Raw genomic sequence first — 142,759 nt, 5'->3', positions numbered from 1 at the left:
TCTGCTGCTGATGTTCCAAACTTTTTACCTTCAGGCCAGTCCATGATCACCTCTAGGATCCCTGGAAGGCTGAGGTTCGCCATCTGAGCTCGTTGTGTAATCAGCACAATCCACTTGCTCCAGGTGGCATCAGTAGCACGATGGGTGGAGGGAACCTCTCCTTTGTACATCCAGTTCAGCACTGACAGTCGAGGTGCCAGAAGGAGCTGTGTTTCAGTACCAACTACTTCGGAAGCAGCCTGAATCCCCTCATACACAGCTAAGATCTCCTTCTCAGTTGGAGTGTAGCACTCTTCGGACTCCTTGTATGCTCAACTCCAAAATCCCAGGGGTCAGCCTCAGGTCTCTCCTGAGGCTCTTTGCCACAAACTTCGAGTGGGACCTTTCTCTCCAGCAGCAGTGTAGAGGATGTTCTTTACATCCTGTCCCATCCGTACTGGCCCCACGGCCACGGCACAGGGTACCTCTTGTTTAATCTGCTCAAAAGCCTTCTGCTGTTCAGGGCCCTATCCAAAACTAATCTTCTTCTGTGTTACCTGATAAAGGTGTAGGGCTGTAGTTTGGAAGGTGCATCCTCCAAAAGCCTACTACACCCAGGAAAGACTGTGTCTCATTCTTGCTAGTTGATGTAGACATGGCAGTGAGTTTTTCGATCACATCAGTTGGGATGTGACTATGTCCATCGTGCTACTTTATACCTAGGAACTGAATTTCCTGGGCAGGCCTTTTGCTTTGCTTAATAGCTTGTAAAAGAATTTGGATTATTTGCTCTCCTTTTGTGAAAACGTCATCAGCTGTATCGCCCCTCACAACAATGTCATTAATGTACTTCAGGTGTTCAGGAGCACCACCCTCTTCCAGTACAGTTTGGACCAACCTATGGCAAATGGTTGGGCTGTGTATGCACCCCTGGGGCAAACGGTTCCAAGTATACTGAATGCCCCTCCAGGTGAAGGCAAACTGTGGCCTACTGACGTATCTGCAAATTAACCTGACTTATCCCAGGACCTTGACTTTCCGGGGGAGAGACACAAACATGGATGCCATGATGTCTTCTCTCATTTTTTTGCTGCGTCACACTCCTTATATACCATCCTAAATCCTGTGCAGACACGTACACCCTCTACACAAAGCCCGATGCACGCGAGAGAGCCTCTACACACACCTAACTAAACCCCCCACCCACTAACTCTTAATCTGCAGGCCTTACTCAGCTATTCTAGAACACTCCATCTACTCAGAACTACTGTATGCACTCATAAATCCTTGCAAAGACAGCTTAGTTCCCCAACAGACGACATTCTGCAGCCAAAGGAATGGAGAAGAAGGCATTAGCAATGTCAATGGTGGCAATGGTGAGTGAGTTTTGCTGATCACTCCCTGATTCTCCAGCTGGCGAGTCAAATCATGAATGGGGAGCAAGGAATCCCTGTTAGTGTGGTACTGCTGTCTGTGCACTGTCTTTGTAGCAATTGGTACCTGCTGCTCTTTTACTTGTAGCAGCCCCACAACAGATGGGTCCTCTGACAGGTCAGGCAAAACAGACAGCTGCTTAATGTCCATATCTACAGCAGCTATTCCAAAGGCCCATCAATACCCCTTCGGAACCTTATATGCCCCCTTCTGAGGTAATCAATACCAAGTATACATGGAGTCCCCGGGCCAGTCACAATAGGATGCTTTTGCCAGTCATTTCCAGTGAGGCTTATTTCGGCCTCCAACACAGTCAGTTCTTGAGAGCCCCCAATCACTCCAGAAATATGGATTGATTCTGTCCCTTCATGACTCGAGGGCATTGGAGTGCACTGTGCACCAGTATCCACCAGTGCCTTATATTTCTGTGGTTCTGATGTGCCAGACCATTTAATCCACACAGTCCAATAAACTCTTACTATCCCTCTCCCCGCCAAGACTGAGGGCAGGGCTCTTCTATTGGTTACCTGTGATGAATGGAGCAACTCCACTGGTGGTTGGTCTGTTTTGTAGTTCTCTCACCCGTGCTCGTAGTACAGGAGTAGGCTGGTCGTGCCACTTCCTCGTGTCTTCTCTGTGGTCCCGTAGGTAGCACCACATGGATTGCACGCTGTGCAATCTTACTGTTGTTCCTTGCTCGAGCTGGAAAGCACACGCGTCTAATAGCTGAAACTTTTGATGATACAGGTGAGGAGTAGGATTGGAATATTTTGATCAGGTCCTTCACTAGACCTGGTGACCCGTATGGAGACTGACCTTCATCAGTCGTTTCTGATACTACTACTCGACCAACACAATTAGTCGATGGAAACAGTTTCTTGTGCATTTCATCTATCAGTCTTCTACTCGTGAGATGGCAGAAACTGTGGTGCGTACTGGGGGGAGCTGCTCTTCATAGTTTTGAAGTGTCATAATCAGTTCAAAAACTCGGGGTCTTCTCTCTTGTTCCTCAGATCTTCCAAATGTCGTTGCCAGTGTGTGTGCATATCTTTCTGGTGCTGTACTTGTGAGTTTCTGCCACATGCTAGGCTTGGTCCTCACTCTCTCAGGATCACGGTCTTGTGGATCAGGGTCATACAACATTTCCACCACGGTCATTTCCCTCAGGTACTGGATACCTTTTTCGATGGTATCCCACTTAATAGTCTGAGGCTTCAAAGCATCCTTGAAGGGTTACATTTCCCTCACGGCTGTTAACAGTCCAGAGGGTGCCAGCTCCATCCAAACATCTGCTAATCTCTCTGTCAATAGCTGGGTCTCTGGCAATGCTTCCTAGTTGGTGAGATTCATTACCAGCTAGAGACAGGCTGTTGGCCCCGTTGTCCCAGCAGCGAATCGATAAGGCAAGAGACCTTCATTTTGATGCCATGTAAACTCCTTTCTTGAGCCTTGGAATTCATCCATCTTCAGAGGTTGATGAATGGTAATAGAGATTTCCTCCTCATCACTCTCTTCTTCGTGCCTCTTAGTTTTTTTTTGTTTTGTTTTGTTTTGTTTTTTTGCATTTCTCAGTGCCAATCCAGACCCCCTACCTGGATCTTCTGCTGCCTCCTCCTCTGCTTCTCCTTCTTCTCATCCTAGACACAAGGACACCTGTTTCCATTTCTTCCTTCCACAGGGGCAACTGATATTGTTACTGGTGCCTTCTGTGACTGATCAGAGTTGACTTGGGGTTTATTTTTTTTTTGAGGCTTGAACCTCAGATAGGAAACACTCTCTCTCTTGGGTAGTATTATACAGAGTACAGTAAGCATAAACCAAACCCCAAGTATGGTTTACCTCCTTAGATCTCTGACTCAAATACTCAATTTCTCAGGGTCCCTCAGGTGTTCAAGAGTGAAATCCCATGACATTGCCGGTCCCCACGCTTCTAAGATTTTTCCTAAACCTTTCCATATTCCCTGCCAGTCAGCATTTTCTGGTTTTGGAGGGGACTTCCGCATAGAACGTGAACATGACGCATGATGTGAACATGAGTATGAACACGAGTATGAACACTAACTCGGTTTTCAAAAACTGTGCGGCAATCTGATAAGGCAGCCTAAACCGGATTGAACATCGTGGTGTTTGTAAAATTAGCTGCTGTGAAATTAGCAATTGTGAAATTAGTCATTGTAAAATTAACTATTTCATCTGGGATGCAAGTGTCAAAATTCACATCATACCACATTGCATAGAAGTAGCAGGCAGGTGTCTCCATCAATGCCCTTACTTGGTTGTATAATGCATATATTCTATAACAAGAAATCCAAAAATTAAGAAGGGGCCAATAAGTTCCAAAGAACATGATGGCTTTGAATCCCCTATGCAGTGCTCCTAAAATAAAGAGCAGACTCATAGCTGGCAGTAGCTGGCAGGTGCTGTAAAAGTCAGAGCTAGCTAGCTGTGCTCTGGGAGAGAAAGAAATCCCTTTGTTTTCTTTACAAAAGCAAGACAGCAATGCTCAGAGTTTACAGCTACTCCTGAATGTTGACAGTTTGCCTGGACTTTCAAGGTCACACTCTCAGTGAGCAGCTATGAAAAGATATCACTCCCCTAACAAAGCTCTCTGAGAGCAAAGAGAGATTTGTTCTAAAAGCTAAACAGCAGCAGCTTATGCCCGCCATCTCCACCAAAATCTGTCACAGGTTACCTAGATTTACCTTTGGTAATGACAGAGGGCTGCTGCCCCGTAGGGCCCCCAGCCCAAAAAAGAGAGCTCCAGCCTGGGAGCAAGATTATAAATATGTCCTCTGCGTGTGACTTATCTCTGGCCATGAAGTCCTCTGGGATATGTAGTTTTCTTCTGAGAGATGAGTATTCGGAACGTTGTTATTCCACAAAACAGGAGTATGAAGCTTCTAATGATCCACACTGCACATAATGTTATGATGTGGAATATTGACAGCAACATTACAAAACCATGACACAATGTTTTGCCCACTTTGTGTTAAAGCCAGAGTTACAGTTTTTAATCAGTCAATATCGTCGCACTCTTAGCTCCAGTTTTATTCAATTTCTTGCCAGAGTAACCTGGCAGGTACAAGAATTTCTGTATTCCTACTTGTTTTCTTAGCTTATATTTAATTAGTCCAAAAAAGGAAACCTTTTCTTGTTGGGCAATAACTTCTGAGAAGCATCAATATCCACCAGAAAATGAACCTCTTTATCCTGCTTTCCTCGATGCAATTTCCCATTGCAGTTTGCACACTGCTTTCCTTCCAGTGGGGAGGAGCCCACCCTGGGCTGTTCAAGACCCCATCCCCCCTCGCCTCTCCATGAGGGGATGTCTGGGTCCTACTGCCTTATTCTAACACCACAACAGTAAGAGCTGTTCTTATTCCCAGTTCCTTTTCTATATGTACGTCAATCAGTTTTGTTTTGGTTAGTTTTCATATCATTCACCACTCTTCCGTCCTGACATTCCTTTTATACCTTGCCAGTCCTTCTTTCTTCTGCCTGTGTCTGTCCCAAACTTTCTTATTTTCCAAACTCTCATCATTACATAAGCTACTAACATCCTATTTCACTTTCGCCTCCTTCTCTCCAGAGGTGTCCAGTGCTAACACTGGGATTTCAGGTTTCCTAGATCTCTGCACATGATGGCTATTCTCACTTCCATTGCCCCGTCCTCTCCACCTCCCCCTTCCCTGTTTACAGCAGCAGTCTCTTTCCCTGGCTCTCTCACACTTTAAAAGTTCCTGCTGGGGGAGGGAACAATGAAGGGGGATTACTCTCACAGAATCACAGAATTGTAGGTGTTGGAAGGGACCTCTAGAGATCATCGAGTCCAAACCCCCTGTCAAAGCAAGTTCCCTATACCATGTTGCACAGGTAGGCGCCCAGATGGGTCTTGAATATCTACAGAATCTCTCATACCAGCGCAGATAAACTCACTTTCTCCTTAACCCATTTTCCTTTGAACACTATTCCACTATTTGTACCCTCAGTTACAATTCCACATACCCTCAATTATACTTTTGTATAGGTATATCACGACTTATATATATATATATATATACATTGTGTTAGTTTATACAGTTATACAGTTAATTATTTTAACTTCTCCTCTTTGGATCCTTTATTACTCAGGTCTTGTTTGTCCAGCACCGAAAATCAGTAGTTCTATTTCAGATGGCTGGGCAGAAATGAGCTGCAGTCTTTGTACGTATGACTTTAATCTAATTTTTAATAACTACAAATTGCTTCACTTAGATGCTGAGAGCTTTAAACGAAATACTAGTATCTTGTTCTAAATGCAGAAACAACACTTGATTCCCACAAAATGTATGGCAGTCAGTTGGTATCTGTGGCAATTTGGAATGTATTGCACTGGGTACGTAGGGTCAACCCCAATACATTAGACTTTATCTTTTTACAGCGGGAGGGGGATGTGTACCGCACTTTGAGAGGAGTGCTGTGTATAAGCTGCCAAACTTGGGTTGTAAGAGAAACAGTGACCAAACTACGAGAGGGACTAGAAAAATGGAGAAAGGAGAGAGATGCAACAAAGCTGGTATGAATCAATGTTTGACTGTTCTCCCTGGCTGACTACCTTGCTGTCCACTTTAGCGGGACCTCTTATTTTATTAATCCTGAGACTAACTCTTGGACCATTTCTGTTCAATACACTTATTGCTATTGTTAAGGGTCGGTTAGAAACAGCCTATTTAATGTTAGTAAGAAAAGAATATGAACGTATCAGTAGCAAGGAAGAGGATGAATCTACCCTCCAAAGGGCTAAAGAAGCAGTAAAACGATTTAATGAACAAAATCAGGATTAAATAGAAAAAGGGAGATTGTGATAGGTAAGGGTTAAGTTTGTTAGTCAAATGAAACTCAGTGGTGCTTTCTCAGGAGTCCTGGAATGTAAACAGTGTTGTAAAATGTAAATCGTGTTGTAAAGCAGGGAAACTAAGAAGCAGCAAGCACTGCAAACTACATATTGCCAGGGCACATAAGCTGCTAGAAAATAACCAAAGAATAACGGAAAAGACTGCTGACTTTCACCCCCACAACACTCTACGACCGCAGCAATAACCTGCACAGCCACAAGAATGACTGGAATATATAAAAGAGATAACAACTGTACAAATGCAGAACCTTTGTTCAAATTGCCACCCTGGCGGAGTACAGACTCCCCTCAGCACCCAGCTCTGTTTTGCTCACTTTACCACCTTCCTTAATTGAATAAAGCTATCCCTTTATTTAAATCACAAGATTTGATGGTTTTGACACGGTTTTGACACGGGAATCTATAACAGACAACCATACAGACCAAAAACCCACACAGAACTCCATAGTATTGCTTCACAGAAGACTTATTAGGACCCTTAGACAAGGATCTGGGGATAGTCGTATTCTTACCGCAGCTTTTGGGTAAAGCTGCAACCCACAGCTCGGTTCCATTGCAAGAGTTGTGTTCAACATACAATGTCCTCTGGTGCTGTACCTGAGATTACATCTTGCTGGGACATACTCGTGGGGGTTAGGAGTAACAGGAACGCCAGGACAGCAAGGGAGGGATGCCTGACCACAAGGGTGTGCGAATGTCCCCACCGAAGGAAGCAAAGAGAGCCGGCAGAAAGCGATGCTTCATTAGCGTAACAAAACACAGCCCCCATTCCTCCCTTCCTCTCACCGTCCTCCCCTACACCCCTCCCCCGGATGCAGAACGAGCTCTGTAACTGCCGAGCGCCTGGCAGCCGGCTCGGGGCGTGCTCGCTGTGGGAATTCCTGCCTTCCTGAGCCTGTGCGGAAGAGGCGAGAGCCTGTCTGGAAGCCATCCGGGCAGCAACGCTGGGGCAGGAGGTGCACCAAGGCCGTCCTGCGGCCAGCTCCGGGCTGAGGGCATCCTCTGCTCTACGCGACTCCGAGGAGCCTGGCTACCTGCACCAGAGCTGGGAGCAGCCTGCTCCACACCCAAGGTAGGTGCCCTTCGTGGCTCGTGCAGAGGAGCGCACGCTTCCTGCCCCCTGCCAGCAGCACCGGGAGAGGAGCGGGGAGCGGCCCCGGACGGGGCGGAACCCGCACTGCCGTACCCCAGGCGGGACCCTGGTCCCGGCTCCAGCTCCCGCTCAGCGCAGCAGGTTTGCTGGCCCAGACGGGCTGCAACCAGGGCAGCAGTTCATGCAGCCCGGGCTGGGCTCCGAGGGGCACGGGAACGGGCTGGGAGCTGGGACAGTGAGGAAGGGAGCAGAGGAGGTCAGCGTGCTCTGCTGCCCGGTTGGATCTCTGTAACACAGCGCAGCTGGGGCTGCAGTTCTTCCTCTGGGCCACGGGAGACACGAGACGGCCTCGCTCTGCAGCTGTGCACGCGTGGATTGACGGAAGCTTTAAACCCCCCGATGCCTCCTTTGGAGTGCCTTAATGTGAAGCCTCCAAGTGGAAATTTGCACTCCCCCTGCTCCTCCTCCCCGGCAGTTCCCAGCTTCCCTTCGGGGACCCTGCGGGCAACACGTGCCTCTGGCGACCCTTGAAATGGCGTTACCTTTTGTTTGCTGAGCGCTTGCCTGATGGCTCAGCTGGGGTTGTGCAAAGCCCTGGCAAGGCTTTTGTTCAGGCTGTCCCGGCAGCTGCAGATGCCTTGAGCACACAGCTGCGGGCCCTGAGCACGTTCAGCATCTGCAGCAGCTCCGGCACTGGGCTCTGGAACAGACGATGAGAAGCTGGCAGCCTGTGGGCTGACTGGAGCACGCGCTGAGAACACGGCCGAGCAGCAGCAGGTCAGTAAAGCACAGCCCAGGTGCCTTCTGCAAAGGGCAGGCGCTGCTGAGAGCGTTCCCTGCTAATGAGCGCAGTCGGTGTACTGCAGTTTTATGGCCTTTCATCTGTTATTGCTGGAGTGTTTCCTGGTGTGTTGTGCATTGTCTTTGGCATCACAAAGAGGAATAAGTCCACGATGCCATAATTATTCTGTTTAGCACTGCTACTATTTGGTCAGTTGCCTTCCTGGTTCGGTTAAAATTCCCAGCACAGCATTGTCTGGTTGTGGTAGTGACCGTCACAGGCTGGTTTGGCTGCAGTGCTGTCAGATACTCTCTCTTTTCAGGAGTTTTTTGGATGTTTTATTGATTTGTTTCTGTGTTTAAGTAAGCCATCCCGTTTATTTGAGAAGTGTGTAAAATCCAGTTGACTCCTCGCCATTTTGCACTTCCTTACACAAGGAATGTGAGCCCTCATCACTTTTAGGTAACATCAGCAGCAGGTGGTTTTGAGAACTACATCATTTTCCTTCACAAAGTACTTTTCCCAACCCTTTTATGAGGGCTTGGTTGATTTCAGCAAGCCCAAGGCTACTTCCACTCCTGAGAGGATGTACAGACATCTGCCAGAGGATTTAATCCATTTGCCACCAGGTGTTCCTCTCACAGATCTGTAGAGGCGGTGCTCTAGCAGGCTGCTCTGCTGGCAGCTGCCATCTGCGCTGAGGCTTGCTGTGTTTGTGTGTTGGGGGCTGCATTCACAGTGTTCTTCCATGAACCAGGTGCTTTTCTGCACCTCCTGCTGGATGGTTGGATGGCTATACCATTTTCTAACAGTATTTTTGCAGCTCTTTCCTGGGTAGCTGTCCCATTTAGACGTGCTTGCAGTCAGTCAAAAGATCCCCCAGTCAGCACAGCCTGTCCTTGTTGTATGTCCTCAACTTTCTTCTCCACTCAGACCTCCAATAAAACTCCCCTTCTGAGGTGACTGGATACACTTGGTTATTTACTGCATAGAGGGTAGGGTTACACGCACAGCTACAGGAGGCCATCCCATTGAGTCACGAGGCTCAGAGTACTTCCCCTTTCTTTCTCATGTCTTCAGACCACAGAGGTAAGGAGCTAGGATGTGGCTGGATCCTCTCCTAGTCCCAAACTTGCTCAAGGCTTTGTGTGGAAGGAATCAAACGGTCCCACTAAGGCAGAGCCTTATAGAGCACATTAAAGCTCCAAAGTAACCACAGGTGCCTTAGAGAAGATCTGTACTGAGGAGGAGTCTTGACGTCAAGCTGCAAGGGATCTCTGTGCAGGTGTGAGCTGCAGAGAGCCCTGTTTGAAGGCAGGTCCTGTAGTGCAGCCTGCTGCTGTGCAGCAGAGCTGGAGGGGCACTTGTGCTGCTCCCTGTTTTGGGATAAGATGGCTGCCTCCTTGCCTTGCTTTTATCGTTAAGTCCCCAGCTCAGTCTCAGCTGTTGAACTAAGTGTCTGCTACCAGTTGCATCAGCCTCCCAGTATGAAACAGCTTTGTGGCAGTTTATCTCTTTGAGCTAGGCTGTTTCCTGTACTGCAGCTCATTGTCTTCCTCTGTAAGCCCAGGCAGCGCCCTGCAGAAGGGCTGAGCTGGGACTGGGACTGCTGCATTCCCTCACAGCTCCCCTGCCATTTCTCTTCTCCCTGCAGGCTCCAGTTCAACTTCTGCCTTCCAGCCGTGATCATCCCAGCCTGCAGGAGAGCAGCAAATGTCTGCAACACATCTAGCTGAGGTAGGGGCTGGGGAAGCAGGCAGGAGAGGCCAAAGGGCCAGGGATGTGAATGCAGGGGAAGAGGGAGGTGCTCTCAGCCAGCGTGTGTGTGCAGGGGACAGGGAAGAAGCTGAGATGGGAGGTTCTGTCCTGTGTGCACTGTTTGCCTGGGCCTTGGCTGTTCCCAGCAGGGAGCCTCTTTGCTTGCAGGAGCCCGTGAGCTTTGAGGAGGTGGCCGTGTATTTCAGCAGGGAGGAGTGGGCGCTGCTGGACCCTGCGCAGCGAGCGCTCTACCGGGACGTGATGCTGGAGACGTACCAGTGCGTGGCCTCGCTGGGTGAGAGCTTGTCTGCCTTTCCTCCTTGTTAGGGCACCTTTAACTGTGCAGAATGAGCCTCTGCAAGCTGGGCCTTGAATAATTGTCATGCAGCTACATATTGACTAACACCACAGTGCCAGCAAGAAAGGAGATACTGAGAAGCATGAGTTTCAGAAGGGATTAGTATGCACGGCACTGTGATCAAAGCTGCAGAGTCAGTGCTGGCAAGGAGGCATCAGCCAGGAGGTAGAAAACCAGCCCTTGTGTTGAGTGTTGCTTGGTGCCACCAGCTCCAGCTCACAGATGACTCCCTGAATACTGCTATGAAATTGAGGATTTTACATGCAATTGCCATCAACATTTTGATGCCTTGACCTCTGGTAGATTGTAAGAAAATAATCTGTTTTAAAGTTAATTTGAAAGAAAAAATATCCCTTCACAATGTTCAGAGATGTCAAAGCATTCTTTGCTCCAAGGGAAGCTGTAGGCGTGGTGTCATTCAGGCCCAAATGGTGGTTTCTCCTTGGGGAGGGACACAGTGGTGCTGATGACCTGTTGAACATATAAGAAAAATATCCCTTCATAATGTTCAGATGTCAAATCATTCTTTGCTCCAACATTCAGGCCCAAGGGGTGGTTTGTCCATGCGGAGGGAGACAGAGTGGAGCTGTTGAACAGGCAGTGTGCCAGCATGATGGAAATGCTCTCTTGTTCCCTGTTTCTCTCCCTGAAGCTCCATTTCCAGGCCCCAAGCCCGTGGTGATCTCCCTGCTTGAAAGTGGGGAAGACCCCTGGATCCCAGATGTGCGTAGCCCTGAGGCCATGCCAGGAGACCTCATCCCAGGTGAGATGGTGGAGGGAAGGGGAATGTTGGGGCTGTAAGAGCCTTCTCTGCCTGTGTTTTATGTTGGGCACCGTGTGCTATTGCTGCATTTTGTCTGTCATCCAGCAGCTGATGGGATCAAAAATGCAAAGGAGGTTCTGCAGAGAAGTTGTGTAGCAGATAGACAGTGGGGTCACATCTCTGCGGAAGAAATCAGAAGGGATGCCCATGAAGGCCTGCAGCATGGGCCGGGTGAGCACATCAAGAAGCCCCTGGGAAAGCGTCTGGGAATGACATTGAGGAACCCAGTGGACTTCACCATAGGTCCAAAGCAGCCTGAGGAAACCAGGAGCAAGGATGCGTGCCAGATGAAAAAGCAGAATCCGTGCACTGAGTGTGAGAAAAGCTTTAAAACAGATTCCAGCATCACTAACCACCAGTGCATGCACTCAGCAAAGAGGCATTACGAGTTCTGTGATTCTGCAGAGAGCATGAAAAGGAGAGTCCACCCCACTGGCCAGCAGTGCATGTACACAGGAGAGAGAGCCTCCGAGTGCTCTGATTGTGGAAAGAATTTCACGGACAGTGGGAGCCTCACTTCCCAGCAGTGTATCCACAGAAGAGAGAGAATGTACAAGTGCCCTGAGTGTGGGAAGAGCTTTAAATGTAGTTCTAAACTCAAAAGACACCAACGTGTCCACACAGGAGAGCGACCATATAAATGCCTTGAGTGTGGGAAGAGCTTCAAAAACAGTTCCAGCCTCATCTACCACTATCGCGTCCACACAGGAGAGAGACCATTTAAGTGTACTGAGTGTGGGAAGAGCTTTAGAAGCAGCTATGAATTGAAGATGCACCTGCGCATCCACACAGGAGAGAAACCATATAAGTGTTCTATGTGCGGGAAGAGCTTCAAAAGCAGTTCCAAGTTCTCCCAACACCATCGCATCCACACAGGAGAGAGACCATTTAAGTGCACTGAGTGTGGTAACAGCTTCAGGAGCAGCTCTGAATTGACGCTCCACCTGCGCACCCACACAGGAGTGAGACTATATAAGTGCTTTGAGTGTGGGAAGAGCTTCAAAATCAGTTCTGTTTTGAAGTGCCATCAACGCATCCACACAGGACTGAAACCCTTTCAGTGTCCTGAGTGTAGGAAGAGCTTCAAAAGCAGTTCTGTATTGAAATTGCACCAGAATGTCCACTCAGGAGACAAACCATTTAAGTGCCCTGAGTGTGGGAAAGGCTTCAAATGGAGTTCCAGCTTCTCTTCCCATCAGTGCGTCCACATGGGAGAGAGACCCTTTATATGTCCTAAGTGTGGGAAGAGTTTCAAAGGGAGTTATGATTTGAAGCGCCACCAGCGCATCCACACAGGAGTGAAACTGTCTAAGTGCACTGAGTGTGGGAAGAGCTTCGCCAGCAGTTCTTTTTTGAAGTGCCACCAGCGCATCCATACGGGAGAGAAACCCTATACGTGCCCTGAGTGTGGGAAGAGCTTCAAAAGCAATTCTGAACTGAAGTGCCACCAGCGCATCCATACAGGAGTAAAACCCTTTCAGTGCACTGAGTGTGGGAAGGCCTTCATAAGCAGTTCTAAATTGAAACTGCACCAGAATGTCCACTCGGGAGACAAACCCTTTAAATGTATTGAGTGTGGGAAAAGCTTCAAATGGAGTTCCAGCTTCTCTTCCCATCAGTTTATCCACATGGGAGAGAGACCATTTAAATGTACTGAGTGTGGGAATAGCTTCAAAAGGAGTTCTGATTTGAAGCGCCACCAGCACATCCACACAAAAGAAATACCCTGAAAGTGTCCTGAGTGTGGTAAGAGCTTCAAAGGGAGTTCTGAACTGATGCTGCATCAGAGCATCCACACAGGAGTGTGTCATTATGTTATCTAGATCAATCTATGTCCGTGACTGGGGTTAGCAGGCCTATGGGCTCCCCGCCCCCCAAAAATGGGAAGGAAAAAGGGGTAGGGAGACGGGAGCTGGGCTCAGGGAAACAAACAGAGCAGCAGCAACAATCTAAGGTGGAGACTTACCTTACTAACTATGATGTTGGGATGTAAGATTACACAATATAATACAGTCTTATTGAAACTGAGGTCCTCTGGGATGTGTAGTTCTTCTCTGTGCTCCACATGATGTTCTGATGTGGAATACTGTCACGGGTTACTTAGATTTACCTATGCCCGTGACAGGGGAAGCCACCCCACACCCCCCCCCGGGGCCCGGAAAGGAGGGGGAAAAGGGGAGTGGGATAAAACAGCGACAATCTAAGGAGGAAAAACTTATTTTACTAAATATGATATCGAAATACAAGATAACACAATATAATATAATTAAGGCTAACAAAATCGAACGAAACAGAGAGAGAGAGAGTCTCCGAAAACCGAGAGGCCTACTGTGAACTCTAGGCGACACGGCTGGAACGCTTCCCACTCTCCGAGAAGTTCGAGAGAAGAAGGAGGGCACTCCAGCCTGGGAACGAGATTATATAGAGTCCTGGTCCCGTGACTTATTGTTACTCCTGTTGTTCTCTGGGATATGTAGTCTTCTTCTGTGGACTGCACATTCAACAGAAGTATCCATACTTGACATGATGTTATGATGTGGAATACTGATAGCAAAATTACAAAATTACAAAACCATGACATTCCACCCCTTATTCTACATTATTACATCATGGTTAATATATACATATATATACATATATATACACGTATGTAAAATTATGATAGCTAAATAGTAGAATTGCATGTAACATAACTAAATGTACAACTATAATAACTAAAATACACTACACATGCAAACATATATATATATATATAGATACATAAAATTATTGACTGCACTCCCCCAGCATCAAATTCCCTTGTGGCACACATTGAACATCCCCATCCTTCTGCATTACCCACCAAGTGCACCCAGGTCCCTGGGCAAAGACAGTTCCACGGATAGGTTTGCCCTTTCCAGAAGCTGGAAGGACCCAAACAGCTTTTCCCAACATGTTCTTTACATGTATAACAGGGACCTTATCTCCTTCTACAGTGTGTAGGGGGCTAGATTGACTAGGACCATCACGATTGACAGATCCTCTAGTATTGACCAACCAAGTGGCTTCTGCCAGATTCTTCTCCCAGTGCTTAAATGTTCCACCACCCATTGCTTTCAACATAGTTTTCAACAACCCATTATATCGTTCAGTTTTACCAGAAGCTGGTGCATGGTAGGGAATATGATAAATCCACTCAATGCCATGATCTTTGGCCCAAGTATTTATAAGAGAATTTTTGAAATGTGTCCCATTATCAGATTCAATTCTTTCAGGGGTGCCATGTCGCCACAGGACTTGTTTCTCAAGACCTAATATGGTGTTTCGAGCAGTTGCATGGGGTACTGCGTATGTTTCAAGCCACCCAGTGGTTGCCTCTACCATAGTGAGTACATAACACTTACCACTGCGAGATCGTGGCAAGGTGATATAATCAACCTGCCACGCCTCCCCATATTTATACTTTTGCCATCGCCCTTCCTCCCAGAGAGGTTTCATCCTTCTGGCTTGTTTAATTATGGCACATGTTTCACAATCATGAATAATCTGCGCAATAGCGTCCATGGTTAAGTCCACCCCTCGGTCTCTGGCCCACTTATATGTTGCGTCTCTTCCTTGATGGCCTGAGGTCTCATGAGCCCATCGAGCTAGAAATAATTCGCCCTTATTCTGCCAATCCAAGTCGATTTGAGCCACCTCAATTCTAGCAGCTTTATCTACCTGATGGTTGTTTTGTTGTTCTTCAGTAGCCCGACTTTTGGGCACATGTGCATCCACATGACGCACCTTTACAACCATATTCTTTGTTCGGGAAGCAATGTCCTTCCATAGTTCAGCGGCCCAAACAGATTTTCCCCTCCGTTGCCAGTTATTTTGTTCCCACTGCTGTAACCACCCCCATAAGGCATTTGCCACCATCCATGAGTCAGCATAAAGATACAGCATTGGCCACCTCTCCCGTTCAGCAACATCTAAGGCCAGCTGGACAGCTTTTACCTCTGCAAACTGACTTGATTCTCCCTTACCTTCAGTGGCCTCTGCAACCTGTCGTGTGGGGCTCCACACAGCAGCTTTCCATTTGCGATGCTTCCCTACAATGCGACATGATCCGTCAGTGAATAGGGCATATTTCTTTTCATTTTCTGGTAATTCGTTGTATGGTGGGGCCTCTTTAGCACGTGATACCTCTTCTGCTGGTGATGTTCCAAACTTTTTATCTTCAGGCCAGTCCATGATTACCTCTAGGATTCCTGGACGATTGAGGTTTCGCATTCGCGCTCGCTGTGTAATCAGCGTAATCCACTTGCTCCAGGTGACATCGGTAGCATGATGGGTGGAGGGAACCTGTCCTTTGAACATCCAGTTCAACACTGGCAGTCGAGGTGCCAAAAGGAGCTGTGTTTCAGTCCCAACTACTTCGGAAGCAGCCCGAACCCCCTCATACGCGGCTAAGATCTCCTTCTCAGTTGGAGTGTAGCACTCTTCAGACCCCTTATATGATCGACTCCAGAATCCCAGGGGTCGGCCTCGGGTCTCTCCTGAGGCTCTTTGCCACAAACTCCAAGTGGGGCCTTTCTCTCCAGCAGCAGTGTAGAGGATGTTCTTTACATCCTGTCCAGTCCGTACTGGCCCCAGGGCTACAGCACGGGCTATCTCTTGTTTAATCTGTTCAAAAGCCTGCTGCTGCTCTGGGCCCCATGCAAAATCATTCTTCTTCCGCGTCACCTGATAAAGGGGGCTTACAATGAGGCTGTAGTTTGGAATGTGCATCCTCCAAAAGCCCACTGCACCCAGGAAAGATTGTGTCTCTTTCTTGCTAGTTGGTGGAGACATGGCAGTGATTTTGTCGATCACATCTGCTGGGATGTGACGACGTCCATCCTGCCACTTTATACCTAAGAACTGAATTTCCTGGGCAGGTCCTTTTACTTTGCTTCGCTTAATAGCAAAGCCAGCTTGTAGAAGAATCCGGATTATCTGCTCTCCTTTTGTGAAAACTTCTTCTGCTGTATCGCCCCACACAACAATGTCATCAATGTACTGGAGGTGTTCAGGAGCACCACCCTGTTCCAGTACAGTTTGGACCAACCCATGGCAAATGGTTGGGCTGTGTTTCCACCCCTGGGGCAAACGGTTCCAAGTATACTGAATGCCCCTCCAGGTGAAGGCAAACTGTGGCTTGCATTCTGCGGCCAAAGGAATAGAGAAGAAGGCATTGGCAATGTCAATGGTGGCATACCATTTGGCTGCTTTTGACTCCAGCTCGTACTGGAGTTCCAACATGTCCGGCACAGCAGCGCTCAATGGGGGTGTGACCTCATTCAGGCCACGGTAGTCTACTGTCAGCCTCCATTCTCCACTGGCTTTACGCACTGGCCATATGGGACTGTTAAAAGGTGAGTGAGTTTTACTGATCACTCCCTGATTCTCCAGCTGGCGAATCAAATCATGAATGGGGATCAAGGAATCCCTGTTGGTGCGATACTGCCGTCTGTGCACTGTCTTCGTAGCAATTGGTACCTGCTGCTCTTTTACTCGTAGCAGCCCCACAACAGACGGGTCCTCTGACAGGCCAGGCAAAACAGACAGCTGCTTAATGTTGTCCATGTCTACAGCAGCTATCCCAAAGGCCCATCGATACCCCTTAGGATCCTTGAAATGCCCCCTTCTGAGGTAATCAATACCCAGTATACATGGAGTCCCTGGGTCAGTCACAATAGGATGTTTTTGCCAGTCTTTGCCAGTGAGGCTTATTTCAGCCTCCAGCACAGTCAATTCTTGAGAGCCCCCAGTCACTCCAGAAATATGGATTGATTCTGTCCCTTCATTACTGGAGGGCATTAGGGTGCACTGTGCACCGGTATCCACCAGCGCCTTATATTCCTGTGGTTCTGATGTGCCAGGCCATCGAATCCACACAGTCCAATAAACTCCCTTTCCCTCCCCTGACTGAGGGCAGGGCCCCTCTATTGGTTACCTGTGATGACTGGAGCAACTCCACTGGTGGTTGGTATGTCTAGTAGTTCTTTCACCCGTGCTCGTAGTGCAGAAGTAGGCTGATCATGCCACTTCCTCATGTCCTCTCCACGGTCACGTAGGTAGCGCCACATGGAAACACGCGGTGCAATCGTACTGTTGTTCTTTGCTCGAGCTGGGAAGCGTGTGCGTTTAACAGCTGAGACTTTTGATGATGCAGGTGGGGAGTAGGACTGGACTAGTTTGATCAGATCCTTCATTAGACCTGGTGGCCCGTACGAGGATTGACCTTCATCAGTTGTTTCTGATACTATTACGGGATCATTACAATTAGTTGATGGAAACAATTTCTTGCACATTTCATCTACTCGGTTTTCTAGCCGTGAGATGGCAGAAACTGCGGCATGCAGTTGGGGGAGCTGCTGATCGGTGGTTTGAAGCATTATAATCAGCTCAACAACTCGGGGCCATCTGTCCACGAATCCTTTAGATCCTGATACCAATGACTGTGCAATTCTCTCTGGTTCCTTGTACTTGTGATTTTCTGCCACATGTCAGGATCGGCCCTCACTCTCTCAGGGTCAAGTTTGCTTGGATCAGGGCTGTACAACATTTTCGCCATGGCCAATTCCCTCAGGCGCTGAATACCTTTTTGGACGGTATTCCAACTATCAAATTTAGGCTTCAAAGCATCCTTATAGGGGTACCTTTCTCTCACGGCTTCTAACAGCCGCAAGCAGAGAGTGGCAGCTCCATCCGAACATCTGCTAATCCCTCTGTCGATACCTGCATCTTAGGCAATGCTTCCTAGTTGGCGAGCTTCATTACCATCTAGAGACAAGCTGTTGGCCCCGTTGTCCCAGCAGCAAAGCAACCAAGCAAGGATACCTTCATCTTGACGCTGTGTGAACTCCTTTCTTGAGCCTTGGATTTCAGTCAGCTTCAGAGGTCGACAATAGGTGATTTCCTCCTCATCATCAGTCTCTTCTTCATGCCTCTTGGTTTTTGCCTTTGCTTTTTTCGGTACTGCTCCATGCCCGGCACCTGGGTCTTCTGCTGCCCCCCCCTGTGCTTCTTCTTTTCGTTCTAGACGCATGGACACCCGTTTCCATTTCTTGCCTTCCACAGGGGCAACTGATATTGCTACTGATGCCTCCTGTGACTGATCAGAATTAACTTGGGCTTGAATCTCAGATCGGAAACTCTCTCTCTCCAGAATAGTATGATACAAAGCACGGTATGCATAAGCCAAACCCCACATAAGGTTTACCTCCTTAGATCTCTGACCCAAATACTCACTTAATTTCTTAGGGTCACTTAGGTGTTCAAGAGTGAAATCCCATGACACTGCGGGTCCCCATGCTTCTAAGACTTTTCCTAAACCTTTCCATATTCCCTGCCAGTCATCATTCTCTGGCTCTGGAGGAGACTTCCGCATAGAACGAATGCATAGGAACATATATGCATGCATTGATAGTGATAACATGAATGCAAGTATGAACCCTATCTCAGTTATTGAGAAGCGTGTGGAAATCTGAGAGTACAACCTAAATAAAAAGGGTTTTTTTAGCCTGTACAATGAATTAAACATGGTGGTGTTTGTAAAATTGCCTGTTCCATCTGGGATGCAAGTATTTGTAAAATTGCCTGTTCCATCTGGGATGCAAGTGTTTGTAAGATTCACAATTCCATCTGGGGTGTAGGTGCCAAAATTCTGACCATACCACATCTCGTAAAAGTACCAGGCAGGTGTCTCCATCAGTATCCACCTTATTAGGCTATATACCTGCACAATTCCACAACACCAAATTATGGTGTTAATAGTTGACCAATACTTTAAGAAGATCATAATTGCTTTCAATCCCTTAAACAGAGCAACTGGGATGAAGAGTGGATTCATAGCTGGCAGGCTCTGTAAAAGTCAGAGCTAGCTAGCTTTGCTCTAAGGGAGAAAGAAATCCCTTTGTTTTCTACACAAAAGTTAGATAGCAATGCTGAGAATGTACAGCAGCCCTTAATGTTGACAATTTGTCTGGTATTTCAAGGTCACGTTCTCCGTGAGCAGCTATGAAAAGATAACACTCCCCTAACGAAGCTCTTTAAGAGTAAAGAGAGAGTCGTTCTAAAAGCTAAAAAGCTCTATGCCCGCATTCTCCACCAAAAAATCTGTCACGGGTTACTTAGATTTACCTATGCTCGTGACAGGGGAAGCCACCCCGTGGGCCCCCCCCCGGGGCCCGGAAAGGAGGGGGAAAAAAGGGAGTGGGATAAAACAGCGACAATCTAAGGAGGAAAAACTTATTTTACTAAATATGATACCGAAATACAAGATAACACAATATAATATAATTGAGGCTAACAAAATCGAACGAAACAAAGAGAGAGAGTCCCCGAAAACCGAGAGGCCTACTGTGAACTCTAGGCGACACGGCTGGAACGCTTCCCACTCTCCGAGAAGTTCGAGAGAAGAAGGAGGGCACTCCAGCCTGAGAACGAGATTATACAGCGTCCTGGTCCCGTGACTTATTGTTACCCCTGTTGTTCTCTGGGATACGTAGTCTTCTTCTGTGGACTGCACATTCAACAGAAGTATCTTCTGTTAGTATTCTACTTGACATGATGTTATGATGTGGAATACTGATAGCAAAATTACAAAATTACAAAACCATGACAGATGATTAATTAATTATTAATTGATTATTAATTATTAGGCTAATTAACCCTAATTAGCTCTATCTTTTCTCTTTCCAGGTCCATATCGACGACGGAGCGACTTCCGCCCCCCCCTAATTAGTTAATTAATGATTAATTAATTAATGAGCTGCCATTAATTAATTAATCCATTAATCGAGGCCTCATTAGCACTTAATAACAGGGACCGGGAAAGGGGGCGGGGCTATGCAAATCAGACCAGTGGCTCATGAATATATAATCACATGCTAATGAGGTCTCAATGTTAGTTGGTTGGGCGTGGTGGGGTTTGACAAAGCCACGCCCCCTTCACTTGCATAATTAATTAATGCGCACACGTTAACAAAGCTGGTGCCCGATTGGTCGGCGTCTTGTTCTTCCTTCATTCCGATGGGGTTAATATGGGGGGGGGGGGGGGTTAATTAAGGCATTAATTAAGAGGTTAATTAAGGGGTTAATTATGGGGTTAACGAGGGTCGATGTGTTGCCGGGGGTGGGGGGGAGGGGGGAGATGATGGATGCGGTTGGATGAGAATAAAGATGGCGGAAGAGCGACAGGGTCTGGTGTTATTGCGGGGGATATGGGGTATATGGGGGGGATGGAGCCTATAAGACCCTATAGACCCCATAGGACCCCATAAAAATCAATAGGACCCCATAAGAATCACATAGGACTCCACAGAACTCATAAGTCCCTATAAGACCCCATAGGACCCCATAGACTCCATAGGACCCCACAGACCCCATAAGACCCTATAAGACCCCATAGGAACCAATAGGACCCCACAAGACCCCATAGGAATCAATAGGACCCCATAAAACCCCATAGAAACCAATAGGACCCCATAAGACCCCATAGAACCCCATAGGAACCAATACGACCCCATAGAATCCCATAGGAACCAATAAGACCCTATAAGACCCCATGATACCCCATAGAACCCATAAGTCCCTATAAGACCTCATAAGACCCCATAGAACCCCACAGAGACCCCATAGGACCCCATAGAACCTCATAAGTCCCCATAGAACCCCATAGGACCCTAAAAGACCCCATAGGAATGAATAGGATCCCATAAACCCCATAGAAACCATAAGTCCCTACAAGACCCCATAGGACCCCATAGGAAACAATAGGACCCCATAAGACCCCATAGGAATCAATAGGACCCCATAGAACCCAATAAGATCCCGTAGAACCCCATAAGACCCCATAAGTCCCTATAATACCCAAAGGACCCCATAGGATCCATAGGACCCCACAGACCCCATAAGACCCTATAAGACCCCATAGGAACAAATAGGACCCCATAAGACCCCATAGGAATCAATAGGACCCCATTAGAAGCCATAAGACCCCATAAGAACCAGTAAGACCTCATAAGACCCCATAGAAACCAATAGGACTCCATAGGAATCAAAAAGACCCTATAAGACTCCATTGACCCCATAAGACCCCATAAGATCCCATAGGACCCCAAAGGAATCAATAGGACCCCATAAGACACCAGAGACCCCATAGGAACCAATAGGACCCCATAGAACCCAATAGAACTCCATAAGACCCCATAGGACTCCATAAACCCCATAGAAATCAATAGGATAATTAGAAACCATAAGACCCCATAAGAACCAATAGGACCTCATAAGACCCCATAAGACCCCATAGAAACCCATAGGATCCCATAAGACCCCATAGGAATCAATAGGACCCCATAGAACCCCATAAGAGACCCCATAAGAGACCCCATAGGAACCCATAAGACCCCATAGGAACCAATAGGAATCCGTAGAACCCCATAGAACCCTATAAGACCCAATAGGAACCAATAAGACCCCATAAGACCCCATAGGACCCCATAGGATTCAAGAGGACCCCATAGGACCCCATAGAACCCCACAGGAACCAATAGGACCCCATAAGACCCCAACAGAACCCTATGGGATCCCATTAAACCCAATAGGATGCCATAAGACCCCATAGGACTCCATAGACCCCATAGGACCCCATAGGAATCAATAGGACCCCAAAAGACCCCATAAACCCCATAGGACACCATAGAACCCATAAGTCCCTATAAGACCCCATAGAACCCCATAAGATCCCATAGAACCTCATAAGTCCCCATACAACCCCATAGGACCCAATAAGACCCCATAGGAATGAATAGGACCCTATAAGACCCCATAGAACCCTATTAGACCCCATAGGACCCCATATAAACCCCATAGGACCCCATAGGACCCCATAAGACCCCATAGGACCCCATTAGACCGCATAAGCCCCATATGACCCCATAGGACCCCATAGACCCCATAGAGACCCCATAGGACCCCATAAGACCCCATAGGAACCAATAGGATCCTATAAGACCCCATAAGACCCCATAGACCCCATAAACCCCATAAGACCCCATAGAACCCCATAAGGGGAAGGAAGGAGCCCCAAATTCCCCCTATTAACCAATCAAACGAAGCTTTTCCTGGTCTTTCAACCAATCAGAGCTCTCCTCCAGCCCTCATTTGCATACGGCTGAGGCAATAGTTACACAGCACTAACGGCTTCATCCTATTGGAGGATATAGGGTGAGACTATGGGGTCTATGGGGTCTTATAGGGTTTTATGGGGTGTATGGGGTCTTATGGGGTCTTATGGGGTCTCTATGGGGTCTCTATGGGGTCTATGGGGTCTTATTGGGTCTTATGGGGTCCTATGGGGTCCTATGGGGTCTTATGGGGTCCTATGGGGTCTTATAGGGTCCTATGGGGTCCTATGGGGTCTATGGGGTCTTATGGGGTCTTATGGAGTTCTATGGGGTCCTATTGCTTCCTATTGATTCCTATGGGGTTTATGGGGTCCTATGGGGTCTTATGGGGTCCTATGGGGCTTATGGGGTCCTATAGGGTCCTATGGGGTATCTTCTTCCTTTCCTATGGGAAGGGGAAGGGGAGGGGGAAGAGGAAAAGGAATAAGCCCATTTCCTTTCCAGCCACAACGCTACCCTGGAGGTGAAATCCAATGGGCGATGTACTGGCTGGATCCCAAGCGTTATCCGGATCGAGAAGCTCGCATCTTCGCTCAAAGCCTCCACGAGCATCAAGCCATAATGAGCCTGGCTTTAATCAGGATCAAACCCGGAGCGCTCCGGGTTCCCCACTGGCATTTTAATGCCAACGTCCATGGCTACGTGGTGCAGGTAGGCCGCAGCCTTTGGTTTTGCTTCCACTTCCTCTTTCTCTCTTCCACCTTTAAGAATATCCTTCCTTTTCCTCTATGGCTTCATTTAACCCTTATTCCCCTACCTTGTAATCCATTTACCTCGCGGGTTTACCCTAAAACCCTATAGGATTTCCCCTATATTCTATAGGGCATGGCATGGACCTTCCATGGCATTACCCTTCCAGGACCTTAATAGACCCCATAAGACCCCATAGACCCCATAAGACCCCATTAGACCCCATTCTTCCCCTTCCAGGACCTTAATACCCCCATATAATCCCATATTCCCCTTCCAGGACCCTTCCTTTAACCTTCCAGGACCTTTCTATCCCCCTTAGGTTCCCCTCCGGCACCATTTAATGGCGGAGTTTTCCACTGGGCTCCGTATCGACCTGCCAGGACCTGGATGGAACCAATGAATCTCATTTACATCCAGTCGCTCCTTCAGGTAACGCCTTTAAGCTGCCAGGACCTTGGAGGGGTCGGTTGCCAAATAGTGAGCCAATGGAATGCATAGGTGCCAAATAAGGAGTCATTGGTTTTCATAGGGGCCCATTGTTGCCAAATAGTGAGCCAATAAAAGACATAGGAAACCAGCGTTGCCAAATAGTGATCCATTAGGTTACACTGGAAAGCGTAGTTGCCAAATAGTGATCCGTTGGATTACATTGAGCCCCATAGCTGCCAAATAGTGATCCATAGAGTCCCATAGGACCCCATAGCTGCCAAATAGTCATCCATATTCCCCCGTAGAGCCCCATAGAACCCCATAGAGCCCCATAGAACCCCATAGAGCCCCATAACCCCCCATAGGACCCCATAGAGTCCCATAGCCACCGCATAGGACCCTATAGACCCCCATAGAGCCCCATAGAGCCCCATAGGGATCCATTAGACCCCATAGCCCCCCCATAGGACCCCCATAGAGCCCCATAGCTGACAAATAGTGACCCATAGAGCCCCATAGGACCCCATAGACTCCCATAGCCACCCCATAGGACCCTATAGAGCCCCATAGGACCCCATAACCCTCCACTGGACCCCATAGAGCCCCATAGCTGCCAAATACAGACCCATTAGACCCCATAGAGGCCAATGGGCCCCATAGAGCCCCATAGACCCCATAACCCCCCATAGAACCCCATAGAGCCCCATAGCTGTCAAATAGCGATCCATTAGCCCCCATAGCTGCCAAATAGTGATCCATTGGACCCCATAGGACCCCTACGACCCTCATAGACCCCCCATAGGACCCCCATAGAGCCCCATAGAGCCCCATAGACCCCCATAGGACCCCATAGACCCCCATATAAACCTATATAACCCTATATGATCCTATATATAACTCATTGCAGCACCCCGATCCTCTCACCATAGCCACCCTAAGGATCTTCCCTAATGAACTTGGCCAACCCCATTATCATCTTAACGCTAACGAGCTGGCTTACATCCTCCAAGGCTGTGGCAAGGTAAGGCCCTATATTATATATAGGGGATATAGGGGGGTGGGATGCAAATGAGGCTTAATGAGCTCATGAATATGCGAATGCAGGCCGGCCTGGTGTTGGAGAATGGGGAGAGCCTGAGCTTCGAGGTGGAAGTGGGGGACGTCCTATTCTTCCCTATGGGGAGCCAGCATTACTTGAAGAGCGGGTGCCCCGACGGGATCCTATTGGTGCTGGGTTATAGCACTGGGAATATGGTGGGTCTATGGGGTATATATGGGGTTCTATGGGGGTCTATGGGGTCTATAGGGGTCTATGGGGCTCTATGGGTGGCTATGGGGTCTATATGGGGTCCTATTGGATCCAATTGGGTCCTATGGGGTTCTATGGGGTCCTATTGGGTTCTATGGGGCTCTATGGAGCCTTATGGGGTCTATGGGGGTCTATGGGGCTCTATGGGGTCCTATGGGGGTCTATGGGGCTCTATGGGGGGTCTATAGGGGTCTATGGGTCACTATTTGGCAGCTATGGGGTCTATGGGGGTCTATGGGGGTATATGGGGGTCTATGGGGCTCTATGGGTCTCTATGGGGCTCTATCGGGTCTATATGGGGCTCTATGGGGTCCTATGGGGGTCTGTGGGGGTTTATGGGGTGTCTATGGGGCTCTATGGCGTTCTATGGTGGTCTGTGGGGCTCTATGGGGTTCTATGGAGCTCTATGGAGCCTTATGGGGTCTATGGGGCTCTATGGGGTCCTATGGGGGTCTATGGGGGGCTATAGGGCTCTATGGGGTGCTATGGGGTCTCTATGGGGTTTATGGGGTCTCTATGGGGCTCTATGGGTTAACAATTTGGCATCCCTGGCCCTCCATTCATTCGAATGGATCCCTATTTGGCAACTATGGGCCTCCGTTCATTCCTATGGAGCTCCATTCATTCATATGGCTCACTATTTGGCAGCTATCTGGCCCACCATTCACCTTAATAGCTCCCTATTTGGCACCTATGGGCCTCCATTCATTCCCATGGCTCCCTGTTTGGCAGCTCAGAGCCTCCATTCATTTTAATGGCTCACTATTTGGCACCTATAGGAACTCCAAACCCAGCGCCTCAATCGCTACTTCCGGTCTCTCCCGGCCGCCATCTTGGCTCGCCTCTTCAGTACGGATCTAGAAAAGACCCGGATGTTGCTCCGGGATTAATTAAAGCTCATTAATTAACGCTTGTAACTCATTAAACAGATGGCAACGCATTGATTGTATTGAGACGGTCCTCCAGGGCCATAGAGTTGGACGGGCTAGAAGAGACTTCCGGGTTTAGAGAGGCATAAAGGGACTTCCGGGTTCCGAACGCTTCCGAACGCATCCGAAGGTTTCCGAAGCCCGAAGAAACCCGGAAGTCGAGCGGAGCGGCTCCGAACTTGACCCGAGCGGCTCCGAGCGCTTCCGAGTGCACCCGAGTGGTTCTGAAGTCGATCCGAGCGCTTCCGAAAGGTTCCGAACGGTTCCGAAGCGTGAAGGAACAAGGAAGTCGCTCGTAGCGATCCCGAATGTCTCCGAACTGGACCCGAGTGTTTCCGAGCGTCTCCAAAGTCGACCGGAGCGCTTCCGAACGGTTCCGAATGGTTCCGAAAGGGTCCGAAGCCCGAAGAGACACGGAAATTGCTCGTAGCGATCCCGAATGGCTCCGAAGTGGACCCGAAGGGCTCCGAGCGTTTCCGAGCTCCTCCGAAGTGAACCCGAGAGCTTCCGAAAGGATCCGAATGGTTCCAAAGCTTGAAGAAACCCGGAAGTCGCTCGTAGCGACCCCAAACGGCTCCGAACGGCTCCGAACTGGACCCGAAAGTTTCTGAATGTTTCCGAAGTTGACCCGAGCGCTTCCGAACGGAACCGAAGCGCGAAAAACCCGGAAATCGCTCGTAGCGATCCCGAAATAGACCCGAGCGTTTCCGAAAGGTTCCGAACAGCTCCGAACCCGACCGGAAGCCACCTGTAGCAACCCGGAAGTCAACCGGAAGTCGCTGGGAGCGGTTCCGAACCCGACCCGAGTGGTTCCGAAGAATTCCGAAGGCGAAATCGAAGGAACCCGGAAGTAAACCGGAACTCGCTCCGAAAAGACCCGAGCGCTTCCGAACGGAGACGAAGTGGATCTCGGAGCAACCCGGAAGTTAACCGGAAGTCGCTTCAGAACGACCCGAGCGCTTCCGAATACTTCCGAAGAGAGCCGAACCGGAACGGAAGTGGCCAGACCAACCCGGAAGTAAACCGGAAGGCCCTTCAGCAGGCTCCTCCGGCAGCCGAACCGGCTCCGAGCATCAGCCGAACTTCGGCTTTTTTCGGCTCTTTTCGGTTCCGGTACCGGGGATGGAGAAACAAGGGCGGGTGGATTGCCCGGCGTTACCGCCCGGGTGGAAGAAGGAAGAAGTGATACGGAAATCGGGGCTGAGCGCCGGGAAAAGCGACGTCTATTACTTCAGGTAACGGGGACCGGCCCACCGTTCCCTGGTGGCAAAGTCTCATCTTTTGTTGGCTCTGTGCTCCTCCCCTGGCTTTCTGCAAGGCTGCCATTTGCTGGAAGGCTGCTTCCATCAGCTTCTGACAGAAAGGAGACAAGAAATGCATGAAGAGCATCTCTTTGGAGGAGGATCTGAGCACAGCCAACCACAAGCTTCTGGTCAAGAGCAGTTTCTTCAGTTTACCGTTCCACTGCTACAGTGTTGTGCCACTTCTGCAGTGTCCTTTCCTCTCTCCTGCATCACACACCCTGCCCTTCCCTTCACGCGGCCCTATTTAGAGGCAGGTACCCACACCACAGCTCACAAGAGCTTCCTACCCACAGAGGCTTTCTCTTGCTTGGCCTCCACGCCTCACCTTGGCCTCAAGACTACTAAGTTGCAAGGCCTCTTGGCCAGGCTCTGGGCCTCCCTCCAGGCTGTTTTACCTTAAGGCCTCTAAGCCTCCTGGGCAACCTCTAAGCCTTTAGGCCTCCCCCTATGCCCCTAGGACAGCTTACAGGCATCTGTGCCTCCAGGTGTGTTCTCCATTACAGCTCTAAACCTTCCTTTGTGCCATGAATGCTCATGGACTCGTGGTCTCTTTTTTGGCCTCCCTCTGTGCATCAGGCCCTCAAAACCTCAGTGCTTCCAGTCCAGCCCTTTAGTACCTCGGCTCCAGGCCTACCCTTAAGCTTCAAGGACTTTAGGCTCTACAGGGCTGTTAAGGCCTCTAAGCCCCCTTTTTTTGGCTGTGTCCGATAGAACCACCACTGCCCTTGATGCTCTGTCCCATAACCCCCACAGCTTAGCCCCGTAAGCTATGCACCATAAGCTTCTGTTTGCCTACAAGCTATGGCCTCTAAGGTTCCCCATGGGGCTCTACACAACACGGCCAGGGACAGAAATGGGGCTGTTTCTGCCCTTCTTATCACCCGGTCCCTCCCACCGTCTGTCAGGGACAGGAACCCACAGGACCCATAGAGAACCAAAAGAACATCATAGAGAGTCATAGAGCCACATAAGAACAACAGGGAGCAATAGAGACCCACGGGGAGCCAAAGGGAACAAATACAGACTCATATGGGAGCTATACTGACACACTCACACATGTACCTGCAGGGACCCATAGAAGTGCATAGGGGAACATACTGTCCTGTAGCAACCAACTGTGCCCCACAGCCAGTTACGATGATGTTCAGTCACCATGGATCAAGGTTCACGGCACTGTGGGATGGCCTGAGTGGCCAACTCACACTCTTGGCCACCCTCCATCTCCCGTGGCTCCCACACCAACCCCACAGCACCACCCACACTAAGCCCTGTCCCACAAATGCAGCTGCTGCCGCTCAACAATTCTTATTGGCTGAAAGCAGGAGAGTTGAGAGATCCAAAGGGGTTGTGAGATCAGAGGTTGGGGCTGGAAGGCAGAGCATCTGCAGCTTTCGTTCCTCACTGAGTCCTTTCTATTGGGAAAGGAGATGGAGGGCAGGGATGTGGGGTAGGAACCCACCTTGATGATGATGTCACGGCTCCGTGCCTGCAGCTTGTTAACCTGGGACTCAGCCATGTCAGCACGTTCCTCTGCCTCATCCAGCATGTGCTGTGCCCTGGGGAACTTGGCCAAGTTGGCCTGCTTGTCCTGTGGCTTAGCCCCGGCCCCCACCCCAGTCTCCCCCCCAAACACCCACCCAACTCATCCCCGCAGCTCCTCCCTCCCCCCAACCAGCCTCGAGTCGGGCAGAAAGTTATCGACATCTCTTCATTGAATGATCAATCCCTAAATAAAACCCTCTGGTAGACATCAGAGTTTAGGGGTTTTTAGGGTTTATTAGGGTTTTTAATGGTTTTTAGGTTTTTTAGGGGGTTTTAGGGTTTATTAGGGTTTTTTAGGGGTTTTTAGGTGTTTTTAGGGGTTGCCGTGGATTTCCAATTGGTATACGCAGGTGTATTCCGCGTTCCCCCAGTTGCTGCGTACATCCATTTTAATCCTTTTGTAGGACTGAAGGGGCTTCTCCTGCCAATGCAAAGAGGAAAGGCTTCGTTATGGGCCGGAGGGGGACCAGTGCCCCATAGTGCCCCATAGTTCCCACTGTTCTCCCCATACATACCAAAGCATCCCATAGATCTCATAGTGCCCCACAGCTCCCACTGTTCGCCCCACAGTCAATGATTTCCTGGAATTCTGATCCATATTCAATAGTTGTTTAGCATGCAGACCCCTCTCTTGTTATCACCCATCTTATCAGTGTGGGAATCAAATGTTGTTTGTGCCTTTAGAACAAGAGAAGAATCTTTTCTTTCAAGGTTTCAGTATATAAGTGAAGTAGTTTTTTGTTATTTCAAGGTCTCAGTATACAAGTGAAGCAGTTTGTAGTTATTTCAAGGCCTTAGTATACAAGTGAAGCAGTAGCAGAGGAGAGGCTTTGTTATGGGCATGGGAAGCGCCATGGCACAAGTGCTTCCAAAGGCTTGCAAAAGGGACCCCACGGGAGTCGGCCATGTTGGAGAGCAGAGGGTGGGCAGGAAAGCTCTTTCTTCCCATGCCGTGCAGGCAGCCCAGCCTCCCCACTTGCACTTGCCATACCTGAACATGGAAGGTCTGGGCGATCTCTCCGTCCACATCGTAAACAAATGATCCCAGGAGAGTTTCCATTTCGTCCTTATCCACTCCCTCAAAGACAAGAGATGATGGCGGTCACACTTAGGCAGGCCGTGCCATAAAGAACACACTGAGGCCAAAGGTGGGAGCCCTTCCAACCCTCCCTGTGCTCTGGTAGGATTGGAGCACAACGGAGGGCGAACCTGAGTCAGGGCACGTGGAGCAATTGCTCCCAGCTGCTCGGCCACAAAGAGCAGCAGAGGCCTTTGGAGACATGGAACCAGCCGAGGGATTCGGTGCCCTCAGGCAGGATGCCGTGCTCTGCAGCAGCCCACCACTGAAATTTGGGAGCTCCCAACTGTATGGGGTCGTATGGGGCTCTGTTGAGTGTCTACCGTGTGGCTCTATGGTGCTCTATGAGCTCTTGTGTGGCTCTATGGGGTCTTACAGGGCTCTATGCGGCAGTTATGGGGCTCTGTTGGGTGTCTGTAGGGCCCTTATGGGGCCCTGTTGGGTGTCTGTCGGGCACCATGAGGCTCTTTGGTTCTCTATGAGCTTCTTGTGCAGCTCTATGGGGTTTTACGGAGCATTATGGGGCTCTATGGGGTGTCTGTGGGGCTCTATAGGGCTCTTCGGGGTGTCTGTGGGGGTGTGTGTGGGGGTCTATGGGGTCTTATGTTGCGGTTATTGTGTTCTGTTGGTTATCTCTGGGGCTCTATAGGGGTTCAATGGGCTCTTATGGGGCTCTATGGCAAAGCTTTTTCCTCGGGGGCCTCCAGAAGCAGCAGCAGGCAGAGACTTACCAAGATGGCAAAGTCTCTGGGGGCACTGCTGACATCCCCAGAGGGAGACACCGCCTTGGAGACATGCCACATGGTGAAAGCCGTGGGCCAGATGTTCTCCAGCAGCTAGATGACGGCGTGGCCCTGCGAACCTTGGAAAGCCCAGCAGTTGCCAACAGAAATATCAGGCTGAAATGAGAGAGATGCATCCATCAGCGGTGAGGCAAAGAGTCGCCAGAGCTGGATGCTGGGCAAGGAGCACAGAATTTGTCTTCTGTGTGGGCTGCCGTGCTCCCCGTAATGGAACGCTACTCAAGGGACAGGAGGGGAATATGCAAAGGTTTGGACAACAGCTCTGGAGTCAACCGCCTTTCTCTGCTTGCCCAGAGCCGGCGGGGCAGCCCTCCCCAGCATCTGTCAGCCCAGCACCCTCCCAACACTGGTGTCAGTGATGTGGGGAAGAGTGTGGGCTGAGCAGAGCAGCTGGGCCAAAGGAAATGGATGTGCAGCCAGAATGGGGTGAGGATGTGGGGGAGGGAGAATGGGAGGGAAGGGTTGGGGGTAGGAAAGACTGGGAGAAGGATGGGGGGTAGGATGGAGGGAGGAATGGGGAGGATGGGTGTGGGAATACAAGAAAAGCTGTTCAGAGCAGCAGCTGTGGAGCAAGATAAACAGCATGGGAACCAAGGACACCTCTGCAAGGAGAAGAAGAGTCTCACAGCTCTGATTGGTTATGTGCCTGCATGGACAGTTGAAAAGTGTTTTGTAGAATGCTTTGTTGACATGTAAGATGTTTGGGAAAGTTGTAAGGGCGGATGGGAAAGTTAGAAAATAACAACTTGTGAAGGTATATAAGGGATGTGAGAACTTGTAATAAACGATTTGGATCGTTCACATCTGAGTCCGTGCCGAGTCGCTGCATGAGGGCTCTTTTCCTAGGCAGGCGGGCAAAGGCAACTGAAATGCAAGTTTGCTGTCCCTCTTTGTTCTCGCGTCAGTAGGCCCTGGATATCTTCCCAGCACCTCTCTTAATCAGCCTGGAAATGTTTGCTAGCAGGAAGTAACCCCATCACATTGCCTGAGACTAATGATGCCTTTTTCCCCACTCACTGCAGGCAGCCTCTGTGATCATTTTAGACAAAAGTGCACGCTAATAGAACTAAATTTGATAGTTTATTCTGTTTTCCAAGCAGGTGTTCCACTTGGGCTCTGAATCACGTACTGGCCACGCAGATATGGTGTACAACTGGAAGAAATCCTTCAGACCCTGAATGCAGGAGAGAATCTGTGATGGGTGAGAGAGGAAATGTGCACCTTGAAGCAGGGGACGCCCTGCTGGCACTACCTGTTGCATCCAACACCAACATGGCTTGCTGTTTCTCAAGGGTCAGTAAGTAATAATGCCCCTAGTGATACTCTAGTACATTTGTCCTCTAAAATTGGTTCTATTTGACATGCTATTCCATTAAATTGCGCGATCATTAATCAATTATTAGCTCGGATAACTCAGTCAGTAGAGCATGGTTATGAGCATCTTAAAAGCATTTATTGCACAAATTTTAGTGGTCATTAAAAAATCAATGTATCAGAGTATATGAAAATTGAAGACTTTTCCAAATCAGGTACAGATTAACACAATGGGAACCTCACAGATTTATTTTCAGGTTGCAGAAACTTAGGCTGCAGTACAAACATATTTGTTTTTTTTAGTGGGTTTAACAGTAATGTTGTTATGTTGTATTTGACTTGTCTCTTTTTTCACTTTCAGAGTATTGTCAATCAAGGCCTTGATTGAGTTATCATAGTTATGTTATTAATATAAGTAGTGTTGTTATTCTATAGGCAGTATCTTGAAATTGTTGTAATACAAGAAGAATTTATGGAGCAGCAGCCATGGATCAAGATAAGGAGTTCACAGAGCAGCAGCTACGGAGCAGGATAAAACTACATGAGAACTAATTGAACAAATGAACTGAATTGCTTGTTAAATATGGTTAGTCGGTCGGTAAACTGAGCCTTTTCAGCCTAAAAGAAAACGAGGGAAATGTAGAGAGTGTTTTTTACAGCTAGTTAGCTGAGAAGGGTCGTAAACACGGTGCAGTTAATCAAGCAGCCATAACACCTGCAAGGACAGTGAGAACAACAGGATGCCCTGGGATGGTGAGAAACTAGCCATGGTTCTGGGAACTCAGCAAGGGAGTAGCTTTCAGGATGATAACAAGAAGCTGCAAAGATACTTGGGGATGGTATGTAATTGGGAACCAATGATGAGCTCCACTTTTGCAATATGTATGAGCTAATTATCCGTATTATAAATGTACACGCAGCCAAGGAATAAACGAGATTAGCTGATCATATGTCAATGACAGGTGTGATCGTTTGCTTTTCTCCCGCCGTTCTGCAACAGGTGCTGTTCTTTAGAAAGCTCTGCCTGATTATGCACATCTCTCTGCATAGAGTTGGGCTTCTTTTGACAGAGGGCCCTATTACAATCTTGAAAAAAAACACAGAACATGATAACTGGAAAACTCACATTGTAAAGCTAGATAACACCAATTTTTAACAAAGCTTGCAGCTGCACTTCCCCACAGAGAGCATGGCAAAGCTTTGATGACAGGGCTTAACAGACTTAGGAAAACTCACTGCAAGAGACTGAATGTGTCTCACTTTGTCCATTCTTCATAGGTGCCCTGCCCGCAGCAGGAGCAGAGCAAGAGGAAGACTGAATCTCCCCAGTACTCTGAGGTACTTTCTCTGAAGGATGTGCAGGGACCCCTGTTGGCTTGCTTACTTCTTGGCTTGCTTACTTCTAGGCTTGTCACCTCTGGACCCACCTCCCTCTGCTGCTGCCTCTGCCTTATGCTTCTGAACAATGAGACCTTGAAATACTTAAGCTCTAGGCCAGCTGTTCAAGGTACATAATGCTGCTAGCAGGCCTGGGTGCTTTTCACAAGCTGGAGGGGCAAAGCAGTGTGTTAGAAACAGCCTTCTAGTGGATACACAGAAACACTTTGCTCCCCCTGCAGGTTTCTGCACTGAAGCTGACATGAACCTAACAGTGGATGAGCAATGGGTATTTCTGAATTCTCCCCATCCCTGATTCTAGGAGGAGCCCAAGCTCCTGCCTTCAATGCCCAACTGTGAATTGGCCCTTTTGCTAAGCTTGTGCCACATGAAAGACTGCAGCCATATTGGGGATGTTTAATGTAAACAGGCACCAAATTACACGACAACACAAGCCATATACTCACATCAAAGCTCTGGACTCTGAGGTTTCTCCATGTCCGTCCTAAGTTTCCACGTAGTTCCCAGAGAGTGGTGCTCAGGTCTTTGCTGTAACAACCCAGAGTGGAGAGCTGATTCCTTCTCTGGGACATTTCTGTAGCTCAGGATGCTTCAGCGTGCACTCAGCTATGACAGTGACTGGGAAGGAATGGGGCTGCTGCATTCCGTGTCTGCTCCTATGAGCAGCTTAAGGTTACAGTGGGGGCATGAGCTCAGGTTGCTGTAGCACACTGAGCATCGTTTCAGCAGGGTAGATTCAGTGATATGAAAGTTGGTTGCCTTGTTTTACTAACCTGTAATTAGGAGGGCTGCCAATCAAGAAGTTGCTTTTTCCATGCTGGGAGAATTGTGTGCATGTTCCTTTCAAAAAGCTATTTTTTGAATTCTAATAGAAGGGAATGCAATGAAGTAACGTGAGTTTTTGAAAGTAGAAGTTGTCAGTTTCCCTCCATAAAGACTGCTCTTTCAGAAGTTGTGCTCTTGTGAATGTCCACAGCAAGGCCTGTCTCTCTTTCAGGCTCAAGGCTGGAAGTGACAGACTGGAAACCACAGCTCAGCAACAAAGCAAAACGAATGAAGCCCCTCAGGACAACCTTCAAGCCTTTGCTTCAGTAAGCTAGTTAAAAACCTCTGTGGGTTTTGCAAGCTCCTGAGACTAGTTAAGTAATTCTGTGAGGAAAATGCATGATGACATTTTCCTGGAGGGCCTAGGAGAGCTGAATTCCCAAGCTGTGCTGACCATAGGCTACTCTGAAAATCCTGCCATTTGTTATTTCCCCACGTTTGTGGTTTTGAGACTTGCCACGATGCTATGGCAAGCCATAGTTAACACTAGAGAAGGTAAGGGTTTACACTAACATGCTGGTGTAAGTATTTTCAGGTTTAGATCTGCTTTAGTTGTGGTATCGAAGACCTCAGGCTGCACGTTAGACATTCCTCCTGCATTAGAGGTATTTGCCAAGTTTGTAGAACTGCACAGCACTGCATTAAAGTGTCTCACTGTCCTTAACGTGGTTAGAGTTGTTATAAAATAGTATTTTCATCTGAGGCCTATGAGAAGCAAATGATTCATGGATTTGGTCTGGGGAGGTAGGGAGGTGACTGCAGGCCCTGTGCTGTACTGATACTGGCAAGAGTGGCAATAAGGTGTGAACTTCAGGAAGAAACACTGCATATACAAAATAACAAAACTTAATTTTTAGTCTTTATTATTAAAGCATGTAAAAAAGAGACCAAAAAACCCACAAAACTAGTGGGATATGTGATCTTGTTTCTGTGAAACAACCACATGAGGCTGCTTTAATGGCAGTGATTGCCATTCTCAGTGAGAACTCCAGGTTTTGATCACAGTTTTGATGAAATTTTACTCTTCCTGTGCTTCAGCCTTGAAAAACAGTCACTCACAAATGTATTTACTGCCAGAAGCGGTGACACAAGCAAGAAGGAGGATATTTCTCTCTGGTAAAATGAGACTTGTAGAGGTCTGGTAGAGAGACATGATCAAACTTTTAGTTGCAACTCCATATATTCCATTTGAAAATCTGCAAGTCATGTATTTATGTCAACTGAAAATGGAGTCATAAAGAAAGCAAATAAATGATATATTTTTTTTTTCAATCTTGAAACCTATTCTTAATTTTCATTGTTAAAATGGGAAGCATAGCTGCATCTTTTTCATTTAGAGTAAGCCAAAAGGAATTCTTTCAGCATTATCAATAGAAACTAGCTGTTAATCCAGCTGAGGATTAACAGACCATGTGCATGAGATACAGTGTGAGAGCTTCAGACTGGACCAGGAACAAGCAAAACTGTATTTAAGCATACACATTGGCTGCATAGGGAAGCAAGAGTGTAACATCAAAAGCACCACCTCAGCTCCAGCTCTCCAACCTAGACAGAGCTGGAGCTGCTATAGTCTCTACCTGCAACTGCCCAGTTCTCTTCAAAGCCCTGGAGCAAGCAATGCAGAAACATGCTATCTGCCCAGCCAGATTTCCCAGCTTGTAAACACATCAGCTGCAAATCAGGTGTAGTAAATCACCTGTGGATACTGATAGGACAAGGGGAATGGTTTGAAACTAAGGCAGGGGAGGTTTAGGTTAGATATTAGGAGGAAGTTTTTCACACAGAGGGTGGTAACTCACTGAAACAGGTTGCCCAAGGGGGTTGAGGATGCCCCATCCCTGGTGACATTCAAGGCCAGGCTGGATGTGGCTATATCCAGGGGGGTTGAAACTAGATGGTCATTGTGGGCCTTTTCAATCCAGGCCATTCCATTCTATGATTAAAAGATTCTATGACCAGACAACACGCAGCACACAAGCCTTTACTGCCATTGTTACTCTTCAATAAGCAAAATACACACAGTGATTTAATAGGGGAAAAATAAAGACTGCAGAAAGAGAGCTTCAGACTGCCATTTTGTACCTCAGAGCTGCAAGGATTGTGAGCTAAATTATCCAGCCGTATTGTTATGTCAAAGGAAAGGTGAGTCTTTAGCAGACTAACCCAAATGCCAATGCTTACGCAACACTTAAGCCACACTTAAGCCCTTACTTGAAAATCTTACTGTGCTACGTGGATCTAGTACTGGGTAAGAGAAGAGGAATCACCTCACGGAGACAGCAACAGGAATAGCAATTGCTCAATGGTTCTTAGAGAAAGCTCCAGATTATCAAAGAGAACACACTGAGAATATGAGGAACCGTGACAGGAAATAGCAATTTCTGAAGAAAAATAAAAATTAAATGGAACTATTTGTTTTTAACAGGAATGAATTAAAAATATTATTCAAAATCACCCATATTAAAGATTTAATAAACAGTATGAACAAAGGTGGAGGGGGGGAGGGGAAGATGGGAAAACTGAAGACAGAAAGCTGACAACTGGTTTAGTAACAGGTTAAAAACGCGTGCTTTGAGATCCCTATTAAATAATACCCACAAGTAGGGCAAGAAATAACCCTGCAGACGGTTATCCCCGTGACTATTCCAAAGGCAACGGCCCCAGGACACACCGTTGCCAACCGCTTTCTGAGGCAGCCGAGCCTACAGACGCGCACACTCCTGCTCTCCGCGGGTGTGTATCCTCTTGATATCGCTTACTATCGCTTCATATCGCTTAGTATCGCTTAATATCGCACGTATAACGCATACGTGGGGCTCCCGGCTCCGGCTGGGAGCCTGAGGCTGCCCTGCAGCCTGTGGGTTGGGCCGCGGCTTCCTGAGCGTGCGCTGTGTTTCCGCGTCCTGCTCGGGGCTCGGCCCGGCAGAGTTTTAAGACGACATGAAGAAGATACTCAGCTTCGTAAAGAAGAAAAAACGGGATCCGCCGCCCGGCAGCGCCGCCTCGGCGTGCTCCGCCGGTGCGTACGAGATCCGCCGGAAGGAGCTGACCAAGCTGCACCGGGGGGCCGCCGCCGGAGACCTGGCCCTGGTGCAGCAAGGACTGAAGAAGCACGACATCGACGAGCGCGACAAGGCGCAGCGGTAAGGGCGGCGGGCCGGGCCGGGATCCCCGCTGCATGACCTGGGCACAGAGGGCTGCTGTTAACGGGGGCCGCGCGTGGCTGGGACGGCCGGTAGAGGCCGCTCCGATGTGCCCTCCCGGCCTGGCTCCCTCGTAGGGCTGCTCGGCATTCCTCCGAGCTGAGAGCTCTGTTGGGGGCTGGTGAGAAAGGGCAGCGATAAGGCTGCTGGCTTCATGAAGGCTTTCTTGCTTGCGAAGCTGATGGTGGTTCCTTTAGGTTGTCATATTCCCCAGTGCTTGGTAACGGCTGCTTTTGGGTGAGGAGGGGCTCCTGCACAAAGTTGTGTTTGTTACAGTTAAATTACTCATTCGAGCTCTTTGCGGTACACTGTGCTAAGTAAATAATAAATACAGTGCTCAGATCAATATTGTCAGGCTTCTATTCGGAGGTGAAGGATCTTGTATACTTATTTGGGAATTTCTCAGTGGGGACAGTCACCCTCGAGTTGTTCCATGTCTGTGACAAGGCATGATGAGTTATTTGACGTTCTGCCTGTTATTTCGTCCTCATCTTCTCTGCCTTGGAGGAAGCTGGTCTTATGGAGGGTACTCATCAGCCTGCCTGTGATGGGAGCTGTTAGGACAAGAGGGAACAGCCTCAGCTTGCACCAGGGGAGGTTCACGTTGGATGCTAGGATAAGCCTCTCCAGAGAGTGGTTGTGCACTGGAATGGGCTGCCCAGGTTGGTGGTAAAGTCACCGTCCCTGGAGGTGTTCAAGAAACATGTAGATGTTGTACTAAGCGACATGGTTTGGTGCACGCTGGTAATGGAATAAGCTTGTTTTTATTTTATTTTGTTTATTTTGGGAGGTAATTGGGATAAAGAAATGCAATTTGCCCTGTTCATGTACCACAGAGTGAAAATATTTATTTAGCTGTCTGTTTCAATTTACACGTTTCACTTTTAGGACACCACTGCATCTTGCTTGTGCAAATGGACGTGAGGATGTCGTTACGTTTCTAGTAGAAAACAAGTGTAAGCTAAATCTTTTTGACAGTGATAACAGATCTCCACTGATGAAGGTAAGTAGAACATACTATGTTGCTGCAAGTAGGAATTATTGATTATGTATTAAATGATGTCTTTCCAGATTCTTTAAGTAAGTCTGTGTAGAAGCATGCATGCTGTAATCAGTGTGGCTTTGGCATGTGCTAGCTAATCTTGGCAGATGCTTTTATATTCCAGGAATGGGAAGTTGTAGTAGTAGTGACACAGTGAAATATGACTGCTGGAAATTTTACCTTTTTTTTTTTTTGTGTGTGTGTGTGTGTTGTTTCCAGGCAGTACAATGCCAGAAAGAAAGATGTGCAGTGATCCTGCTAGAGCATGGTGCTGATCCGAACCTGGCAGATGCTGGTGGCAACACTGCCCTTCACTTGGCTGCTGTAACTCCTAACACATTTCTAGCAGGGATGTTAATTGAGCACAGTGCCCGTATCAATGCTCAGAATAAGGTACATTTCGAGATTCAATAGAGAAGTTCAAAAAGTTGCATTGATATTTTTATTGTAGATTTTTTGTTTGTTTCTTTTGATTTTTAACTTGAATTATTTCTGTTCTTTCAGGACGGATGTACTCCTCTTACTCTTGCTATCTCTGAAAATCACAAAGAAATGGTAGAGCTCCTTCTTAAAAAAGGAGCTGATGTTCACACTCGAGATCCGTGTGAAAGGTGAGGAGATGGTCTAAACTCTGCAGGTCACCTTAGTTGTCTTCAGGTTGGACTGATGGGAGGGATGGGAATGAGCATTGAAGTAGAAAGACACAGAGAAAGAGCTCGTTGAGTGACTGGCGAAAGCAGGTCTCAGCTTGGCAGGTGGCATGCATTATTGCATGTTTTCTGCATTGAGAACTGCAAGAAAACATTGTTTCTGGTAGCCGCTGTGGCAGGAAAATTGCTATTGTGCCAGCAACATTGCTGTTATGCCAGAGAGAGTTTTTCAAATTGATGCCAAGTTTGTATGCAAGTGTTGTTAATATGGAAGCTTTTTTTTCTGTTCATAAAGTGATTTTCTTTGAGATTGAGCAAATGGGAATTAAAATAATTACAATGTCTGACTAAATTGTATGGTTTGTCTTGTATTTTGGATGCTGTAGAACCCCACTTATGACTGCAGCAGCCGGTGGGGAGCTTAAGTTGGTAGAAATACTTCTTCGCTATGGTGCTGAAATTTTCCATAAAGACGTTAATGGATGGACAGCTGAGGACTATGCTATTCTTCATGGAAATGCTAGATAAACTTTTAAATTTATTGCTAGGTTTTTAGTTATCAGTGTTGAGTTTGAACCTTTTTGGTAACAGCACCAAGTTTAACGGTGCTATTTTGAAGATGTGTTCATTGACATCTTCTCACATATACTGTTCATGTGTCTGGTGTTAATTTGAAAGTTGAGAAAAGGGCTTCTGCTCAAAATTCTCTGTAAGATTTCAAGTGTTTGTTTCTAAGCTGATGTCTGCCTGCTATACACTATTAAAATGTGTCTGTAGCCCACAGACGCAGAAGTTCAACTTGAAAAACTGAAATGTTTGTAAATTCTTCTCAAAACAGAACCCTTGTTATTACTGTCTTCAGTTCCACTGACCAGGAACCACCTGTTTTGTTTCAGAGGAGATCTAGCTGTTATTTCTTTTGTTAAATTACTAAGCAGTTTAACTCCTCCTACACATAAGTATTTTACCCATGGGTGTTCATTCATAAGAGTGGTTGTATTTGTAAAAACTGGACTGCAAAGGGTACCGAGCAGAAGTAAATAACTTCATAGATCTGGATGTGCATCTATAAAATAGATGTGTCCATTATATTTGAGTATGTTACGGTTTGCAAAAAGTAGAGTATGTTACACTTACTGAATATGAAAATTGTTTTGGCTATGGTTATGTTTAGGATGGATAGTATAAGGCTCTTATTATCCCATTAAGTGTTTATGTAGCTATGGGATTATTTTTCCCAAATGCATTTCCTTTTTTGCTCTCCATAGTCTTAGTAAAACACTGGCAGAATATGCAGACCATGAGAACGCAGGGGAAGCTTCTGCAGGTGCTAAAGGAGGCATCCCTGTGCCAGTGACTCCTCACCAGGCAAGAGCTGCTGGCTTTACGTTGGGTGCAGCTGCTTCGAGCAGAGGAGGTAGGATACTTAACTGTGGTAGAGCTAATGGGCAGAATCGTGGTGGCCCCTTCCTTAGGTCGGTTTGCATCTTTTAAATTCACCGTGCTCAGTGTGGACTTCAGTGGAAGCATCAGGTGGACTGTAATAAGAAGTGTTATGAATGTGTTTGCTTGCTGCTAGTTTACACTGCATCTCCACAGGCTGTGGGGACAGTTGTGATTTGTGTGCACTACATCCATCTGCTCATACAGTTGTCACTTTCAGCACATCAAGTTGCCCATTTATTTAAATTGTCCCTTTAGCAAGGGGGAGGAGGGAAGAGAAGAAACAAAATAGGTTAAAGTAGCCTTGTTTTATGGGTGTGCAATTTTTCTTAGAGATGCTCATTTAGATTGTTGTTCAGAAAATCCAATTGCAAAAGCTGTAGTTTCATCCCAAATAGTAGTTTTATCTTCTGTAGCAGCGAAGCAGCAGATGAATTGCAAGAAGATGCATCTTTTGTTGATTACCACTGGATTTCTGTCACTTTGTTTTAATTTTAATAGTTTCACCTGCATAAAGCTCCTTTTTTGGGAGACATAATTTCTCACCTTCAATTACAATTGCTTTTGTTTGTGTTGTGGAGACGTAACAAAAATTGTCTTGGAAAAATAACTTCATAAGCAACAACAGTACATTGTTTGTATATACCGTATCTTTTTGGACATGGTTTGATTTATAATCAAATAATGTTTTTTTCAATTACTTTTATTTAAAAAAGAAAAAAAAAAAAACAACTGAGAAAGACTTTGTGATCCAGAAAAACTGTTACATTTTCTCATTGCCTTGTAAATAAAAGAAATACATTCCTTCAATGAATTTGTAAAATCCAGGCAGCGTTTATAAGCTCAAATTGCCCTAAATGAATCTTAGAAAGTTGCTATTTTAGTATGAATGAGATTGCCTTGCAGTTTACGTTTCAAGCCCCAACGTACGAGGTTTTATTTGTTCCTTATTTTTAAGGGTTTTGTGAGAATCATGTGTCAGATGGGCAGCAGACTGTTCAAACACAAGTCATTACTTTTTTATTATAAAGACTGAGAAATATGATCAAAGAATACATGGCATATTTTTTCTTCCTGGACTTATCCCAGATGGAAGTATAGATTTTAGACCCAAGTGATGTTGCCTTTGACTTAGGAGCAGTTACTTTGAACTAGAGAGTGGTTGAAAAAGTTTCTTCGTAGCTTGGTTTTGAAGTTTTGTTTGCTTGTTTTTCAGTGGGGCTCGATACAGTTGGTTTGATCATTGAAATACTTTTTTTTATCCAAATCCACTCAGTTGCTACCTTCCATGCACATAGATAGTTGCTCTGGTACCCCATTGTAAGGACTAACAGGCCTGGGTTAATTTAAAATATGTGATTTGAGGGTTTCTTCTTCCAAGTAGAGGGTACATTTAGACTAGATATCAGGAAGAAATTCTTTACTGTGAGGGGGATGAGACACTGGAACAGGTTGCCCAGAGAGGTTGTAAATGCTCCCTCCCTGCAAGCATTCAAAGCCAAAGGTGCATGGGGCTTTGAGCAACCTGGTCTAGAGGGAGGTGTCCCTGCCTATAGCAGGGAGTTGGATTTAGATGATATTAAAGGTCTGTTCCAACTCAAACCATTCTGTGATTCTCCCTGTGCTCAGTCTCTTAAAGATTACACCAGCATGAGGAGTAGGAGGGAGCAGAGAGAAAGTTCAGTAGCGTAGTAGAAACAATATTGGAATTAATTCTGCAGTCTCTGATTGCATCCACACCCTGAATCATGAGAGTCCTTTTAATATGCCACAGTAACAGTCTTAAAAGTGTCCTTTAGAGAAGCCGGGATGTTGAGAGAGAGACCAGAGAAATACCCACTTTGGAATTCTTTTATTGTCTTTTGCTCTTCTGTTTTATTTTTCTGCTATCTAAAATTTTGACCTTATCCTTTCTGCTACTTTTGTACTTTCTAATTAGAAGAGGAGATTCTGAAGAATGTTGAACAGGTCAGCATTTTTCAACAAGTTTGCTCATGATTATTTGGATGTCAGAACATGAACCCTTTTATTAATCACGTACAGATTGGCTTCCAGAACATATTGAATGACCGATCTCTTAGATTTTAAGTAACAATTTATTTTTGAGGAAAACAGTAGTTGTGCTATTTCTGTTTCTAGTATGTTTGCAGTGACAGTATGTTTGGCCACTGCAGCACATACTAGTGTATTGTTCAGCGTTTCCCTGAGTCATTTGCAATTGGACTTGATAATCTTTTCCAACCTTAGTGTTTCTATGATTAGAGGAATTGTCTCAGCATTGTAAAACTCTTTACAAAAGTAAATTATCACTTCTGTGTGATTTTTATCTCCTGAGGTCAGATAAAACTTTTCCTGTATTCCCTCTTAAGGAAACAGAGAAAAGCCAGAAGGGATGAGAAATCATCTTGAGGTTCTTTTCAACCCAAGCCATCCTATGATTCTTTTAAACTTTCTCTTAAGTGTATGTTTCTGATAGTAGCTGTTTTTCCACAGCACTGCATGTGTATGTGATAAAATCCATGTAAGTAGGACAATCTTCTGCTCCAGAGAAAAGTAACAGATTTATTGTGAAAGAATTTGATGTCAAGGTAGTGTTCCACAGTTTCTCTTTTGACACACAGATGTACACATGCACACAAATGCATGTCATAGTCACAGCGCATTCTCCCAGTGCTGTAGCTTTGTGTGTGTGCTTTTTGTATTTTCCAAACTTGTGAGATTCTGCATTTATTCTGATGTCATTGTTGTCTGTCCTTTCCATGCCTTTCCCTTAATGGATATAGAAATGCAACGGTCCCCTGAGCAGACTCTGAGAACAGGAGAATCGAGTGAAGGTATTCATTCTGCACAGCAGTATTTTAAATACCACACATGTCTTGTGATACACAAATACTTATTCATCATAGGTGCTTATTATCTTGCAGATCTGTATCTTGATGATTTAAGATCTATGAGTTAGAGTGGATTTGGGGCAGCTTTTGTTTCTTTGCATGTTTTGCATGAGTCCCTTCTTACTGAATTCAGCATTTGCTTTTATCACTTGTGATAGTGTTGGTTTTGGGGTTGTTTGTTTTGTAATCTGTTCTCCTCTTGCTCAGAAATGGTGATATAGGCTTCAGTTAAAGTGGAAACGGGTCCCTGGAGACTAGATCTCATTTCTGTGTCAGTGCATCATGGCTGTGGTTTTGGTCTAGCTGAAAGCTATCTCATCAAATTCCTGTCTCGCCTTCTAAAGGATAGCAGGATCATTGGCAGTATTTATATGTTGAAAGCAAAAGTGTAGGTAATTTAATGAGCTGTTTTCCTTACTTCTAGTGGTACTCATTGAAGATGTAACTGAAGTCGTTTGTCCAGAGTTTAACTGTTCCACACAGCAGCAATTTTCTGTTCTGCGTGGAAAGTTAGCAGATAGAGTCATAGTACTGAGTTAGTTATTTAGCTTTACATACAGCAGGATTCCATTAGCATTTAAGAATATTCTGTGTTTTCTGTAGTGGAAAACATCAAAAATCAGATTGTTAGCATTTGAACCATTTAAGATGCCCTCAGATGGGAAGTTTCAGCCTCTAGCTTTTTTCTCCATGAGATTTCTTTGAACATTTATACTGTACTGCATCTCAGAAAGCTGTGTTCAGATCAGGGAATATTCTCGCATACTGTGTTTAGGAAAGGCAAAATTTGTACACTCATTTGTAGGTTGTTAGTAGTAACCCTTCTTTTTGTTATAATATTTAACAGTTCAGAAACTTCAGGAATTATGATTTCTATGTGGAGATCAGATATGTCTGTTTTCCCTTCTGTGCTGGGAATCAGAAAGTCCTTCTATTATGTTTTAGTTGTTAAGAGGTGTTAGCGCTTCAAAAATTGTGTTCCTAGACTGCAGTTTTCATTAGAACGGTGACCTGAAGGATTTACTGCAGGGCGCTCTCATCAGGGTTGCTAATGATCTGAAGTAAGAGCGATTGTTGGATATGCTTCAGCACAGAGCTGGCATTCAGAGGGACTTCAATGAGCCAGGGCAATAGACTGGCAGGCATCTTAAGAAATCCATCGGGGGCAAATACCAAGACCCATTTGGGGTGAAAAAGCCCCTTCCTACAAAACATGATGGGACTGCACGGCAGGGGAGCAGCTCTGCTGAGAAAGGACACAGACCTGTCAGAAGGCAAGCTGAGCATGAGGCAGCAGGGTGCTCTGGCAGCTAAGGGCTGCAGCTTGCACTGTGCTAAGAGTAGCAAAGCCAGGAGACTGAGAGAAGCGATTGTCAGCCCCTGTTTAGCACTCACTTGACTGTGCCTTGGCTGTAATTTTGAGTTCCTTCTACGTGAGAGGTCGATGGATCAATAGCAAGCTAATTCTCTAGGGAGCCATCATATTTGTGAAGGAGTATTTGCCCTGTGAGAGAGGGCTGAGAAAGTGGACTTACTCAGCCTGAAGAAGAGGCAGCTTTGAAGGGCCCTAACTGCAGCGTCCAATGCAGATGAGAAGACAAAGCCAGATGCTTCCCTGTGATACTTGACAGGAAGCGAAGATGGCAAGAGGTATAAATGGAAGCAAGATGGTTTCTAGCTGGAGATGAAAAGTGTTGCCATGATAAGGATGGCAAAATAGAGAAGTTGTGAACCTTCTCTTGGAGGTGTTCAAGACTAGACTGAATAAAACCCTGACCAACTTTTCCTGACCTCAAAGCTGAGCTGGCTTTAAGTAGTTGGTTGAGAGACTTCCAGAGATCCCTTTTGACCTGACCTATCCTATAGTCTTAGGTGTGAGTTACTACCTTCACTGAACTGATAAAAACTTGGGGGTGTAGTATAGCATGCCCTGCTAATGCTCCTTTTGTCTCAAGTATATCATTTTTTGATTCACTGTAGAGAAATGCTGGTGATTCTTCTAGCTAGGGATAACCTATAGCTCCTGAGTATGCTTTTTGATTTTCTTTGTATTTTTAAATATACTTTATTTATAATCCATAGCAAGGTACGGCAGCAAAAAATGGTAGATATTGTAGATATGTCTGATTTGTTTTTCAGTATAATTTGAAAAAGCATTTGTTTTGTAAATACTTTCCTTCATGCTGTTCTTATTGAATTGGCCACTTCAGCTTCTGTACTCTTATGAGCTGTTTTCATGTTAAATGTCTGTATTGGTTAATTTTTAGTATGCAAAATCTAATCTCAACATGTCGATTTATATTTGAACAGCAATGGATGACTTTTTCGAAGGATACTCAACAAGGTGAGTCTTATAAAAATACCAAATGCTTATTTGAGGAATTATTTGAGAGGACCAGTACTTACTTTTCGTTGTTTTTGAAGTTCTGAAAAAGAGGGCAGTAATGGCACCTGGAATAATTCTGAGGAAGAAGAACTGGATTTTACAGCCAAGGTATGGTGCCTTTATGGGAAAATAGTTGTGTAAAATAAGTGATTTGAAGGCAATTTCCTATGAGATAGAAGGAAACTCTTTTTCCAGCCAATTCTTTGTTTTTTGTTTTTTTTTTTTTTTTTTCCTCCTTAAGAAGAGTCTCTCATCTGCCAACCTTTCTTCTGCTGTAAGTTTTTCCTAAAAATTGTTGCTTTGGCAGAACATGCAGTAGATTTGTGGTTTGAGGCAAAAGAGTAGATATTAAGATAAACTACCACATTGTATTAGTTGTTCATTGAGTGAGATTTGCCAACCCTAGGAATTGATAAGTTAATAAATAACCTGTTCTGTTCTCTTTCAAACTTCACAATTGTTTCCCCTAATTTACATGATAGGATGATTAATGAAAAAGAACACGATAATGAAAAAGAACATTTATTTATCAAAATCTAGTGAAATTGTTCATCACCTGGTTCTCTTTCCTTCCTCACTAGGTTCCTCAAGTGTTCGATACTTGAGTTGCTCAAATAATTATTTTTTCTTTCTTTTTTCCTTCTGTGGGATGACATTCCGTGCTTGTATATAATCTCACGCTGCATGACTATCTTCATTTTTTGAATATTTGGACTTTTCTCTTTATAAGCTCCATGTGCTTATCCTGCTGTTTTTATGAATGTTCCAAAGGATTACCAGTTTTTTCAATGGCGTCTGGAGTATTTAGTCTGTTGCACTGGGATTCTGCAGTGATTAGGAACTTTAGTTTGTTAGTTCAGCACACTCTGTAATGCTGGAGATGTAAGCATGTGTACTTTAAAATTTTTTCTATTTTCTTACATTGATTTTAGGGGAAGTGATTCAAATTTCTAGCATTATTTTGAAATTTACAGATATTTCACTAAGTGGAGTTATATTAACTAATTTATTCTTCAAGCTTCAGGAACTTTAATTGATACTTGAGTTGTGCATACTTACAAGTAAGTAATCGCGAGTGTAATTGTATTTTACCAATGGATTAAAATACCTTTTTAGAATTGTTACGCATTTACAGATAGTTTTGAATAGTCACTGACTTGTACACAAGAGGAGAGGAATGTTTGTGTAATTAAAGTTGAAGGATCTAGCAAGTATCTGAGTCCTTTCAAAAGGGGACAGCCTGGTTGTATTTACTGTTCAAGATTTGATGTAAGTAAAGGATTTGCTTTAAAACAAAAAAGCAAACAAAAACAGATCAAATAATTCTTTTAAAATGTGTTTTTATTTGCAGAAGCCACAGAAGCCAAACTTGACATCGTTAATGAATGTTCCCCAAAAGTTCAGAAATAATGGTAAGTTATTTGGAAAGTACTTCATAATACAATGACATACAAAAGTAAACTTACTAAGTAATTTCATTTCTGTTTTTGTTGTTGTTGTTTTCACTTGGCTGTAGTAATTGAGGAAAGTAGTGTTATAAGAACAGAACAGATGGTCATGTCAGAATAAAATAAGTAAGATAATGGAAATGACCATACTGAGTCCCCTCCTAAGCCTTTGTGTCTGATGTGTCCTTCTCCCATCCTGCCCTTACCTGGCTTCTTTTCCATACAGTCCCAGATGACTACTTTCCTGTGTTTTTAATGGGTAAAATGCCTGCTGCTATTTATATAACCCATTTGATTCATATTCCTCTTTCCCTTTCTCATGCTTTAAGGTGGTGGTGATAGTTCTAGAATTGAAATTCCTAAGTCACAGAAGAAAAGCCTCAAACAAAAAAAACCAACAGGTGCAAATCTGAGCAGAGGAGAATGTGGAGAGTTGTTGAAACAAGATGTCTCAGATTCAAGCAACCTTGAGGAAGATGAATTGGTGGAAGAGGAAGAAGGGCAGTGCAAAGAGGTACATAATAAATTCCATGAAACACTAAAACAAGAAAGTGAAAACCTGGGCCTAAATAGATATGAGGAAAATCTATGGGCAGCATTTCCCTCAAGCACAAAAGTAAGTGTACAGGGATGATTCAATTGGAAGAGTTTGTTAAGGGTAATACAGGTAAGCGACAGTAAACTATTTTCCTGTTAATACTCAATCACGTATCTGTATTCAATCATTGTATTTTGATACTGAAAACATCTTGTTCATAGCCAAACTCAGACATTATTTTCAATATTTTTATTATGAGATTGGAGAGTTTTGGAAGGAGAAAGACAGGAAACTTCATTCTTTCTGGAATCTGTGCACTTTCTGTTATGTAAAACTGAGGGAATGGATAATATCCATTAGAAGTTGTAGCCATTTAGTAGAATTCATGAGGTAATGACTGGAAATGAAGAAACAAAAGGAAGTTTTGAATGAAATTGAGGGCAGGAAACTAGTGAAATTGTGAGATATGTAGGCAGAAAGAAGACTTTCTGAATAATATCAATGAAACTGCATTTAGATTGACACAAGGAAGTGCTTCTCAGAGGTTTTGCATAGCCAGAGATGAGGTTTACAACATGAGGCACTGCAGTTTAATTGCGCAGATTCCCACTAAAAATTGTAGGCCTTTAGAAACCATGTTGCACTTTGCTTCATTTAAGTCTTACCCAAGAAAACCGTTTTCCAAGTTGTTAATGGGTGGTGAAGTAGATATTGATTTCTGTGCTTTTCAGCTGTTTTGGTCAATCTGTTTTAGAAGGAGTCACCTAAATGGAAAGAAGAACAGGAGAAGGAAGATACTAGAAGGAAGCTGCAAACGACAGTTTTGGGGGATGTGAAACATTCTGTTTCTAGTAATAAACATCAAGTCCGTAAAGTTTCAGAAGACACAGCTTATGCGAGAAGTGAGTTTAAATATGATCCTGATTGCTCCTCTATAAGTATTAATGTTCAGTAAATAAAGTAAAATGATGATTATCCTCAAAGATGATAAACTTTCCTGTTACCTGTGAACCCTAGCCTGCTGTGGTAGAGAAGGTCTGCAGCTTTTGTTTTTTTTCGTTCTTACCTAACGGTCACAAATGGTGGTGCTGGTTTCCTAATGATTATGTATGATGCAAGTTTCTTTATTAATTTTGTTGCTGTGTTCTCCTTGATGCCGTCTGAACAAAACAAGAAGCTAATCTAATCTATCTTCTGTGTGACAATATTGTTTCCCTTTCCGATGCTACTATCTGATTGAAAAGCTGTGGTTTTTCAGGGCTTCAGCCAAAAGCAGACCTGAGTCAAACTCAGAGAAGACTCTTCCAGTACCTCGACTTGTTCAGTTGTAGAATGTAGGAGATCTCTCCTTTGCTAAACCTTTGTGGGCTTGAGAGCATGACCAGCTCAGAGAGAGTTGGGTAATTTGGCATAGACCCCAGGGTGTGAAAACAGAAGATACTATTTCCATTGTCTGACTCCAGAGCACTGCTTGTTGCAGTAGACTTCTTCAGAGCATGTGTAGCTATTGGTCAGATGCTGCACAGAACATTGTCCAAACATGGTGAACGTAGCCATGTCAGCTGTCCTGCTTGGGCATCTTCTGCTGGAAAACAGATGAAGAGGAGTGAAGAGAATACTGTGATGTGACTGGATGTAAAGTTACCCTTGAGTGGGACTCACTGTTTGGTTTGTTCTTTGCTGTAGAATTACTGCTCGTCTTTCAGATCCTTTATTTGACTGATGGGGTATAAAAGTGTAGTGCAGTATATTTCTCAGTGTCTGTATTTCTCCTTTTTTTTTGTAGAAGCCCAACCCACAGTAGGAGCAGAGAAAAAGGAAGCGTCTGATTCTCCTTGGGATTCTGAGGTACTTTCTGTGATATGTGCATCTCCCCGGTCTGTGGGAGAGCCAGATGAGAACTACGTGAGAGCTTGCCTTTGCGTTGAGCCCTGCCCCTGGTGAGGCTTATTTACCCCATATTGCTGCTGCTCTATGTCCTGTAACTGAGGGTCAACGAAATACTTGTAGTGTAGGTTCTGTGTGGAGATAGTACTGGGACAAAGTTAGGTTAAGCTTCTTGTATCGGCCCTTTGGTTGCAGGCTTTTGAGTTGATTTTCTAGCACAGTAGTGAAACAGAATAACTACTTCCCCTCTAGTCTTTGTTGTTGGGAAAAAAACTAATTCCCCACTCCTTTCTTAAAAATACGAGACTTTCTAGATAGCTTAATCGCTATCAGCTTTGCCTTTTTGGCCTTTAAGCAAATCAAATCTTGCTTTTGCAACGTAGTGATGCACTCACTCAACATTGTGGGACATGTGCCCCAGCAATGTAGGCTGATATTTGAATGCCAGGTGCAAATTTGATGCCAATGTTCAATCAACACAGAGCTGCAGCTTCTTGTTCACAATCAACATCTTGATTTCCTGTGTTAATTTCTTGTGTGGCTCTGTGATTTGCCAGCCTTAATCAACATTATGGAATAGTTTAGATGAATTGTGAGGATTTTTTTGCCCTTTTATTTAAAATGCAAAAGCCTTTGTTAGATTTTATTTTAAAAAAATTGTTTTGTACAAATTCTTACGCGTATGTACTGTATTGTACAGCCGTGTTCTGAAGGTTCGAGGAAAGCATCTCCTCCTGTGTTTCTCCCACCTGCAGTTGAACATGGAGTACGCTTGCAGAGTGTTTCAGGGGAGCACAACAAGGGTAACTATCTCATAGATTGGATTTGTCTGTGTTTACAGACAAGTGAACTTTTTCTTTTGTTTTCCTTGTTAGTCCTGTTGTTCAGTGAGTATGTGCTGTAGCAATGAAGTGCTTGGCTGATGTTAATTAACAGCAGTGAACACTGAACTTGCTGGCCTGCTTGATTAGTCCAGGCGGTTCTTGCGTTCATTATGTATACTTTTTGGATATGTGTTTGTTCGGGTGTTTTTCTTTGCTTTAGGTGGTTGCTTAAAGTGGTGGGAGTGGTATCTGGTTTAAGATTTAGCTGTGAACCCTAGCCTGCTGTGGTAGAGAAGGTCTGCAGCTTTTGTTGCTTTTCGTTCTTTCCTAAAGGTCACAAATGGTGGTGCTGGGTTCCTAATGATTATGTATGATGCAAGTTTCTTTATTAATTTTGTTGCTGTGTTCTCCTTGATCTGCACAAAACAAGTAGGTAGTCTAGTGTGCCTTGTGTGTGACACTATTGATTCCCTTTCTAATGGGTACTATCAGATTGAAAAGCTGTGGTTTTTCAGGGCTTCAGCCAAGAGCTGACCTGATTCAAAGTCAGAGAAGACTCTTCCAGTGCCTCACCTTGTTCAGTTGTAAAATGTAGGAGATGTCTCCTGTGCTACTCGTTTGTATGCTTGAGAGCATGACCTCAGAGAGAGGTGGGTGCTTAGGTACTCACCCCAGGGTCTCAGAGCAGAAGATAGTATGTCCGTCTCCAGAGGATATCTTGTTGCTGTAGATGTTTTCAGAGCTCGTGTAGCTATTGGTCAGTTGCTGCTCAGAAGGTGTGGAAGCAGCACTCACGGTGCATTCACTTTTCTCTTAGTGCATTTTATGTGCAAAGAGTTTATTTTGGAAAAGCGTGAATAGTCAGCACTCAGGCTGGAATCAGCAGTTATGGTTTTCCAGAGTGGACGCCATTGCTCCTGTCTGGCTCATTCCTGTAAATTTTCCTTGCGTTTCTGTGTGAGTCAATCCTGAGTTTGTTTTACATAATGGAGTAGCTTAGAAGAGAGAACTGACTGTGGTCTGCTCTAGATGGGAGTTTGGTGGTCAGAAGATACTAGACTTTGAAGTGATAAGATTTAAAATGCTTGCAGTGTTCTGGACTGTATTGGAGCTGTGAGCTTCTGTTTCATTCCTAAATGTCAGTTTCTTATGTATGTACCTGGTCAGAAGTTGCAGGATTATGAATCATGGTCAGGTGAGGTATCCCTTGATAGCACTAAGCAAGGAGCCGTGTGTGTTGGCAGCTTCCTCTTAGTGTGAGGTTGTTTTGTATCGTGCTTTTGTGGTATGTCCTGTAGAGTGGAATGTGATAGTAAGTGCCAGATGATGGAGGTGTAGGCAAGAGGGAAGATGACTCAGGGTGTCCATATGCTGAGACTGAAGCATGCTGGAGTTTCTTCCTTAACGTTGTCCCAACACGAGGGACATTGTCATGTCAGCCACCATTCTTATGCATCTTTTGCTGGAAAAGAAATGAAGAGGAGAAAACAGAATACTGTGATGTGACTGGGTGTAAAGCTACCGTTGAGTGTAACTCATTTCTTGGTTTGTCCTTTGCTGTAGTACTGTTACTCATCTTTCAGATCCTTTGTTTGACTGATGGGGTATAAAAGTGGAGTGCAGTAAATTCTCAGTGTCTCTCTTTGTCCATTTTTTTGTAGGTGCTCTGCCAGCAGTAGGAACAGAGAAAAAGGAAGAGTCTGATTCTCCCTGGGATTCTGAGGTACTTTCTGTGATATGTGCATCTCCCTGGTCTGTGGGAGAGCCAGATGAGAACTACGTGAGAGCTTGCCTTTGCGTTGAGCCCCACCCCTGGTGAGGCTTATTTACCCCATGTTGCTGCTGCTCGATGTCCTGTATCTGAGGGTCATTGAAATACCTGTAGCGTAGGTTCTCTGTTGAGATAGTACTGGGACAAAGTTATGTCAGACTACTTACGTTGGCCTCCTGGCTGCAGGCTTTGGAGTTGATTTTCTAGCACAGTTTTAATACAGCAGTTTATTGCTGCTTTTAAACTTATGAACTTCTCAGGCATATTTTTGTGAGGATTTTTTTTTTTCCTACTATTCAGATCTATTCTGCTGATCCAGTCAGAGTTTAACGGATGCCAATACACTGAGCAACCCAGACATTTAGATTTTTCTGTATAGAACCTCTGTCTTCTCTAGATAGACTTAATCCGATTTTGAAAATCATGTTCAGCAGACACCAAGTGTGCTGGCTGTGTTTATCCTTTCTGTCTGATAATTCTCAAGATGAGAGTGAGCAGGGTCTGTAGCTACTTCCCCTCTAGCCTTTGTTGTTGGGAAAAAAACTAATTCCCCACTCCTTTCTTAAAAATACAAGACTTTCTAGATAGCTTAATCGCTATCAGCTTTGCCTTTTTGGCCTTTAAGCAAATCAAATCTTTGCTTTTGCAACGTAGTGATGCACTCACTCAACATTGTGGGACATGTGCCCCAGCAATGTAGGCTGATATTTGAATGCCAGGTGCAAATTTGATGCCAATGTTCAATCAACACAGAGCTGCAGCTTCTTGTTCACAATCAACATCTTGATTTCCTGTGTTAATTTCTTGTGTGGCTCTGTGATTTGCCAGCCTTAATCAACATTATGGAATAGTTTAGATGAATTGTGAGGATTTTTTTGCCCTTTTATTTAAAATGCAAAAGCCTTTGTTAGATTTTATTTTAAAAAAATTGTTTTGTACAAATTCTTACGCGTATGTACTGTATTGTACAGCCGTGTTCTGAAGGTTCGAGGAAAGCATCTCCTCCTGTGTTTCTCCCACCTGCAGTTGAACATGGAGTACGCTTGCAGAGTGTTTCAGGGGAGCACAACAAGGGTAACTATCTCATAGATTGGATTTGTCTGTGTTTATAGACAAGTGAACTTTTTCTTTTGTTTTCCTTGTTAGTCCTGTTGTTCAGTGAGTATGTGCTGTAGCAATGAAGTGCTTGGCTGATGTTAATTAACAGCAGTGAACACTGAACTTGCTGGCCTGCTTGATTAGTCCAGGCGGTTCTTGCGTTCATTATGTATACTTTTTGGATATGTGTTTGTTCGGGTGTTTTTCTTTGCTTTAAGTGGTTGCTTAAAGTGGTGGGAGTGGTATCTGGTTTAAGATTTAGCTGTGAACCCTAGCCTGCTGTGGTAGAGAAGGTCTGCAGCTTTTGTTGCTTTTCGTTCTTTCCTAAAGGTCACAAATGGTGGTGCTGGGTTCCTAATGATTATGTATGATGCAAGTTTCTTTATTAATTTTGTTGCTGTGTTCTCCTTGATCTGCACAAAACAAGTAGGTAGTCTAGTGTGCCTTGTGTGTGACACTATTGATTCCCTTTCTAATGGGTACTATCAGATTGAAAAGCTGTGGTTTTTCAGGGCTTCAGCCAAGAGCTGACCTGATTCAAAGTCAGAGAAGACTCTTCCAGTGCCTCACCTTGTTCAGTTGTAAAATGTAGGAGATCTCTCCTGTGCTACTCGCTTGTATGCTTGAGAGCATGACCTCAGAGAGAGGTGGGTGCTTAGGTACTCTCCCCAGGGTCTCAGAGCAGAAGATAGTATGTCCGTCTCCAGAGGATATCTTGTTGCTGTAGATGTTTTCAGAGCTCGTGTAGCTATTGGTCAGTTGCTGCTCAGAAGGTGTGGAAGCAGCACTCACGGTGCATTCACTTTTCTCTTAGTGCATTTTATGTGCAAAGAGTTTATTTTGGAAAAGCGTGAATAGTCAGCACTCAGGCTGGAATCAGCAGTTATGGTTTTCCAGAGTGGACGCCATTGCTCCTGTCTGGCTCATTCCTGTAAATTTTCCTTGCGTTTCTGTGTGAGTCAATCCTGAGTTTGTTTTACATAATGGAGTAGCTTAGAAGAGAGAACTGACTGTGGTCTGCTCTAGATGGGAGTTTGGTGGTCAGAAGATACTAGACTTTGAAGTGATAAGATTTAAAATGCTTGCAGTGTTCTGGACTGTATTGGAGCTGTGAGCTTCTGTTTCATTCCTAAATGTCAGTTTCTTATGTATGTACCTGGTCAGAAGTTGCAGGATTATGAATCATGGTCAGGTGAGGTATCCCTTGATAGCACTAAGCAAGGAGCCGTGTGTGTTGGCAGCTTCCTCTTAGTGTGAGGTTGTTTTGTATCGTGCTTTTGTGGTATGTCCTGTAGAGTGGAATGTGATAGTAAGTGCCAGATGATGGAGGTGTAGGCAAGAGGGAAGATGACTCAGGGTGTCCATATGCTGAGACTGAAGCATGCTGGAGTTTCTTCCTTAACGTTGTCCCAACACGAGGGACATTGTCATGTCAGCCACCATTCTTATGCATCTTTTGCTGGAAAAGAAATGAAGAGGAGAAAACAGAATACTGTGATGTGACTGGGTGTAAAGCTACCGTTGAGTGTAACGCATTTCTTGGTTTGTCCTTTGCTGTAGTACTGTTACTCATCTTTCAGATCCTTTGTTTGACTGATGGGGTATAAAAGTGGAGTGCAGTAAATTCTCAGTGTCTCTCTTTGTCCATTTTTTTGTAGGTGCTCTGCCAGCAGTAGGAACAGAGAAAAAGGAAGAGTCTGATTCTCCCTGGGATTCTGAGGTACTTTCTGTGATATGTGCATCTCCCCGGTCTGTGGGAGAGCCAGATGAGAACTACGTGAGAGCTTGCCTTTGCGTTGAGCCCCGCCCCTGGTGAGGCTTATTTACCCCATGTTGCTGCTGCTGGATGTCCTGTATCTGAGGGTCATTGAAATACCTGTAGCGTAGGTTCTCTGTTGAGATAGTACTGGGACAAAGTTATGTCAGACTACTTACGTTGGCCTCCTGGCTGCAGGCTTTGGAGTTGATTTTCTAGCACAGTTTTAATACAGCAGTTTATTGCTGCTTTTAAACTTATGAACTTCTCAGGCATATTTTTGTGAGGATTTTTTTTTTTCCTACTATTCAGATCTATTCTGCTGATCCAGTCAGAGTTTAACGGATGCCAATACACTGAGCAACCCAGACATTTAGATTTTTCTGTATAGAACCTCTGTCTTCTCTAGATAGACTTAATCCGATTTTGAAAATCATGTTCAGCAGACACCAAGTGTGCTGGCTGTGTTTATCCTTTCTGTCTGATAATTCTCAAGATGAGAGTGAGCAGGGTCTGTAGCTACTTCCCCTCTAGCCTTTGTTGTTGGGAAAAAAACTAATTCCCCACTCCTTTCTTAAAAATACAAGACTTTCTAGATAGCTTAATCGCTATCAGCTTTGCCTTTTTGGCCTTTAAGCAAATCAAATCTTGCTTTTGCAACGTAGTGATGCACTCACTCAACATTGTGGGACATGTGCCCCAGCAATGTAGGCTGATATTTGAATGCCAGGTGCAAATTTGATGCCAATGTTCAATCAACACAGAGCTGCAGCTTCTTGTTCACAATCAACATCTTGATTTCCTGTGTTAATTTCTTGTGTGGCTCTGTGATTTGCCAGCCTTAATCAACATTATGGAATAGTTTAGATGAATTGTGAGGATTTTTTTGCCCTTTTATTTAAAATGCAAAAGCCTTTGTTAGATTTTATTTTAAAAAAATTGTTTTGTACAAATTCTTACGCGTATGTACTGTATTATACAGCCGTGTTCTGAAGGTTCGAGGAAAGCATCTCCTCCTGTGTTTCTCCCACCTGCAGTTGAACATGGAGTACGCTTGCAGAGTGTTTCAGGGGAGCACAACAAGGGTAACTATCTCATAGATTGGATTTGTCTGTGTTTATAGACAAGTGAACTTTTTCTTTTGTTTTCCTTGTTAGTCCTGTTGTTCAGTGAGTATGTGCTGTAGCAATGAAGTGCTTGGCTGATGTTAATTAACAGCAGTGAACACTGAACTTGCTGGCCTGCTTGATTAGTCCAGGCGGTTCTTGCGTTCATTATGTATACTTTTTGGATATGTATTTGTTCGGGTGTTTTTCTTTGCTTTAAGTGGTTGCTTAAAGTGGTGGGAGGTGTATCTGGTTTAAGATTTAGCTGTGAACCCTAGCCTGCTGTGGTAGAGAAGGTCTGCAGCTTTTGTTGCTTTTCGTTCTTTCCTAAAGGTCACAAATGGTGGTGCTGGTTCCTAATGATTATGTATGATGCAAGTTTCTTTATTAATTTTGTTGCTGTGTTCTCCTTGATCTGCACAAAACAAGTAGGTAGTCTAGTGTGCCTTGTGTGTGACACTATTGATTCCCTTTCTAATGGGTACTATCAGATTGAAAAGCTGTGGTTTTTCAGGGCTTCAGCTAAGAGCTGACCTGATTCAAAGTCAGAGAAGACTCTTCCAGTGCCTCACCTTGTTCAGTTGTAAAATGTAGGAGATCTCTCCTGTGCTACTCGTTTGTATGCTTGAGAGCATGACCTCAGAGAGAGGTGGGTGCTTAGGTACTCACCCCAGGGTCTCAGAGCAGAAGATAGTATGTCCGTCTCCAGAGGATATCTTGTTGCTGTAGATGTTTTCAGAGCTCGTGTAGCTATTGGTCAGTTGCTGCTCAGAAGGTGTGGAAGCAGCACTCACGGTGCATTCACTTTTCTCTTAGTGCATTTTATGTGCAAAGAGTTTATTTTGGAAAAGCATGAATAGTCAGCACTCAGGCTGGAATCAGCAGTTATGGTTTTCCAGAGTGGACGCCATTGCTCCTGTCTGGCTCATTCCTGTAAATTTTCCTTGCGTTTCTGTGTGAGTCAATCCTGAGTTTGTTTTACATAATGGAGTAGCTTAGAAGAGAGAACTGACTGTGGTCTGCTCTAGATGGGAGTTTGGTGGTCAGAAGATACTAGACTTTGAAGTGATAAGATTTAAAATGCTTGCAGTGTTTTGGACTGTATTGGAGCTGTGAGCTTCTGTTTCATTCCTAAATGTCAGTTTCTTATGTATGTACCTGGTCAGAAGTTGCAGGATTATGAATCATGGTCAGGTGAGGTATCCCTTGATAGCACTAAGCAAGGAGCCGTGTGTGTTGGCAGCTTCCTCTTAGTGTGAGGTTGTTTTGTATCGTGCTTTTGTGGTATGTCCTGTAGAGTGGAATGTGATAGTAAGTGCCAGATGATGGAGGTGTAGGCAAGAGGGAAGATGACTCAGGGTGTCCATATGCTGAGACTGAAGCATGCTGGAGTTTCTTCCTTAACGTTGTCCCAACACGAGGGACATTGTCATGTCAGCCACCATTCTTATGCATCTTTTGCTGGAAAAGAAATGAAGAGGAGAAAACAGAATACTGTGATGTGACTGGGTGTAAAGCTACCGTTGAGTGTAACGCATTTCTTGGTTTGTCCTTTGCTGTAGTACTGTTACTCATCTTTCAGATCCTTTGTTTGACTGATGGGGTATAAAAGTGGAGTGCAGTAAATTCTCAGTGTCTCTCTTTGTCCATTTTTTTGTAGGTGCTCTGCCAGCAGTAGGAACAGAGAAAAAGGAAGAGTCTGATTCTCCCTGGGATTCTGAGGTACTTTCTGTGATATGTGCATCTCCCCGGTCTGTGGGAGAGCCAGATGAGAACTACGTGAGAGCTTGCCTTTGCGTTGAGCCCCGCCCCTGGTGAGGCTTATTTACCCCATGTTGCTGCTGCTCGATGTCCTGTATCTGAGGGTCATTGAAATACCTGTAGCGTAGGTTCTCTGTTGAGATAGTACTGGGACAAAGTTATGTCAGACTACTTACGTTGGCCTCCTGGCTGCAGGCTTTGGAGTTGATTTTCTAGCACAGTTTTAATACAGCAGTTTTTTGCTGCTTTTAAACTTATGAACTTCTCAGGCATATTTTTGTGAGGATTTTTTTTTTTCCTACTATTCAGATCTATTCTGCTGATCCAGTCAGAGTTTAACGGATGCCAATACACTGAGCAACCCAGACATTTAGATTTTTCTGTATAGAACCTCTGTCTTCTCTAGATAGACTTAATCCGATTTTGAAAATCATGTTCAGCAGACACCAAGTGTGCTGGCTGTGTTTATCCTTTCTGTCTGATAATTCTCAAGATGAGAGTGAGCAGGGTCTGTAGCTACTTCCCCTCTAGCCTTTGTTGTTGGGAAAAAAACTAATTCCCCACTCCTTTCTTAAAAATACAAGACTTTCTAGATAGCTTAATCGCTATCAGCTTTGCCTTTTTGGCCTTTAAGCAAATCAAATCTTGCTTTTGCAACGTAGTGATGCACTCACTCAACATTGTGGGACATGTGCCCCAGCAATGTAGGCTGATATTTGAATGCCAGGTGCAAATTTGATGCCAATGTTCAATCAACACAGAGCTGCAGCTTCTTGTTCACAATCAACATCTTGATTTCCTGTGTTAATTTCTTGTGTGGCTCTGTGATTTGCCAGCCTTAATCAACATTATGGAATAGTTTAGATGAATTGTGAGGATTTTTTTGCCCTTTTATTTAAAATGCAAAAGCCTTTCTTAGATTTTATTTTAAAAAAATTGTTTTGTACAAATTCTTACGCGTATGTACTGTATTATACAGCCGTGTTCTGAAGGTTCGAGGAAAGCATCTCCTCCTGTGTTTCTCCCACCTGCAGTTGAACATGGAGTACGCTTGCAGAGTGTTTCAGGGGAGCACAACAAGGGTAACTATCTCATAGATTGGATTTGTCTGTGTTTATAGACAAGTGAACTTTTTCTTTTGTTTCCCTTGTTAGTCCTGTTGTTCAGTGAGTATGTGCTGTAGCAATGAAGTGCTTGGCTGATGTTAATTAACAGCAGTGAACACTGAACTTGCTGGCCTGCTTGATTAGTCCAGGCGGTTCTTGCATTCATTATGTATACTTTTTGGATATGTGTTTGTTCGGGTGTTTTTCTTTGCTTTAAGTGGTTGCTTAAAGTGGTGGGAGTGGTATCTGGTTTAAGATTTAGCTGTGAACCCTAGCCTGCTGTGGTAGAGAAGGTCTGCAGCTTTTGTTGCTTTTCGTTCTTTCCTAAAGGTCACAAATGGTGGTGCTGGGTTCCTAATGATTATGTATGATGCAAGTTTCTTTATTAATTTTGTTGCTGTGTTCTCCTTGATCTGCACAAAACAAGTAGGTAGTCTAGTGTGCCTTGTGTGTGACACTATTGATTCCCTTTCTAATGGGTACTATCAGATTGAAAAGCTGTGGTTTTTCAGGGCTTCAGCCAAGAGCTGACCTGATTCAAAGTCAGAGAAGACTCTTCCAGTGCCTCACCTTGTTCAGTTGTAAAATGTAGGAGATCTCTCCTGTGCTACTCGTTTGTATGCTTGAGAGCATGACCTCAGAGAGAGGTGGGTGCTTAGGTACTCACCCCAGGGTCTCAGAGCAGAAGATAGTATGTCCGTCTCCAGAGGATATCTTGTTGCTGTAGATGTTTTCAGAGCTCGTGTAGCTATTGGTCAGTTGCTGCTCAGAAGGTGTGGAAGCAGCACTCACGGTGCATTCACTTTTCTCTTAGTGCATTTTATGTGCAAAGAGTTTATTTTGGAAAAGCATGAATAGTCAGCACTCAGGCTGGAATCAGCAGTTACGGTTTTCCAGAGTGGACACCATTGCTCCTGTCTGGCTCATTCCTGTAAATTTTCCTTGCGTTTCTGTGTGAGTCAATCCTGAGTTTGTTTTACATAATGGAGTAGCTTAGAAGAGAGAACTGACTGTGGTCTGCTCTAGATGGGAGTTTGGTGGTCAGAAGATACTAGACTTTGAAGTGATAAGATTTAAAATGCTTGCAGTGTTCTGGACTGTATTGGAGCTGTGAGCTTCTGTTTCATTCCTAAATGTCAGTTTCTTATGTATGTACCTGGTCAGAAGTTGCAGGATTATGAATCATGGTCAGGTGAGGTATCCCTTGATAGCACTAAGCAAGGAGCCGTGTGTGTTGGCAGCTTCCTCTTAGTGTGAGGTTGTTTTGTATCGTGCTTTTGTGGTATGTCCTGTAGAGTGGAATGTGATAGTAAGTGCCAGATGATGGAGGTGTAGGCAAGAGGGAAGATGACTCAGGGTGTCCATATGCTGAGACTGAAGCATGCTGGAGTTTCTTCCTTAACGTTGTCCCAACACGAGGGACATTGTCATGTCAGCCACCATTCTTATGCATCTTTTGCTGGAAAAGAAATGAAGAGGAGAAAACAGAATACTGTGATGTGACTGGGTGTAAAGCTACCGTTGAGTGTAACTCATTTCTTGGTTTGTCCTTTGCTGTAGTACTGTTACTCATCTTTCAGATCCTTTGTTTGACTGATGGGGTATAAAAGTGGAGTGCAGTAAATTCTCAGTGTCTCTCTTTGTCCATTTTTTTGTAGGTGCTCTGCCAGCAGTAGGAACAGAGAAAAAGGAAGAGTCTGATTCTCCCTGGGATTCTGAGGTACTTTCTGTGATATGTGCATCTCCCCGGTCTGTGGGAGAGCCAGATGAGAACTACGTGAGAGCTTGCCTTTGCGTTGAGCCCCGCCCCTGGTGAGGCTTATTTACCCCATGTTGCTGCTGCTCGATGTCCTGTATCTGAGGGTCATTGAAATACCTGTAGCGTAGGTTCTCTGTTGAGATAGTACTGGGACAAAGTTATGTCAGACTACTTACGTTGGCCTCCTGGCTGCAGGCTTTGGAGTTGATTTTCTAGCACAGTTTTAATACAGCAGTTTATTGCTGCTTTTAAACTTATGAACTTCTCAGGCATATTTTTGTGAGGATTTTTTTTTTCCTACTATTCAGATCTATTCTGCTGATCCAGTCAGAGTTTAACGGATGCCAATACACTGAGCAACCCAGACATTTAGATTTTTCTGTATAGAACCTCTGTCTTCTCTAGATAGACTTAATCCGATTTTGAAAATCATGTTCAGCAGACACCAAGTGTGCTGGCTGTGTTTATCCTTTCTGTCTGATAATTCTCAAGATGAGAGTGAGCAGGGTCTGTAGCTACTTCCCCTCTAGCCTTTGTTGTTGGGAAAAAAACTAATTCCCCACTCCTTTCTTAAAAATACAAGACTTTCTAGATAGCTTAATCGCTATCAGCTTTGCCTTTTTGGCCTTTAAGCAAATCAAATCTTGCTTTTGCAACGTAGTGATGCACACACTCAACATTGTGGGACATGTGCCCCAGCAATGTAGGCTGATATTTGAATGCCAGGTGCAAATTTGATGCCAATGTTCAATCAACACAGAGCTGCAGCTTCTTGTTCACAATCAACATCTTGATTTCCTGTGTTAATTTCTTGTGTGGCTCTGTGATTTGCCAGCCTTAATCAACATTATGGAATAGTTTAGATGAATTGTGAGGATTTTTTTGCCCTTTTATTTAAAATGCAAAAGCCTTTGTTAGATTTTATTTTAAAAAAATTGTTTTGTACAAATTCTTACGCGTATGTACTGTATTATACAGCCGTGTTCTGAAGGTTCGAGGAAAGCATCTCCTCCTGTGTTTCTCCCACCTGCAGTTGAACATGGAGTACGCTTGCAGAGTGTTTCAGGGGAGCACAACAAGGGTAACTATCTCATAGATTGGATTTGTCTGTGTTTATAGACAAGTGAACTTTTTCTTTTGTTTTCCTTGTTAGTCCTGTTGTTCAGTGAGTATGTGCTGTAGCAATGAAGTGCTTGGCTGATGTTAATTAACAGCAGTGAACACTGAACTTGCTGGCCTGCTTGATTAGTCCAGGCGGTTCTTGCATTCATTATGTATACTTTTTGGATATGTGTTTGTTCGGGTGTTTTTCTTTGCTTTAAGTGGTTGCTTAAAGTGGTGAGAGTGGTATCTGGTTTAAGATTTATCTGTCTGAGGATTTGGATATTTCTGGATAATCAGCAGAAGAAAAATATCATTTGGTTGATCTTTTTGTTTGTTTATTTAATTTTTTTTAGTTTCCTGTTTTTCTTTAAAAACTAAAATATGTGGGCAAATTCTTGTTATGTTTCTGCGGGTTTCCACCTGCAGCTCATGGCATTTGCTTTATGACCATCCTGATTGATCATAAGTGTGCTGGAAAGTTTTGCTATTGGAATAAAGCTTTTATCTTTTTGAGAGTGCTTTGGCAATGTGGCTTATAATATGGATTCAATGACATAGCCTAAAAGGGAAGTCCAATTTTATTTTCGTAAGCAGACACCAAATCTTAGCAAGCTTCTGGAATCCATAAATCAACTTACCAGTTGTCTTTAATGTCTGCTTCATATGATTCTGCCAAGCTTGAAATCAGTGTGGGAGGGGGGAAGAGGTGACTGTGGTAGTCTTTCTAATGTATTTCCATGTTACTTGACCACCTAGTGTTCGAAAATCAAGTCTTGATGATTTGTTTTTAGTATTTATTTAAATCTAAAAATTATTTTGTGGAACAATTCGTAGAAGCATTTTGTATGCTTGTTTCATGAATGGAGTCGTAAAGTATAAGATGACTGCAGCACAGGGCAGTAGGTTGTGTGAGTTAGGAAATAAAATTTGACACTAAACTTGAAAAAGATTTGGAATAACGCACATGTTGTGCATTACAACCAAGCAATGTTTGTATCATTTATTTCCTTGCAAACTGATCCAGAGAGGTCAGTTGAGAACCAGATTGTTTTTACCTCATTGAATGATGTTTGTATGAGGTTGCTGTGTCTGTACCCTTGCTCTCCATAAGCTGTTAATGAGAAAGTAGCCTCAACATTATGCACTGCTAGAATAGAAGTAGTCATAGTTCTGCTGGGTTCTTTCTTGATTGGTCATTAAGAAGCCAAAGCTATCTGCTCTAATTAATTTTTCCAGAAAGCAGAATTCAGCTTCCAAAAGGAACAAAATATTTTAATCTTGTTCTCTTAATAGACATGACTTAATGCTTCACATGAATTGTTGTCATTCTGTGATTTGATTCTTTTTTTTTTTTAAATAAAAGTTGGATGATGGGAATTACTCTGTATTTCTTATATACTACTACAAGTTCTGTGTGATAAGATAATTGGATATTAGCTATTTCACTCTCAATGAAGTAATTTGTGCAAGAAACAATTACAGAGCCTACTAATGTTGTAAAGAATAAAAGATATCTTCAATTAAATAAAATAACGCTTTCATTTTTCATCTCCAGGCTTTTCAGAGAAACCCAGTAATTTGCAGGTAAATGCTTTTCATTGAAATCTACTTGTCCTGCTCATTAATGAATATGTGGTTACTTTGAATGTATGGGTGTTTATTTTTCATTGGTTTGTCTTTCATAGTTAAAGGTTTCTGCAGTTTTAGAGATGAATGAAACATCTTCAAAAACAGAAAAGCAAAAATCAGGTAATGATGTCTTTTATATTCTGATTTTAGCTTCAAAATCTTTCTGATAAGCATATTTAATTAAGCATTTGATTCATTTGTTTTGCAGATCCACAGGAGAAATTGAGTGTAGATGATATTGAAGGTATTTATAAATAGTTGTTGTTTTTTTTTTGTCATGTCCCTTTGTGGGCAGATACATTGTAGTTGTAAATTCTTCATATTAAATTAATGTTTTGCTAGCAAGATGTTATTTCAGCAGCAGATTTAATGAAATATGGCTCTATCTTTGGGTGTTTTCTCCACTACAGCTCCATTCAACATTTCTAAACATCCTTCTACAGTGTAAGGTTCCTCCGGCATACCTGCTATCATCACCCCTTGTCAGGCAGTCCACATTTACTCATTTCCTTCTCATTGCCAAATATACCAATCTGCAGAGGAGCAATAGGGTCATGTCCTGTGTCTGATTCCTGGCTAGGGTCTGCAGGTGGAGCTGTCCAGGAGCTGCAGGTGGGACAGAATGGGTGATTCACAGGCTTATGCTTCATTAGCATGATTGATTATTTACCTGGCTTTTTCTTTGCCTCTCTGGCAGTTGTATGAAAACATGTATTACATATGCTCTTCCAAAGCCATCCTCTCATGTTTTGTTTAAACTGGCCACTGAGTTTAGAGCTAGTGGAAGGACATGGGAAAGAGAGTGTAGGTGGGAGGTAGTGAGTGGAAGTATGTTGGCAGGTATTCCTTTTGGTTGGGAAAGATAAATAAAAGTGAAGCAGCTAGATCATTTGTTATACATGGGAGGGAGTATATCTAACCTCAGTGGGTTCTTAGTTTCTTAATTCTGATATATGTGAATTTAAGTATTTGTTAGCGAGATACAAAACAGTTCCCTATTAAGGTCTTAGAATTTCTACAACGAGCCCTGAAAATTAAAAATCAGGTGAAAACCTATATAAGCAAGCATATGAAGTAGATGATTAGATAAGAGTTCAGAAAACTATTGCAACTTCTAAGTATGGAATGGAAATTGCTCCAAGCTGTTTGACATCCATGTCTTGGGAAAAAAGGTACTGTTTCTTTTGATGACAATAGAGGTTAAACTTCTTTCTAGAAAAAAAATGTACGTGTGTTTGCATAAAGAAAAGGAGATTCTCTACTGCAGTGATATTGTTTCTGTAAGATGCACAAAAGGTGGTTAGAATCATTGAATTATAGAATTGGGCTGGAAAGGACCTTTAAAAATCACCTAATTGAAACTTCCCAGCTGTGGGTAACCTGTTGCAGTGCCTCATCACCCTCATCAAGAATTTATTCCTTATATCTAATCTGAACGATCTTTTAGTTTAAAACTGTTACCCTTTGCTCTGTCACTACAGGCCATAGTTAAAAGTCTTTCGTGTAAGCCCCCATTAATTATTGAAAGGCCATCATATGGTCTCTGCAAACTCTTATATTCCCCAACTCTGTCAGCTTTCCTCATAGGAAAAGTGTTCCAGTCCTCAAATTGTTTTTTGAGACCCTTCCCTGGACCTGCTCTAGCCAGAGATTTTTTGTGCTGGGGGCCCCGGAGATGAACTCAGTGCTCCTGGTAGGGTTTTGAAAGAGTGGAGTAGAAGGGGACACCACCTCTCTTGGCCTGCTGGCCATGCAGTGCTTCTTTTTTTGTGGCCCAGGGTGCAATTGGCTTTTTGGACTGCAAGCATGCATTCTCAGCTTATATGTAATTCTTCATCCAGCATTATCCCCAAGTCCTTTTCCACAGGACTGCTCTCAGTCTGTTCATTGTCCAGCCTGTGCTGAAGCTGATGACTTCCCAACCCAGGTGCAGGATCTTGCGCTTGGCCTTGCTGAACATCATAAGACCTGCTTCTGTAGGCTGTCAGTATCTGTCTGAATGCGATCTCTTTTCACTAACAGATCAGATACACCACTTGGCAGCACTTCCCTGTCTACCAAAGAATCCATCCATGATATTTCTCCAATTTAGAGAGATGAGCTCTCTAGGTAGCTAACATCAGTTGCTATTTCTTTATCCTCCACTCTAGTCACTCCATAATAGAAGGTTGTCTGGGCCTTGGAAAGTACCTCCTTTCTTAAACTCTTTAAAAACAAGTGTGATGTTTCCCTTTCTCCTGTCACTAAGGGTTTTACCTGACTGCCACAACTCTTTAAATATGGTGGATAGTGACTTAGCAACCTAATTTACCCATGATCTTGGAGGTCTTTTCCATCCTTTGTGTTTCTGTGATTCTGTGAGTTCTTGTTTTGTCTGTTTTATGTAGTCATGTGAAATGTAGTCCAGTGATGGTGTGGGACGTGGCAAAGTTAGATAGGAAAAACAGTCTTTTCATAGCTCATTTTATGTCATCATTTCATGTATTTTCTGTTCATCCTTCCTCGTGTCTGTTTTTTTTCTATAATCCATGTATTTGCTCAAAGATCAGGTATTAAGAAATATATGTGAAAGTTTGTCTCAAACTCCTATGTTTGGGTTTCAGCAAGCTGTATTTCTTCTGCAGAGTGTTATAATTCCTATGGTACAAGTATTTCTAACTCTAAAAGGGTTAAACGAGACCCTTTGTGGCACAAAACAAGGAGAAATGAAAGTAGCTAGAGGAATCTAGCCGATTGCTGTCTAGCATACAGTGTGTCATGTATGTATAAATATAGTTCTACATGTAAACCATTTGAGATTCTTAAAGGTGTATTTCTGACTGATTTTCATCAAATTTCCCTTAGGAATGAAAGGGAAAATGCCCTGAGAGGGATTAGTTCGCACAGAGGCATCTTCAAACTGTTTTGTAATATTATGTTCAAATCGTAAATAATCATACGCTTGAGAGGCTGTGTTAGTTTGTGCTATTTTCTCACAAATGCAATGATTCAGGATGTACTCTAGGTATAATTAATTTGTAATAAGTCATGTTCGTTATAAAGATGTAATTTTTTCACTGTAGGTGAGCGCTCAGAATCTACCGTTCATGTGTCGTCATCAGCTAAAAAAGAGATGGTCAAGGATGCCACTGAAAACTTTGGGAGGCAGGTATGTGAAACCAAATATTGTGTTTTTCCTTGCGTGCAATTCTGAGAAACAGTGCAGTCATGTGGTGGGTTTTTTGTTTTTTCCTATGCAAAATACATACTCATTTGGGAGCAAAATTTTATATCATGTGATTATTTCTTTGACAAAACACGCCAGATTTTCCTCTGTGTATTAGAAAGATTAAGTAAAAACCTGAAATATGATCTGTCAGTGCTTTCTCTGCCTCTGCAAAATATCTCCTTATCTGATCAAGTTAGTAAGTGTTCGAAAATATTTTTTGAAGGTCATTATGGAGGAATATAGGCTAGGCGTCCTGTTTGTATTGAGCATACAGGACTGGGTAGGGATCTTCATTGAGTGTCTGGAGTCCTCTGTAATACCTCAAGGGAAGTGGAGGAAGTAATATCATCATACATCCAAGGCACTGTGGAAGAGGGATGTGATTCATTTCAGCAGGTAGAGAGCGGAACTTAAGTATTGGAAGGTGGTAGCAGATGTGCAAAGTGAATGGAGCTTGGAAATGAAGTGGCTGAGACAGGTGGTGACTGAGATGCTCTCCATTGTGAAAGATTTTTGTGGAGTTACGATGTGGAAGGAGAAAAGGGCCTCTATAACCAGAGTAAGAAGGACAATAGTTGTGGTTCCTTGGGATGCCAAGGCTGCAGACCTTGTTCAGAAGGGAACACAAACCAAGGGCAACTTTGCAGGGACTGTGAAGTCAGAGATAGTGAGAAGGCTGGAGAGAGGAGCTGGTCAGTGAGCTTGAGGCATGGTACCGTTTGGATAGATGTCTCAGTTCTTGATTTTGGGCTGAGGGCAGGAATGAACAGGTATTCCTTGTAAATATTTGTCTTGGGAGCTTGGAATAGAATTTAATAATTCTGACTCTGAGGAGCATAAGTGATTGTAATGTAGCCAGTCCCTTGTTGTGGTTAGTAAAAAAGCTTGTTATGATCACTCACGCTTGTTATGAACGCTAACCAGCAGGGGGTTTAAAGGGATAGTCAGTAGAAAGTTGAGTATGGGAAAATTTGGGCAGTTGTGTTTTCTGTTGTTACTGATTGGTTTTGATCTGTTTGATTGGTTTATGTTTCTAAACTAGATCCTTCTGTTTTGAGGAAAAAATAAATAAGGTATCTTTGTTTTGTTGTTGTTGTATGATGGGATGAGTTTGCAATGTAAATTATATGGCTTAACGGTAATTTCATTTTTCTTGGTAATTTTTCTGTCTTTACCTGCTTACTTAAGGATAAATATGTTTTAGAAACTTGATAGAAAATACAGCACATGAAAAGCAGACTGACAAAGCAGAAATTTCTCATCAGGAAGCCCTAGCAGAAAATGAGGAATCCCACAGTGCTGACAAGCAGTTAAGTCTAAAGCTGTGGGAAGAAAGATACAAAAAATGTGGATTGAAAAAGAGAAAAGGGAGTTGAAAAGAAATTTTACAAACATTACAGCAGAGCTGAAGCAGCTGTTTGGTGAAATTAATGAATCTGAGAAAGCTCCATCCCTTGTGGCAGAAGTGTCAGAAGATGACCTCATTGAAGAATTGAAGAGTCTTTGTGTTTCGTCTTGTGTGACAGAATCAAGTGATAAGTTAGAAAGTAAAGGTGAATTTGGAGATGTGAAACTTAATGTAGACCTAAAAGAACCCAAACCTGAAATAGTTATTCTGAGTCTCTGTGTCCTTCCTGATCACAATAACTTAAATGCGAGCATGGAAAATACCTGGAGAATACCAGATGAAGAAGGCTGCACTAATTACACAGATAATACAAAAGTACATCTATCAAAAGCAGAGGAAATGGAAGAGAATGAGAATGGGATTAGTAGAGATGTAGAGGGAAGTCCTGAGTATTCCCTGAGACATTGTTTAAAAACAAATATTTGGGATGACATTTCTAATAATCTTCCTAATATAAGACCTGTTTCCACAAATGGTGAAAGTACACTTGGCTTTATAAGTGAGAAGAAAATTGGCAAGGACATCTGTCTTAGTGACAGTGTTCCCAGAGACTGCCTTATCAAAAACAAGGAAATAGGAGAAACAGAAATCGAAAATCTTTTCCCGCATGCTCAGCAACCTTGTGGCATGCTGAAAAGGAATCTGGATGAAGAACTAAAACAAGATGTGGAAAGATTTAAGAGTAAGGTAGGAATGCTGCAAATGGTATTCCTGGCTTTGGAAAAAGAGAAGGTAGAGCTACAAAAAGAGGTAGAAGTTCACCTGCTTTTCCTTATTCTTTAGTCTTTCTCAGTATCGGTGGTCCTGTTCATGTTAGCTATTGATCATTAAAAGAAGGTGCTTTGTGCAAATTGGTTTTTTTGTCTTAAGAGAAGAACGTTACTCATAAATAAGGAAAGCAGTGGAGAACTGTGCTTTTCCCCATAATGTAATCAGAAGGTTTTGAGAAAGCAAAGTGTATTGTTTCAGTTTGACAATAGGTGGCAGTCATTTCCAGTGTAAGTAGTTATCACCTCATTACCATAAAAAGAAATTCATACAAGTACACCAGTTTTGATTGTCGATCAAGGAATGAAAATAGCTTCTGAACAGGGTCTTGATTTATCTCTTCATTTGCTGTGGTTTGTGCATGGTGTGCCTTCATTGCCTCTCACTAAAATTCCTGATTGCTGTGAAGCTGTTTCTGCTTTTGAGTTCAGTTTGCTTTTTTCCTCATCATTAAGGAAGTATGACATCATACATCCACTCATACTTTGTGTTTCTACAACTACTGTTGTGTAGTCCATCTGATTTCTTATCCATCAGTAATGCTTCTATTGTTTGTTTCCTTAGGGCTGCTTTGCTTTTTTGTTTTTGTTTGATTGTTATACTTCAAATCAAGAGTGAATTCAGAGTATATTTGTAGACTTGGTACATTTTGTAGAGTAATTTTGGGGGAAAATCTTTTTTATTTTACATTATTTTAAAAGTCAAGCTTAGATTATTTGGTCTTGGATCTCCTTTAGAATCAGAAAAATATATGAAGCTTAATTTTCTCTTCATAGGTTGAGAAGGAAAAAAGGAAGCAGAAACATTTCAAAATGCAAGCAGTGGAGAAACAGGAAAGTCTTGATAAATCAAATACACCAGTGGGCAATATTACCCATCAACCAGTAAAAGAAAAGCTTGCTCTAAGGAAGAATGAAAAAATGATAGAAGAAAAACACACAAAGAATTCTTCATCTGAGGAGAGACCAAAATTACTTGAAATGCCAGTAAAAGGGTAAGCTAATAAAATAATCCGTAGAATTAGATTGTTTTAAATCTTGTAATTGAAGCACTTTCCTCGGTATTGAAAGCTATGCTGAGTAGTCCCCTGCTCCCCAAACTGTTTTAAAAGTATATTTTTCAAAGAACTAAATGCACAGTGGAGGTTCAGATTAATTTTGCTGGAGGTGATAGAGGTCTTAATCACAGAATCATAGAATGGCCCAGGTTCAAAAGGACCACAATGATCATCTAGTTTCAACCCCCCTGCTATGTGCAGGGTCACCAACCACCAGACCAGCCTTCCCAGAGAATTTCTTCCTTAACACTGACTCTAATCGTGTCTTTAGAATCTTACCTCCTATGCCTAATAAATTAATCAAGAACGAATTCAAAGCCCTTGCACGTGGGATGGAGGAACCCCTTGTGTACACAGTGAAATGCTCTGGCTGGTGAGCTGATTCGCTGAGAAGCCTCTGGGGGCTTTGGCAGAGATTAAGTGCAACATGAGTCAGAATGATCTTGCAGCTGAGAAGGCCAGCAGCATCCTGGGTTGCAGAGTCAAGAAGCTGAAGGGAGGAGTCCATCCCTACTTAGCATCTAGTTGGTCTGTGTCTGGAGCACTGGGTCCAACTTTTGGCCTCCAAGTACTTGTGTGCATTTCTTTTTATGGCCTTCAAGAGATCGTAGTCAACATGTGTGAGTTCAGTAGAGGCTTTCCAGGCTGATCACAGAGCATGAAACTCTGTGAGAATAAGCTGAGGGAAATAAACTTCAGGATGTGCCTGCAGTCTCCCAGTACGTGGAAGGGGATTGTAAGTAAGACAAAGCCGTTCCTGATTTGGCCTGGATTTGATTCTAAACATTTTTCAGAATTCCCAAACATCTGTAAATGGAAGGAATTAATTTTTTCTTCTATGTAAAATCTCAAAACAGTATTAGCTATACATGATAAAAGCTGTACTTTTTGGGAAGCTAAAGACTACATGTAAATCTTTCTCCTTTAGAATAAGCTGCTTCAATACTGATGTTACAGCCAATGTTTTGAACTACTTGTTAGTGGTTGCTGATATTCAAATCTTTTTTTGAACACTATCCTTATCCTTTAATTTATTAAAAGAAATGAAAAGGTTCATCCGCACATGGTAAGCAGTTGTTATAGTCTTAGGGAAGGCTTCTTAAAAGTTTTTGATTTGTCTTAGATAAGTGATGTGATGTTTTATCGGTATTACTTGCAGTCATTATGAATCTGTACTATATAGGTGATGATCAACTTATTAAAAACAGTGTATTTTTGTTAGTAAAAGTTCGTGGTTTACTGTTCATGTTTACCTATGTCGACATGGAAATACATGATGAATTTTGTACATCACTTAAGGGCTTATTTGTCAGTCTTGTGCAGCTCATGTATAACGTGTCTTCCACCACTAATGGAATGAAATTAGAGTGATGTTAAAAGTTTAAAATTGCAGAAAAACTTCTATATTTGAAAAGGTGTGACATTTCTACAGTTTTAAGTTGTTTCTCCTGGTTCATGATGTGGCATATTTACTTTTTTGTCAGTGCTTTAATTCCTCAAATACTCTCTTTTAAATCCCAGATTTTTTGTGAAACAAGAAGAGGAAAAGAGACATAGAGCTGAAATGCGATATGAAAAAACAAGAAAGCAACTAAAGAGGGAAAAGGATCAATATTCTAGAGAGACAGAGGAAAAACAACAACTTGAGTTTCGTGTAAGGAATTTAGAAACAGAGTTAATAACGCTGAAACAGCTCAAGAAACAGGTATATTAAATATATATCTTCTGTTTTTCTGTTTCTTTCAAACTGATATTTTATGCTAGTATGTTCAACTTGTTGGTGAAAGAGACATTAGGCAATTATCTTGGTGCATTTTGAGGACCACTGTCATGAAACCAGCGTGAACAAACAAGTTCATGATACCTTTTCACATTTTTCAGAATTATAGTTTGGTTTGTGCTTCAGGCAAAGCTTCTCTTTGAGTTATTTTTCCTAATTACTACAGAACTCTGTGCGCGTGTGTGTATATGTATGTCTATATCTATATATCTATATATATATTATATGTGTACATATATATATATATAATGTTTTTATTATTATTGTTTTTTTTCTTCAGAAGGAAATTACAGTTACTGTTTGTAGTATTCTTTCAATTATACTTACATGAATTTAAATTTAGGCCTAAATGTTACTGTTTACCTGATAATCTGTAAATTGCCTCAGTTGCTTACAATCAAGACTGAATCCAGAAAAACTCTCACCTTTATTTTTATTACAAGTTTAGTGGCTTATTTAATGCAATTGAGATGATGATGTTCTCACTGTACACAACCTGCATGAATTCTTCAGTTCTTACATACAGTTTTGAGGGTCTTTTCACTGGCCTTTACCTACTTTTCAGCATTCCTGTCATGGTTCTACGCAGTTTGAAATATACCTCGGAAATTCGGTCTGTTGTGTTGTATTTTTCCCCATAAATAGTAAGCCTCAAATTTTCAGAACTTGTATTTGCAAACATATTAAGAACATGTGAAAGTGGTCATTAAGGATCCTCAGTGGCCACGTTGCTCTGGCAGAAGCAGTAAGTAGTTAGCATCACCTCTTTCAGTCTGCCTGGATTTAACAGGGACATCATTGGCATTAGTTCACCTCCTGGTCTGCTGTTCAGCTGGTCAGTCCTCTTCTGTGTCTCACTTCATTAATAGCCTTTGGAAATCTCATACAACTCAATTTATCCAGCAGTATTGCTAGATTTTGGTAAACTGAAAATGGATTGGCACATTTTCTGAAGCATTTCTAAATATTAGTAGAAGAGATGTAGACTTAAGACCTTGCAGTGGGGTAAAGTAAGTGTAGTTATTGTGCTTTTGGAAATCTTAGTCATTTGTTTTGTGCAGTTCTTAGTGTTAGTGCTCATATTGATGAATAGATGTTTTTAAATCTTTGACTGTAAGCATATGAGTGTCCATCTCTGGTTTTAGTATGTATATGTAGTTTGTTAGAAAGATAACTTGGGTTTCTACTTAAACTCTGTATGTTTCCAAGAATAGTAGTTCTAGTTTGTTTGTTTTTTTCTTGTGTTATAGAGGGAGATTCATTAAGTATAAAACTTCTATGATGCTGATTTGTGCAAAGGACTCACACTATCCTTATAACTTTCAATTCAGATAAATCTAAAGATGTTTGTTTGCAAACATGGAAAATTGATATGCAGGTCATTCTATGATTTTATGATAAATGACTCTTAATAGAATTAATAGAATGTAAGAATAAAAAGAATGAAATAGGAAGGTATTGCTAATTCTGATTTTGTTCAAGATTCACAAGTTCAACTATATTACTGTAGGTTGAAGAAGAGCGTGATGAAACACAGAGACAGCTCTCTAATGAAAGGAGTGCTAGAGCTCTGCAAGAAGGAATTTTGAGCAACCACCTGTGGAGACAGAAGGAGCTGGAAGAAGAGACAAGAAAAACTATTAGGAAAAATTCAGAGGTAAGCAGTTCCATTCCTAATTAATTTGGTTATACTTCACTGTGCTCATTCTAAAACCTTAAGAAAAATAACCTTTTGTGCCTTTTCGTGGATTATCTACAGTTTATCAATATAACCAAATTTTGTTACTGTTGTCTAAAAACTCTGAATAGCATCATCAATCCCACATAGACCTGAATTGCATGTGGAAGTAGGAAGCCACTGGAAAATAAGACATTGTGTTCCCAGTCTCTTAAACTGCCTGCTGTTCTTCACTGTATAGTTGTTACAATCATTTCTAAGGTTTCTACCCGTGAAATGTCCAGATATCTGGAGATTCACTAGGAAAGAAGCTGGCTGAGGCTGTTTGTGATCCTATTACTTGGCTTTTGAATTCGTTATTATACTGTCATCACTTTCTTGTTTCCATGTCCTTCATCTTTTTGCTTAATAAATTATTTTTATCACAGCCCATGAGTTCTGTTTTGTTTCCTGTTCTCTCCCTCATCCCACTTAGTGATGAGAGTGTGGTGCCTAGCTGCCTGATGGGTTAAACCTGAATTTATTTCCCAACTAACTATTCATTATTGTCCTTTATCACACAGAAATCTGACACTAATGACAGAGAAAAGGATCTGCTACACAGAAATCAGTTACTGCAAGAAGAGATTGCTATGCTAAGACTAGAACTCGATCAAGTAAAACTTAAGCACCAGGAGGATGAAGGAAAATACTTAGAGGAAAATGAGTCTTTGAAAGAAAAGAATGATTCTCTTCAGAAGGAACTTAAACTGAGTGAGGAAACCTTAACACAGACAGTATTTCAGTACAATGGACAGCTGAATTTACTCAAGACGGAATCTGCAATGCTAACTTCCAAGCTTGAACAGAAAAAAGAAAGCAAAGACAGACTGGAAACAGAGATTGAATCATTCTGTTCCCGCTTGAATGCAGTGGTTCAAGATCTCGAACATCATCAGTCATTGAAAAGTGATGCCGAACGAACATTTCAGAGAGAACGTGATGAATGGCTTCGTTTACAAGACAAGCTCCATCGTGAGCTCTCTGAGGTGCGAGAGAGCAACAAGAGCTTGTCTCAGCAGCTGAGTAAAACGGAAAGCAAAGTTAATAGTCTAGAAAACGAGCTTCACCAGTTGGAACAAACACTTCGAGAAAAAACACTGCTTTTAGAAATGACACAAAAAGACTTAAATCAAGCCCAGTGTCAAGCAAAAGAAAATGAGCGTGCGTGGCAACTTGAGAAAGATCAAGTCAGTAAATTTATGATAAAGCATGAATCTATGCAGGAACAATTGGCCCAGCTCCAAAGTGAAAACCTTTTACTCCGTCAGCAGCTGGAAGATTTGCGGAACAAGGAGATCATCAAAGAAAAGGTTGTGAATGATGTCCAGGACAGATTTCATGATATGTTCAACAAACTCAGAGCTGACAGTGAAAAGCAGGTTTACCTCATGGAAGAGAGAAACAAGGAATTAAATACCAAGTGTACTGATTTAAAGGAACAAGTCTTTAAATATGAGACTGACAAAGTAGAAAGAGAGGTAAGCTATACAATTAGAATAAATTAAAATGTTTCAATTCATAAAATGATTTTGTATTTCTAAAATGCATCAGGTGTAAGTTTTACACATAGGACCAAATTGTGTTGTTTTGTTGTGGTTCATTGTTTTTTCTCTTAGAATTAAGGAGGACCGGTAAATGACTGAACTGTATAATATAGTCAGTTTAAAGGAGTAAAGTCAAATTTCATGTTTTTCCTCATGTTTATCTGTTTCCTTAGGGTTTGGTCAGACAGCTGCAGCAGGAGCTTGCTGATGCTCTTAAAAAGCAGTCTATGTCAGAAGCTTCCCTTGTAGTTACTACATGCTACCGCAGTGACCTTGAGGAAGACAAATTGCACTTGCAGAAGGAACTGGACAGGATTAAAGCTAAGGTACAGAGAGGCTGTAACTTACACATAAAATCTGAGGGTGATTTTTCCCTGTTTCTGGTGAAGAAGAGAAAAATAATGTTCTGAGAGCAAGTACCAGAGAGAGCTAAGGAGGTTAGCAGTGATACCCTGTCATAATTCATGAAGCTGGTGAAATCTTTGCCAGCTGGCCTCCTCCTCTGTAGTGAAAGATAAGTGTTACTAGAATCATCAAAAAGCCAACTAGTTTCTTTTGCAAGTAGGAGCCGTTCTTCAGCCCCACAGCTAAAGTTCTTCTTGTGGCTCCAGGGTGTTGTAGCAGTGTTCTTTCTTTTCCCAACTTACTTCCCTCTCCTGGTGTCAAACACAATTAAGAATTTATTTGTGGATGGGATGTGTACAAACTACCAACTATCTGAAGCAACATTACACAGGTGCTCTGAATTTACAAATTGTTTTTCTGTGTCTTATAAGGTTGGTTGTAAACACTATAAGGTGGTCTTTATCCCCTTAGTCTTCTCAACTTGCCCCTTGTCATCTGTGATCACAGTCATGCCTGTGCCAAATCAGAGCAGAGAGTTCAAAGTATAAGCAAATGTCCTCCTATCCTAGAAATAAATTCAGGGGTATAGATTTAAAGACAAGTATATGAACTGCATTGTTCTGTGCACTTGGTGTCCATGACTGGGTGGTCTTCGACACGAAGTCATTATGTCTTTAACTGGAGAAGATCTGTATTTGATAAGCTGCTTTGCAAAATGACCTGGTGTCTCAGCAGGTTATCGCTTTTGGTTTGGCCAAGTTTGGTGTCTGATTTCTGAGAAAAAGTAGAAATACTGGACAGCTGAATTTGAGTTTTTCTTTTTTGCTCTCTGTGAGAGTTGTGGGTTTTTTCTGAAACATCTACCATAATAACATACTAATGAGCTGTGAAATCACTTTAGGAAAAGGATGAGGTTTTTTTGGTTAATATTTTCGATAGAATAGCAAACAAGTAATTTCAGGATGTCACAAGCCACTGAGAAGGTAGGATTGGCAGTGTCAATGCTCATAATGGTGTTATAGAAAATCCTTTGTACAGATGGGAGAGGCCAGTGTCACAGATGATGAAATATCATCTGTTATTGTTCATTTGCTAAGAGAAATGAAGGCTTGAATGAATTGGAAACGATTCCAGTACTTTGGGTAGGGGGTGTATGTAGATACATGCAATATCCAAATTCTTCAGTGCTCACTGAGCTCTCTATACTGAACCTAACCGGGCTGCTGAGGATTCTCATTGCTACTTTACAGTTACATGACTCTGAAAAACAGCGTATTCAATATGAGCGTTGCATTCAAGATTTGAAGACTGACCTAGATAATAAGGAAAGACAAATATCAGCTTCTAACCAAAAAATGGAAGACCTTCTGTTAGCAGCTTCCAGAAGCAGTTCTACAATAAAGCAGCTGGAAGAACATGTCCAACGGTAAGAAAATAACAGAGTGAAGCAAGGTTTTGCTTTCTGGGATTCTCTGAAAACGTCAGAATTGCCTTGTTGCATCATCAGGGTAAAACATGATTTTAAAAGAAGCTCTTGCTTTAAATAGCATTCTTTCACACCATTCTTTTGCAGTGTGCGCTATTATGGATTTGTCTAATAAGATCTGTGCTTCTCTTTAAGGCTTGAAATGGAAAATGCCAGGGTGGAAGCTGCTGCGCAACACCAGGACAAGAGAACTGAAGCCTCAGTAAGCCAGTCATAAACTTCCCTTTTATTTATTTATTTTTTATTTTTTATGTGAGCTTCTGAGCCTATTTAGATATTTTTCGTGGGGAAGTTATGTGGTTTTCCTGGGGATCATAGGGGAGCTGAGTCATCTGAGCTGTGGTGTGACTGTAGGGTACTCTGAAAATCCTGATGGTCTATTCTCCAGTTTTGAGAGTTTTCCCATAAGGTAAAGGTTGTAAATCTCCACCTTTCACTGCTGCCATTTCTGTCTTTGCAGTAGTATGAAAATGTTTGTGTTAATCAGCATGATTCTTTTGATGGATAGGACGGACAGTGTCAGCAGGAGGGAGATGTGTGGTTGAGATCTGGGAGGGGAAACCTGGATGTGAGAAATCTATTTTATCTTCAGAGCTTTGTCATAGTTTCCACCTGAGCTCATTAGGTTCTTTTTCCATTTGTGAATATGTGTTGGTACTTTACTGCCCCGCAGGGGGCTGAGGTAAGGAAAGAACAACTAGGTGAAGTAATGCTGTGCAGTCAGTGGCAGGCAGCTGGGAAGTAGCTGGTGCGCATGCATGGCTTAGCATCTTGTGTAACCTTGGAATATTCTTTAATTAGTTTGCTGTTGGAAAATTAAGCTGCTATAGGGAGAATAAGAAGGATCTAGTGGAAGGGAAAAGCTGTTGATTATCTGCACCAGAAAAGTCTGAGTTCTTTTCCAGGTTCCTTTCCTGTCATCTTCTTTTGGTGATATACCAATTAGAAGGTTTTTAGCATTTTTAACACTTCTGTATTTTACCCATACATTGTCACATAGGGAGAACCGACATTTAACATATCCTGTAAAGACACATGAGGAAGTTTTATGAGTTTGTCATATAAGCCTTTAAGCTCAGGTTTTTATGTCCTTCTGTACGTCAGGGATGTCTCTCTTTTTCTTAAAATGTGCTATTCAAAGCATGTAGACAACTTTCATTCTTTACAAAGGGAACTGAATAAGCAAACTTGTTTACACACAAATGCATCTGTGATGCAAATCTTTGCTCCTTTGTGTAAAAGGATAAGTAACATTGCTGTTCTGAAAACATTTTCTTGCTCTGAGGAGATCTGCAGTTATTTCACAGTCAGTAAGTGTAGGGAATTTTAAGAAAACTGTGAGTTAATGTTGTATGTGTGTCTTCTTATCTCCAAATGATGTAACCTCATTTTATCGTATAGAGAGCATTCACTTTTTCCACTAGCATTAAGTGCTATTCTTGATGGTGCTTCTCAAGCCATCTTTTATAAACTCAGTGTAACATTCACTATAGATCCTTAGTTGTGAGAGCTTAGCCCTGCCTCCATTTGAGTTAATAGTTTATAATGCAGTTTATGTGCAGTGTTGTCTCTCTGGTTATCTTGGCATTCCCTTTGTCATTGTTGTTTCCATAGATACAAAATCAGAATATGTTGGCTATGACATCCAGAGGCTCATGCATGATGTGCGAGGAAGATCGAAAGTCGAGAGCCCACCTTGAAGACCATATTGCTAAACTGAGTAGGGAAAATGCTGAGCTTTTAGAAGAAGTGAGCCCAGAAAACAGTCCCTAACACCTAGCCAATACCCAGAGCAATGCTGACATTTTCTTGAGTTCTTACATACTCTGATTTTATATCCCTGCTACTCAGGCCCTGAGTACTATTGTGATTTGGGTGTCATGAAGGAATTGAATAAAAGCCAAGAGAATATCTCGGAGTTGTGCTGTCAGAAAGACGGTGTGGTTTGATACCAGTTGAGCACATGGAGCAAGGCAGCAGTTCCTGTGTTCTTTATTTGATTTCCTTCTGGTTATTGTCTGACCCCTTGATTTCCAAGCAGGATTAAAACACCCCTTATTTTCAGTGCAGTGTACGGAGGAACTGCTGCATGTTTTCAGAATAACAGGAGCTTAAAACCCTTGCAGAATAAATAAGGTGCAAATGCAAACTACAGAACTAGTTGCCAGTTCTCCTGTAGTTTGTCTGAAAAAACACCATGAGGAACAGCAACTAAATTAGTAAACACCCACAAATAAGATATGGAAGTAATGACTGAGAAGACACTGGTGAATTCCAGAAAAGCAGACTCTTCCACAAGAGCCTGCTGGTCATTGGAATGAATGCTGTAGAGTGTGCAGTGTTCTCCAGGGCTGTGGCTACCTGTGCAAGCTGACCTATTAGCAGAGGAACTGCGGAAGCTGTTCTCTAGCATCTTTTTTCCAGCTTTTTGGGACGAAGCCCAATAAGGGGGCAGAGGAGCATTTGCTTCAGCAGGGGCGTTAATTGGTATCCCTAGGTCTTGGCCCGCTTGTGTGAAGCCTGAAGTGATTTAAATGTTTACAAGAATCCTGTGCCTCAGTGTTCTGCTGAATGTGGCAAAAGGATGGATATGTGCTATCTGCAGTTGCTATGTGTACTGTCCTGTGCTGAGTGTATCATGTATTTTTGTTTGTTTGTTTTTTGAAAGTGTGAGAATGAAAGAAAGAATGTGAAGAAGCCGATAGAATTGAAACGACCACTTGAAGCATGTCTTGACCAGGAAAGGGAAAGAAATACTGAACTGCAGAAGGAATGTGACAGGTATGGTTCACTAGTACTTGAAAGAGAGCTCATGTAGGTTAGAAGTCAGGCTTTAAGGAACTTGCATGTAAAAGCAGGTGTGTTTAACTCTGAGCAAATTCAGATCTCACATCAGTTCTTGCAAGACAGTTCTGGTACATGAGCCTATGATTTTCTGTAGCTGCCATAAGAAGAGCAAATGTAGGCTGCCTTGCACTTCTGGGAGGGAAGTCTTTTTTTCCTCTGTTGAGGTGAAATTTGGACCCTCCAGGTGATCTATTGCATTGAAATGCTGGTTTTTCTTATTAACTTTTGGCCTGTTGAGCATGTTAAAAATGAAGCAAGCCATAGCTATGCTTTTCTTGTACAAGCGTGACAAATAGATACCTAGTTCCTTTGCTTATTTTCTTGACTGATTTGTTGTGCAGGTTCAAGAGCCTTTTGAAGAAAGCTGTGAAAAAACTAAAGATGCATGAAGCCAAAGAAAGAGACTCCCAGTTCAATTTCCAGGGAGAAATGAAGAACAGGTATTCTGAAATGGTGAATGAAGTTGAAAAATCAAGAACAAAGGCAAGTTCTTGTTGTTTCTTTTTGGGTTTTTTGGTGTTTTTTTTTGTTGTTGTTGTTTTTGTTGTTGTTTGTTTGTTTGTTTGTTGTTGTTGTTGTTTTGTTTGGGTCATGTTAATTTCTAGAGACTTGTAATATTCTTTTCAGTAGGTATGGAAAAGTTATATTTCTGGGAGAGAAAATTGGCTTCACAGTTGACCTTGGAAACTACTGAAACATCTCATATTTTGTACATATTCTTGCAACCAGACACTGGATTTGACCTAGAGAGAAAATACCTTCCTTTACCACTGCTGTGGAAGCTGCTTTTTGAAGCACTGTTTACAAAGCTTTCAAGAGCAATGGCAGGAGGAGTACTTGTTTCCTGTGCCCAGTTAACTCTGTACTGGAACATTCCCCCTGAAGCATGATAGGCATTCTTTCTGCTGTCTGGGTAGAGTGGTTTGATTTCCATCGAGCAGTAGAGCAGTGCACAAAAGAATGGCCCTAGTGCCTTTCAGCACACTCCCGTAAGTGAAATTCTGCTAGTTTGCTACTTGTTGATCTTTTACTTGCTGCAGAACTGAGGAAGGTTGTAAGTCAAGGAACCCTATTGGCAAGAACTTAAAAGTTGTTCTTCCCTTAAAAGATGATCTTGTCTTTCCTTTGACTCGGGTACTGAGTCAGCAGATGACAGTTACAGACTTGATGGTCTTCCCCTTCATAAATTTTCAGAGAATAATTTTACACCCCTCTAAGTTCATTTTATTACTGTCTGTAGGTTACTGAACTTTCTCATCAGCTGGATTTAGAGTGTAAAAAATGCGTCCAACTACAAGGACAAAACCATTATTTGCAAGAACTGCTGGCTCTAAACATGAAAAAACATGAAAAACTAGAGAAGACCAGATGCCAGCTGAAAGAAGAGGTGGCAAACCTGAGACAACATCTGGAGGCTGTCCACAATGTGCACATGATGACTTACAACCAAATCGAACGATACAAGAAAGAAGTGGAAGAGCGAGCTGCACAAGAAATAAATCAAAAACTTCAAGAAGTCAATTTGTTTTTGCAGGTAAGTGAATTTGTTGTGTATGTCTGTAGTTTTTATTATGTAACTTCTTTTTGCCATTTCTTGTTCGTACTTTGGTTTTTTGTGTTAGTGCCATACTTCTATATTTCCTGAAGGGAAGTGGAAGAATGGAAAATTGTTTGGCGAAAGTGCTTTTGTGTGTGTAATTTGCCTGCAGGTCCCCAAGCTAATAGCCGTCCCTTGACAGACTTCTGTTTTGCAGTTCTTAGAAGAAGCTATGGCCATCTGGTCATCTTGTTATTGCTGTTCATCACATGAATGCTATAACTTAGAGATGGTTTGGCCATACGTACAGGTTATGTTTTATCATTGTACAGGATAAAATGCTCAGGGAAGAAGTCACTGAAGTTACCGTGGGGCAGAAAGAGTGGGGATGGGATTCTCATAATTTCTTTGTAGAATCCTTTTTGTGTGCCCTGTCCTTCAGCCATAGCATTCTTTTAGTAGCTGCTCCCATAAGTAATATTGCTAAGAGCAGATCTGTCTGGATGAAAACAGTTATTTAACGTGTTGGTTCCAGGGTTTTGCCTTGATTGCTGATAGTAGTGAAAAGGTCCAGTTGACTCAGTTGAGTAAAACTGGGCCCTTTAAATTGGTTATGGGCAACCGTATAGGGAGATGCAGTTCACTTTTTCTTTGCAATGGTTGAAATTGTATTATCTGCTTCAGGTCCAGGCAGCCTCACAAGACAAGATAGAACAAATCAGAGAAAATCATCATGCCTCGCTGAGAGACCAGCTGAAGTGCAGAATAAAAGAGGTTGAATGTGAGTTGGACAAAATAAAAAATACCAAAGACAGTATTTTTCAAAACGAATCTATGCTTGCGGAAGTGGAAAAATACAAAGAGCTGCATCGTGAAGAAATGAAAATGAGAATAAGGCTAGCAAATAAGCTGGAAAGGTAAGTGCGTGCTTTTTTGGAGTGGTAACAAGACGTGAAGTAGCAGTAGCTTGCATGAAAAACCTTGTACTGTTTCCTCCTAAAATCCTTTTTCTGTGTCTTGTCAGCACTATGGATGTAAGCGTAACCCTCTAAAACCTTTCCCCTTTATTTTTGGAACCACCATCATTTCACTTCAGTGTTCTAGCAGTCACACCACTAGTTATGGCATCACTGGCCCATGTTTGAAGTTGATAGCATTTTAACACATGGCCTTTGGGCCCCTCTCATTTTGGACTTCTAATGCCTTCTCTTTTCAAAAGCTGAATAGTAGTCAAAGACCTGGAAGAAGTGACTCTGCAAAAATATTATCAAAGATAATTCTTTGTGTGTTTTTAAATATTTCAGAACAACCAAGAGACTTGCAGAAGCCAATTGTAAGCTCTTTGAGGAACGCCAAAGAAACAAATCTTTAATTGCGAGCAGCACTGTCAGTGGAGGTCCTCCTGCAAGTCCAGGAAAATATTCAGCTGAACTGGGAAATCTCAGAAACAATTCCACACTGAACAGAAGCTTCAGCCAAGGGGAATGCTTCCTAGATGCTGCTGGGACTGCATTATTGGCAAGAAAAAAAGTTGAAGTGTACATGGATAAGGTAAGCATTGTGAAATACTCTTCAGTGATGAAGACTTTAGGTCATTAAGATTGTACAGAATTCCTAGAGTGCTCAGACACCAAAAATACTGACATCTAAATGATGAACTATCTAACTGTATATACACATAACTATGTACTTATGTAAGGTTTTTGTATTGTTTTTTTTTTCTTTTTTTTCAACTAGAGAAAATTTAATAAGCAGCTGCTGTGGCATTGGAAGTTCCCAGCTAAGCTATTTATTAAACTTTACTGTATAGAATGTGCATAAGTGTATGACATACTTGAAATGGATAACTTTGACATCTTTGCTCAGCTCATCAGACATCTCTGGTCAAGCCACGTTGTTTTTTTCCTTACTGATCTTCATTTTTAGTTTCTTTTAGTACATTAATACTAACAAAGACATCCTTTAAAACTAGGATGATGTGAGTATGATTGCTTTGCTTCTTCCTATACAGTCTGCTGTGGGATGCATGCTGTGCCTAGTAAAAATTTCTTTTTGTGCTTCCTGCTATGTATTATTACCTGAGAAAACAACAACCTACTCTTCAAGTCTTCACAGCTTTATAATATTTTGCAGCAATTTATACATGATTGCAACTTCTGCAATAGCTTTGAAGTACTTTGCCAGTTGTGCTGCTTAGTACTTGGCCTGTTCACCAGGCTACTTAAAAAGACAAGAGTTTACCTGACTCTGAGCCTTGTCTTTGCTGCAGTTATACCTCAGATTTTTCCAGTAATCTGTTTCCTTCTATTGGGAAAAAAAAAAACAACAAAAAAAACCACCTCTGTATTGCCATTAAATTCAAACTAAGTGCTGCCTTCTTGGATGGAGGAGATTACAAGTTCTCCTGACAGTAAAGTTCATAATAACTGGAAACTAAGGAACTTAAATTGGAGTTTGCCTCGTGTAGTCATCTTGCACTTTTGTTTTTATGTAAAGCTCTCAGTGCACATTTGGTGTTTTTCAAAGTAAGGGAGGTTATCTGAAGTAGAGTGTGAGCATTTCCTGGGATGAGGAAGCTCGTGTAGATTTTGGCTTTGATTTTGCAAAAGCTTTGATAAAGCTTCAAGGATAAGAAGCTGAAAATACTTTACGCCGCTGTTATTCAAAATGCTGGTATCAATTACTTTGTCCATGCAACTGTTTGAAAAAACAAATTGCACTGATTACAAACAAGAGAAAGAAATGCAGCTCTGAAAAGTGGGTGCAGGAAATAATAGTGACTTCTGCTAGCTGCAACCAGCGTGAGTGCATGGATTCATGAAACCAGTTTTCCTACTGGTAGCATAAGAAAGGGAACAACTACTTCCCATTCCGTCTCTCAGTTTCTGTTTCCTTTCTGATTTTATTTCCTGTCTGCACTCCTGATTTTTAGCAGTCTTATAAATTTCCACTCTTTTGACTTCTGCCTGTTCCTCTTGTTCTTTTACTTGGCACCACCGAGAAATTTCTTGCTCTGTCTTCTTTATGCTGCATCCCACAGTCAGATAATTACACCTGTAGGTGAGACCACAAGCCTTCTGTTCTCCAGGCTTAACAGTCCTGATGCTCTCAGCCTCTCCACGTAAGCCACATGCTCCAAGCACTTAACTGTATTTGCTAATGACATGAGTCTGGAAGCTATATGCTGTCTGTTTTGACAATTACTTCTATGCGTTAAAGACCTGATGGAAAATAACACAGGAGTCGCAAATATCTTCAAATGTAAATGATCGCATACGGTGTTTGGACTGTGGCCCTTTAAAAGGTCTAATTTCTCCTTATGAAAACTTTGCATTCAGAATAAATGACAGTAAATAAACATCTCCTGGGAGAGCGAGGGGCAAATGCTCCTTTCTAGCGATCCAAGCTGGTTTCTGTTACTTAATAAAATGTGCAGTGTTATTTATAATGCATGTGTTATTTATAATTCTAGGTACAGAAGGAATTGGAGGAAGAAATCAATAAGGAACTTCAGCAAGGTAATATGCTACTCTGATATCAGTGTTTTTAAGGAAGGTGATGACTGTTCGTAACTTCTATGTAATTATTTTCAAAAGTTGTCAAGATTTGTGCTGTTTGAAGCACAGTGTGGGGCTGTTTTTAACTCTAACTTAGAGAGTTTTAATGGAAAACTTCCTGCTAACCAATATACTCTTCAGAATGTTCTGCAGCTACTTTTGAGAAGAAGCATGGAGAGCAAACCATCTCCCCCGCACAGATACACTTGGCTTAAGTTCAAGTCACCTTTCATCCTCAGGCACAAACATCAAATGTAAAAAAAAAAAAAAAAAGCCCAGAAATAAGATTTTTATGGACTTCTGTCACTACTTCTCTTTCTGCATACATTCATTGCATTCAGCACTTCAAATATACCATATACATTTTCTGGTGTTCTTAATTTTTGCTCGCTCTTTTTCATTGCTTTTTTTTGTACCTGACATGTTGTCATACTTGTCTTTGGATAAAGAAGAATCAGTGGAAAAGATAGCCTTTCTTTAGGTAAAAATCATTCAGCAATATATAGGCAAACACAGCATGAACTGATTGCTTTTAATATGCAGTGTAAAGCCTGTTCTATAATAAAAGGCCAGGTCTTCAGAGAAGAATTCATACTGTTTCACAATTAGCATTCTGCCAGAGTCACTGCTGCTGTTCCTAGAGTTATTTTGAAGCAGGGAGCCCTTGAGAATCCAGCTGTTGCTTCACAGCTCTTCCAATTTCCCTGAATAGACAGAAACCCATTGCCATGTGCTCATTTGCATATTCAAACATAATTACATGTGTAGTAGGAGCCGTAGTATTTGCTTGGTCTGGGGATCTTGTCTGGAAAAGGCTGATGGATGGAAGTACTGAAAATCCTTTTCTGCTTCCATCGAAGATGTGTTTCCATGAACGAAAGAGGGTTGAGCCAGGGAAAGTTAAGACATCCCTGGCAGTTAAAGTTAAGGCTAAAACTTTCATATATATATATGGGCATGTAATAACAGGATGCGGAGAAATGGCTGTAAACTTGAAAGTAGGTAGATTTAGACTAGATATTAGGAAGAAACTCTTTACTTCCTAATGTAAGGGTGGTGAGACTCTGGAACAGGTTGCTTAGAGATGTTGTGCATAGCCCCCATCTTGCAGGCATTCAGAGCCAGTCCGGATGGGGCTCTGAGGAACCTGGTCTAGAGGGAGCTGTCCCTGCCTATAGAAGGGAGATTGGAACTGGGTGATCTTAAAAGGTCCCTTCCAGCCCAAACCATTCTGTGTTTCTAAAACCTGGAATTTCTTTAACTAGCTTTAAAAATTGTATTGGCTGATCATTGAATGTGAAAAAATGTTTCTTCCTTTATGCCTTCCTTTTTGATTTGTGTTTTCCTTGGAAGTTTTTAAATATCCCTCTAGAGCATAGCCTGATCAGTTATCAGTAATGTTTTTACAGTGACTGATTTGACTCAATCTACTGTAAAAGTAACATCGTCAATCTTGTTTCTTTTCTTTCCAGCCACCGCTGAGCTTGAAACTGCTAGAGCTTCTCTAATGAAATCTACTTATGGATCTTCAAAAAATCTCAATGTTGACCAGGATCCCCTTTGCAGAGCGGTACAGGAGTACCGGGATGTTTTAAACCAAAATTACCTGATCTAAATATATTTTTATTTAAAATGTAAAGGGAAAAGTACTGGAGATCATTTGTTTACATAGGAGGTCTGTGACTTCCCATCCTGCAGCTTAGTGTGGAAACATCTTTACTGCGGTTTGAATATAAATTTTAAATATATTAAATAGGTTGACACTCTGCACTTACCTGTTGGTCACCGGGGGGTAGTCAGTTTATTTTGCACTCAGGATAAGAACCATATCTATTTTTAATTACTGTCAGACTGAGTAAGGTTGGCTCTTGAACTTGACGGAACTGTCAAAATGTTTTTGACACATTATTTTGCTCCATGTTTTTTGTTAAAGGTTTTACCAGAAGCATTCCTTTGGTTCTATTTAACCCTTCCACTGTTTGTGGTAGAGTCTCCAGTGTTATTTTAACGCATAGGAGATTTTGATTGGATTCCTGCCAGCTGTTTCCGTCCTGATGCTGTGAATATTTCTGCTGGTTAAGTGGAAGTTTTAGCAGTGATTAAGCTGGAGAAGAATGCACTTTACATTGCTGTCACTTTCACGCACCTAGGGTTTAAAAATACTGTGCTTGTGTAGCACTGCCAAGAAAGCTTTAATGTGACCTTTTTGATATTTCTGACTTGATATCCTTGTTGGATTTTGCATTAGAATTTGACCCATCTTAAGACATTCACAGTTGGTAGATGAACACATGATGAACCTGAAGCGGTTCATAGTGGGAAGAAGGAAAATTAATGTTTCAACCTTCTGTCTAATTGGTACTGCACCTTTTTATATGAATGTATTTTATGACACTAATATGCTATATTTAATTCCAGATATTTATGTTCCAACTTGGTATTTAATAAACTTTCATATCTGGTACATCTTTGTTTTATTCTGTTGGCCTTCTTGACTTGCTTTCCACCTCATTCCTTGCCTCTATGACTTGCTACAGTCCTCCTCTGCTCACTTCCATCTCTCCTTCTGGTGCCTTCAGTCTGCCCTGAGATCAGACAAGTGGCCAGCATGCATTTGTGTTCTTTTCCTCCTGGGTACTTGAAGCAGTGGGGCAAACAGCTACTATATGTCATAAGGTTTGTCATCATAGAAATTAAGGGGTATATGCTTGAAACAAGTGTGGAGGGTTGTGATTTTAATGGGTGTGCTGAACCACTTTCAGGTCTTCGGTGGTGATTCATTAACAGGAAGCCGAGGGTAAAGTCTCTGTTGTAAACCTGGCCATGCTTGGGAGGGGGATCTTTGGAGCCTTTTCTGCAGGTTGGCCATTCCTTTATGAGATAACTTCTGGTGGCCCTTTGTGCTCTCTCCAGCTGGTACAAGCCAGGAGCCAGGTGGAAGAATATCTCCAGCAGAATCCAGACAGCAAAGCACTCATAGAGTACCTTGCGCTTCTCCATGTTGGTTAAAGCCAGTTCTCCCTCCTCATTTGTCAGAGGGAGTGCACTCTCCCAGGTCTGTCACTTCTGCCCAGTGCACCTGTAGGCTCCCTTCTGGTTATTTTTACATCCCTCGCCAAGTTCAGTTCCATCTGTGCCTCAGCCTTCGTGATCCCATGCATGTCCAGACGGCATCCCTGGCCCCTTCCCAGCTACCTGTCCCTGCTTCCACTGCATACAACAAGCATGCAGGGCAGGGCCAACCAAGGAGTCCTATTAAAACTAGTGCCACCAAAAACAGCTGACGAGCCTTGGTAATTGGGACTCCTTGCTGGGAGGCACTGAGGCCCCGAATTTGCCACCAAAAATAACCTCTCCAGAGCAGTTTGCTGTTATCTGGGGGCACATGTCACAGATGTTAAGAAGACTCTACTGCCTCTGATAAAATAGAAGGCTACTACCCACTCAAGGTCTCATTCAAGTAGGGTCCCAGGAGGCTGCAAAAAGGAAATTACAGAACATTAAAAGGGACTTTGAATCCCTTGGGAAGATGTTAAAGGGAGCAGGAACACAAGTAGTCTTCTCTGTACTGCTGACTGGGGGCTGAGAAATGAAGAGGGAGAATGGGCCAGGTAAATTACTGGCTCAGGTAATGGTGTCAGATCAAGGTTTTGGTTACTGTGATCTTGGGCAGGCCTTTGAGAGACCAGGTATGTGGACATCAGACAGAATGTGACAGAGCAGGTGGGGCAAAAGCATGCTGGGGAGCAAGCTGGTTGGATTGATTACCAGCACTTTAATCTAGATTCAGTGCAGGGAGTGGATAGTTCCTTGTGATAGAGAAGGGACAGGGAATGCTGTCATTTAAGGAAACTGCAGGGGAAATCCTCAATTTGTGAGGAGTCTTGTATTTCGGTATCATATTTAGTAAAATAAGTTTTTCCTCCTTAGATTGCCGCTGTTTTTATCCCATTCCCCTTTTTCCCCCTCCTTTCTGGGCCCCTGGGGGGGCCCACGGGGTGGCTTCCCCTGTCACGGGCATAGGTAAATCTAAGTAACCCATGACAGATTTTTTAAAGACTAGTCAAATGCAGCAGTGGGTGTGGAGAAAGAACAAAGAAATCTGTAACGGACTGTGATCAATTATTATAATTTCCATTGCCATCGGACTAGCAGCTGCGCCGAGCCCGGGACTGGACCGAGTTAGAGTTGGGCTGCCGGAGCAGTGAGGCGGAGCGTGTGCGGCCCCTTGGGGTTCGGTGCCTGCGGATATGATATTGAAATACAAGATAACACAATATAATATAATTGAGGCTAACAAATCGAACAAACAGAGAGAGAGAGAGTCCCCGAAAACAGAGAGGCCTACTGTGAACTCTATGCGACACGGCTGGAACGCTTCCCACTCTCCGAGAAGTCCGAGAGAAGGAGGAGGGCACTCCAGCCTGGGAACGAGATTATACAGCATCCTGGTCCCGTGACTTATCATTACCCCTGTTGTTCTCTGGGATATGTAGTCTTCTTCTGTGGACTGCACATTCAATAGAAGTATCCATACTTTCATGATGTTATGATGTGGAATACTGATAGCAAAATTACAAAATTACAAAACCATGACACAATGATGACAAGGAGGTGTGGGGAACAACCACTACTGATGTTTCAGAGAACAAAAATCGTACAGGGACTGCCCTCCTCCTGCCCTCGTGTCCCCAGGAGAAACCAACACCGTTTATATAACAGTGCAAGTGGAGGAGTTCATTGTGGAGTGACATTTCTTGGCACCCATTCAGGGCCAGCGTTACTGATGTCAGACTAACAGCAGCAACACATTGTTCAGCACAAGTCCCCGAGTTCCTGGAACGTGCTGCAAGGTCCAGGAAGGAAGATATTACTGCCTGGATAAGGTCAGGATCACAGTGCAGGCAAGTGGCTCTTGGCAGGAGTCTGACTGCTATTGTTTTCACCTTTGATTTCTACCTTCATCAGCAGAGCTTTTATTTTCTTCAGGGAATATTCTACTACTGGAAGAAATGTCACAGTTTCTGTAATTGCTGTAAAAATTACTGTAAATAAATAAATAAATAAATAAATAAATGAATAAATAAATCCTTAAAAGAGTATTAGAGGCAAGTGTGGGATTTTCAAGGCAAACACCTGACTCATTACCTTCTGCCACATGTAGTTAAACTAAACCTGGTACAAGTTTCCCCTCATTGACTGGACAGCAATTGAGACTGAAGAACCCTCTTCCACTCAAAGAAAACTCATGGACTTTCATGGTTCTAATCACTAAGCAGAACACACAGCTGGAAGGTAGGAATGAAAATACAATTACTAAAAATTAGCCAAGTTGCATACAGTGCTGCCAGACATGAAGGCAGAGCTGCTATGTCTGGCTCCATGGCTCACACTTCCTTTGGTTGTCACTGTCACTCCTTAAACCCACAGCCTGAAGGATGCGAAAGAGGCAGATGTGTTCACAAATACTATAGACCAAATAAACCTTGCAAGCATAAACCATGTAGTTACAGTGGCATTACTCCCATTTGGAGTTTGAGTCTCTTCTGAGAGGCTTTCATTGTGCTGAGAAGTGCCTTCAAGGTCATTCAGTTCCTAAAGGAACATGACAAAATACCAAGCCATGAACTGTCAGCCATGGAATCAACTAAATCACCTCTCAGCAAGGCATTGAGAACACCAGCCAGGTATTTAGGATCATTTTACCTGCAGAGTAAAATTCTCAGTGGAGCACAGCTTCACCCATCGGAAGCTAATAGGTGGAAAAGCATCTATTCACACATACAGAACTGGTATGTTTGTTGGGAAGGTAGTATACTGATGGAATCGTACTAGATACATCACACTACCTGATGAGTCTCCAGATCTAGCTGAGCATGTTTGATGCTCACCAAGTCCAAGGCCTAAGGATAACAGGCTGTAGCTGATAGCAAGGGATGAGCTGGACAGAAAGCCTCCCTTATCAGACTAAGTCCTCAAAACAGAATCACATTCCTTCAACCTATGGGTTGACCAACTAATGTTTGAAGAATTTTGCAGACGTGTGGACACGGAGGCTCTGCACACGGATTGCAATTAAGGAACTTGCTCTTTGACTACAAAGGTGGCTTTTGTTTTGCTTCAAGCACACCAAATGAATTCAACACATCTTTTTATAAGCCAGCTCAGTCCTTTCACTGGAGACATCCTTTTCCAGTGTTAGCCAAGATTTGTCCCTTAACTCCAAGATGTCTTTTAAATAAACAAAAGGAGGAAGCGACCAACATCAGGCAACACAGGAAACGTAGTGGATTATGACGATTACCTCCAATTCAGTGTTACTTCCTTTTGTCCTCAACATCATCTTTCTCTTCCCTGCTCATTTTTGTAAAATCAGTTTGCTAATTTGCAAGGACACATTGAATTTTACTCAGTTTCTTGTTATTTATCATACTCTTGATTTTGGCTCTTGGCAGGAAAAGCCGCTTTTCAAGAACACTGTGAACTGACACCTTATATGTATTTCAGTAGGACTCTCCATGTACTGAGGAACCATCTGTCAGTCTTAAGACCAGCAGTCCGTACTGAGAGTACCTTCAAGCCTGAGAATTGTTCTTCTTTGTTGAGTACTTTTTTCTTTCCTTCAGTGAGAGAAAGGACTTCTTTTGCAGAAATTACCACTTATCTCCTAGGAAACACTTTCTTTTCTACATCCGTACAGAGTGGGAAACCACAGGAATCTTAGCAGCCAGCCAAATGGCACACAGCAACTGGCACAGCCCTGTCCAAAACAATAACGGCTTGTGGTTCCCTTTTTCCTCTCCCAGACTTCTTCCAACATCTGAGAATGAAACTTCTCTCAAAATTAAGCTCTAATTAAGACCTAACAATCCACTGTAGAGTGTAACTTTATTAGGCTATGATTTCACCTTTGTAGTTTTTAGAAGGGTAGTGGGCCTTCTGTTTGATTTAAAGAACCCCTTTGTTACCAGTTCTTCTCTCTCCGATTTCTTCACCAGTGTAACCAGCACAGTCTTTGGTCAAATCCAGACCAAAACCAATGACATCAAAACTGAAATAAAATCTGCTGTTGAAACGGAAAATTTGAATGCAATCCAAAAGTAAAAAATAATCTTAACTTTGCTGCTGTCTACATGTGTAGGTAACCAAACTTCACAGCTGACAGTTTAAGCTGTCACACAGAACTTTGCTTCTGAGTAGTCTCCCTCCTGGCAGCACTGAATTGCAGTCTGAAATTCTAACCAGACCCGTGAGCAGACCATCCTTTGCCTACCTTGTTGAAGAAGAGTTCAACAATGCACAGCCTATCAACCTAATAGGGCTTTGTGCTGCCAGTTTTTGTCAGCAGTCTTTTCTGAAAGAGTCTGAAATCACCTTTCTCAGCTTCTCCAAGAATGCTCTAGCACCTACATCTTTGTCAGCCTGTGAATAGAGATGCATTACCTTCTTTGAACTCTATACCAGAGCCCCCTGTCCTGATATTGCTCGAGTTTCCCATTATTCATAGTGAAATTACACAGCATGAAATGTCCAAAGTAAATCCAACAAAAACATACTTAGTAAAATGTAGAAACTTTAATTTACAAGCGAAACTACAACATATTCATAATAAAAAAAAAAACAACTGGTGACTAGACAAGTTACGCACAATTTGTAAAAACTGTTGAACATTGTTAAATAGGTCTGTACAACCAAAGATTTACAAAGTCCTTGTGCATTCTCTTCTTTTCAATGCACAACTGAACTTAAGGGTTCTGCTCGAATATTCCCTAAGTCAAGAGCTGAATCTGTCTCTTCATCGATCTCACCAATGACAGCACTGTAATAAAAAACAAGTTACCAATTGTTAAAATCCTCTGATGCAAACCTAGAAAGTGAAGACTTAGTTTTGTTTTTATTGCTTAAATTTAACTGTAGAGCTCTATCACTTAAATGCCAAATTCTCGTGGTATTCTCCCACCTCATTGTACCATTTCAGCAATCAGCTGACTCTACAGCTGTGCCTTTTCCACACTGAGAAGCCTTTGTCTATTCAGGTTTTCCTTGACATATAACATTTCATACCTCTCGTTATTCTAACTTCTGCTCATTGTGCATTTTCCTACTGCAACCCTCTGAAATTCAAGGCATACCAGGTATTTACGCAATGACACAATGATGCCTGCTGTTCTATTGTTCTTCCTAGTAATCCCTAGTATTTCTCCTTCCTGATGCATCAGTATTTACGAAGAACTAGACAGAAACAGGACAGGACTGAGTTCAAAAGTAAGACATCTCCACAAGGGTAGCAAGATTCCCATGATGATGAGCAGATCAGAATGCCAAGCGGCTTTCTCAGTTAACAGTGGATTACCCCACCCATGTCCCCCCATAGACCCCATACCCCCCCATACCAACCCATGACCACCCCCAACTCCCCCCCATTACCCTCCCCGTCCCTCTATACCCCCATCCCCTCCCCATGACCCCCATCCCCCCATAACCCACCCATTAACCCTCATACCCCCATGTCACCCCCCATAACCCACGCATCTCCCGCAATGTCCCAGCTGTGTCCCCCATCGACCCTATAACCCCCCGATAACCCCCCCATAACCCACCCATGTCCCGCCATCACCCCCATAACCCCCCCATCCCCCCCATAACCCACCCATGACCCCCATGGACCCTATAACAGCCCCATCCCCCCCCATAAGCCACCCATGTCCCCCCATCCCACCCATAACCCCCATCTCCCCCCCATATCCCACCAATGACCCCCCATCATCCCCCATAAATCCCCTATAACCCCCAATAACCCCCTCATCCCCCCCATAAACCCCCAATGACTCCCTATAACCCCCCATCCCCCCCATTCCCCCCAATAACCCCCTTAATAACCCCCCATCGCCCCCATAAACCCTCTATAACCCCCTATGACCCCCCATCCCCCCCATAACCCCCACATCCCCCCAATAACCCCCTATAACCCCTATAACCCCCCCATCCCCCTCCATGACCCCCCATCCCCCCATAACACCCCCATAACCCCCTATAACCCCCCTTCCCCCCACACCCCCAATAACCCCCTATAACCCCCCCATTCCCCCCCACACCCCCCAATAACCTCTTATAGCCCCCCCATAAACCCCCTATAACCCCCCCATAACCCTCCATACCCCACAATAACCCCCATAACCCCCCATCTCCCACCATAAACCCCCTATAACCCCCCCATCCCCCCCATAAACCCCCTATAAGCCCCCATCCCACCCATAACCACCCATAACCCCCTATAACGCCCCATCCCACCCCTTTCCCCTCAATAACCCCCTAATAACCCCCCATCCCCCCCATAAACCCCCTATAACCCCCTATAACCCCCCATAACCCCCACATCCCCCCCAATAACCCCTTATAACCCCCCATCCCCCCCAAATAACCCCCCATGTCCCTGTCACGGATTACTTAGATTTACCTATGCCCATGACAGGGGAAGCCACCCCGTGGGCCCACCCCTGGGGCCCAGAAAGGAGGGGGAAAAAGGGAGTGGGATAAAACAGCAACAATCTAAGGAGGAAAAACTTATTTTACTAAATATGATATCGAAATACAAGATAACACAATATAATATAATTGAGGCTAACAAATCGAACGAAACAGAGAGAGAGAGTCCCCGAAAACCGAGAGGCCTACTGTGAACTCTAGGCGACACGGCTGGAACGCTTCCCACTCTCCGAGAAGATCGAGAGAAGAAGGAGGGCACTCCAGCCTGGGAACGAGATTATATAGCGTCCTGGTCCCGTGACTTATCATTAACCCTGTTGTTCTCTGGGATATGTAGTCTTCTTCTGTGGACTGCACATTCAATAGAAGTATCCATACTTTACATGATGTTATGATGTGGAATACTGATAGCAAAATTACAAAATTACAAAACCATGACATTCCACCCCTTTTTCTACATTATTACATCATGGTAAATATAATATACATACATATACACGTATGTAAAATTATGATAGCTGAACAGTAGAATTGCATGTAACATAACTACATGTACAACTATAATAACTAAAATACACTACACATGCAAACATATATATATATATATAGATACATAAAATTATTGACTGCACTCCCCCAGCATCAAATTCCCTTGTGGCACACATTGAACATCCCCATCCTTCTGCATTACCCACCAAGTGCACCCATGTCCCTGGGCAAAAACAGTTCCACGGATAGGTCTTCCCTTTCCAGAAGCTGGAAGGACCCAAACAGCTTTTCCTAACATGTTCTTTACATGTACAACAGGGACCTTATCTCCTTCTACAGTGTGTAGGGGGCTAGATTGACTAGGACCATCACGATTGACAGATCCTCTAGTATTCACCAACCAAGTGGCTTCTGCCAGATTCTTCTCCCAGTGCTTAAATGTTCCACCACCCATTGCTTTCAACATAGTTTTCAACAACCCATTATATCGTTCAATTTTACCAGAAGCTGGTGCATGGTAGGGAATATGATAAATCCACTCAATGCCATGATCTTTGGCCCAAGTATTTATAAGGGAATTTTTGAAATGTGTCCCATTATCAGATTCAATTCTTTCTGGGGTGCCATGTCGCCACAGGACTTGTTTCTCAAGACCTAATATGGTGTTTCGAGCAGTAGCATGGGGTACTGCGTATGTTTCAAGCCACCCAGTGGTTGCCTCTACCATGGTGAGTACATAACACTTACCACTGCGAGATCGTGGCAAGGTGATATAATCAACCTGCCACGCCTCCCCATATTTATACTTTTGCCATCGCCCTTCCTCCCAGAGAGGTTTCATCCTTTTGGCTTGTTTAATTATGGCACATGTTTCACAATCATGAATAATCTGCGCAATAGCGTCCATGGTTAAGTCCACCCCTCGGTCTCTGGCCCACTTATATGTCGCGTCTCTTCCTTGATGACCTGATGTCTCATGAGCCCATCGAGCTAGAAATAATTCACCCTTATTCTGCCAGTCCAAGTCAATTTGAGCCACCTCAATTTTGGCAGCTTTATCTACCTGATGGTTGTTTTGTTGTTCTTCAGTAGCCCGACTTTTGGGCACATGTGCATCCACATGACGCACCTTTACAACCATATTCTTTGTTCGGGCAGCAATGTCCTTCCATAATTCAGCGGCCCAAACAGATTTACCCTTCCGTTGCCAGTTATTTTGTTCCCACCTCTGTAACCATCCCCATAAGGCATTTGCCACCATCCATGAGTCAGTGTAAAGATACAGCATTGGCCACCTCTCCCGTTCAGCAACATCTAAGGCCAGCTGGACAGCTTTTACCTCTGCAAACTGACTTGATTCTCCCTTACCTTCAGTGGCCTCTGCAACCTGTCGTGTGGGGCTCCACACAGCAGCTTTCCATCTGCGATGCTTCCCTACAATGCGACATGATCCGTCTGTGAATAGGGCATATTTCTTTTCATTTTCTGGTAATTCGTTGTATGGTGGGGCCTCTTTAGCACGTGATACCTCTTCTGCTGGTGATGTTCCAAACTTTTTATCTTCAGGCCAGTCCATGATTACCTCTAGGATTCCTGGACGATTGAGGTTTCTCATTCGCGCTCGCTGTGTAATCAGCATAATCCACTTGCTCCAGGTGACATCAGTAGCATGAGTGGAGGGAACCTGTCCTTTGAACATCCAGTTCAGCACTGGCAGTCGAGGTGCCAAAAGGAGCTGTGTTTCAGTACCAACTACTTCGGAAGCAGCCCGAACCCCCTCATACGTGGCTAAGATCTCCTTCTCAGTTGGAGTGTAGCACTCTTCAGACCCCTTATATGATCGATTCCAGAATCCCAGGGGTCAGCCTCGGGTCTCTCCTGAGGCTCTTTGCCACAAACTCCAAGTGGGGCCTTTCTCTCCAGCAGCAATGTAGAGGATGTTCTTTACATCCTGTCCAGTCTGTACTGGCCCCAGGGCTACAGCAAGGGCTATCTCTTGTTTAATCTGTTCAAAAGCCTGCTGCTGCTCAGGGCCCCATGCAAAATCATTCTTCTTCCGCGTCACCTGATAAAGGGGGCTTACAATGAGGCTGTAGTTTGGAATGTGCATCCTCCAAAAGCCTACTGCACCCAGGAAAGATTGTGTCTCTTTCTTGCTAGTTGGTGGAGACATGGCAGTGATTTTGTCGATCACATCTGTTGGGATGTGACGACGTCCATCCTGCCACTTTATACCTAAGAACTGAATTTCCTGGGCAGGTCCTTTTACTTTGCTTCACTTAATAGCAAAGCCGGCTTGTAGAAGAATTTGGATGATCTGCTCTCCTTTTGTGAAAACCTCTTCTGCTGTATCACCCCACACAACAATGTCATCAATGTACTGCAGGTGTTCAGGAGCACCACCCTGTTCCAGTACAGTTTGGACCAACCCATGGCAAATGGTTGGGCTGTGTTTCCACCCCTGGGGCAAACGGTTCCAAGTATACTGAATGCCCCTCCAGGTGAAGGCAAACTGTGGCTTACATTCTGCAGCCAAAGGAATAGAGAAGAAGGCATTGGCAATGTCAATGGTGGCATACCATTTGGCTGCTTTTGACTCCAGCTCGTACTGGAGTTCCAACATGTCCGGCACAGCAGCGCTCAATGGGGGTGTGACCTCATTCAGGCCACGGTAGTCTACTGTCAGCCTCCATTCTCCACTGGCTTTACGCACTGGCCATATGGGACTGTTAAAAGGTGAGTGAGTTTTACTGATCACTCCCTGATTCTCCAACTGGCGAATCAAATCATGAATGGGGAGCAAGGAATCCCTGTTGGTGCGATACTGCCGTCTGTGCACTGTCTTTGTAGCAATCGGTACCTGCTGCTCTTTTACTCGTAGCAGCCCCACAACAGACGGGTCCTCTGACAGGCCAGGCAAAACAGACAGCTGCTTAATGTTGTCCATATCTACAGCAGCTATCCCAAAGGCCCATCGATACCCCTTAGGATCCTTGAAATGCCCCCTTCTGAGGTAATCAGTACCCAGTATACATGGAGCCCCTGGGCCAGTCACAATAGGATGTTTTTGCCAGTCTTTGCCAGTGAGGCTTATTTCAGCCTCCAGCACAGTCAATTCTTGAGAGCCCCCAGTCACTCCAGAAATATGGATTGATTCTGTCCCTTCATGACTGGAGGGCATTAGGGTGCACTGTGCACCGGTATCCACCAGCGCCTTATATTCCTGTGGTTCTGATGTGCCAGGCCATCGAATCCACACAGTCCAATAAACTCTATTATCCCTTTCCCTCCCCTGACTGAGGGCAGGGCCCCTCTATTGGTTACCTGTGATGACTGGAGCAACTCCACTGGTGGTTGGTATGTCTAGTAGTTCTTTCACCCGTGCTCGTAGTGCAGACGTGGGCTGATCATGCCACTTCCTCATGTCTTCTCCACGGTCACGTAGGTAGCGCCACACGGAAACACGCGGTGCAATCGTACTGTTGTTCTTTGCTCGAGCTGGGAAGCGTGTGCGTTTAACAGCTGAGACTTTTGGTGATGCAGGTGAGGAGTAGGACTGGAATACTTTGATCAGATCCTTCATTAGACCTGGTGGCCCATACGAGGATTGACCTTCATCAGTTGTTTCTGATACTATTACGGGATCATTACGATTAGTTGATGGAAACAATTTCTTGCACATTTCATCTACTCGGTCTTCTAGCCGTGAGATGGCAGAAACTGCGGCATGCAGTTGAGGGAGCTGCTGATCGGTGGTTTGAAGCATTATAATCAGCTCAACAACTCGGGGCCATCTGTCCTTGAACCCTTTAGATCCTGTTACCAATGACTGTGCAATTCTCTCTGGTGCTGTACTTGCGATTTTCTGCCACATGTCAGGATCGGCCCTCACTCTCTCAGGGTCAAGTTCGTTTGGATCAGGGCTGTACAACATTTTCGCCATGGCCAATTCCCTCAGGTGCTGAATACCTTTTTGGACGGTATTCCAACTATCAAATTTAGGCTTCAAAGCATCCTTATAGGAGTACCTTTCTCTCACGGCTTCTAACAGCCGCAACCAGAGAGTGGCAGCTCCATCCGAGCATCTGCTAATCCCTCTGTTGATACCTGCATCTTGGGCAATGCTTCCTAGTTGGCGAGCTTCATTACCATCTAGAGACAAGCTGTTGGCCCCGTTGTCCCAGCAGCGAAGCAACCAAGCAAGGATACCTTCATCTTGACGCCGTGTGAACTCCTTTCTTGAGCCTTGGATTTCAGTCAGCTTCAGAGGTCGACAATAGGTGATTTCCTCCTCATCATCAGTCTCTTCTTCATGCCTCTTGGTTTTTGCCTTTGCTTTTTTCGGTACTGCTCCATGCCCGGCACCTGGGTCTTCTGCTGCCCCCCCCTGTGCTTCTCCTTCTTTTCGTTCTAGACACATGGACACCTGTTTCCATTTCTTGCCTTCCACAGGGGCAACTGATATTGCTACTGATGCCTCCTGTGACTGATCAGAATTAACTTGGGCTTGAATCTCAGATCGGAAACTCTCTCTCTCCAGAATAGTATGATACAAAGCACGGTATGCATAAGCCAAACCCCACATAAGGTTTACCTCCTTAGATCTCTGACCCAAATACTCACTTAATTTCTTAGGGTCCCTTAGGTGTTCAAGAGTGAAATCCCATGACACTGCGGGTCCCCATGCTTCAAAGACTTTTCCTAAACCTTTCCATATTCCCTGCCAGTCATCATTCTCTGGTTCTGGAGGAGACTTCCGCATAGAACGAATGCATAGGAACATATATGCATGCATTGATAGTGATAACATGAATGCAAGTATGAACCCTATCTCAGTTATTGAAAAGCGTGTGGAAATCTGAGAGTACAACCTAAATAAAAAGGGTTTTTTTAGCCTGTACAATGAATTAAACATGGTGGTGTTTGTAAAATTGCCTGTTCCATCTGGGATGCAAGAATTTGTAAAATTGCCTGTTCCATCTGGGATGCAAGACAGCTCCATCGGTGACATTGGGGACTTGGTATTCTCTTTGTTGAAACTCTCTTGTTGTTGTTTAGCATTATTGGGTTATTAAACTGCCGTTCGTTCTCAGATCACCTTTTTTCTCCCTCATTTTTTGTTAGACCTAATCGCAATCTCCCTTCCCCTCTTCTGAAACCGCGACAAGCGGGCGCAGGTGGTGTACAATGAGGACCTCTTCGGGGGGCAATAAAGGTTTAGTGCACACAGCAGTGGTGTGGCAGGGTGACAATGGGACAGCGGGAGAACGGGGATGGGGGAACTGTGGGACACAGGGAGCTGCAATGGGGGAGGCTGAGTGGTGACCAGCTGCACACACACCTGTAACTGAACTGCCAGCCTCACCTGGCTGTGGTGCTGAGCATGCTGGGCTGCCTGGCCCTGCTCTCAGCAGCACTGTGTCCTCCCTCCCAGCCCCCACAATTCCACTGATTCAGTTATGTCTGTTAGAGAGATTCACACTGCATGGAATGTGCCACGGCCAATAGCAACTGAAGGCTTCAGAGCCAAATAAGTGTGAGGAGGCCGTGCTGGAGCTCATCTCTTCCATGGAGCTCATAACAGCAGCACAGCAGTAACCCTGGTGGCAGCAGCACCAGGATGTTGTTGGAGCAGCACTCCTGGCTCCCCTCCTGCTCCCTCCAAGAGCTGCAGGCAGACGTACAGCACTGCTGTCCTGTGCCAGGTTTATTTCAAAACACAGCTGAGAGCCGCCGGCATAAACAGAGGAGCCTGACTACGTTCATACAATATCTTAAATAGAAGGCAAATACAAAAGGAAAAGATAAAATATTTACAGTAACAGTGGCAGACACGACATGGGCACAGTCCCACCCAGAGTCAGCAGAAAACCACTCAATACCCTGCTGAAGCACAGAGTCACCACGGCGTCCTCCAGCAGGGCCAGGGCTGCACTGTGCCCACAGCAGGGCTGGGATGGCTGCACTCTGAACTGAGACAAGCGAAGCGCACACGTGTTGGCTTCCAGAAATCATCAGCACAGCATCAAGCTCTGCCAGCAAACAGCACTGGAAATCCAGCAAAAGGGAAAGGAGGGAATAACGCAGCAGTGGCATGCAGCTCCCACTTCTCACACTGCTGCTGCATCACTGCTGATAACTGGAAGGCAGGAAGCACCCCCCGCCTTGGTGGCACATTTGGTCCAAAACAAAAGAATAATTCTGCTCCCTCCCACCCCCACATTGTCATTAAGTTGCCTTAAAGGATTCGAGTCATAAACAAAAGCATACACCAAAAAAACTCAAGAGCTGGCAGAACTCCAGGCTAGACATGGGGACTGCCCGAGAAATGGGAGCACCGAACAAGCTTCCAGCTGCACCCAACGCTGAGCATGGCCAAGGGAGGGGGAAGGAAGGAGCTTGAGGTTGAAGCCTTCAGAGCGTCAGGAGATCAATTGCCAGGCACTGCAGCACACAGATGGACGTCCTTCTGGGCTGTCACAGAACTGCTTTGTCCTCTTGCTGCTGAAAGGAGCCAACCAGGATCAGGGAATGGATGCACAGGGCCTCAACTCTGACCAGCAGGAAAACTCAGGACAATGGAATGCAGTCTGCCAATCTTTTACCAGTTCAACTGTGCTTTAAGACTCATTATTGTGAAGCCTCCTTTAGTAAAGTATCACCCTGGGGTATCCAACCAAAAAGAAAAGGTTTTTATTAAATTAAAGGGGGTTTTTTTTGTTGTTGTTGTTTTGTTGTTTTTTTGGTTTTTTGTTTGTTTGTTTGTGTTTTTTGTTTTTTTTTTTTTTTTAACATACTATAATAACTACTATGCAGTTCAACTGTCAATCATCTCAGAAAGTTCACGAAGGAAATCATCCTCATCCTTCTCCAGGTCCAAGTCAATTTCTGCTTCCATTTCCCCTCCTGAGATTTCCGAGATGAACTTTTCAGTGTCATCTTCTACAGCCTTGGTGAGCAGGCTGACCTCCGGCAGGGCTGGAGCAGCAGTCTGGGAAGAAGGAAGACAAAGTCAATGATTGCTCAGGAGATCCTTCCTCTGCAGCGCTTCTCCTTCAGCACTGCTGATCCTGAACCCAACACGCGGGCTAAGGGGCTCCTGAAGGATGTTAACAACCACGTGAAGGCTGCAGAGCACCTCAGGTCTTTTTAACAATGCAGCAGTAATGGACAAATTCCTTCACACTACAGAGGGATCACAGGGCTGCAGAGCATTGTGCACACACTGCCATTCATCCAGCATCCTGCACACAGTGACTACTTTGAAAGGAAACCTGCAGAACATTTCAGTTCTCCACACTTTCTGCAGCAGTTGTATCTCAGTATCAGCCTGACGAGGACAGCACTGACACTTCTTCCCCTCCTTACCAAAGCTGCTTTTTGAGCTGGAGGCTCCTCTTCTTCAGTGCTCGTTTAAATCAGCACAGTGCTAGAGCTGTTACATACCACATTCTATTTGAGCAACAGAAAGTCATTCCTGTTCCCCTACACAACATCCACCCACAGTCTGATTTCATTGAACACGAAGCCATCGTGACCTTTTTGTATCCAGTGCTCCCACGTTAACCTCACAAGTTGTACCTGGTGCCAGCAGGGTTACTGCCTCACTGCCAGATACAATCAGATCAATTCTGAGTTTGAGGAGTGCAAAGCTGTCTGGGAAAGCCATTGAAAGTATCAGGATTGTGAAACATGGCTGCAGCTCTTCACCAAAGGCAGGAAGGTAGGAATGCACACATAATGGTGGCACATGGTGAGCAGTGAGACGCAAGAACATGTGAAGAAATTGTGTCACTGTGTCATCTACAGAAGGGACTCACCTCTGCGGGTGCAGAGACAGCTTTGGGAGCAGCCCTGCTCCATTCCACAGTCTTTTCCTCTTCTCTTCCAGGTGCTTTAAAACAAGGAAAAAGAAAATCACTTGGTCAACAGCAAGCATAGAAAGAAACCTGAGTGCCAGTGTTTCCTCCATGTGCTTATTTCCTCACATTCAATAACAAAGAACACGAGAGAGGCGACATCTCGCAGTCCATACAGTATCCAAGCTCTTCCCTCCTTCACATGCTGTCTCTTCACGAAGCCTCTCTCACCTCCCCAATGAATAACTCACCCCCCTGACCTTTCTGACAGAGGTTGGCCCCCATGTTAAAAACTCAATCCATGCTTTACAAACACATTTACATATTAAAACAAGCAACACGCCAAAGATGAAGATAACCTTGGCGTCAACACACAGAACATGCCACACCAAAAACACGGCAGAAAGAAAGTACATGAGAAACTGAATTACAAAACCTCACAGCGAATGAATTTTCCAGAATGAAGCAGGCAGACACCACGGATTCAATGGAAAAACACATGGATGGACATCCTGGCACTTCCTGCCTTTGCATTTGGTAAGAAACAGCCCAGGCAATTCTAAGCAAACTCCATTTGCTTGACAGGGGAAGCACTTCAGCAGAGCAGACAGTGAAACACCTCGTTACCTGCTGGCTTTGCGATCTGCTGCATCCGCAGGGCTTTCTCCTGCTTGATTTCTTCTAAGCTTTTAATATGCATTTCTTCCAATCGCTTGATTTTACGCGGTGGCTCTTCCAGTTTCACGTTACCAGGCTCAGGTGGAGGGAAAATTCTCTTCTTCTTGCGCTTATCCTTAGATCTCTTCTCAGTAAGAACCTCTTCTACTTTTTGCTTCTCTTCTTCCAGTCGTCTCTTCTTCCAGATCTCCCCTGCTGGCTTGGCACCCTTCTCTGTCATCATCAAGAAAGGAGAAGCATAAGGATTACAAGAAATTACAACGAGAGCTCAAGTTTCCAGATTTGTCATAATATTACAGAATATACGTGTTCCCAACAACAACGCTCCTGAGAAAGAATAAGCAGAAAGCCTAGAGAATCTGTGCAGCAAACACCGATGACCATTTACCTCTCCTTGGTGCTCTGTCAACCTCGATCTTCTTCCCCAGCCTTTCTACGAGGCTGCGCTTCAGCGGAAGGCCACTGACATCAGCTACAGAGAGAAAACAACAACATTCCTAAGATAATTCCTTTGGAGAAAGATTTTTACAAGTCAACCACAAACTTTGGTTTCTCCAAGTGTATGTTCTCAAATTCACCTTTCAGCTGCTACACTTGTGTGCCACTTGGAGTCATCACAGACCCACGACACACTTTCCTCCCTCCTGCTTCAGCAGTGCCCTCCCATTTACGTGGAGGCAGCCAAACAGCAGCTCACAAGCAGCCCTTACCTACAGAGGATTTCCGTTTTCCAGGTTTATCAGCAGTATTCGGTTGAATCACAGGCACCTCCCCTAAAACAAAGAAAAACAAAGTGCTTATTTGACAGAAACCAACAGAATTACTGTCTTGTGAGCCCATTTCCCACCCAAAACAAATACAACCAAAAGACACCACTTTGACAGCCCTGACACAAAATAATATTGCAACTGTAATGCACTCAGGGTAAGTCCCAATTGTAATTTATCCATTCCACTTAGGAGCCACCAAATGGAAGCAAAGGTACTCATCATTACCCTGCTTTGCAGGCAGCATCACAGTGCTGACCAGTGTCCGCACATTCTCCTTCTTAGGCACACGAACAATCTGAGATTTGAGCCGATGAGCAGGAGCTCCTGAAGGTCCTTCTGATCCAAGTGTTTTTATTCCAGCATTCAAACTGTCATCTGGGAACACAGAGCAGTAAATGAGACTGAGGGACAGAGGCACACGCTGAGGACCACAGCTCTGCAAACTGCCTCCTGCTCAGAAGCATGCAGAACAAACCCTGTCAGCTCTCCCCACAGCTAAGAGCACCATGGACCTGATGTCTGTCTGCTGCCCTCCTTTCATCCTTCTGGATATTAAAAGTAGGCTTTATCCCTTACTTTATCCCATCCATATGACATTAGATTCCTCTATCAGCAAATGTGGCTTTCACCACTGGTTGAAAAGATGCACATACAGGCACTTAAACTCCATGCTGTGGCCTCGTCTTGCTCTAATGATGTAAACAAAGGAGTTTACCTTCCTAATCTGAAAGGCACATGAAGTTACAAAGTAGGAACAAGATCATGGAAATAGCTGATTCCATTCAGCAACCCTATGTTCTGTTGTGTTTGTACAATGAATTGCTTTGGAGTTAATTGGCAAGTGCTTCTGATTAATCCTGGAATACCTTGTTTTGTATCAGCATCAGATTTTGTAGTGGAAATTATCTGCAATCCATGATGGTTTTCTTCAGCTGGTTGCTGGACAGGTGTTTTTGTTTCTTCTCCCTCCTTAGAAAGCTGGTCTGTACAAGCAAAGAAAAAATCAGTCTCTTCAGTTATGCGGTAGGAATTCAATCAGATTATCCACTGCACAAAGATGGCAGGCAAGGCTGAAAACCCACACAGATAAATGCTGAGTCTCCACTTGCCCATCCAAATGGCTTCTCTGTGAACAAAGAAATCCCCCCCTACACAACATTCATCTCCCTGACACCCAGTAAAAGCTTAAATGCAGGAGAACAACCTGCAAGGCAAAGGCCACAGGAGCAGAGAGAAGCTGAGCATGCAAGATAAAACTGAGGTATCAGAAGCACACAAAGTTCAGCTCTGAACCTATCTATCAGCTCACAAGTGAACGTTACTTGGCGTTCTTTATGACACTATACCCACCTGTGAGTAATAGAGTTAATCTTTCGTACCTAAAAAAGACAAACTCACTTTGGCTTGGTGGAAAGAAAACCCCATTGAGGTAACGTCCCTTGGTGTGATGGAAGGCACAGTTGGATTTCTGGCAGCCTCCTGGCTGGTTCTCCCAGTAGCAGGAAATCATGCTGCGTTTTTTCTGAAGACAGAAAGGAAGAAGAGCTGATGGTAACGTGGACCTAAGATCTGCAAAGGGAGACTGAGCTCCAGATGGTGCCAGTGAGCAGACTGCCACAAAGCAGCACTCAAACACCACTCTGAAGCGTGCGCAGGCTGGGAGCACCAGGCTCACTGAGCTTTCCTAGCATTCTGTGGGTGAGGACACCAGTTTAGAAGGGGTTAAACTAACACACCTTGCAGAATGCTTGTCTGATTGATGTGGTTCTTTAGTATCTGTTGATAGAACACTGTTGGTATCAACTACAAGAATATTCTGCTATGATATACCAATGCCATTGAGCTCTCTTCCCTCTGCTTCCTCCCCTATTCTTAACCGTAGGAACCATCATCATTTCAAAGCAAATGAACCTAATCTGCAAAAGCACATTCAGCCCACCTAAAGAAATGAGAAGTGGGTTTGGTGATAAACTCTGAGGAGCCAACACTCACAGTGATCTCCATGTGCCTGAACCTGCAGACATTCCTGAAGCAGCGGCCCTCCTTCCACAGCGTGCAGATGGTTTCATTGCCCAAAGCGGCTTCACAGTGCCTGAAGGGACAGTTGTCTCCCTGTAACCCAATGGAAACCAAGAGAGGAAAATGAAATAGTACAGCCTGAGAACTGGCCATGCTTTGAGCTCATTTTTAGCGAGTTGCTCTATTGTACAATGCAATTAGTTATGAAGTTTGCTGAAGACCAGTAATACTTCTACTTATTCTACCCATTCCTCTTAACTTCAGAACTGAAAGAAAGAAAAAATGAAGGAAAAAACCCAAGCAGACCTTTTTACAAGTGGAATAGAAGTAGAAATAGCAATCATTTCCTTTAATCGACATGCTGGACGAGCGCACAGAAGCAGTTCTGGTCTCGGGGATCTCTGTGCAGCTCTTCCTGTGCTTCTCAAAGAGCTGGCTCGTGCTTCCTTGGACTGAAAGTCTTCTACAGTCTTGATCAGTGAAATCTTCTTTTGAAAAGGAACCCTAAGCAAAACACCGACAAGCAGAAAAGAATGAGGAATGCCCACCCGTCTTCCCAGCTTTGTTCTCTTCATTCAATCAGTCTCTCAGGAGCAGTTGTTTCAAAACATTGCCCTCCTCAACACTGGTCAAACTCTAGTAACATCACCCTGACTCAGCACGGAGTCCCTGGGCTGCACGGCTGCAAGCCCTCCAATGGAGCCCCTCCTTCAACACCACGAGTGACAGCAGTGAGTAACCCCAACACATTTGTCTGACCGCTGCAGGTCTTCAAGCTCAACCACCTGGACAACCTCAGCAAATACAGTGATCTTCAAAGCTTTGCAGTTCACTTCTCCTATAGGCCGAACCAACACTGAATCCGTGAATTAATTAATTATAACAGGTTAGGAAGAATTTTCCTCCTCACTTTGCCTATGTCAAATTCTGTAAGTTGGAATTTCTGGTCTTCAAGGATTCTTCACCTTTGCAGAATCCACAAAAACCATCCTCCGTCTTTATTACCTGTACAGCAAAAGCATGACAGTGCGTATCAATACACAAATCCACACACATGTGCCTGTATACTGTAACTCAGCACTGCATGGAGCTGCAGCACATTCTGCTCAGCCACAACAAGGGTTTGGGTTGGTTCATTTTTTTTTTTTCTTTTCTGATGTAAAAATCAAATATTTTGGTATTTTAGATTTGTTTTGTTGCTTTTTTTTTTAAGGTACCAAATGCAGTAAAACCTGCAACCAGGCCAGACAGAAGATCAAATTCAAGTGATTCAGAACTCTTTCATTAAAGTGCTGCACATTTCTGAGCTAAGCATTTCCGATAGTCAATAAAGGTTGGAACCTTTTACTCACACAGACACTAGTGAATTTTCGAGGAAATTTTTTTTTTTTTTTTTTTTTTTCAGGGAATTTCCCCAAATCTAAACTAAAGAGAGGAGAAGTCGGGTTCTCAAGTTAGTTGCTGGATTGACTGCATGACAAAGGGAACAAAAACAGCACTTAAGGACAAAGTTTCCTACCCTCCTCCAGTACTGATAGAAATGCTGCCTTTTACCTTTAGTACCTTCACATCAGATTCCTCTCTGGCAGATTCCTATGCTTCTAACAACCTCGGTGCTGCCCTGCACAGACGCCGGGCACCAACTGTCACTGGACTCTGCACCGTGGAACACGCACACAGCTCAGCACTTCTGTTTCCTCACAATTGGAAGGGTTCTGGAATCGGGAGCATGAAGCGGACTAGAAATACCTCACATCCCTCTGCTCCTTACGAGCCCATCCATTTTAAAACAAGATAAGCCCAGAGACATCTGTTTGCACAGCAGCCCAAATGCTAACCAGAACACACAGTGTGTAACGCCGAAAGTACCAGTTTAATGCCGCGCCACAAACCCTATTTAATGGTGCAGGTGACCGCCCCTATCAGATACCCGTGACCTCCATGACTCCAGCCCTGGTGCACGCAGGCACCACCTGCCCAATACCCAACATCTCCCCCCTCTTTATCATCTCCAGCCCCTGTAAAGGTTCCCCTGCACACTCCCTGTTACCCCAAAGGTGATTTGCACATTTAAGGCTATTCCGCAAATGAATCAATCATTAAACATATGCGAAAAACAATGAAACTGTCATAATAACATACCAAAGAGATGCAGCTGCAGTGACTACAAACCTGAAAGCACACAACAGCAATCTGCCTAAAAATTGTGAAATGCTGTATGGCAACACTTAGTCAACTTGTAGAGAACAGTGCATTCAAGTTCAAGATAACAGCACAGTACACAATGGAGTTACAACTTCTCCAAGTTCAATGTAACACTATTGTACAGAATCTTCGTGGCAATCCAGTTCTGTCCAGTGTGCATTATAATGTCACACTCCATAACCAAATAAGAAGACAAAAACATATTGGCTGTGCAGAATCGTTCTGAATGTCCACCACTGGGGGACTATCCAGGAACAAGGTCTCCCCCGCTCACGAACTATCAGTCCGGCATGAAGGCTGGATTCCCAGTTCGGACCTTCAGGCACATTGGGAGCAACGCTGTCTCATGTGCCGTTACCAGCAGCCGCTGCCCAGTGCTGACGTCAAATCACTGGCTGCACTGGAGACATTAACCAAGGAGACGTTGACGAAAACCGGTGCTGAGATGTTCAGATCCTCACGGTGCACAGGATGGCTCGTCATTTGGTGCCGGCTTAACCCAACGTGCCGGCAGCCAGCAGGGCCCACTTGGGGTCCCGACACAGACGTGTTTCCTGCCCATGACGAGGAGTGGCATAGGGTCTGGGAGCCATGGCCCTCCGTCGGGTCTGATCAGGACCTGACCTATTGGTGTCCATTCGGTCAGCTGATGGTCTCCCATCCGATTCTCTTACGCAGGAGGAGAGCGTGTGGGCACAGCTCAGGCCCCTCCAGCCCTCGCCCCTCTTTAAGCGCACAAAGACGCCCCTTCAAGGTCTGATGTGCACACTCCATAATAGCCTGGCAGGTGCTGCTGCCGGGAATGCTGAAGATATGCTTAATGCCCCAAGCTGTGCACCAACGTCCAAAACATGCATTTCTATATGCTGGGTCATTGTCAGTCTTTAACTCATGAGGTGCACCCATGACAGAGTTGGCCATGCACAACGCTTTTATGTAATGCATGGCGGTCTGTCCAGATTGTGCCACAGCCCAGAGAAAACCACTGCATGTGTCAGTTGTGACATGCAAGTGACGGAAACACCCAAACTCTGGGAAGTCTGTGACATTCATCTGCCAAACCTCATTTGGTCTCAAACCTCTGGGGTTCACCCCTGCAGGAAACAGGTTAGCCATAACTCCCGCTCCTCCTTGGCCGATTCAGTTAACTTTCTAAGAGCACCAAAGGTGGGTAGCAGCTTCTGCGCCTCTTCGTCCCCTGCAAAAGCTCACAGAACTCCATGCTGGCTTTCTCTAATGCTGACCAACTCACACAGTGAGAAGCTCCGTCAGCCAGACCTCTCCGCATTATCCACATAATAAGCAGATTGAGGTCCTCATCACACACTCTGTGTCATTTCTTGTCAGCATGTCCTGTCCCATCCCTGGCTCTCCAGCAGGACTGTAATGCTGGGGTGAGCAACACTGGGCACTGTCAGTGTGTTTTTCTTGCAAGCATCTTCCAGGGAAATACGTGCAGGCGTTCCCCACTCTTGGCTGTATCTCTGCAGTGCTGGGTCCTGTGTGAGCAGAGCTCTCTGCCCCAGAAGCCAAGTCACTGCTGTGCAGAGCTCAGCCTCGGGGTGAATGTGCTCCTGAGTTTGTCCCAGTGCAAGGACAACCTTCTCATTGCCCTTTAGGAGCACCTCTGGTGCTGATGGGTGCTCTGCTCTCAGCAACCACTGGATACACGGCTCCAGGCGCGTGTGTGCTTTGTCGCCTTGAGCTGTTTGCTCTGATCGCATCTCACCCTGGGGAGCCGGGATTTCCCTTTGGTCTCGGTGTCACTTCGAGACCAGTAGCAACACTAGGGGTCAGAGGAGAGCTGCTGAATGTGTGAGCAAAGCTGCTAATTGAGAAGGAGATCGCACGCGTGTGACTTCGAAACCCGAATTAATGAGCTTACCTTCACCCTCCTGACTAATGCAGACCTCATGCAGCCCTGGGCCTGCCCTTCTCCAGCCTCCTGCCTTGTTTTGCCTACTCATAGGAAAAGATTTAGCACAGCTCAGAGCCCCAGGCAGTGCTTGGAATGCCAGCAGGAAAGAGCTGCTGGTGTCCACATAGCTCAGGACTGCAGCAGTGGGGCTGCTGGACCTCAGTGTTCTGAACACTCTGATGTGGAAGTGATTGGCAGATGCTGTGGCCGGAGGGATGAGGTGCCTGCAGGGCATCCCTTGGAAGAACGTTTGGTGAGGATGGATCCTCTGAGCCAGCATCGGGGACAGGGTGCTGGGTGCAAATGCCAGTGCTGCCCCCTGTCATCCTGTTGGTTTTAAAAGGAGTACAGCTCCGTTTCCAAACGTTGCCAACCACAGGCTGGCTGGCAGCTTGAAGGAACTGCCATGAAATTGGTCTAATGAAGCGTTCCTGGCAGAGCTTCAGGATGGAGAAATTGCAGTTTGTCCTCAACTGAGCTGAGGTCCAATGAGCTGAGTTTCCTGGCTCAGAGCAGAGGCCGTGAGCATCACGTCTCACAGTCTGTGTCACCTGGGCAGAGCCGTTAGGCAGGGGCTGCCAGTGGGGAGATGCCAAAATTTCCATGAAGATGATTGCTCAGATATGCCTGAGTTCAGATGGAGGGGCCCATTGCCCTACCAGGAAGTGGAAGATGCTTGGGGGTGAGGCAGCTCGTGCTTTCCCATGCCTGTAGGACCTTACAGTGCTGTGCCTTTCCACATACCTACCCCACCTTCTTTCTTTCCCATGCAGGGGGCATCATTAATCCAGTGGGTGGCACCAAGAATGCCCGGACAGCCCCACTGCAGTGCGTCTCTGTGGCAGAAGGACACACCAAGCCTGTGCTCTGCCTGGATGCCACTGATGAACTGCTTTTCACTGCCTAAAAAGGTATTTGTTGGACAGAACAGGTGTGGTGGCTGCTGGCTTTTTATGCGCTATTCTCATAGATCTCCCCAGGCTGGCGTGGGGAATTGGGGTGCATGGCAGGGATGGCTCCTTCTGGGCTGCTCCCCTGTCCCTGCGTTTTGATGTCCAGGTGCTGGAGCAGGCTGGCTCCATTGCCCTGGAGAGGAGCTGTGGGTGGTGGGAGGCAGCGCTTGGGAAGGAGTCGGTGCCTCCACGCCACGGATGAACTCCCCAGCCCAACTCTCTCAGGCACGTTCTTCTTCCTACAGACCGGAGCTGTAAGATGTGGAACTTGGTGACGGGTCAGGAAATTGCTTCCCTCAAGGGTCACTCAAATAATGTCGTTTCCATCAAGTACTGCAGCCACACGGGGTTGGTGTTCACCGTGTGTCATGGTTTTGTAATTTTGTAATTTTGCTATCAGTATTCCACATCATAACATCATGTAAAGTATGGATACTTCTATTGAATGTACAGTCCACAGAAGAAGACTACGTTACCCCTGTTGTTCTCTGGGATATGATAAGTCACGGGACCAGGACGCTGTATAATCTCGTTCCCAGGCTGGAGTGCCCTCCTCCTTCTCTCGGACTTCTCGGAGAGTGGGAAGCGTTCCAGCCGTGTCGCATAGAGTTCACAGTAGGCCTCTCTGTTTTCGGGGACTCTCTCTCTCTCTGTTTGTTCGATTTGTTAGCCTCAATTATATTATATTGTGTTATCTTGTATTTCGATATCATATCCGCAGGCACCGAACCCCAAGGGGCCTCACACGCTCCGCCTCACTGCTCCGGCAGCCCAACTCTAACTCGGTCCGGTCCCGGGCTCGGCGCAGCTGCTAGTCCGATGGCAATGGAAATTATAATAATTGATCACAGACCGTTACAGATTTCTTTGTTCTTTCTCCACACCCACTGCTGCATTTGACTAGTCTTTAAAAAATCTGTCATGGGTTACTTAGATTTACCCATGCCCGTGACAGGGGAAGCCACCCCGTGGGCCCCTCCCCGGGGCCCAGAAAGGAGGGGGAAAAAGGGGAATGGGATAAAAACAGCGGCAATCTAAGGAGGAAAAACTTATTTTACTAAATATGATATCGAAATACAAGACTCCTCACAAATTGAGGATTTCCCCTGCAGTTTCCTTAAATGACAGCATTCCCTGTCCCTTCTCTATCACAAGGAACTATCCACTCCCTGCACTGAATCTAGTTTAAAGTGCTGGTAATCAATCCAACCAGCTTGCTCCCCAGCATGCTTTTGCCCCACCTGCTCTGTCACATTCTGTCTGATGTCCACATACCTGGTCTCTCAAAGGCCTGCCCAAGATCACAGTAACCAAAACCTTGATCTGACACCATTACCTGAGCCAGTAATTTACCTGGCCCATTCTCCCTCTTCATTTCTCAGCCCCCAGTCAGCAGTACAGAGAAGACTACTTGTGTTCCTGCTCCCTTTAACATCTTCCCAAGGGATTCAAAGTCCCTTTTAATGTTCTGTAATTTCCTTTTTTGCAGCCTCCTGGGACCCTACTTGAATGAGACCTTGAGTGGGTAGTGGCCTTCTATTTTATCAGAGGCAGTAGAGTCTTCTTAACATCTGTGACATGTGCCCCCAGATAACAGCAAACTGCTCTGGAGAGGTTATTTTTGGTGGCAAATTCGGGGCCTCAGTGCCTCCCAGCAAGGAGTCTCAATTACCAAGGCTCGTCAGCTGTTTTTGGTGGCACTAGTTTTAATAGGACTCCTTGGTTGGCCCTGCCCCGCATGCTTGTTGTATGCAGTGGAAGCAGGGCCAGGTAGCTGGGAAGGGGCCAGGTATGCTGTCTGGACATGCATGGGATCAGGAAGGCTGAGGCACAGATGGAACTGAACTTGGCGAGGGATGTAAAAATAACCAGAAGGGAGCCTACAGGTGCACTGGGCAGAAGTGACAGACCTGGGAGAGTGCACTCCCTCTGACAAATGAGGAGGGAGAACTGGCTTTAACCAACATGGAGAAGCGCAAGGTACTCTATGAGTGCTTTGCTGTCTGGATTCTGCTGGAGATATTCTTCCACCTGGCTCCTGGCTTGTACCAGCTGGAGAGAGCACAAAGGGCCACCAGAAGTTATCTCATAAAGGAATGGCCAACCTGCAGAAAAGGCTCCAAAGATCCCCCTCCCAAGCATGGCCAGGTTTACAACAGAGACTTTACCCTCGGCTTCCTGTTAATGAATCACCACCGAAGACCTGAAAGTGGTTCAGCACACCCATTAAAATCACAACCCTCCACACTTGTTTCAAGCATATACCCCTTAATTTCTATGATGACAAACCTTATGACATATAGTAGCTGTTTGCCCCACTGCTTCAAGTACCCAGGAGGAAAAGAACACAAATGCATGCTGGCCACTTGTCTGATCTCAGGGCAGACTGAAGGCACCAGAAGGAGAGATGGAAGTGAGCAGAGGAGGACTGTAGCAAGTCATAGAGGCAAGGAATGAGGTGGAAAGCAAGTCAAGAAGGCCAACAGAATAAAACAAAGATGTACCAGATATGAAAGTTTATTAAATACCAAGTTGGAACATAAATATCTGGAATTAAATATAGCATATTAGTGTCATAAAATACATTCATATAAAAAGGTGCAGTACCAATTAGACAGAAGGTTGAAACATTAATTTTCCTTCTTCCCACTATGAACCGCTTCAGGTTCATCATGTGTTCATCTACCAACTGTGAATGTCTTAAGATGGGTCAAATTCTAATGCAAAATCCAACAAGGATATCAAGTCAGAAATATCAAAAAGGTCACATTAAAGCTTTCTTGGCACTGCTACACACGCACAGTATTTTTAAACCCTAGGTGCGTGAAAGTGACAGCAATGTAAAGTGCATTCTTCTCCAGCTTAATCACTGCTAAAACTTCCACTTAACCAGCAGAAATATTCACAGCATCAGGACGGAAACAGCTGGCAGGAATCCAATCAAAATCTCCTATGCGTTAAAATAACACTGGAGACTCTACCACAAACAGTGGAAGGGTTAAATAGAACCAAAGGAATGCTTCTGGTAAAACCTTTAACAAAAAACATGGAGCAAAATAATGTGTCAAAAACATTTTGACAGTTCCGTCAAGTTCAAGAGCCAACCTTACTCAGTCTGACAGTAATTAAAAATAGATATGGTTCTTATCCTGAGTGCAAAATAAACTGACTACCCCTCGGTGACCAACAGGTAAGTGCAGAGTGTCAACCTATTTAATATATTTAAAATTTATATTCAAACCGCAGTAAAGATGTTTCCACACTAAGCTGCAGGATGGGAAGTCACAGACCTCCTATGTAAACAAATGATCTCCAGTACTTTTCCCTTTACATTTTAAATAAAAATATATTTAGATCAGGTAATTTTGGTTTAAAACATCCCGGTACTCCTGTACCGCTCTGCAAAGGGGATCCTGGTCAACATTGAGATTTTTTGAAGATCCATAAGTAGATTTCCTTAGAGAAGCTCTAGCAGTTTCAAGCTCAGCGGTGGCTGGAAAGAAAAGAAACAAGATTGACGATGTTACTTTTACAGTAGATTGAGTCAAATCAGTCACTGTAAAAACATTACTGATAACTGATCAGGCTATGCTCTAGAGAGATATTTAAAAACTTCCAAGGAAAACACAAATCAAAAAGGAAGGCATAAAGGAAGAAACATTTTTTCACATTCAATGATCAGCCAATACAATTTTTAAAGCTAGTTAAAGAAATTCCAGGTTTTAGAAACACAGAATGGTTTGGGCTGGAAGGGACCTTTTAAGATCACCCAGTTCCAATCTCCCTTCTATAGGCAGGGACAGCTCCCTCTAGACCAGGTTCCTCAGAGCCCCATCCGGACTGGCTCTGAATGCCTGCAAGATGGGGGCTATGCACAACATCTCTAAGCAACCTGTTCCAGAGTCTCACCACCCTTACATTAGGAAGTAAAGAGTTTCTTCCTAATATCTAGTCTAAATCTACCTACTTTCAAGTTTACAGCCATTTCTCCGCATCCTGTTATTACATGCCCATATATATATATGAAAGTTTTAGCCTTAACTTTAACTGCCAGGGATGTCTTAACTTTCCCTGGCTCAACCCTCTTTCGTTCATGGAAACACATCTTCGATGGAAGCAGAAAAGGATTTTCAGTACTTCCATCCATCAGCCTTTTCCAGACAAGATCCCCAGACCAAGCAAATACTACGGCTCCTACTACACATGTAATTATGTTTGAATATGCAAATGAGCACATGGCAATGGGTTTCTGTCTATTCAGGGAAATTGGAAGAGCTGTGAAGCAACAGCTGGATTCTCAAGGGCTCCCTGCTTCAAAATAACTCTAGGAACAGCAGCAGTGACTCTGGCAGAATGCTAATTGTGAAACAGTATGAATTCTTCTCTGAAGACCTGGCCTTTTATTATAGAACAGGCTTTACACTGCATATTAAAAGCAATCAGTTCATGCTGTGTTTGCCTATATATTGCTGAATGATTTTTACCTAAAGAAAGGCTATCTTTTCCACTGATTCTTCTTTATCCAAAGACAAGTATGACAACATGTCAGGTACAAAAAAAAGCAATGAAAAAGAGCGAGCAAAAATTAAGAACACCAGAAAATGTATATGGTATATTTGAAGTGCTGAATGCAATGAATGTATGCAGAAAGAGAAGTAGTGACAGAAGTCCATAAAAATCTTATTTCTGGGCTTTTTTTTTTTTTTTTTACATTTGATGTTTGTGCCTGAGGATGAAAGGTGACTTGAACTTAAGCCAAGTGTATCTGTGCGGGGGAGATGGTTTGCTCTCCATGCTTCTTCTCAAAAGTAGCTGCAGAACATTCTGAAGAGTATATTGGTTAGCAGGAAGTTTTCCATTAAAACTCTCTAAGTTAGAGTTAAAAACAGCCCCACACTGTGCTTCAAACAGCACAAATCTTGACAACTTTTGAAAATAATTACATAGAAGTTACGAACAGTCATCACCTTCCTTAAAAACACTGATATCAGAGTAGCATATTACCTTGCTGAAGTTCCTTATTGATTTCTTCCTCCAATTCCTTCTGTACCTAGAATTATAAATAACACATGCATTATAAATAACACTGCACATTTTATTAAGTAACAGAAACCAGCTTGGATCGCTAGAAAGGAGCATTTGCCCCTCGCTCTCCCAGGAGATGTTTATTTACTGTCATTTATTCTGAATGCAAAGTTTTCATAAGGAGAAATTAGACCTTTTAAAGGGCCACAGTCCAAACACCGTATGCGATCATTTACATTTGAAGATATTTGCGACTCCTGTGTTATTTTCCATCAGGTCTTTAACGCATAGAAGTAATTGTCAAAACAGACAGCATATAGCTTCCAGACTCATGTCATTAGCAAATACAGTTAAGTGCTTGGAGCATGTGGCTTACGTGGAGAGGCTGAGAGCATCAGGACTGTTAAGCCTGGAGAACAGAAGGCTTGTGGTCTCACCTACAGGTGTAATTATCTGACTGTGGGATGCAGCATAAAGAAGACAGAGCAAGAAATTTCTCGGTGGTGCCAAGTAAAAGAACAAGAGGAACAGGCAGAAGTCAAAAGAGTGGAAATTTATAAGACTGCTAAAAATCAGGAGTGCAGACAGGAAATAAAATCAGAAAGGAAACAGAAACTGAGAGACGGAATGGGAAGTAGTTGTTCCCTTTCTTATGCTACCAGTAGGAAAACTGGTTTCATGAATCCATGCACTCACGCTGGTTGCAGCTAGCAGAAGTCACTATTATTTCCTGCACCCACTTTTCAGAGCTGCATTTCTTTCTCTTGTTTGTAATCAGTGCAATTTGTTTTTTCAAACAGTTGCATGGACAAAGTAATTGATACCAGCATTTTGAATAACAGCGGCGTAAAGTATTTTCAGCTTCTTATCCTTGAAGCTTTATCAAAGCTTTTGCAAAATCAAAGCCAAAATCTACACGAGCTTCCTCATCCCAGGAAATGCTCACACTCTACTTCAGATAACCTCCCTTACTTTGAAAAACACCAAATGTGCACTGAGAGCTTTACATAAAAACAAAAGTGCAAGATGACTACACGAGGCAAACTCCAATTTAAGTTCCTTAGTTTCCAGTTATTATGAACTTTACTGTCAGGAGAACTTGTAATCTCCTCCATCCAAGAAGGCAGCACTTAGTTTGAATTTAATGGCAATACAGAGGTGGTTTTTTTTGTTGTTTTTTTTTTTTCCCAATAGAAGGAAACAGATTACTGGAAAAATCTGAGGTATAACTGAAGCAAAGACAAGGCTCAGAGTCAGGTAAACTCTTGTCTTTTTAAGTAGCCTGGTGAACAGGCCAAGTACTAAGCAGCACAACTGGCAAAGTACTTCAAAGCTATTGCAGAAGTTGCAATCATGTATAAATTGCTGCAAAATATTATAAAGCTGTGAAGACTTGAAGAGTAGGTTGTTGTTTTCTCAGGTAATAATACATAGCAGGAAGCACAAAAAGAAATGTTTACTAGGCACAGCATGCATCCCACAGCAGACTGTATAGGAAGAAGCAAAGCAATCATACTCACATCATCCTAGTTTTAAAGGATGTCTTTGTTAGTATTAATGTACTAAAAGAAACTAAAAATGAAGATCAGTAAGGAAAAAAACAACGTGGCTTGACCAGAGATGTCTGATGAGCTGAGCAAAGATGTCAAAGTTATCCATTTCAAGTATGTCATACACTTATGCACATTCTATACAGTAAAGTTTAATAAATAGCTTAGCTGGGAACTTCCAATGCCACAGCAGCTGCTTATTAAATTTTCTCTAGTTGAAAAAAAAGAAAAAAAAAACAATACAAAAACCTTACATAAGTACATAGTTATGTGTATATACAGTTAGATAGTTCATCATTTAGATGTCAGTATTTTTGGTGTCTGAGCACTCTAGGAATTCTGTACAATCTTAATGACCTAAAGTCTTCATCACTGAAGAGTATTTCACAATGCTTACCTTATCCATGTACACTTCAACTTTTTTTCTTGCCAATAATGCAGTCCCAGCAGCATCTAGGAAGCATTCCCCTTGGCTGAAGCTTCTGTTCAGTGTGGAATTGTTTCTGAGATTTCCCAGTTCAGCTGAATATTTTCCTGGACTTGCAGTAGGACCTCCACTGACAGTGCTGCTCGCAATTAAAGATTTGTTTCTTTGGCGTTCCTCAAAGAGCTTACAATTGGCTTCTGCAAGTCTCTTGGTTGTTCTGAAATATTTAAAAACACACAAAGAATTATCTTTGATAATATTTTTGCAGAGTCACTTCTTCCAGGTCTTTGACTACTATTCAGCTTTTGAAAAGAGAAGGCATTAGAAGTCCAAAATGAGAGGGGCCCAAAGGCCATGTGTTAAAATGCTATCAACTTCAAACATGGGCCAGTGATGCCATAACTAGTGGTGTGACTGCTAGAACACTGAAGTGAAATGATGGTGGTTCCAAAAATAAAGGGGAAAGGTTTTAGAGGGTTACGCTTACATCCATAGTGCTGACAAGACACAGAAAAAGGATTTTAGGAGGAAACAGTACAAGGTTTTTCATGCAAGCTACTGCTACTTCACGTCTTGTTACCACTCCAAAAAAGCACGCACTTACCTTTCCAGCTTATTTGCTAGCCTTATTCTCATTTTCATTTCTTCACGATGCAGCTCTTTGTATTTTTCCACTTCCGCAAGCATAGATTCGTTTTGAAAAATACTGTCTTTGGTATTTTTTATTTTGTCCAACTCACATTCAACCTCTTTTATTCTGCACTTCAGCTGGTCTCTCAGCGAGGCATGATGATTTTCTCTGATTTGTTCTATCTTGTCTTGTGAGGCTGCCTGGACCTGAAGCAGATAATACAATTTCAACCATTGCAAAGAAAAAGTGAACTGCATCTCCCTATACGGTTGCCCATAACCAATTTAAAGGGCCCAGTTTTACTCAACTGAGTCAACTGGACCTTTTCACTACTATCAGCAATCAAGGCAAAACCCTGGAACCAACACGTTAAATAACTGTTTTCATCCAGACAGATCTGCTCTTAGCAATATTACTTATGGGAAAAGCTACTAAAAGAATGCTATGGCTGAAGGACAGGGCACACAAAAAGGATTCTACAAAGAAATTATGAGAATCCCATCCCCACTCTTTCTGCCCCACGGTAACTTCAGTGACTTCTTCCTTGAGCATTTTATCCTGTACAATGATAAAACATAACCTGTACGTATGGCCAAGCCATCTCTAAGTTATAGCATTCATGTGATGAACAGCAATAACAAGATGACCAGATGGCCATAGCTTCTTCTAAGAACTGCAAAACAGAAGTCTGTCAAGGGACGGCTATTAGCTTGGGGACCTGCAGGCAAATTACACACACAAAAGCACTTTCGCCAAACAATTTTCCATTCTTCCACTTCCCTTCAGGAAATATAGAAGTATGGCACTAACACAAAAAACCAAAGTACGAACAAGAAATGGCAAAAAGAAGTTACATAATAAAAACTACAGACATACACAACAAATTCACTTACCTGCAAAAACAAATTGACTTCTTGAAGTTTTTGATTTATTTCTTGTGCAGCTCGCTCTTCCACTTCTTTCTTGTATCGTTCGATTTGGTTGTAAGTCATCATGTGCACATTGTGGACAGCCTCCAGATGTTGTCTCAGGTTTGCCACCTCTTCTTTCAGCTGGCATCTGGTCTTCTCTAGTTTTTCATGTTTTTTCATGTTTAGAGCCAGCAGTTCTTGCAAATAATGGTTTTGTCCTTGTAGTTGGACGCATTTTTTACACTCTAAATCCAGCTGATGAGAAAGTTCAGTAACCTACAGACAGTAATAAAATGAACTTAGAGGGGTGTAAAATTATTCTCTGAAAATTTATGAAGGGGAAGACCATCAAGTCTGTAACTGTCATCTGCTGACTCAGTACCCGAGTCAAAGGAAAGACAAGATCATCTTTTAAGGGAAGAACAACTTTTAAGTTCTTGCCAATAGGGTTCCTTGACTTACAACCTTCCTCAGTTCTGCAGCAAGTAAAAGATCAACAAGTAGCAAACTAGCAGAATTTCACTTACGGGAGTGTGCTGAAAGGCACTAGGGCCATTCTTTTGTGCACTGCTCTACTGCTCGATGGAAATCAAACCACTCTACCCAGACAGCAGAAAGAATGCCTATCATGCTTCAGGGGGAATGTTCCAGTACAGAGTTAACTGGGCACAGGAAACAAGTACTCCTCCTGCCATTGCTCTTGAAAGCTTTGTAAACAGTGCTTCAAAAAGCAGCTTCCACAGCAGTGGTAAAGGAAGGTATTTTCTCTCTAGGTCAAATCCAGTGTCTGGTTGCAAGAATATGTACAAAATATGAGATGTTTCAGTAGTTTCCAAGGTCAACTGTGAAGCCAATTTTCTCTCCCAGAAATATAACTTTTCCATACCTACTGAAAAGAATATTACAAGTCTCTAGAAATTAACATGACCCAAACAAAACAACAACAACAACAACCAACCAAACAAACAACAACAAAAACAACAACAACAAAAAAACACCAAAAAAACCAAAAAGAAACAACAAGAACTTGCCTTTGTTCTTGATTTTTCAACTTCATTCACCATTTCAGAATACCTGTTCTTCATTTCTCCCTGGAAATTGAACTGGGAGTCTCTTTCTTTGGCTTCATGCATCTTTAGTTTTTTCACAGCTTTCTTCAAAAGGCTCTTGAACCTGCACAACAAATCAGTCAAGAAAATAAGCAAAGGAACTAGGTATCTATTTGTCACGCTTGTACAAGAAAAGCATAGCTATGGCTTGCTTCATTTTTAACATGCTCAACAGGCCAAAAGTTAATAAGAAAAACCAGCATTTCAATGCAATAGATCACCTGGAGGGTCCAAATTTCACCTCAACAGAGGAAAAAAAGACTTCCCTCCCAGAAGTGCAAGGCAGCCTACATTTGCTCTTCTTATGGCAGCTACAGAAAATCATAGGCTCATGTACCAGAACTGTCTTGCAAGAACTGATGTGAGATCTGAATTTGCTCAGAGTTAAACACACCTGCTTTTACATGCAAGTTCCTTAAAGCCTGACTTCTAACCTACATGAGCTCTCTTTCAAGTACTAGTGAACCATACCTGTCACATTCCTTCTGCAGTTCAGTATTTCTTTCCCTTTCCTGGTCAAGACATGCTTCAAGTGGTCGTTTCAATTCTATCGGCTTCTTCACATTCTTTCTTTCATTCTCACACTTTCAAAAAACAAACAAACAAAAATACATGATACACTCAGCACAGGACAGTACACATAGCAACTGCAGATAGCACATATCCATCCTTTTGCCACATTCAGCAGAACACTGAGGCACAGGATTCTTGTAAACATTTAAATCACTTCAGGCTTCACACAAGCGGGCCAAGACCTAGGGATACCAATTAACGCCCCTGCTGAAGCAAATGCTCCTCTGCCCCCTTATTGGGCTTCGTCCCAAAAAGCTGGAAAAAAGATGCTAGAGAACAGCTTCCGCAGTTCCTCTGCTAATAGGTCAGCTTGCACAGGTAGCCACAGCCCTGGAGAACACTGCACACTCTACAGCATTCATTCCAATGACCAGCAGGCTCTTGTGGAAGAGTCTGCTTTTCTGGAATTCACCAGTGTCTTCTCAGTCATTACTTCCATATCTTATTTGTGGGTGTTTACTAATTTAGTTGCTGTTCCTCATGGTGTTTTTTCAGACAAACTACAGGAGAACTGGCAACTAGTTCTGTAGTTTGCATTTGCACCTTATTTATTCTGCAAGGGTTTTAAGCTCCTGTTATTCTGAAAACATGCAGCAGTTCCTCCGTACACTGCACTGAAAATAAGGGGTGTTTTAATCCTGCTTGGAAATCAAGGGGTCAGACAATAACCAGAAGGAAATCAAATAAAGAACACAGGAACTGCTGCCTTGCTCCATGTGCTCAACTGGTATCAAACCACACCGTCTTTCTGACAGCACAACTCCGAGATATTCTCTTGGCTTTTATTCAATTCCTTCATGACACCCAAATCACAATAGTACTCAGGGCCTGAGTAGCAGGGATATAAAATCAGAGTATGTAAGAACTCAAGAAAATGTCAGCATTGCTCTGGGTATTGGCTAGGTGTTAGGGACTGTTTTCTGGGCTCACTTCTTCTAAAAGCTCAGCATTTTCCCTACTCAGTTTAGCAATATGGTCTTCAAGGTGGGCTCTCGACTTTCGATCTTCCTCGCACATCATGCATGAGCCTCTGGATGTCATAGCCAACATATTCTGATTTTGTATCTATGGAAACAACAATGACAAAGGGAATGCCAAGATAACCAGAGAGACAACACTGCACATAAACTGCATTATAAACTATTAACTCAAATGGAGGCAGGGCTAAGCTCTCACAACTAAGGATCTATAGTGAATGTTACACTGAGTTTATAAAAGATGGCTTGAGAAGCACCATCAAGAATAGCACTTAATGCTAGTGGAAAAAGTGAATGCTCTCTATACGATAAAATGAGGTTACATCATTTGGAGATAAGAAGACACACATACAACATTAACTCACAGTTTTCTTAAAATTCCCTACACTTACTGACTGTGAAATAACTGCAGATCTCCTCAGAGCAAGAAAATGTTTTCAGAACAGCAATGTTACTTATCCTTTTACACAAAGGAGCAAAGATTTGCATCACAGATGCATTTGTGTGTAAACAAGTTTGCTTATTCAGTTCCCTTTGTAAAGAATGAAAGTTGTCTACATGCTTTGAATAGCACATTTTAAGAAAAAGAGAGACATCCCTGACGTACAGAAGGACATAAAAACCTGAGCTTAAAGGCTTATATGACAAACTCATAAAACTTCCTCATGTGTCTTTACAGGATATGTTAAATGTCGGTTCTCCCTATGTGACAATGTATGGGTAAAATACAGAAGTGTTAAAAATGCTAAAAACCTTCTAATTGGTATATCACCAAAAGAAGATGACAGGAAAGGAACCTGGAAAAGAACTCAGACTTTTCTGGTGCAGATAATCAACAGCTTTTCCCTTCCACTAGATCCTTCTTATTCTCCCTATAGCAGCTTAATTTTCCAACAGCAAACTAATTAAAGAATATTCCAAGGTTACACAAGATGCTAAGCCATGCATGCGCACCAGCTACTTCCCAGCTGCCTGCCACTGACTGCACAGCATTACTTCACCTAGTTGTTCTTTCCTTACCTCAGCCCCCTGCGGGGCAGTAAAGTACCAACACATATTCACAAATGGAAAAAGAACCTAATGAGCTCAGGTGGAAACTATGACAAAGCTCTGAAGATAAAATAGATTTCTCACATCCAGGTTTCCCCTCCCAGATCTCAACCACACATCTCCCTCCTGCTGACACTGTCCGTCCTATCCATCAAAAGAATCATGCTGATTAACACAAACATTTTCATACTACTGCAAAGACAGAAATGGCAGCAGTGAAAGGTGGAGATTTACAACCTTTACCTTATGGGAAAACTCTCAAAACTGGAGAATAGACCATCAGGATTTTCAGAGTACCCTACAGTCACACCACAGCTCAGATGACTCAGCTCCCCTATGATCCCCAGGAAAACCACATAACTTCCCCACGAAAAATATCTAAATAGGCTCAGAAGCTCACATAAAAAAATAAAAAATAAATAAATAAAAGGGAAGTTTATGACTGGCTTACTGAGGCTTCAGTTCTCTTGTCCTGGTGTTGCGCAGCAGCTTCCACCCTGGCATTTTCCATTTCAAGCCTTAAAGAGAAGCACAGATCTTATTAGACAAATCCATAATAGCGCACACTGCAAAAGAATGGTGTGAAAGAATGCTATTTAAAGCAAGAGCTTCTTTTAAAATCATGTTTTACCCTGATGATGCAACAAGGCAATTCTGACGTTTTCAGAGAATCCCAGAAAGCAAAACCTTGCTTCACTCTGTTATTTTCTTACCGTTGGACATGTTCTTCCAGCTGCTTTATTGTAGAACTGCTTCTGGAAGCTGCTAACAGAAGGTCTTCCATTTTTTGGTTAGAAGCTGATATTTGTCTTTCCTTATTATCTAGGTCAGTCTTCAAATCTTGAATGCAACGCTCATATTGAATACGCTGTTTTTCAGAGTCATGTAACTGTAAAGTAGCAATGAGAATCCTCAGCAGCCCGGTTAGGTTCAGTATAGAGAGCTCAGTGAGCACTGAAGAATTTGGATATTGCATGTATCTACATACACCCCCTACCCAAAGTACTGGAATCGTTTCCAATTCATTCAAGCCTTCATTTCTCTTAGCAAATGAACAATAACAGATGATATTTCATCATCTGTGACACTGGCCTCTCCCATCTGTACAAAGGATTTTCTATAACACCATTATGAGCATTGACACTGCCAATCCTACCTTCTCAGTGGCTTGTGACATCCTGAAATTACTTGTTTGCTATTCTATCGAAAATATTAACCAAAAAAACCTCATCCTTTTCCTAAAGTGATTTCACAGCTCATTAGTATGTTATTATGGTAGATGTTTCAGAAAAAACCCACAACTCTCACAGAGAGCAAAAAAGAAAAACTCAAATTCAGCTGTCCAGTATTTCTACTTTTTCTCAGAAATCAGACACCAAACTTGGCCAAACCAAAAGCGATAACCTGCTGAGACACCAGGTCATTTTGCAAAGCAGCTTATCAAATACAGATCTTCTCCAGTTAAAGACATAATGACTTCGTGTCGAAGACCACCCAGTCATGGACACCAAGTGCACAGAACAATGCAGTTCATATACTTGTCTTTAAATCTATACCCCTGAATTTATTTCTAGGATAGGAGGACATTTGCTTATACTTTGAACTCTCTGCTCTGATTTGGCACAGGCATGACTGTGATCACAGATGACAAGGGGCAAGTTGAGAAGACTAAGGGGATAAAGACCACCTTATAGTGTTTACAACCAACCTTATAAGACACAGAAAAACAATTTGTAAATTCAGAGCACCTGTGTAATGTTGCTTCAGATAGTTGGTAGTTTGTACACATCCCATCCACAAATAAATTCTTAATTGTGTTTGACACCAGGAGAGGGAAGTAAGTTGGGAAAAGAAAGAACACTGCTACAACACCCTGGAGCCACAAGAAGAACTTTAGCTGTGGGGCTGAAGAACGGCTCCTACTTGCAAAAGAAACTAGTTGGCTTTTTGATGATTCTAGTAACACTTATCTTTCACTACAGAGGAGGAGGCCAGCTGGCAAAGATTTCACCAGCTTCATGAATTATGACAGGGTATCACTGCTAACCTCCTTAGCTCTCTCTGGTACTTGCTCTCAGAACATTATTTTTCTCTTCTTCACCAGAAACAGGGAAAAATCACCCTCAGATTTTATGTGTAAGTTACAGCCTCTCTGTACCTTAGCTTTAATCCTGTCCAGTTCCTTCTGCAAGTGCAATTTGTCTTCCTCAAGGTCACTGCGGTAGCATGTAGTAACTACAAGGGAAGCTTCTGACATAGACTGCTTTTTAAGAGCATCAGCAAGCTCCTGCTGCAGCTGTCTGACCAAACCCTAAGGAAACAGATAAACATGAGGAAAAACATGAAACTTGACTTTACTCCTTTAAACTGACTATATTATACAGTTCAGTCATTTACCGGTCCTCCTTAATTCTAAGAGAAAAAACAATGAACCACAACAAAACAACACAATTTGGTCCTATGTGTAAAACTTACACCTGATGCATTTTAGAAATACAAAATCATTTTATGAATTGAAACATTTTAATTTATTCTAATTGTATAGCTTACCTCTCTTTCTACTTTGTCAGTCTCATATTTAAAGACTTGTTCCTTTAAATCAGTACACTTGGTATTTAATTCCTTGTTTCTCTCTTCCATGAGGTAAACCTGCTTTTCACTGTCAGCTCTGAGTTTGTTGAACATATCATGAAATCTGTCCTGGACATCATTCACAACCTTTTCTTTGATGATCTCCTTGTTCCGCAAATCTTCCAGCTGCTGACGGAGTAAAAGGTTTTCACTTTGGAGCTGGGCCAATTGTTCCTGCATAGATTCATGCTTTATCATAAATTTACTGACTTGATCTTTCTCAAGTTGCCACGCATGCTCATTTTCTTTTGCTTGACACTGGGCTTGATTTAAGTCTTTTTGTGTCATTTCTAAAAGCAGTGTTTTTTCTCGAAGTGTTTGTTCCAACTGGTGAAGCTCGTTTTCTAGACTATTAACTTTGCTTTCCGTTTTACTCAGCTGCTGAGACAAGCTCTTGTTGCTCTCTCGCACCTCAGAGAGCTCACGATGGAGCTTGTCTTGTAAACGAAGCCATTCATCACGTTCTCTCTGAAATGTTCGTTCGGCATCACTTTTCAATGACTGATGATGTTCGAGATCTTGAACCACTGCATTCAAGCGGGAACAGAATGATTCAATCTCTGTTTCCAGTCTGTCTTTGCTTTCTTTTTTCTGTTCAAGCTTGGAAGTTAGCATTGCAGATTCCGTCTTGAGTAAATTCAGCTGTCCATTGTACTGAAATACTGTCTGTGTTAAGGTTTCCTCACTCAGTTTAAGTTCCTTCTGAAGAGAATCATTCTTTTCTTTCAAAGACTCATTTTCCTCTAAGTATTTTCCTTCATCCTCCTGGTGCTTAAGTTTTACTTGATCGAGTTCTAGTCTTAGCATAGCAATCTCTTCTTGCAGTAACTGATTTCTGTGTAGCAGATCCTTTTCTCTGTCATTAGTGTCAGATTTCTGTGTGATAAAGGACAATAATGAATAGTTAGTTGGGAAATAAATTCAGGTTTAACCCATCAGGCAGCTAGGCACCACACTCTCATCACTAAGTGGGATGAGGGAGAGAACAGGAAACAAAACAGAACTCATGGGCTGTGATAAAAATAATTTATTAAGCAAAAAGATGAAGGACATGGAAACAAGAAAGTGATGACAGTATAATAACGAATTCAAAAGCCAAGTAATAGGATCACAAACAGCCTCAGCCAGCTTCTTTCCTAGTGAATCTCTAGATATCTGGACATTTCACGGGTAGAAACCTTAGAAATGATTGTAACAACTATACAGTGAAGAACAGCAGGCAGTTTAAGAGACTGGGAACACAATGTCTTATTTTCCAGTGGCTTCCTACTTCCACATGCAATTCAGGTCTATGTGGGATTGATGATGCTATTCAGAGTTTTTAGACAACAGTAACAAAATTTGGTTATATTGATAAACTGTAGATAATCCACGAAAAGGCACAAAAGGTTATTTTTCTTAAGGTTTTAGAATGAGCACAGTGAAGTATAACCAAATTAATTAGGAATGGAACTGCTTACCTCTGAATTTTTCCTAATAGTTTTTCTTGTCTCTTCTTCCAGCTCCTTCTGTCTCCACAGGTGGTTGCTCAAAATTCCTTCTTGCAGAGCTCTAGCACTCCTTTCATTAGAGAGCTGTCTCTGTGTTTCATCACGCTCTTCTTCAACCTACAGTAATATAGTTGAACTTGTGAATCTTGAACAAAATCAGAATTAGCAATACCTTCCTATTTCATTCTTTTTATTCTTACATTCTATTAATTCTATTAAGAGTCATTTATCATAAAATCATAGAATGACCTGCATATCAATTTTCCATGTTTGCAAACAAACATCTTTAGATTTATCTGAATTGAAAGTTATAAGGATAGTGTGAGTCCTTTGCACAAATCAGCATCATAGAAGTTTTATACTTAATGAATCTCCCTCTATAACACAAGAAAAAAACAAACAAACTAGAACTACTATTCTTGGAAACATACAGAGTTTAAGTAGAAACCCAAGTTATCTTTCTAACAAACTATATATACATACTAAAACCAGAGATGGACACTCATATGCTTACAGTCAAAGATTTAAAAACATCTATTCATCAATATGAGCACTAACACTAAGAACTGCACAAAACAAATGACTAAGATTTCCAAAAGCACAATAACTACACTTACTTTACCCCACTGCAAGGTCTTAAGTCTACATCTCTTCTACTAATATTTAGAAATGCTTCAGAAAATGTGCCAATCCATTTTCAGTTTACCAAAATCTAGCAATACTGCTGGATAAATTGAGTTGTATGAGATTTCCAAAGGCTATTAATGAAGTGAGACACAGAAGAGGACTGACCAGCTGAACAGCAGACCAGGAGGTGAACTAATGCCAATGATGTCCCTGTTAAATCCAGGCAGACTGAAAGAGGTGATGCTAACTACTTACTGCTTCTGCCAGAGCAACGTGGCCACTGAGGATCCTTAATGACCACTTTCACATGTTCTTAATATGTTTGCAAATACAAGTTCTGAAAATTTGAGGCTTACTATTTATGGGGAAAAATACAACACAACAGACCGAATTTCCGAGGTATATTTCAAACTGCGTAGAACCATGACAGGAATGCTGAAAAGTAGGTAAAGGCCAGTGAAAAGACCCTCAAAACTGTATAATAAAAATGTATAAAGTATAATTGAAAGAATACTACAAACAGTAACTGTAATTTCCTTCTGAAGAAAAAAAACAATAATAATAAAAACATTATATATATATATATATATATATATATACACATATAATATATATATAGATATATAGATATAGACATACATATACACACACGCGCACAGAGTTCTGTAGTAATTAGGAAAAATAACTCAAAGAGAAGCTTTGCCTGAAGCACAAACCAAACTATAATTCTGAAAAATGTGAAAAGGTATCATGAACTTGTTTGTTCACGCTGGTTTCATGACAATGGTCCTCAAAATGCACCAAGATAATTACCTAATGTCTCTTTCACCAACAAGTTGAACATACTAGCATAAAATATCAGTTTGAAAGAAACAGAAAAACAGAAGATATATATTTAATATACCTGTTTCTTGAGCTGTTTCAGCGTTATTAACTCTGTTTCTAAATTCCTTACACGAAACTCAAGTTGTTGTTTTTCCTCTGTCTCTCTAGAATATTGATCCTTTTCCCTCTTTAGTTGCTTTCTTGTTTTTTCATATCGCATTTCAGCTCTATGTCTCTTTTCCTCTTCTTGTTTCACAAAAAATCTGGGATTTAAAAGAGAGTATTTGAGGAATTAAAGCACTGACAAAAAAGTAAATATGCCACATCATGAACCAGGAGAAACAACTTAAAACTGTAGAAATGTCACACCTTTTCAAATATAGAAGTTTTTCTGCAATTTTAAACTTTTAACATCACTCTAATTTCATTCCATTAGTGGTGGAAGACACGTTATACATGAGCTGCACAAGACTGACAAATAAGCCCTTAAGTGATGTACAAAATTCATCATGTATTTCCATGTCGACATAGGTAAACATGAACAGTAAACCACGAACTTTTACTAACAAAAATACACTGTTTTTAATAAGTTGATCATCACCTATATAGTACAGATTCATAATGACTGCAAGTAATACCGATAAAACATCACATCACTTATCTAAGACAAATCAAAAACTTTTAAGAAGCCTTCCCTAAGACTATAACAACTGCTTACCATGTGCGGATGAACCTTTTCATTTCTTTTAATAAATTAAAGGATAAGGATAGTGTTCAAAAAAAGATTTGAATATCAGCAACCACTAACAAGTAGTTCAAAACATTGGCTGTAACATCAGTATTGAAGCAGCTTATTCTAAAGGAGAAAGATTTACATGTAGTCTTTAGCTTCCCAGAAAGTACAGCTTTTATCATGTATAGCTAATACTGTTTTGAGATTTTACATAGAAGAAAAAATTAATTCCTTCTATTTACAGATGTTTGGGAATTCTGAAAAATGTTTAGAATCAAATCCAGGACAAATCAGGAACGGCTTTGTCTTACTTACAATCCCCTTCCACGTACTGGGAGACTGCAGGCACATCCTGAAGTTTATTTCCCTCAGCTTATTCTCACAGAGTTTCATGCTCTGTGATCAGCCTGGAAAGCCTCTACTGAACTCACACATGTTGACTACGATCTCTTGAAGGCCATAAAAAGAAATGCACACAAGTACTTGGAGGCCAAAAGTTGGACCCAGTGCTCCAGACACAGACCAACTAGATGCTAAGTAGGGATGGACTCCTCCCTTCAGCTTCTTGACTCTGCAACCCAGGATGCTGCTGGCCTTCTCAGCTGCAAGATCATTCTGACTCATGTTGCACTTAATCTCTGCCAAAGCCCCCAGAGGCTTCTCAGCGAATCAGCTCACCAGCCAGAGCATTTCACTGTGTACACAAGGGGTTCCTCCATCCCACGTGCAAGGGCTTTGAATTCGTTCTTGATTAATTTATTAGGCATAGGAGGTAAGATTCTAAAGACACGATTAGAGTCAGTGTTAAGGAAGAAATTCTCTGGGAAGCCTGGTCTGGTGGTTGGTGACCCTGCACATAGCAGGGGGGTTGAAACTAGATGATCATTGTGGTCCTTTTGAACCTGGGCCATTCTATGATTCTGTGATTAAGACCTCTATCACCTCCAGCAAAATTAATCTGAACCTCCACTGCGCATTTAGTTCTTTGAAAAATATACTTTTAAAACAGTTTGGGGAGCAGGGGACTACTCAGCATAGCTTTCAATACCGAGGAAAGTGCTTCAATTACAAGATTTAAAACAATCTAATTCTACGGATTATTTTATTAGCTTACCCTTTTACTGGCATTTCAAGTAATTTTGGTCTCTCCTCAGATGAAGAATTCTTTGTGTGTTTTTCTTCTATCATTTTTTCATTCTTCCTTAGAGCAAGCTTTTCTTTTACTGGTTGATGGGTAATATTGCCCACTGGTGTATTTGATTTATCAAGACTTTCCTGTTTCTCCACTGCTTGCATTTTGAAATGTTTCTGCTTCCTTTTTTCCTTCTCAACCTATGAAGAGAAAATTAAGCTTCATATATTTTCTGATTCTAAAGGAGATCCAAGACCAAATAATCTAAGCTTGACTTTTAAAATAATGTAAAATAAAAAAGATTTTCCCCCAAAATTACTCTACAAAATGTACCAAGACTACAAATATACTCTGAATTCACTCTTGATTTGAAGTATAACAATCAAACAAAAACAAAAAAGCAAAGCAGCCCTAAGGAAACAAACAATAGAAGCATTACTGATGGATAAGAAATCAGATGGACTACACAACAGTAGTTGTAGAAACACAAAGTATGAGTGGATGTATGATGTTGTACTTCCTTAATGATGAGGAAAAAAGCAAACTGAACTCAAAAGCAGAAACAGCTTCACAGCAATCAGGAATTTTAGTGAGAGGCAATGAAGGCACACCATGCACAAACCACAGCAAATGAAGAGATAAATCAAGACCCTGTTCAGAAGCTATTTTCATTCCTTGATCGACAATCAAAACTGGTGTACTTGTATGAATTTCTTTTTATGGTAATGAGGTGATAACTACTTACACTGGAAATGACTGCCACCTATTGTCAAACTGAAACAATACACTTTGCTTTCTCAAAACCTTCTGATTACATTATGGGGAAAAGCACAGTTCTCCACTGCTTTCCTTATTTATGAGTAACGTTCTTCTCTTAAGACAAAAAAACCAATTTGCACAAAGCACCTTCTTTTAATGATCAATAGCTAACATGAACAGGACCACCGATACTGAGAAAGACTAAAGAATAAGGAAAAGCAGGTGAACTTCTACCTCTTTTTGTAGCTCTACCTTCTCTTTTTCCAAAGCCAGGAATACCATTTGCAGCATTCCTACCTTACTCTTAAATCTTTCCACATCTTGTTTTAGTTCTTCATCCAGATTCCTTTTCAGCATGCCACAAGGTTGCTGAGCATGCGGGAAAAGATTTTCGATTTCTGTTTCTCCTATTTCCTTGTTTTTGATAAGGCAGTCTCTGGGAACACTGTCACTAAGACAGATGTCCTTGCCAATTTTCTTCTCACTTATAAAGCCAAGTGTACTTTCACCATTTGTGGAAACAGGTCTTATATTAGGAAGATTATTAGAAATGTCATCCCAAATATTTGTTTTTAAACAATGTCTCAGGGAATACTCAGGACTTCCCTCTACATCTCTACTAATCCCATTCTCATTCTCTTCCATTTCCTCTGCTTTTGATAGATGTACTTTTGTATTATCTGTGTAATTAGTGCAGCCTTCTTCATCTGGTATTCTCCAGGTATTTTCCATGCTCGCATTTAAGTTATTGTGATCAGGAAGGACACAGAGACTCAGAATAACTATTTCAGGTTTGGGTTCTTTTAGGTCTACATTAAGTTTCACATCTCCAAATTCACCTTTACTTTCTAACTTATCACTTGATTCTGTCACACAAGACGAAACACAAAGACTCTTCAATTCTTCAATGAGGTCATCTTCTGACACTTCTGCCACAAGGGATGGAGCTTTCTCAGATTCATTAATTTCACCAAACAGCTGCTTCAGCTCTGCTGTAATGTTTGTAAAATTTCTTTTCAACTCCCTTTTCTCTTTTTCAATCCACATTTTTTGTATCTTTCTTCCCACAGCTTTAGACTTAACTGCTTGTCAGCACTGTGGGATTCCTCATTTTCTGCTAGGGCTTCCTGATGAGAAATTTCTGCTTTGTCAGTCTGCTTTTCATGTGCTGTATTTTCTATCAAGTTTCTAAAACATATTTATCCTTAAGTAAGCAGGTAAAGACAGAAAAATTACCAAGAAAAATGAAATTACCGTTAAGCCATATAATTTACATTGCAAACTCATCCCATCATACAACAACAACAAAACAAAGATACCTTATTTATTTTTTCCTCAAAACAGAAGGATCTAGTTTAGAAACATAAACCAATCAAACAGATCAAAACCAATCAGTAACAACAGAAAACACAACTGCCCAAATTTTCCCATACTCAACTTTCTACTGACTGTCCCTTTAAACCCCCTGCTGGTGAGCGTTCATAACAAGCGTGAGTGATCATAACAAGCTTTTTTACTAACCACAACAAGGGACTGGCTACATTACAATCACTTATGCTCCTCAGAGTCAGAATTATTAAATTCTATTCCAAGCTCCCAAGACAAATATTTACAAGGAATACCTGTTCATTCCTGCCCTCAGCCCAAAATCAAGAACTGAGACATCTATCCAAACGGTACCATGCCTCAAGCTCACTGACCAGCTCCTCTCTCCAGCCTTCTCACTATCTCTGACTTCACAGTCCCTGCAAAGTTGCCCTTGGTTTGTGTTCCCTTCTGAACAAGGTCTGCAGCCTTGGCATCCCAAGGAACCACAACTATTGTCCTTCTTACTCTGGTTATAGAGGCCCTTTTCTCCTTCTACATCGTAACTCCACAAAAATCTTTCACAATGGAGAGCATCTCAGTCACCACCTGCCTCAGCCACTTCATTTCCAAGCTCCATTCACTTTGCACATCTGCTACCACCTTCCAATACTTAAGTTCCGCTCTCTACCTGCTGAAATGAATCACATCCCTCTTCCACAGTGCCTTGGATGTATGATGATATTACTTCCTCCACTTCCCTTGAGGTATTACAGAAGACTCCAGACACTCAATGAAGATCCCTACCCAGTCCTGTATGCTCAATACAAACAGGACGCCTAGCCTATATTCCTCCATAATGACCTTCAAAAAATATTTTTGAACACTTACTAACTTGATCAGATAAGGAGATATTTTGCAGAGACAGAGAAAGCACTGACAGATCATATTTCAGGTTTTTACTTAATCTTTCTAATACACAGAGGAAAATCTGGCGTGTTTTGTCAAAGAAATAATCACATGATATAAAATTTTGCTCCCAAATGAGTATGTATTTTGCATAGGAAAAAACAAAAAACCCACCACATGACTGCACTGTTTCTCAGAATTGCACGCAAGGAAAAACACAATATTTGGTTTCACATACCTGCCTCCCAAAGTTTTCAGTGGCATCCTTGACCATCTCTTTTTTAGCTGATGATGACACATGAACGGTAGATTCTGAGCGCTCACCTACAGTGAAAAAATTACATCTTTATAACGAACATGACTTATTACAAATTAATTATACCTAGAGTACATCCTGAATCATTGCATTTGTGAGAAAATAGCACAAACTAACACAGCCTCTCAAGCGTATGATTATTTACGATTTGAACATAATATTACAAAACAGTTTGAAGATGCCTCTGTGCGAACTAATCCCTCTCAGGGCATTTTCTCTTTCATTCCTGAGGGAAATTTGATGAAAATCAGTCAGAAATACACCTTTAAGAATCTCAAATGGTTTACATGTAGAACTATATTTATACATACATGACACACTGTATGCTAGACAGCAATCGGCTAGATTCCTCTAGCTACTTTCATTTCTCCTTGTTTTGTGCCACAAAGGGTCTCGTTTAACCCTTTTAGAGTTAGAAATACTTGTACCATAGGAATTATAACACTCTGCAGAAGAAATACAGCTTGCTGAAACCCAAACATAGGAGTTTGAGACAAACTTTCACATATATTTCTTAATACCTGATCTTTGAGCAAATACATGGATTATAGAAAAAAAACAGACACGAGGAAGGATGAACAGAAAATACATGAAATGATGACATAAAATGAGCTATGAAAAGACTGTTTTTCCTATCTAACTTTGCCACGTCCCACACCATCACTGGACTACATTTCACATGACTACATAAAACAGACAAAACAAGAACTCACAGAATCACAGAAACACAAAGGATGGAAAAGACCTCCAAGATCATGGGTAAATTAGGTTGCTAAGTCACTATCCACCATATTTAAAGAGTTGTGGCAGTCAGGTAAAACCCTTAGTGACAGGAGAAAGGGAAACATCACACTTGTTTTTAAAGAGTTTAAGAAAGGAGGTACTTTCCAAGGCCCAGACAACCTTCTATTATGGAGTGACTAGAGTGGAGGATAAAGAAATAGCAACTGATGTTAGCTACCTAGAGAGCTCATCTCTCTAAATTGGAGAAATATCATGGATGGATTCTTTGGTAGACAGGGAAGTGCTGCCAAGTGGTGTATCTGATATGTTAGTGAAAAGAGATCGCATTCAGACAGATACTGACAGCCTACAGAAGCAGGTCTTATGATGTTCAGCAAGGCCAAGCGCAAGATCCTGCACCTGGGTTGGGAAGTCATCAGCTTCAGCACAGGCTGGACAATGAACAGACTGAGAGCAGTCCTGTGGAAAAGAACTTGGGGATAATGCTGGATGAAGAATTACATATAAGCTGAGAATGCATGCTTGCAGTCCAAAAAGCCAATTGCACCCTGGGCCACAAAAAAAGAAGCACTGCATGGCCAGCAGGCCAAGAGAGGTGGTGTCCCCTTCTACTCCACTCTTTCAAAACCCTACCAGGAGCACCGAGTTCATCTCCGGGGCCCCCAGCACAAAAAATCTCTGGCTAGAGCAGGTCCAGGGAAGGGTCTCAAAAAACAATTTGAGGACTGGAACACTTTTCCTATGAGGAAAGCTGACAGAGTTGGGGAATATAAGAGTTTGCAGAGACCATATGATGGCCTTTCAATAATTAATGGGGGCTTACACGAAAGATTTTTAACTATGGCCTGTAGTGACAGAGCAAAGGGTAACAGTTTTAAACTAAAAGATCGTTCAGATTAGATATAAGGAATAAATTCTTGATGAGGGTGATGAGGCACTGCAACAGGTTACCCACAGCTGGGAAGTTTCAATTAGGTGATTTTTAAAGGTCCTTTCCAGCCCAATTCTATAATTCAATGATTCTAACCACCTTTTGTGCATCTTACAGAAACAATATCACTGCAGTAGAGAATCTCCTTTTCTTTATGCAAACACACGTACATTTTTTTTCTAGAAAGAAGTTTAACCTCTATTGTCATCAAAAGAAACAGTACCTTTTTTCCCAAGACATGGATGTCAAACAGCTTGGAGCAATTTCCATTCCATACTTAGAAGTTGCAATAGTTTTCTGAACTCTTATCTAATCATCTACTTCATATGCTTGCTTATATAGGTTTTCACCTGATTTGTAATTTTCAGGGCTCGTTGTAGAAATTCTAAGACCTTAATAGGGAACTGTTTTGTATCTCGCTAACAAATACTTAAATTCACATATATCAGAATTAAGAAACTAAGAACCCACTGAGGTTAGATATACTCCCTCCCATGTATAACAAATGATCTAGCTGCTTCACTTTTATTTATCTTTCCCAACCAAAAGGAATACCTGCCAACATACTTCCACTCACTACCTCCCACCTACACTCTCTTTCCCATGTCCTTCCACTAGCTCTAAACTCAGTGGCCAGTTTAAACAAAACATGAGAGGATGGCTTTGGAAGAGCATATGTAATACATGTTTTCATACAACTGCCAGAGAGGCAAAGAAAAAGCCAGGTAAATAATCAATCATGCTAATGAAGCATAAGCCTATGAATCACCCATTCTGTCCCACCTGCAGCTCCTGGACAGCTCCACCTGCAGACCCTAGCCAGGAATCAGACACAGGACATGACCCTATTGCTCCTCTGCAGATTGGTATATTTGGCAATGAGAAGGAAATGAGTAAATGTGGACTGCCTGACAAGGGGTGATGATAGCAGGTATGCTGGAGGAACCTTACACTGTAGAAGGATGTTTAGAAATGTTGAATGGAGCTGTAGTGGAGAAAACACCCAAAGATAGAGCCATATTTCATTAAATCTGCTGCTGAAATAACATCTTGCTAGCAAAACATTAATTTAATATGAAGAATTTACAACTACAATGTATCTGCCCACAAAGGGACATGACAAAAAAAAAAACAACAACTATTTATAAATACCTTCAATATCATCTACACTCAATTTCTCCTGTGGATCTGCAAAACAAATGAATCAAATGCTTAATTAAATATGCTTATCAGAAAGATTTTGAAGCTAAAATCAGAATATAAAAGACATCATTACCTGATTTTTTCTTTTCTGTTTTTGAAGATGTTTCATTCATCTCTAAAACTGCAGAAACCTTTAACTATGAAAGACAAACCAATGAAAAATAAACACCCATACATTCAAAGTAACCACATATTCATTAATGAGCAGGACAAGTAGATTTCAATGAAAAGCATTTACCTGCAAATTACTGGGTTTCTCTGAAAAGCCTGGAGATGAAAAATGAAAGCGTTATTTTATTTAATTGAAGATATCTTTTATTCTTTACAACATTAGTAAGCTCTGTAATTGTTTCTTGCACAAATTACTTCATTGAGAGTGAAATAGCTAATATCCAATTATCTTATCACACAGAACTTGTAGTAGTATATAAGAAATACAGAGTAATTCCCATCATCCAACTTTTATTTAAAAAAAAAAAAAGAATCAAATCACAGAATGACAACAATTCATGTGAAGCATTAAGTCATGTCTATTAAGAGAACAAGATTAAAATATTTTGTTCCTTTTGGAAGCTGAATTCTGCTTTCTGGAAAAATTAATTAGAGCAGATAGCTTTGGCTTCTTAATGACCAATCAAGAAAGAACCCAGCAGAACTATGACTACTTCTATTCTAGCAGTGCATAATGTTGAGGCTACTTTCTCATTAACAGCTTATGGAGAGCAAGGGTACAGACACAGCAACCTCATACAAACATCATTCAATGAGGTAAAAACAATCTGGTTCTCAACTGACCTCTCTGGATCAGTTTGCAAGGAAATAAATGATACAAACATTGCTTGGTTGTAATGCACAACATGTGCGTTATTCCAAATCTTTTTCAAGTTTAGTGTCAAATTTTATTTCCTAACTCACACAACCTACTGCCCTGTGCTGCAGTCATCTTATACTTTACGACTCCATTCATGAAACAAGCATACAAAATGCTTCTACGAATTGTTCCACAAAATAATTTTTAGATTTAAATAAATACTAAAAACAAATCATCAAGACTTGATTTTCGAACACTAGGTGGTCAAGTAACATGGAAATACATTAGAAAGACTACCACAGTCACCTCTTCCCCCCTCCCACACTGATTTCAAGCTTAGCAGAATCATATGAAGCAGACATTAAAGACAATTGGTAAGTTGATTTATGGATTCCAGAAGCTTGCTAAGATTAGGTGTCTGCTTACAAAAATAAAATTGGACTTGCCTTTTAGGCTATGTCATTGAATCCATATTATAAGCCACATTGCCAAAGCACTCTCAAAAAGATAAAAGCTTTATTCCAATAGCAAAACGTTCCAGCACACTTATGATCAATCAGGATGGTCATAAAGCAAATGCCATGAGCTGCAGGTGGAAACCCGCAGAAACATAACAAGAATTTGCCCACATATTTTAGTTTTTAAAGAAAAACAGGAAACTAAAAAAAATTAAATAAACAAACAAAAAGATCAACCAAATGATATTTTTCTTCTGCTGATTATCCAGAAATATCCAAATCCTCAGACAGATAAATCTTAAACCAGATACACCTCCCACCACTTTAAGCAACCACCTAAAGCAAAGAAAAACACCCAAACAAACACATATCCAAAAAGTATACATAATGAACGCAAGAACCGCCTGGACTAATCAAGCAGGCCAGCAAGTTCAGTGTTCACTGCTGTTAATTAACATCAGCCAAGCACTTCATTGCTACAGCACATACTCACTGAACAACAGGACTAACAAGGAAAACAAAAGAAAAAGTTCACTTGTCTATAAACACAGAAAAATCCAATCTATGAGATAGTTACCCTTGTTGTGCTCCCCTGAAACACTCTGCAAGCGTACTCCATGTTCAACTGCAGGTGGGAGAAACACAGGAGGAGATGCTTTCCTCGAACCTTCAGAACACGGCTGTATAATACAGTACATACGCGTAAGAATTTGTACAAAACAATTTTTTTAAAATAAAATCTAACAAAGGCTTTTGCATTTTAAATAAAAGGGCAAAAAAATCCTCACAATTCATCTAAACTATTCCATAATGTTGATTAAGGCTGGCAAATCACAGAGCCACACAAGAAATTAACACAGGAAGTCAAGATGTTGATTGTGAACAAGAAGCTGCAGCTCTGTGTTGATTGAACATTGGCATCAAATTTGCACCTGGCATTCAAATATCAGCCTACATTGCTGGGGCACATGTCCCACAATGTTGAGTGAGTGCATCACTACGTTGCAAAAGCAAGATTTGATTTGCTTAAAGGCCAAAAAGGCAAAGCTGATAGCGATTAAGCTATCTAGAAAGTCTTGTATTTTTAAGAAAGGAGTGGGGAATTAGTTTTTTTCCCAACAACAAAGGCTAGAGGGGAAGTAGCTACAGACCCTGCTCACTCTCATCTTGAGAATTATCAGACAGAAAGGATAAACACAGCCAGCACACTTGGTGTCTGCTGAACATGATTTTCAAAATCGGATTAAATCTATCTAGAGAAGACAGAGGTTCTATACAGAAAAATCTAAATGTCTGGGTTGCTCAGTGTATTGGCATCCGTTAAACTCTGACTGGATCAGCAGAATAGATCTGAATAGTAGGAAAAAAAAAAATCCTCACAAAAATATGCCTGAGAAGTTCATAAGTTTAAAAGCAGCAATAAACTGCTGTATTAAAACTGTGCTAGAAAATCAACTCCAAAGCCTGCAGCCAGGAGGCCAACGTAAGTAGTCTGACATAACTTTGTCCCAGTACTATCTCAACAGAGAACCTACGCTACAGGTATTTCAATGACCCTCAGATACAGGACATCGAGCAGCAGCAACATGGGGTAAATAAGCCTCACCAGGGGCGGGGCTCAACGCAAAGGCAAGCTCTCACGTAGTTCTCATCTGGCTCTCCCACAGACCGGGGAGATGCACATATCACAGAAAGTACCTCAGAATCCCAGGGAGAATCAGACTCTTCCTTTTTCTCTGTTCCTACTGCTGGCAGAGCACCTACAAAAAAATGGACAAAGAGAGACACTGAGAATTTACTGCACTCCACTTTTATACCCCATCAGTCAAACAAAGGATCTGAAAGATGAGTAACAGTACTACAGCAAAGGACAAACCAAGAAATGAGTTACACTCAACGGTAGCTTTACACCCAGTCACATCACAGTATTCTGTTTTCTCCTCTTCATTTCTTTTCCAGCAAAAGATGCATAAGAATGGTGGCTGACATGACAATGTCCCTCGTGTTGGGACAACGTTAAGGAAGAAACTCCAGCATGCTTCAGTCTCAGCATATGGACACCCTGAGTCATCTTCCCTCTTGCCTACACCTCCATCATCTGGCACTTACTATCACATTCCACTCTACAGGACATACCACAAAAGCACGATACAAAACAACCTCACACTAAGAGGAAGCTGCCAACACACACGGCTCCTTGCTTAGTGCTATCAAGGGAGACCTCACCTGACCATGATTCATAATCCTGCAACTTCTGACCAGTACATACATAAGGACTGACATTTAGGAATGAAACAGAAGCTCACAGCTCCAATACAGTCCAGAACACTGCAAGCATTTTAAATCTTATCACTTCAAAGTCTAGTATCTTCTGACCACCAAACTCCCATCTAGAGCAGACCACAGTCAGTTCTCTCTTCTAAGCTACTCCATTATGTAAAACAAACTCAGCATTGACTCACACAGAAACGCAAGGAAAATTTACAGGAATGAGCCAGACAGGAGCAATGGCGTCCACTCTGGAAAACCGTAACTGCTGATTCCAGCCTGAGTGCTGACTATTCATGCTTTTCCAAAATAAACTCTTTGCACATAAAATGCACTAAGAGAAAAGTGAATGCACCGTGAGTGCTGCTTCCACACCTTCTGAGCAGCAACTGACCAATAGCTACACGAGCTCTGAAAACATCTACAGCAACAAGATATCCTCTGGAGACGGACATACTATCTTCTGCTCTGAGACCCTGGGGTGAGTACCTAAGCACCCACCTCTCTCTGAGGTCATGCTCTCAAGCATACAAGCGAGTAGCACAGGAGAGATCTCCTACATTTTACAACTGAACAAGGTGAGGCACTGGAAGAGTCTTCTCTGACTTTGAATCAGGTCAGCTCTTGGCTGAAGCCCTGAAAAACCACAGCTTTTCAATCTGATAGTACCCATTAGAAAGGGAATCAATAGTGTCACACACAAGGCACACTAGACTACCTACTTGTTTTGTGCAGATCAAGGAGAACACAGCAACAAAATTAATAAAGAAACTTGCATCATACATAATCATTAGGAACCCAGCACCACCATTTGTGACCTCTAGGAAAGAACGAAAAGCAACAAAAGCTGCAGACCTTCTCTACCACAGCAGGCTAGGGTTCACAGCTAAATCTTAAACCAGATACACCTCCCACCACTTTAAGCAACCACCTAAAGCAAAGAAAAACACCCGAACAAACACATATCCAAAAAGTATACATAATGAACGCAAGAACCGCCTGGACTAATCAAGCAGGCCAGCAAGTTCAGTGTTCACTGCTGTTAATTAACATCAGCCAAGCACTTCATTGCTACAGCACATACTCACTGAACAACAGGACTAACAAGGAAAACAAAAGAAAAAGTTCACTTGTCTATAAACACAGACAAATCCAATCTATGAGATAGTTACCCTTGTTGTGCTCCCCTGAAACACTCTGCAAGCGTACTCCATGTTCAACTGCAGGTGGGAGAAACACAGGAGGAGATGCTTTCCTCGAACCTTCAGAACACGGCTGTACAATACAGTACATACGCGTAAGAATTTGTACAAAACAATTTTTTTAAAATAAAATCTAACAAAGGCTTTTGCATTTTAAATAAAAGGGCAAAAAAATCCTCACAATTCATCTAAACTATTCCATAATGTTGATTAAGGCTGGCAAATCACAGAGCCACACAAGAAATTAACACAGGAAATCAAGATGTTGATTGTGAACAAGAAGCTGCAGCTCTGTGTTGATTGAACATTGGCATCAAATTTGCACCTGGCATTCAAATATCAGCCTACATTGCTGGGGCACATGTCCCACAATGTTGAGTGAGTGCATCACTACGTTGCAAAAGCAAGATTTGATTTGCTTAAAGGCCAAAAAGGCAAAGCTGATAGCGATTAAGCTATCTAGAAAGTCTTGTATTTTTAAGAAAGGAGTGGGGAATTAGTTTTTTTCCCAACAACAAAGGCTAGAGGGGAAGTAGCTACAGACCCTGCTCACTCTCATCTTGAGAATTATCAGACAGAAAGGATAAACACAGCCAGCACACTTGGTGTCTGCTGAACATGATTTTCAAAATCGGATTAAGTCTATCTAGAGAAGACAGAGGTTCTATACAGAAAAATCTAAATGTCTGGGTTGCTCAGTGTATTGGCATCCGTTAAACTCTGACTGGATCAGCAGAATAGATCTGAATAGTAGGAAAAAAAAAATCCTCACAAAAATATGCCTGAGAAGTTCATAAGTTTAAAAGCAGCAATAAACTGCTGTATTAAAACTGTGCTAGAAAATCAACTCCAAAGCCTGCAGCCAGGAGGCCAACGTAAGTAGTCTGACATAACTTTGTCCCAGTACTATCTCAACAGAGAACCTACGCTACAGGTATTTCAATGACCCTCAGATACAGGACATCGAGCAGCAGCAACATGGGGTAAATAAGCCTCACCAGGGGCGGGGCTCAACGCAAAGGCAAGCTCTCACGTAGTTCTCATCTGGCTCTCCCACAGACCGGGGAGATGCACATATCACAGAAATACCTCAGAATCCCAGGGAGAATCAGACTCTTCCTTTTTCTCTGTTCCTACTGCTGGCAGAGCACCTACAAAAAAATGGACAAAGAGAGACACTGAGAATTTAC

General features: G+C 42.9%; 4 protein-coding genes and 2 long non-coding RNA genes across 13 annotated transcripts; 4 read left to right on the top strand and 2 right to left on the bottom strand.

The window, feature by feature from the left end:
* The first annotated feature begins 7,456 nt into the window (after positions 1-7,456).
* On the top strand, positions 7,457-20,125 carry LOC146756622 (zinc finger protein 707-like). Of its 3 annotated transcripts, XM_085523993.1 has the most exons (5): positions 7,468-9,918; positions 10,108-10,234; positions 10,950-11,060; positions 11,166-12,866; positions 19,827-20,125. In XM_085523993.1, exons 1-4 carry the CDS (start codon positions 9,895-9,897, stop codon positions 12,848-12,850), a joined length of 1,947 nt encoding a protein of 648 aa, XP_085380119.1. In that variant the 5' UTR covers positions 7,468-9,894; the 3' UTR covers positions 12,851-12,866; positions 19,827-20,125. The 3 variants fall into 3 exon arrangements, with proteins under 3 accessions (XP_085380120.1, XP_085380119.1, XP_085380118.1); XM_085523994.1 differs by lacking the exon at positions 11,166-12,866 and having other exon boundaries at positions 7,457-9,918; XM_085523992.1 differs by lacking the exon at positions 19,827-20,125 and having other exon boundaries at positions 7,469-9,918; positions 11,166-13,148.
* A 3,205-nt stretch (positions 20,126-23,330) lies between these two features.
* On the top strand, positions 23,331-24,686 carry LOC146756621 (uncharacterized). Its single transcript, XR_014937294.1, has 3 exons — positions 23,331-23,434; positions 24,342-24,455; positions 24,539-24,686. It is a non-coding gene; the product is annotated as an uncharacterized LOC146756621 (long non-coding RNA).
* Positions 24,687-26,592: 1,906 nt separating this feature from the next.
* Positions 26,593-35,208, top strand: LOC146756619 (uncharacterized). 5 transcript variants are annotated; one of them, XM_085524126.1, is made up of 4 exons: positions 26,593-26,907; positions 31,500-31,692; positions 32,992-33,051; positions 34,109-35,208. In XM_085524126.1, exons 1-4 carry the CDS (start codon positions 26,795-26,797, stop codon positions 34,124-34,126), a joined length of 384 nt encoding a protein of 127 aa, XP_085380252.1. In that variant the 5' UTR covers positions 26,593-26,794; the 3' UTR covers positions 34,127-35,208. The 5 variants fall into 5 exon arrangements, with proteins under 5 accessions (XP_085380252.1, XP_085380251.1, XP_085380255.1 ...); XM_085524125.1 differs by having other exon boundaries at positions 31,497-31,692; XM_085524129.1 differs by lacking the exons at positions 32,992-33,051; positions 34,109-35,208 and adding an exon at positions 32,149-32,669.
* LOC146756620 (uncharacterized) lies at positions 28,733-29,570 on the bottom strand. The gene is made up of 2 exons (XR_014937275.1): positions 29,034-29,570; positions 28,733-28,939 (listed from the first exon to the last, which is right to left on the bottom strand). It is a non-coding gene; the product is annotated as an uncharacterized LOC146756620 (long non-coding RNA).
* Positions 35,209-36,316: 1,108 nt separating the features above from the next.
* On the top strand, positions 36,317-87,059 carry LOC146756618 (ankyrin repeat domain-containing protein 26-like). Its single transcript, XM_085524239.1, has 31 exons — positions 36,317-37,079; positions 38,028-38,142; positions 38,401-38,574; positions 38,686-38,792; positions 39,218-39,351; positions 40,096-40,248; positions 43,058-43,108; positions 45,476-45,509; positions 45,590-45,659; positions 46,903-46,963; positions 47,329-47,513; positions 48,292-48,439; positions 49,324-49,479; positions 63,265-63,293; positions 63,395-63,458; positions 63,547-63,582; positions 66,401-66,486; positions 69,499-69,716; positions 71,301-71,484; positions 73,070-73,216; positions 73,801-74,757; positions 74,997-75,149; positions 76,419-76,594; positions 76,790-76,856; positions 79,323-79,435; positions 79,843-79,984; positions 80,742-81,035; positions 81,723-81,955; positions 82,343-82,589; positions 84,511-84,556; positions 86,068-87,059. Exons 1-31 carry the CDS (start codon positions 36,877-36,879, stop codon positions 86,208-86,210), a joined length of 4,926 nt encoding a protein of 1,641 aa, XP_085380365.1. The 5' UTR covers positions 36,317-36,876; the 3' UTR covers positions 86,211-87,059.
* Positions 87,060-113,473: 26,414 nt separating this feature from the next.
* On the bottom strand, positions 113,474-139,854 carry LOC146756617 (ankyrin repeat domain-containing protein 26-like). 2 transcript variants are annotated; one of them, XM_085523973.1, is made up of 19 exons: positions 138,677-139,854; positions 137,069-137,097; positions 136,904-136,967; positions 136,780-136,815; positions 133,875-133,960; positions 130,646-130,863; positions 128,878-129,061; positions 127,317-127,463; positions 125,776-126,732; positions 125,384-125,536; positions 123,939-124,114; positions 123,677-123,743; positions 121,097-121,209; positions 120,548-120,689; positions 119,499-119,792; positions 118,579-118,811; positions 117,945-118,191; positions 115,977-116,022; positions 113,474-114,465 (listed from the first exon to the last, which is right to left on the bottom strand). In XM_085523973.1, the coding sequence occupies exons 1-19, from the start codon at positions 138,795-138,797 to the stop codon at positions 114,323-114,325; spliced, it is 3,456 nt and encodes a 1,151-aa protein (XP_085380099.1). In that variant the 5' UTR covers positions 138,798-139,854; the 3' UTR covers positions 113,474-114,322. The 2 variants fall into 2 exon arrangements, with proteins under 2 accessions (XP_085380099.1, XP_085380100.1); XM_085523974.1 differs by lacking the exon at positions 127,317-127,463.
* Positions 139,855-142,759: the final 2,905 nt, after the last annotated feature.

Source organism: Coturnix japonica, chromosome 26, assembly GCF_054131305.1.
Source record: "Coturnix japonica strain WE chromosome 26, WE-NBRP24, whole genome shotgun sequence".
In the NCBI taxonomy this organism is placed as follows: domain Eukaryota; kingdom Metazoa; phylum Chordata; class Aves; order Galliformes; family Phasianidae; genus Coturnix; species Coturnix japonica.
This window is presented reverse-complemented; position numbering and strand designations above follow the sequence as displayed.

What these genes read in the sequence shown, in the direction of transcription:
- LOC146756622 (XM_085523993.1), top strand. Translation starts at nt 9,895, where the DNA reads ATGTCTGCAACACATCTAGCTGAG. An exon ending in CCAGTGCGTGGCCTCGCTGG is followed by an intron (nt 10,235 to 10,949) that starts GTGAGAGCTTGT and finishes CTCTCCCTGAAG; the next exon opens with CTCCATTTCCAGGCCCCAAG. An exon ending in GCCAGGAGACCTCATCCCAG is followed by an intron (nt 11,061 to 11,165) that starts GTGAGATGGTGG and finishes TCTGTCATCCAG; the next exon opens with CAGCTGATGGGATCAAAAAT.
- LOC146756619 (XM_085524125.1), top strand. Translation starts at nt 26,795, where the DNA reads ATGGAGAAACAAGGGCGGGTGGATTGCCCGGCGTTACCGCCCGGGTGG. An exon ending in AGCGACGTCTATTACTTCAG is followed by an intron (nt 26,908 to 31,496) that starts GTAACGGGGACC and finishes CTGTTTTCCAAG; the next exon opens with CAGGTGTTCCACTTGGGCTC. An exon ending in TGGCTTGCTGTTTCTCAAGG is followed by an intron (nt 31,693 to 32,991) that starts GTCAGTAAGTAA and finishes CATTCTTCATAG; the next exon opens with GTGCCCTGCCCGCAGCAGGA.
- LOC146756618 (XM_085524239.1), top strand. Translation starts at nt 36,877, where the DNA reads ATGAAGAAGATACTCAGCTTCGTAAAGAAGAAAAAACGGGATCCGCCG. An exon ending in AGCTGCTTCGAGCAGAGGAG is followed by an intron (nt 40,249 to 43,057) that starts GTAGGATACTTA and finishes TAATGGATATAG; the next exon opens with AAATGCAACGGTCCCCTGAG. An exon ending in GAGTGTAGATGATATTGAAG is followed by an intron (nt 63,583 to 66,400) that starts GTATTTATAAAT and finishes TTTTCACTGTAG; the next exon opens with GTGAGCGCTCAGAATCTACC.
- LOC146756617 (XM_085523973.1), bottom strand. Translation starts at nt 138,797, where the DNA reads ATGTACTGTATTATACAGCCGTGTTCTGAAGGTTCGAGGAAAGCATCT. An exon ending in CTATTAGGAAAAATTCAGAG is followed by an intron (nt 126,733 to 127,316) that starts GTAAGCAGTTCC and finishes TTTATCACACAG; the next exon opens with AAATCTGACACTAATGACAG. An exon ending in ACAAGAGAACTGAAGCCTCA is followed by an intron (nt 121,210 to 123,676) that starts GTAAGCCAGTCA and finishes GTTTTTTGAAAG; the next exon opens with TGTGAGAATGAAAGAAAGAA.